Source organism: Leucopleurus acutus, assembly GCF_964270905.1.
Source record: "Leucopleurus acutus genome assembly, chromosome: 7".
Lineage (NCBI taxonomy): Eukaryota > Metazoa > Chordata > Mammalia > Artiodactyla > Delphinidae > Leucopleurus > Leucopleurus acutus.
Window position 1 is genome coordinate 86,466,671 of NC_139150.1, and position 144,179 is coordinate 86,610,849.

Below are 144,179 nucleotides of genomic sequence, written 5' to 3' on the forward strand. Positions count from 1 at the left end.
CACATGTTCACACACACAGCCAAACAAGAGAATCTCATCCAACTACACCTAGAGAAGCCACCGGGGTTAACGTGCTTTCTTCATATTTGCTCATTAAACAACAACAAAATTATCACGCATAGCGTGTTTGAAAGTTAACAGTAACATTTCATACTACCACAGGGTTGTGATATGCAAATTTAAAATATTTTAAACAGAAACCTTTACAAAATAATCCTATTACATAAGCAATATTTGCATAGAATTATACAGGTAAATTATACAATATTTAAGCAGCAGCAACATATGCTGAAATTTAAGACTAAGTTAAGCTTGGTTGTGGCACAGAGACCAATGTACAAATAGGGAGGGGCTCCGCTGTGGTCTCCCCACCGCCTGCTCTGGAGGCGGGAGTGCAGAAAACCCAGATCACACTACTTTACATCCGTTCCTTCGTATATTACATATGTGTACACCTCTTAAATATTTATAGAAATATTTCACAAAATAATACAATCAGTTACAGTAACAATGAACTGCTGCCTGGCACAGCACGCCTTTCTAACTCCGCAGCTCTCTTCAAGCAGTTCCTGGTGGGGCAGGGTAGGGGTAGGGAGGGGCTTCCAATCTTTGGCCTCTTTGCTTCAGATTTTACTCACCCTTTAAAAGAAAAAAAGAAAAGGAAGTCAAAGTAACAGGTCTACGAGTCCCTATGTATAAAGCACAAACACAGGCAAAACGGGTCTGGGGTATAGAGGTCAGGACGGTGGGGGATGGGTGAGGGCATGAGGGGCTTCCAGGGGCGGGTCATGATCTCTCCCTTGACCTGGGGGCTGGTGACAGGGATGTGCTCACTTTGTGACTGTTCACTGAGCTGTGCGTTCATCAGACATACCTGCTATGGCTTTAAAAGACTGAAAAATAGGTGAAAGGGGCAGCTGTCAGTGTCTCTGTTGAGATGCATTAAACCTCCACAGGCTAACTGTGAGGGACAGATCCAATCTGGAACTCAACTGGTTCTCCAAGGATGACGAAGCTTAGACAGGCAACCCTGCCTGTGGGTAAGAGGTCACTGCGGTTCAGTAGGGGACACATGAGTGCCCAGGGCTCCAGGAGGATGCAGCCATCTGCGTCCCTCTAAGTCCCTGAGGGGTCACTGAAGAGCAGCGCCTCAGAGGCCCACCCACCTGCCCACCGGCCCCGCCCACCTCAGTTGGAGCTGCTGCCCCGGCGCCTCTCCTCACATTCCACGTCCTGTAGCTCAATGACCTCCACCTTGGGATCCCTCCTCTCGCAACGGACGTTAAAAGGCACATGGGGGTCCTCAAACAGCCCGTGGTCAGTCTCGGGGTAGTCCTCGTAGCCCGGGCGAAGCCCCCCTCGGGGGTTCCGACTGGGCCCGGGCGGGGGGTGCACTGCAACAGTCACGGACGCTGAGGCCGTCACGGTGGTGATGGGCTGGCAGTAGCTGGGCACGGAGCTGCCCGTGGCAGTGAACGCTGGGTGCCGAGGGTTGTGAGAACGGGTTCCCCGGGGGCCCGTGCGGTCCCTATTGCTAGGGCCAGAATGCCCTTCAGTAGAAATTTCGAAAGCGTCTCTGCGCGGTCTGTAAGGGGGAGGCCTCAAGCATTCTCTGGGGGCCTCTCTTCTGGGCTGCTGGCCTGGCCGTCCGGGTGGCAGGGACCCTGAGTCCAGATGGGGCTGCTGTCGAGGGTTGGAGGGTGGGTGCTGCCTCGGTTCAGGATGGACCACCTGCAGAGGGCAAGGGCAGGTTGAAACAGGCCGGGTGCTAACCCCAGGCTGGGCATCGGCCCCCGCTGCCCCAGCCCTCCCTTCATGGCTCTGACTACCGCCCGGCCACCCACACACAGCTCTTTCTGAACTAGAGCTTAGCCAACCCCACAGATGGCCGGGAGCGCCCCAGGGAGTGACCAGGGGCCTTCCACCCACAACGACGTGGCAGAGGTACGCCCTGTTTGGACCCTATGCCTAGGCTTTCTCCAGCACAGCTGGCCGGACACATACGGCTGCTGCCCATAAATGCAGGGCTGTGGTCTAAGTACCCGAGCTGCCTCTCTCCCACAGTTCGCCACCCCACCCTGCTGGGTAGGATCAGATCTCGAGCTCCCTCTTCTTCTAAAATGACTAAGTGTCTGGCCCTGGCTCGCCCAAATGCAGGACGTTACCCGGACGTTGCCTACACTGTTGGATACGGTAGCCATGAGGGACATGTGGCTATGTATGTTTAAATTAACTAAAATTCAAAATTCAGCCCCTTAGGTCGCACTAGTCGCATCTCAAATGCTCCACAGCCACATGTTGCAGTGGCTACTGCACTGGAGAGCACTCGCACTGTCACAGAAAGTTCTACCGGGCAGTGCCGCTCTATCCTGTTGTTAGGAATCTGGTTTCTGGGTCTCTGTACAAAGCATGGAGCAACACAGTGGCCACATCAATCAAAAGGACCGTGACCAACTTCAAAGTCGTTCAGCTTGTACCTATTTTTAGGCTCCCGCTGAACAAAACCAGATTCACACTGCAGCTCAGCAGGCATCGTCACGGGGGGTAAGAGGAAGAAAATTTAGGTTATTTGGTTGGCCTCTCTCTCTTTCATGGAAGGGCAGCTCCAGCCTGGGACTGGAATACCCATTTCCTGGAAGGACAGCAGGAGGCCCCCTGTCAGAGCAACAGGAGCCTTAGAACATTCCTTGGGTTTTGTGTGCTGTGCCCCAGGCCTGGGGGGCCGAGGACATCCTGGGGAGCACAGAGAGGGGAGAATGCGGTTGGGGCTCTCAGGGCCTCTGAGAAGAGGCTCCGGGCTGCTCACGGTTTTCCTGAATTACTGAAGGCTGGTTCTCAGCTTCTCTGCTCCTTCCCGCCACCTAGGATACGAGCTTGGAGCCACAAAAGCTTCTGGGGAAGTCTTAGACACTAACGATTGAAATAATTTTATACCAAGGGTAATTAAAAGGAACAGAAGTGGAAGGGAAAAGAAATCACTTCTGCTGGCAATAGAAATACCATTACATTTTAAAACAGGTATCCTCCTACAATGATACGTAGCTTTTAAAAAAGGGGGGCAGGGGGAGCAAGGCATGCTTTACCTCTGGTCCTTAAGCTCAACCTGTACTTAGCTCAAACATGATCTATGCTGACGGACGTTCTGTGTAGCCACCAATATTGGTCCCTGCCCTTTTCAATCTGTATGAGATACAACCACATGAAACTGACATTTTTATAGTTTAAGAAGAGCCAAATATTGGCCATTTCATATGAGTCCACCTAACCTATACATTTTCTGGCATGCTGTCTGTGATTTGCTGTTCAGAGCAGGCAGGGGCTGCCTCCTGGGGTGACTTATGACTTACGGTGGAGCGGGCGAAGACAGGGTTCTCTGTGGCTTCCACGATCACTTGGTGGGAAGGGCCCCCGGCGCCCTGCTGGGCCTCGTAGTGCCGAAGCTCCTCACTGATGCCCGACACCGTCGTCTGAGAACTGTACTCCGAGTCAGAGGAATCAGACCCGTTGTTCGTGTGACCAGGGGGCAGAGCGAACCGGACCACACTGGGGGGCGGCTCAGGGGAAGGGGTGGGCAGCCGGTTCAGCCCATTGGCTGGAGACACCTATTTCAGGGGATTCAGTATTACAGGTGTTATCAACCATTTACCTGGTGGCCACACTTAAGGTTCAAAGCACAATATTGTTCAGGGGTCGCTGCCCCTCCCCCGCATCCCCCCCGCATCCCCCCCGCCCCCCGCCCGGCCTCTCACGCTACCCTGTGTTCACTTGGCCCAATCCCTGCCACTCTGAAGACCCTTGGGCCTGACAGCTGGAGCAAAAGACCTGCCCTCTGCTTTCACACTCTGGAAAGGCAGGCTGTGCCCCTTTTACTCCTGTTCAAGCCCAGATATTCTTCTTGAGTGGAAAGTGCTTCACTGATAGAGACCTACAAGACTCAGGTTGCCAATCACTAGGTTTCAAAAATAAACAACCTAAACCAAACCAAACCATTCCCCCTACATCCCCTAAGACTATTAAACTGAAGAGGAAAAAAGCCATAGTTATTTGAGCTGTTTACTGAAAAAGTAAACAACCAGCAAATGTGGATATACTTAAATATCTAAATTAAGAGTGACACCAGGAAAAACAATATTCAGGTGGTCCGAGGGCTGCACATTACACTGGCAACAATTACTGACCTCAGGATACGGTCCGAAGAAGGACAAAAGGACTGGCAGCAAAACCAGTCCATTGAGAACACCCAGGATTGTTAGGATTGCCAGGACAGCAAAGAAATACCTTGAAGATAAAAGGGAAACAGGAACATTTACCATGGCAAAAGTAAATTAAGCTACCCTTCACGTGCCCAAACGTCAGAGCCAAAAATTAACAAAACCCGCACCAGTGAAAAGGCTGTTACAACACTGCGTTTCAAATTCAGCACAAGATTAGGTTTTTTTTTTCTCTTTTCTTTTAACCTTATGACTTTGAGGACTACATTCTACAACCCAAAGTGTTAGTTCATGAAGGGAAGAAAAAAAATTAGGTTTGTTAATTTGCTGAAATCTCATGGCATGTAATGTTATTTATGAATGTGTTACACAAACACAAAAATATGGAATGTGAACTGAATGGCCGAGCAGACTGAAAGCACAAATACAATGCAGAGGGGCCCCGTTCATGAAAACCCAGCAGAAGCAAACAAATGAAGTGAAGGGTGTAGAATTTAAACAATTTAGCCCAGGAGGAAAAGCAGCCCACTTCTGCAGGCAGCTAATCCACTGTGAAATGCTTCTGCATCTTAGAGCAGAATCTCTAATTAAGTCTCCAGCGTAGCAGGTAAGGCTTTCCCCGGGCTTTCATTAACCGCAACTTTCTGCCCAGAATTCTGTGAGTTCCAGTTTTACCAAATAGTTCCAAGTGCAATCTTTTTAGAACACTGGAACCAGCTTTCGGCAAAGAAAACACTGCCCATTCTGTGGTTGCTGGGGCATTTTCGGGGGAGGGCGGTCCACAATGACGGGCTGCTCTGCCGGCCAATCTTTTGTTGAACAATTTAGCATCTCTGAATACTCTTGTTTTGCGTCAGCCAATTCAAACATAAAGGCCGCAGCACCATGAAGAAGAGGAGAGTGCACAAGTGGCCCTGCTTTCCCACCGTTGAGGGCTAAGGTCTGGGATCCTTCACGAATACCAAGGTGAACCTGTCAACCAGGGAGAGTCGCTGGAGGATGTTGCACACAGCTGGAGGCAGCGGGCTCCACGCAAGCATGCGTTTCTGTAACTAACGGTTTCTAGGGCAATTCTGCTGGAAGTGGGCTGGGGTGGGGGAGAGCTCAGGATGTTCTGGGAAGAGGGAGGGCAAGATATCTATCTGTTAATGGTCCTCTTGATCATAAAACGGAACAGGCACCAACCTTTGCTGTGCCTATATATGTTTCAACATTAGATGAAAGGAGAGAGAATCCCTATAAAAATACAAATACCTCGCAGCTATTGTAAACATTAGAAACTTCTGAGCTGCATTAGTAAAAACCAAGCAGCCGATGTCTTGCACTAATGTAAACTGCTGCAACTTTAGGCGGAGGCATATATCAGCAGCAGGCATTAAGACATTTGCATCCCATCCATCTAACTCTAGAATAAACAGACCAATTAGATTTCTGACAGCTTAGTGTATACAATGTCTGCTCATTTAGTCGACCTCAGTGAGGGCTTTATCAGGTTAATCCATCCAGTTCTAGAAAATGGGAAGCCCTTTTAAGTGCTTGAAACAAGAACCCTGATATCTCTGGGAGAGAACAAGACGCCATGGGTTAGATGAGAGAGCTGGGATCCTGCTCTCCCACCCAGGTCCCAGATGGTTGTTCTAACTCAGGCTACGTTTCTTCTCCGTGGCTCCCTTGGCATCCCCCACAAGGCTGAGTGAGATCCTCTGAGATCCCATCACACTCTGTTTCCCATGGTTTTGAATTGCCGGTGACCTTGTCTCTCCCCCCACGTACAGGGGGACGGGGTCTACATTACTTGCAGTTGTGTGAAATGGCACTTATGAGGTGCTCACTACATTGTGTTGAATGAGACATTACACAAAGGAACTCTATTTGACACAGGGTTTTTACATCACAGAGAAACAACTACTAATGCCCAAGTAACAGAAAAGTCAAAATCAAATTAAGAGCTTAAAACAAAACCCAGACCAAAACCTTCATCTAGTTTAGGCATATGTCTACCTGATACTGGCAAACAGGGTGTACTAACTGGGCCTGTTAAGCGATCGGTCATCTGTGCTGAGAGGATCAGCAACGCGGCCATCATCTGGGAGCTGGCTGGAAACGCAGACTCTGCTCCCCACCCCCAACGAAGTCCGATCTGCACTTACAGAGAGCCCCAGATGACTCACGAGCACGTTACAGCTTGAGAAGTACTGGTCTACACCTCTCCACTCATTCTCCACCCAAGCGACAGTGAGCCAACCCTGGCACTCATTCTAGCAAGGCTAAATCTCCACGATGCCGACCCGCCCAATGGGGTAACGTCACAGACCCGTGGACCGATCTTTTCTCGTAATAAAGAAACGTTGGCTACAACTTAAAACCCTCTTCTTTTCACTTGGAATTGAAAGGCCCATCGCAACATACACATCAGAAAAGCCTGTTTAGATTCTCTCTCTAGATTTTCGAAACGTCCCTAACGATCAAGTCATTTCTCACATTTCATTCTGCTTTACCATGGTCCTAATTCTGGACTATCTTTTACTTATCGATGATTCTGGCCTCGCCCCTCCACGGAGCAACAGGGTTACATCCAAGGGCAGCTTTGTCAAAAAGCTGCGGAGGCTGTTCAGGGAAGAAAACGGTCTTTCCTTGCAGTTCTCAGATTCTTTTTCAAAGGAAAACTTGCTCTCCTTTTATACTTCACAAAGTCAAATCCTTAATTAAATTCACCAGAAACTGCTTGCCATGAAATCCAAATTGAAAGATGACTCCAACTAGGCTTGGATCTCAAAAATTTATTGGTGTTAAGTCACACGTTAAATGCTTCTTAAATCTTAGTGGCAACTCAAATGTGAAATCAAGGCATGTCATCTTCACTTCTTAAAAGAATAAAATCTATGTGAAAACTGTAGGTATCTGTACGTTTTCCTTTCTACAGTTTTGAAGGAGAAGTAAAGGTCAAATTCAGTCAATTAATGGGAACCAGGTCGTTTCTTTCTGTTGGTATTTCTAACCTCAATAGCAATAACTGGGATATCGGTTTCAAGTTGTAGAGTTGCCTTCGTTGCTAGCCCCAAACCCTCCATCTTTTCTCCCTAAGATATTCCCCAAGACAGCTCTAGAAGGCAGCTTGCTTTTATGCCTCTCAGGATACCTCTGAGTTAAGAAACTCAAAAGAAAGTGGAGTCACAGATCGTGGCAATCACTTCACAATGTATGCATATATCAAACCACCATGTTGTACCCCCTTAAATATATACAACTTTTATTTGTCAATTATACCTCAATGAAGCTACGGGGTTAGGAGCGGGGAGTAGCGTCACAATGAAGACATGCTGCAATCTTCCAGAGGCAGAAGGAAATAAGCAACAGAGGTCACGTTAGAAACGAATGCTTACCTGACAATGAAATCAAACTCGGATCCTGCAAGCATCAGCACTCCTAACAGAGTGGAAACGGCACCGTCCAGAACGGGTGCAAACATGTGCTCCAGGGCGAGCATGGCCCTGCGGTTCTTATCGCCAATGGCTGTGAGAAAGGCCTGCGCAACGAGGAGAGGTCAGATGATCAGATTCCTGGACTTGACTTGGTCAATGGCCAGCTTCGTCTTCAGTGCTATTAGCCACTTTCCTCTGCCTCCACTGAAACTCTCAGATCTCACCCTCTATCTACTGGCATGTTTAACTGGGGCTGCTCAACTAGCTAAATCGAGGCTTACGCTAAATTGACCTGTTCATGATGATGGGTTGTATTTGGTATTGATGTAAATCTTGAACATCAAGAAGAAAAGAAGAAAAGCATATTTACTTTAAGTTTAAAAACCATGCCAAAACTATACAAATGAGCAAAATGTTCCCTTCTTTTCACTGTTACTCACGCTTGAGTTTACTCCCCACACTTAAATGATCTAGCATCATTCACATGGGAGACCTCCAGTTGTGAAAGCGACAGCATTTTGCCCGAGTTTTTGAAAGGTCAAGATCTTCCTTCCAAAGGGGCTTAGCACCTGGGTGCTAAATACATATTTCCTCACTATTATGCTGAGGTTAGAAATTCTGTTACCGTGTTCCAACTGATGTGTCTGTAGTACATGTAAGTACCATGAAGCTATCACAAGAAAAAGACAGGGCTGTAAATTCAATCAAGCCTGTTCTAAATATGTGTGGGTATATCTCACCTCTTATGCATTCTCTAAAGCTCTTCTAGGTCAAGGATACTGTTGATACCAAATGGGAACTTTATGGAGATCTTGGTATATCAGACTATTGGCTTGAGAGTGTGACCCAGGACCATTTTAATGTGGGTTAGTTACTGTTACACCCTGTCTGCTCCCCCAGTGGGGGGAGGGCTGAGCCTGGCAGAAGCTTGCTCTCTGAAAGTTAAGGCTGCTCTAGGATGTGCTGAGAAGAGGGCTTGGGGCCCTTGCAGGTGCACTAGGGAAGGACAGGATGTTATTCTACTTAATGGATGAAGAAATAAAATGACACAAAAGTCTGCAAAGGTGCATTGTGAATTCTCATATTTTTCTCTGAAGTGGGCTCTATGTATGGACGCTCTTTCAGAGTTGGGAGATTTTAGGGTCAGAGTAGTTGTCTTTTTCTCCTGGGAGGAAAGCACCAAGGTGGTGTGGAACCATGTCGCTCTGTGCTGTATCTGGGCCGTGAGGCCACAAGGGTCAAAGTCGGGTTGATCTTCTTGCATATCACTTATGCTACTGAAACAGTAAACTGCCAGGTGCCCATCGATTCCTTGACGACTTTCACATACAGGACACGGTAAGAACACCATGTCCTGTGTGTGGGTAGCCTCTTGATGAAGACCTGGGCTAGCAGCACAAAGCCAAGCTGCCTCTTGAGACTCCTTCAATTCTCAGGAGTAAATCTTGCATGAGGAATAGAGGCGTTCCTTCACTGTTTATCCAGCACCGGTATGGATATTTATGTTCATACGACCTCAGAGATCCAAGGGGCCGCTACAGTTTAAAGACTGTCGTTAGCATTTCCGCCGCAAAAATCTGTTCTAGGACCACCCTTGTTTGTAATGCTAGCTACCAAGAAGAGTGGTTTTCATTCACATCAGAATAAAATGATTTGTGGATTTTTAACTCGGTAATTTTTCTCCTTTTTAAAAGAAATGATATCGTCATTATGTGTTCTCTAAGCTCTAGGCTCTTCTTTCTAAAAATCCCCTCTCCTTCTTCCCAGCTCAATTGAGGAAAGTAATTAGGGTAGGCTCAAAATGTAGAAAACTGTTTCTATGTATTATCGGCTTTTTATTATACATTGGGGGAAAAAACTGGTTAACTGCAACAAAACATTCCTTCTGAAATATAAACATTTATCATCTCTACGCAGCATAAATATGGCCCTGAAAGAAGACAACAGAAGGTAGAAGGCAGAAGCATCTGTCTAGACACCCATGTGTGTAGCTATGCATGTGCCATGTGTTAAGCCCAAAGAAAATCAATGCTAGAGACTGCAAAAGCAAGGCTTTTTGCAAGAGCAAAGGCTTTTACTCAAAGTAACTTGATCCAAGTCAAATGCTTGGTTTCCTAGCTAAGCATTCCAAACATCAGTATTTATTCAGTCAGTAAGTATTTACTGAATGCCTACATAAACCCAAGGACGCAGACTATAAACACAAGTGTGTACGGAACATAATTTACACATCGCTATAGGGCTTTTGAATGATTCTGATAAATGTATACGATGGGTTTGTCTCTTGGGTTAGACTCCTCTTGAAGTTTACTTTTCTCCCACAAAGATTCACAGGACTGTGCATAGAAAGAGCCGGGTGGGTGGGTGGGGGGGGATTCCTATTGAGAGCAACGCTAGTTCTCCTACTTCCTGCTGTCATGAACTTGGAAGCTGGGAGGTCGAAGGAGCTGGGTGGGCTCAGGTGGGAGAGCTAGTTCATCAGCCCCAGGGTATTTCCTCAGCTGCCAACTCACCTCACCCTCCACTATGCCATCCCCACCAAATCTGTGAGTGTGGTCTCATTTTATCCCTGCTTTATGACTGTGATTTTAAAAATTGTGTGTATTCATGCACATGTATACACCATCTGTCTTAGGAACAGCAGACGAGTTCAGGACCCGTGATGACACAACTGACGACACCAAATGAGCAGAATCCTTCCTGGCCCACTCGGACACACCAAAGACACTGCCTACTGCTGATGTGGCCTGGCTTTCACCTTTGACACCCTTTTTCTTAGATTTCCCCCAGAGGGAAAGGAGTCCGGCTGAACTTCAGCCACTCCCAGGGAATGTCTGTGCTCTGAAGCCTTTTTGCCGTGATGTGTGTCAGGTGTGTTCCTTGATGTTGGAGAAAATGAAAAGCTTCCCAACTTGGAAACTAAAAAGAGCTAGAGGAAACAGGTTGCCTTTCTAGTGAACAGCTTTCACTAAAAACGTCTCCCATACCAGAGCAACATGAACGGTGAACTCCACACCAATGCCGACGGAAGCGATCAAGATGACCACAGGCACGGCACTCAGCTTGATTCCAATGAGGCCCATCATGCCAAAGAGCTCGACCGTCATCAAAGCCAAGACTGTCACCTTGAAAAAGACACACAGGATGAGTGGCTGGGCACAAACACACTCTAGGTGTTGCAAAAATTTTTTCAAAACTGTTCCCCGAGCGCAATCTATAAGGAATTATAGAAACACGCACTCATTGCTGGCTACAAATTTAATACAGTTTAAAACAAGGTGTTTCCTTCTGTTTTGATCTTAACCATCAGAGACCATCCTTCAACTTATAACTGAGTTGCAACTAGAGTTTTTGGTTGCCTTGCCCTCCATCCTTAAGAAAGCTGATCGGACGGGGTGAATAAAAGTTCTTGGACGTAAAAGTAGCTTTGCTTTTGCTTGGAGAGTCCATGGACTGAGTGAGGATGACTTGGGAGAAAGGGGACGTGTGGTCAGCTGATGTGGGTCAGGTTACAGCCCCTTCACTTTGAAGAAATGTGGAGTTACTGGGGTGGACAAAGCAAACAGTCAAATCCAAGGAAAAGCTTTTATTTGCCTTTCTTTCATCTGCCTTGTAAAAATTTCTAGGGGGATGGAAAGAAAATCTGTGTGGCAGACTTTGGAGTTTTTGGGGCCAAAGAGGAGAAAATACAAATAAAACAATGAACTACACAGAGACAAAAGAAGGAGAGAACGATCTTTCCTTCTGGAGGTGGGGGTTCAGCAGGCAGTGAAGGGGGGACAGACAAGTACAATAAAAGTTCCCTTTGCTTTCTTTTAATAAGCTAATGAAAGATGGATACCATCAATCGCTTAAGTACCATGAAAACTCCTATAGACTAAACATTTACCTTTAAACATACCTGTTGCACAGACTTATGGTGCAGAAACAAGACCTGGTCTCTGTTTTTATAATTCTGGCATTTTGAAGGCTATACCACAGTTCATGGAATTTAAATACTGCCATGATTTTATTAGACTACCCAAAACTTGTTTCAAATCTGAGAGTATTATACTTGGAGAAAGAACGCAAAAAACAGGTTGGTAATACTCGTTTATCAATTCTGACCAAGAGTTAAAACAAACACACCACACAAAACCATCCCTAAAACCATTTAACCATATACCACCATCCTAACTTCTCGAATTATCGCTCCATTTAGAAGAATCTTCTCTATATTTGGTCTGGGATGTAGTAACAAAATGACACTTGAATTGAAAAAAGTTACGCTTTGAGTGTTTGTATTTAATAAATGCTCAGCTCTACATTATGGAAAGTGTGCTCAAAAACTCCCCTATCTTTACACAAAAAGTTTAAAGGAGAGGGGACAGAAGATTAAGGCCATTAAAGGCTCTACCTAACCATGAACCTCACCACCTCCAGTAGAATAAATACAGTATGGATGATGCAATCTATACCCTCCTCCAGAGGCCCAGACATAAACAAAACTTCCCGGCTGCAGAAAGAGCTATGCTGAAAGGAATGTGACTTCCACAAAGACCCTTAGAATAAACTCACAATGATCCCGGCCGTCCAGGGGTTCAGGAGGAAGACAGCACACACGAGGAACGTGCAGGCCAGCACCACGCTGATGGACAGGAGGAGCCAGTGGCGGAGGCCGATGTACTGCTCCCAGAAGAGGAAGGGGTAGCCGTTGGGGTAGCTGGAGAGCCCCAGGCTTGTGTAGTTGTTGCAGATCGTTCTGACTTTTTCAATTGCTTCAACGAAGTCTGAGGTGTCACGCAAGCCGTTGAGGTAGAAAGGGAACTGAGCGTATTCGATGGGCTCTGCTGCTGGGACTGGAGAGAGAAGGCAACAGGGAGAGGGCCCATGGATCAGGGGCTCCTGGTAATACTGAGAAAGGCAAACGGACGCCATCCAAGGGTGGAAGAAATGCAACAAGCTCCCACCGTTAGCCATCCCAGACGTGCATCCCCGGGTTCTCCACAATTGCAATGAGAAGAGAAAGAACTCGGCAAGAAAGTCCACTTACTGCACCTCTTTCAACATGAAGGACAAACAATACCAATGATGGTCTTCAGGTCTTTACAGTTTCAATATTTGGTTTAAGAAATTTTAAACAATGATCAACCTTTGATTTGTGTGTGTGTGTGTGTGTGTGTGTGTGTGTGTGTGTGTGTGTGTGTGTGTGGAGGAGGAGCCTGTGATCTGTGTATTGATTTACCCTTAGATTTTAATCTTCTAGAAGCAGTCACTCTTTGGAATGGGTCTAAACAACTTAAGAATTCAACTGTGGGAACATTTTTTTTGTTCAACTGACACAAGTGAAAATACTAAGTTCAAACTGTTTTACTCAATCACTTATGAGAACAAAATAACTCGAAAGTCATGCTTTACTGAGAAAAATGCTTGACTTTCTTATCCTTTTAGTGATCTAACACACTTAAACCTTCCATGCTTCTTTTTTTTTAATGCAATGCTAAGTCTTCAGCAGCAGGGGAAGAAATCCTTACACAACAAGCATTTAGTTGCTGCCGTTGTGTGTTCCAGACCCTCTGGGGTCATTCAGTTGACTTGCTAAACATGATTTGCCCTATTATAATCTCAACTATAAATTTTCATTAAGACAAGCCTTGGCTGCTTGCCACAAGGCTCTGAGGTTTAGATACAGGGAAGCACAACCCGCCTGCTCTCCAGCCATGTTCGCAAAGGGACCTGTCTTCTTTCTCACGTCCTCCCTTGGACTCGTACCCAAGGTATACGCTACTAATATCTCTAACCCAAATGCAAATTAAATCCATCCAGAACCACCTTTCAAAGTCGGGGCTGAGAGGTGAAAGGAAGAGGACGCTGTTGTATACAGACTTTTCTGCTCCGGTTTAAACAGCTTTGACAGAGTACAGGTGCTTGGTGGCTTATAGGAATGACCCAACTTGCCAAAAATCCCTTCAACACCAGAGTTGACAAAGTTAAGATAAACATATAATCCCCAGCGATAAAACTCTGCAACAGTAACACAACACTCGACCTGGAGGCGTCCCCAACTTTCACATGGAACAGCTGGCATTAAAGAGAGAGGCCTGGTGGACGTTTTCGAGTCAGAGGCACGAAGGGAGATTACAGACTCTTATTTCTCAGTGTGATAGAGCATGAGTTGCATTCGATTACACATCCTCATCTGTCTCCCAGAGTTTTAAACTGAAAGAAATATATTGTTCTGTTTACACTGTTGAACCCTGCGTAGTGTCGACGGATGAGGGCTGGGACTGAGCCTGGAGGTATGGCGTGTAAGGAGCCCCATAAGCTTGCAGGCCCAACGGAAGGCTACTTACTTCTCAGCCTGGTTTCTGGCATGTAGTCGGCTTTGTCGTGGACCCACTCAGGACGGTGAGGCCGGATGTTGGCTTGGGAGGCGGCGTACGCCACGGGGTCGTTGCTGACCCAAGCGGTCAGGTAGATGTAGAAAGCGTTGGGATTAATGATGCCGTCTGCATCCACCAGGCGCCGTCTAGTGAGCTGCAAAATGGGCAGAGCAGAAGCCTTTCAGAGGGGTGCTTGGGGTAAACACACTCCTGCCTAGAGAGAATAGGAGCGGAGCTCTGCACCAGCATTTGCAGCAAAGGAGAGAATGCCCACTGTTTGCAAGTACAGAAAATCCCATCAGAACACCTTTGCTTTCTTTCAAAATGCACTTATCGGAGGATGCAATAATCGGCATGTTTATAACACACACACACACAGAGTTCTGCAGACGGCCCAGGAATGGACTGAACCAATTAAATCTGAATGCTAAAAGACTGTCTGCTGCCAGGGCGGAGAATGAACAATCTGAAGAAACATATTTATAGGAGAGGAAGGGGGAAAAAAACCTGGCAAGGATCCCCATACACGTCTGTGTGCAGTTAACCTCTGCTGTTAACACTAAAGGAAATGCCACCCAGTAAATGGAGGAGAGCTATAAAAATAAAACAACATCTGTATAAATTTTGCTAACACTAGCCTCCTATGACCTGTGTATTCAAAAAATGCCCATCGCCAGAAAGTGGAAGGGACGGGTGCACAGCCTTGGTCTTTCTTGGAATCTTATTCCGAGAGAGGTGGTCACACATAGTACGCCACATCCTGTGAGGATGCCAAATACTGTGCTCCCTCTAAAGTGGGTCTGTGGGCCTTGCATAGGTGAAAGGCATCAGATGACAGATATACAGAGACACACACGTATGTGTGCATATACTTTTTCCTGTTTACTTTAGATTGAGAAGCGGTTCCAATGCTTTCGGTCTTTTTTAACAAAATGAAAACACCCATGACAGAAGTTAATAGAGAAAGAGTGAAGGAAGAAAGGGGAGGAGAGTGAGAGAACTAAATTTTAGGGATCTGGATTCAATTAATCCACAGGATATGTAACAACTGTACGTCTTCAAGCCGTCTCTGGAATTACATAGTACAGCTCACGGCCTCCGTGCACACAGCACGCCCTTCTCCCTCCCAGGCAGAGGAAATGATGTCCGGGGGCCTGGCCCAATCACATTTGTTCCAGTGTCCCCGGTCCCTAAAACCCAACCCAGCCCCCCGGGCATCCCCGCTATCTCTCAGACAGACGCCTCTGCCCGCAGCCCTGTCAAACCAGACAGCATGCCCCATGCGGCCATAAAGCACCAAGTTCACACTCCATAATAACTCTGAACAATGTACTTTGTAAATCTGTCACCTTTAATGCCAGCAAAAAAGGGGAGACAATACACAGAGCTGCTAGGAAGATCATTAGCATGACGGTTTTCCGCCTGAAGTAAGCAGGCAAGTAAGCTACAAGGGGGGAAGCCAGTAGTGGGGCTGGACTCATTTGAAATCTGAAGGGTCCAAACGCCCTCCCCAGCATGCCCAAGGAATCAAAAGGGATATGCCGGAATCCAAGTGTCACAGCCAAGAGGCAAATGCAGCTGGAGAATATGATTACCAAATAGAAACAGCTCTTCTTACTTAGGGGGTAAGCACAACAGTGAGTCCACTCAGATTCCAAGGATTTCCATCTGCCTCGCTGATGAGAGAGCAATCCGTCTGTCCTCCTCTGCCCCTTAGGCCACAGCAATGCAAAGGAATCAAACACAACTAATCTCCCTATCCTTCTATCCTTCCCTAACCCATCCATCCGCGCCAAATTCTATTCTTTCAAATTCTGCCCCCCAATGGATCCACCTTTCCAAGTTTGAATAAAACCAAGACTGACACGGTAACAAGCACAAGAATTCGAAAGAGAACCATGCAACACAGTATGTCTAACATCTGAAAGAGTCTGCATTGCCTCAACTATACTTTCTTCTGACAATTGCTCTGAAGGTAAGTAACACACTCGTCCCCACTTGACAGATGAGCAAGGTGAGGCTCTCTGGGTTGCCTGCAGTCATCCGATCTGCTGGTGGAATGAAGAGAATTAGAGCCAACTCAATATTCATTCTTCCAGCCCCCGATGCCTCGGATCTGCAGAGAGCACAGGCTGGGATTGCATGCTGTCAAGCAGTCTTCAGTGGCAGTTGCCCCAAAGCCCTGCTCAACGACGCTCTCCGAAGCTCCCGTGGTATAAGGCAGTGAGCGTACCTGGCTGATGTCGATGGGCTTATCACGGCTGCCGGTTTGCACCAGGAGTTTGTAGGCAAGGACCCCGTCATCTGATCCATTTTTGTAATTGTTTGGCATGATTTTCCCAGTTTCCCAGTCACTGTCAAATGCATCCTGAAGTCCTAGAAAAGGCAGATGTGTGTAATACATTATAACTCTTATCCAGAATGCTCCTGGTCCTAACAGGGTGCTCTGAGGACAGGGAGCGTTTGCCACCAACCCCAAACACTCTGTATTCTAGTTGTATTTGACTTCATGTGACACTATTAGATTTTTTGTGAATGAACTTCAAGTTGCTGATAATCACTGCCTCAAAGGCAGAAGGGGAGAGTATTCATTTCTAGGAAACAAATACACATGTTTTACCTCAAAAAGCCCCCCCCCCCCAAACTCCACTTCTTTTCCCCCATGACAAAAGAAAGCAAGAGGGCTGGGTGAGAAAGACACGCCAGGCCCATTCAGTGTTTCGTGCCACTTCAGGTGCTAAGCCATGGGTTCTTCGATACAACCAGAAATTCCACTCAGAGCAGGAAAAACACATTCAAACTCCCAACTTCAAACAGCAACTCAGTTGCTTCTCCAGCCCTGGGTGAGTGAACATGATTCTGTCAATTTGTTCCATCTGTTCGACTTGTGGAGCTAATACAAGCTGTGGGATCGGCTGCCAGGTTGTGTAAAGATCACAGCCGACACCTATTCACTCTGGACTGTTCTCTTCCTCTCTGCCACCCTTCCTCCAAGAGGGGCTGTGGAGGAGAGAGGAGGAGGGATCTTGTGTGCATGTGTGTGCAGGGAAATACCTCACAGGGTAAATTTGGATCATATTGAGAACAGGAAGCCACAGGCCAATAGAAGGGGGCTCTGTGAGAACAGATGACAAACCGCAAGGCCAAGGAGGGGAAGGAAAGAGCTTTCTGGCCTTGGGGGATGGGCGCGCCCACCAGCCCACCACACACAGCTGCGCTTGGCTTCTGTAATCAAAACCATCATTACAGACCTGACGGTTTGGCTACAGCTGTAAAGAGATAAGCGTGTTGGAAGAGAAAACAGGGCCCTGGTGACCCGGCCCTCGGGTCTGAGCAATTGCTGGCTTGCACACACTCTCCTCTGACACCCACCCCCCGCTCTTCCGTCACCCTGCTCCCCCAAACCACCTCCCACGTTGAGCTCCCAAGCCCCAGCAGCCCAGGAAGCCACATCTTCTGAACCAGCTGCACGTGCACGGGTTAGACGTGGCCAGTAAGGAGGGAGGAGGGTTTGTTTCATTTCACGACACGCCCCCGTTCCCCGCAACACACGGATCTGGTTCCGTTTGTACTCAAAATAGTTAAACTCTTGGGGTTTGAAGCTGGGGGGAGAAGGGAACACAGGACTCTCTCTCTCTCGTTCTCTCTCTCTGTCCCAACTAAACCTTCCTTCCGACGTTGCTGTGGGCGTTGTTTTCACAGGAACAATTTGGGGATGAGGGCCTCGGGCTCGGTGGTGAAAGGCGGCCCTGTTCGGGGAACGTGGAGTGGCCGCGGGGCCGGGCGGGGAGACCACCGGGATGGTTGCACTCCCCTCTCACACAGACTGTTTTTCATAGCGAGGCATGCATACAACCATCAGTACTGAACAGATGTTATTTTATTACCTAAAGCCTTTTTTTTCCTGTTTTTGAAAAAAATAAACAGGAGAGAAAAAAACCACCCCTACCAGAAAAGAGGCCTATTTTGTTTTCCTCACCATAATAGAATTTCCATCACTTTGTGGCCTGTAGGCACTTTAACCCTTTCCTCTTGACCTGCTATCCTGAGGAGCAGAGCTCACGCTTATTGTGAGTGTGGGGCTGTCTAAGCATTTTACATTGATTACCCCTCGTTCAATTCTTAAAACGACCTCATGAGATAACCTACTGGTATGATGGTTCCCACTTTACAGATGAGGCTTGGGAACGTGAAGGAACTTGAGGAAAGTCACCCAGCAGGTAAGTGCTGGAGCTAAGCTTTGAACCCAGGCAGCCTCTTCCGGAGTCAGCTGGAACCACGAATGCTCTAAACCGCCCTGAACGCACTATGGTGCCCAGGAAACAAACATCTGTTGATAGCAGAGTTACCGTGGGCACCAATGACATCTGGCGGCAAATAGGGGGCCCCAAAAATCTGAGTGCGGTTTTATGATATTTATACTCTACGACTCTGGGGACACCCTAGAGTGAAACAAGGAAAGAAAGATCTGATCTGGGGAGGTCAACCCTGTTGGCAATTCCACTCAACTCACCACCTACGCTGCTGGCCCCCTACTCGCCATTCACTCTGCTGGGGGCTTCACGATGAATGAGAAATAATCATTGACTTCACAGAAAAGTTAAGTTCTTTCATAATTAGTGTATTATTTTCTGATTAATTATCAAAAGGCTCAAGTAACAATGGTTTGGCCTAAGTGCACGCACACTATACAGTCTTGACACAAAACAAGGAACAAGGATTTGCTTCTTCCCTTGGCCAAATATTTCACATTCCAACACATGCATACTGTAGGAAAGAACTGTGACGTTTCACTTATTTTATGGCAAAACATGAAAGTTTTAGCTAGAACTTTTTCATTTAAAATATTTTATACTAGAAATTATTTTCTAGTGTGAAGTTCTGAGTTAATTATCTCAACTGCCAATTTTTCTTTGATACAGGACGCTAGAAAGAAAATGCTAATTTTATTTGCATATTTCAGTGTGAAATATAAACAAATACCATGTGTACAGTGTGGTTTTTATCTCCAAGGTCACCGTATTTGCATGTATGCTTAAAGGTGACATTTGAGATAATTTCTGTATTACCATCATACATTTTTATGAGTAAATCCCTCCCCCCCCAAACTACTGGAATGTTGCTAAAGACCAATGGGATGACGTGGTTTGTAATGGTCATTCCATTAAAAACTAATGAGGGTCCCATCACTTAGCAACCACACAAAGTGCTTTGAAGGAAAGCTGACTCAAGGATAACTACTTCCTAAGAGGAAATGTTCAAAGACCAAATCAACCACTCAACAGGCCTGAAAAATGTCTAGGCAGCCGGTGGTCCCAGTATCTGGCCATCCCGTGTACACTGCTCTGCCGGACCTTGGTAGAGTCAGATGCAGAGGTCTAGGGCTGGCTGGGACGCCGACCAGTGGGCATGAATGGATCTTACTTGGTCTAGGTGGGTGCTGTTCACTTAACAATCAAAACATGATTCAGATGCACCTTTTAAAAAGATTCCCAAGTCCAAATGCTTTAGGTCTTTAAAGGGATGAAAGCATGGGGATAATTTACAATAGGCTATAAAAAGGTTAGCCCTCTGCACTGCCCGGAGACAATGCCCCTCTACCCTCTTCCAAAGCTCCGCCTAACATGCCATATTGAACATTCAAAGGAATGGCCGAAGACACTGAAATCAATTCCAGGATAACCCTTCTTTGCTCAGATACTGGCAGTGCTCTGCAGATCTCTTTGTTATTTGTGGCAAGTTATTTGCATGTCTTTGGCCAAAGGGGGAAAAATGAAAAGCAGGGAATCTCTCAACTTTCTTGTCTTCTTTTGATTCATCATCTGAAAAAAAAAAAAAAAAAAAAAAAAAAAAAACCACTGCTTCCCAAACTACTGTAAAAAATAAGACTGGGAACAAATTCAAGTTAATCTCACGAGCATGTTAAAAAATAATGTTAATGTCATGTAGTTCTCTTCGCCTTCCTCAGAAAAAGAGAGGTCAAATCTGGTAACACATGCACGAACAAAATTCTAGGAACACGAGTCAAAGACAGAGACCGTACTGAAGAATTTTCAATCGAATTCAAGTTGTTTACCATTTCATGCAAACTCACAGGGAAATTGGCTGCTTAATCTTTACATACAAGTGTATTGACTTAAGACCAAAAAAGGCACTTAAATCTGTGTTTAAACAAGCCTAATTAAGTGGGAAATTAAGACAATCATTTGGATAACTTAAGCCAAAAAATGTTGGGGCCATAATTATTTGGGTATTTCAGTAAGAGTATTTTTGCTTGAATTGTGTAGATAATTATCTTGATTCTCCACTTTACTTTGCATGTGTCAACACAGAATAAATGAACAGATGTTCTTAGAATCACTGAATACATTCATATTCAGTCAGCAGTTAGGGGCAACTTTAGGCCGTCTTTCTCTCCAGTCGACTACTATTTCCTAGAAATGTTTCTAAGGGCAAGGTCAGAAGCTGAGAAGGCATTGTAAAGCAGAAATTGATTATTTATCATATACTATGAGATGTGATCAAGCGATTAAGCTTACTCCATATGGTAAGTCAAAAGATGGTCAAAAGACGGAATTTTAAATTATATTCACCAATGATGCAAAGCTACTAATGTAGTAAGTTACAATTTGGCAGTGAGTCAGCCTAGAAATTCCATTAACACTTGGGTTTCACTTGGTCACCAAACTAGCCACCATTAAAATAAAAAGAAAAAGTACTAGAAGCATCCAGCTCCGTCTTTTATAACCTACTTTCCCATTTCCTGCTTTAAAATGCCTTTCTCAGCTTCTGACCTTGCCCTTAGAAACATTTCTAGGAAATAGTAGTCGACTGGAGAGAAAGAAGGCCTAAAGTTGCCCCTAACTGCTGACTGAATAGGGATGCATTCAGTGATTCTAAGAACATCTGTTCATTTATCCTGTGTACTCATAAATTCTTACAGAAGTTCCTGAATCAGCCATTTGAACTGTTTGCATCGTTTTATAGGTAAAAACCAGATTTGGGAGCTGCGCCAGAAAGAGTCTATATAAGAATTTTCAGCAACAATTAGAAGTCAGTGGAACATGTCAGTGTTACATTATCATCTAACACTTTAATAAAGTGAACAAAGGGAACTTGTAGAAGCTGAACACACCAAAGACCAAATGGTGAATGTTTACCAAGGACAAGGGCCCTCCAGCGGCATCTTACCTTGGAGCCAGTCTCTGAAGTAGTGCAGCCACATTTTGGGAAGCTGTTTATTTTCTTCCAACATGACATACTTCACATTACTGAAACTCTTATGAAGGTCGTAAAGTAAGTGCTGGATATTGGGGTAGTCTGCCTTCTGAGTGACTATATACATGTTGTAGAAAGAGAAGTATTTGAACTGTGCAGCAATAAAGTCATATTCTCTAGTTTCCCGAGGCACAATGTCTGTAAGGTCCAGCCCATCACGCACTCGGGTGGTCCCATAAAGGCTGACCCCCAGCAGGCCCAGGAAAAGGAAGATCACCACGACCTGCAACAGAATAAGGGGCCCGAGATCAGACCCGGAGGAACATAACCGACTCTCCCTTGACAAAGATGAGCTGTTTGGTTTATACCTCACTCTTACCATCACACTATCTGGATGTACAGTGGAGGGGTCGTTTTCCCAGAGGAAAAAACATAAAATCATGGTAATTTTGCTTTTTTTTTTTTCTTTGGCGGTACACAGGCCTCTCACTGCTGTGGCCTCTCCCGTTGCGGAGCACAGGCTCCGGACGCGCAGGCTCAGCGGCCATGACTCACGGGCCCAGCCGCTGCGCGGCACGAGGGATCTTCCCGGACTGGGGCACGAACCCGTGTCCCCTGCGTCGGCAGGCGGACTCTCAACCACTGCGCCACCAGGGAAGCCCGGTAATCGCATTTTTTAAACAAGCTCATTTAGAATAAAATCTTTAAAATGCAAGGAGTTGACGTAAATCGAAAGAAACATTTGCCACATAGAGATGCACTCCTGTAGAAGATGAGCTCATTAAAATGGCCTCGAGCTCTAAATGGACTGACTCGTTAGGAGGCCTGAAATACATCACATCTGAGGAAGCAATCGGATGAATTCCAAAGGCGCCTGCTCTGTTATTTTTTGCAGACAGTAGGAGTCTTCTGTTTTGGTAATTACCTTGGCTTTTGGTTTCAAGAGGAAAGGGGCATAGTGCTTCTCGGCAAAAGATGAGAGTGTCCACCTGCTGCAGGGGGGCTCAAGGCAGTGGAGGCTAGAGTCAGAGAACTGGGAGAGCAGGTCCCTCGTGGAGCTGGTGCTCTCGGGGCTCTGGCAGCTGAGCGTGTCCTGGGCCACGGTGACGGGCTGCACGGAGATCTCGGAGCGCGGCTCGGCAGTGGTGTAGTACACGTGCGTGTGTGGGTCGTACTCTGTGCGAAGCTGCACCGTGGACTGCATGGTGATCTGGGTTTCGTGGGCGAAGCTGTGGCTGCTGTAGGGGGGCGGGGGGCTGTAGCGGGTGTTATTGTGAGTCTCTGTGTAGGCCTGGGGTTCAACCTGAATCACTCTGCTGACACAGGGGCTGAAAGAGGGGGAAGTATGTTGGAATGGTATACCGAAACAGGGAAACGGTGCTTTCATTTCTGCCAATGACTGACATTATTCACTTTACACAGCTCTGACTTAGGAGCAAAACATAGCCCTGAACTCCACAAACACCATCCGGTTTATCCATTCGGACACAGACACGAGTCAATCAAAGGAGGCCAAATGGATGGCTGATCCTGAATTTGGCTGACAAAAATCAAGTTACATGCCGATGACCCTCTTAATGCATAATTCCTTTAAAAAAAAAACCCCAAAACCAAACCACCCAAAGGGTGATATGTTTTCCAGATGGTGGTTTTCAACCTTCGTTCTGCCCTAATCCATAGAGATACAACACATTCCCAACAATCAGCAATACTGGTGTGTGGTAAACAATGATCCTGTGTATCACAACCTCGGGGCTGTAAGAATGTTCAGTTGAGGGAGGGGAGAACCCCAGTGACTCCGACGTCCCCCCGAGGAAGCATCCTCTGTCCGTTATCTCCCCTGCGTTCGGCACACTGTTAACTACGCTTCCTTCTAAGTTCACAGACTGAAAATTTCTCTAAACATGACCACTCTGCTCCCAACAAATAAAGGCCACAGGGGCCAGAAAATGTACCTTGTAAAACAGCAGAAAATATCCAATCTCCTGTCCTCACGTCGATACAAATCCATGCTGAGAATTGCAGGAAAAATGAGCAGAACCATAGCAAAATTGAATACCACCACTACAGCCGCCTGGGAGAAAAAAAAAAAAAAATGTAGAGGTCACTAATACCTTTCCTCCCAGTCAGAGGACTGCTTTGAAAATAAAGATGCTTTAAACAAAATCTTTCTTTCACTTTCCTAACTGAGGTGTTTAAGCCTGAAATAGATGCTGGAGTTTCTCATCACTTTGCTTCTCGTCCTTCATTAAGAGACCATTTGACTAGAATAGAGGCCCCCATCATTCCTTTCCATCTCTAATAATTCCATGAGCCCACAGGGTACAAACACAGGAACTAAACTAAACCAAACTGACAAAAGCAGAACCGAGAATATGCCTGAAATGTTTTACTTTAAGATAAAAAGAAACATTTTCCTCTTAGAACATTTCTAAGAGTTCACGTAGCCCTGATTTTACACTTAGAAAATTTATACATAACGTGGCTCGAGTATATCCAAATGTCACCTTTAAAACACAAAATAAAAATTCAAACACGTCCCCCGAGGTTTTTAATAGGCACATTCCAAATAGCCTCTGGAGTAGCCTGTGGGGTGTGCGAGCGCAGTAACATAAAAGGTCAAGGAGAGTTAAGCAGAAATTCCTGTGTGTGATTCTAGTATGCAGAATAAATAAGTACGGATTCAAAAGTCACTCCATAACCTAGAATAAACACAGGGCTAGATTCTGTAGCGCTTTGGCAAATCTCCTGCTGACCTAGTAAAAATTACACAATTGGGCTGTTAATAGGGGAAAGTCAACAGAGGACAGTTGAAAGGGCTCTCCCGTACAGAAAGGCATGGAAAGCAGCAGCATGATGAAAAATGCAACTGGAGTGCAAAGTAACCAAGAAATCATCAGAAAGTTTTTTTGAAAAATAAAAACTCTTACAAGGTTTTTCAAAGAACTGCTTAGTTCTAAAACCTTCTCAAACTGGGTAAACGTTTCAGGGCGAGAAAAGAAAACCCGATTACAACTGGTACCGAACAATACCAGAGGAGAACCTTGCAAAGGTCTCTGGATAGTAATTTGTGAACTTATGCTTGAGGTGAAATAGCAAGCCCAAGTTCTGGAGAGATGCTTTTTTCGATAATTAATTCCCTGTCAAGTCTACAAAACCAAAAAATAACCAAGAGTCTCCTAAAAATGACCCAACCCCTCTCTTCGTCTGCCTTGAAAATTCCTCATCAATTCAAAATACATGAAACATGTTAACCGGCCACTCCAATGTATATAACGTACTTTAAAGACCTGCCTAACATGTTATAAGCAAATCACTATTTCGACTAGAGGATTTATCTAAGAGGCAAATAGAAAAAAGAAAAGTCAGGGCGGCGTATTGGGTACAGAAGACACAAAGATAAATAAGACAAAATCCTGCTCTCAAGGAAAGACACAGCCAAAACTATAAACAAATTACAAGCTAGGCTGACAAATGTAGTAATAGAAGCATGCCAGGGTTCCAGAGCGGCTCAGAGGAGGGGAGCATGCAGGTGGGGGTACACGGGGGGGGGGGGAGTGGCCAGAAAAGGTTTCTTGGGAGATGGAGAAGACAAAAAAGGGTTTGGGGAGGACCAGGGAGGAAGGATGCATGGAGGAAATCCGATAGGCCGTGTCTGAGTTTAAAAGCTATGCAGTACTGCTGGGTTTAAAATTCTGTTGAGGGAAGAGAAAGGAGGAGGAGTGATGGGAAGTCAGGTAGTTAAGTTACACACGATCCGTTCGATTCTTACAGCAACCAGGAGGCAGACGTTAGTCCTGCTGTCGACCCTTTACCTAATAAAGACCCGTGGTGCAGCGGAAGGTCACCTGCCTGAGGCTCCCAGTAAATCGGATTCAAACACAGGCTTGATGGCCTAAGCCCCCAGCCCAGCTGGGACCTGGGAGTTCTCGTTAGATCTGATCACCTCCTGAAGGGACAGACACGGGGGGAGGGTTAGGATTCCTGACCAATCAGAACATAGGGGAGAATGCATCTGCTCCTCAAGGGTTTTCCAGGAAAACTTAATCTTGGGGGGCGGAATCCTGTCAGCTTTTCTTTTTATTACAGTCATGCTTAGAATTCAGGAGTATAATTGCAGACAAGAAACTCTGGGCATCTCATTTTGAACAGAAGTTCCTGGGGATGAGGACAGAGACTGTGAAAAGATAAGCCATGCAGGTGTATACAGGTGGCCCAGATGTTGCGGCCAAAACAACACTGATGCTTTCTGCCATGGCTGGGGAATGTATCTGACACCAGCCTCATCCATCAGAGAAATCCGATGGGCATCTTGCTTGGTCTCTTTGTGGTGGAAATGGAGAAACGAAAGAAGAAACCCAAGGTAGCTTCCCATCTAAACTTACTGTCCAACAGCTTATTACATATATAGGTAGGATATCTACTGATAAGAAAGTTGTAGAACTTCAACATCCTCTAAAGTGCACTGAAATAATAAAAACAAACGGCAAGGATTTCTCAGTAAGAGAGAAGTGTCACTGCTAGAGCAAAGAGCACTTTAAGAAATTTCCAGTAAATGTGAAAAGATGACGGGGATGATCCTGCACCGTCAATCAATTCTAATTGCTGTGCTTTAAGGAAACGTCCCATTCCCCTGCAAAGCATCTATGGGTGGCCCCACTGAGACGCAGAGCAGAGAGGAACTGGCCCTGCCTAGAGGGGCCCTCGTCTAAACCCTCTTACCATTTGGAACAATAAGGCATTCTGTTCTGGGACTTTTCATTGAAGAACAAATACCATTCAGTTACCAGCAAAGCCCCAGTGTAGGGCATTCGTTTTCAAAGAATTATAAACAGTGCCACTGCTTTCTGGTATAGAGGTGGCATTTGGACAGATGGATAAAGATTGACAAGGAGGTTTCTTTGGGAAAGAAATTCTATTTATTTTGGCAAGGTCACAAAATTGGAAAGGCTCCACAAGGAAAAATTTTAACGTGGGTTTATCACTGGACAGAACCATTTTGGATATGTCCTTCTGATGCTTAACCTAGAGTATCCTGAAAATACAAATACAAACGAATACCCAAAGTTACAACCTAACACAGTTACTAACGTAAAGAGAAACTATATAATGGTCAATTTCAAACGTCAATACATTTTAAAGGGAACCAAGTGTAAAATTTCTGATGGCTACTGCAAAAATCATGGCATGCTCTTTTTTCTTAAATTTTCTATTCTTCTTTTTTACTTTTTGTTTTTGTTTACTGAGAATGAACCAGTATCACAGGAAGCCATTCTCTAGCAAATGAGAACTTCTAGAAGCTGTAGATGCAATTCCTAAAGTGATACTCCAGTGCCTTGGAATAGAAATGCAAAACCAACAGTATTCATTTCATCTCAGTAAGGTGCTTACCTTGGGAGAACTTAGCGTACTGGATTTTCTAAAAGGCGTAAGGAAAACTCATGTAGCTTTTCAGACCACCACACCATAGGATATCATTAGAGGACAGTATGCCTTGATGAATCATCAGTTTGTACTGAGAGAGGAGAGGAGAAAATGAGAGAGAGGGACAAGAAGAAAAGAAGGAGCGTGAGGTAAAGCAGATAAAGAACAGCGAGGGAAAAGGCAGGCAGAGAAGGACAGAGGAAGAGGGAGGGTCCCACTGTTAAAAGACTCTAGAACAGTTTCTCAGTACCAGAATCTGCTGTATACGAGACAAGAGCAGGCTATCAAAGGGTGCTGCACACGTGCACGGCTGTGCAAAAGGCATCCTAAAACTTCAGTTGTACCAACAAATTAGCGGGCATCTTTTATTTACCTTCCGTATTACTGAGCACTTCTTAGATATATTTTCATTTTCTTTGAACTTTGGTCCCACTTTCAGATTTAATGTATTCATTTATTCACTCACTACTTCTATTTCTACTTTCTATATGTTTATAATAAAATGAAAATAAGCTTTTTTTTTTTTTAGTATTTTTCTTTTTGGGGGGCCTGGTGGTCATACTGATGGGTACAAAACCTTACACCAAAGAGTAAACAAGTCTAGTGTCCCAAATGCAGTAAGATCACTAGTTGCTTAGGCCTTTATCGGTAAGTAGTGAAATAAGATTCATATCTGAAGGCTAGAAAAGAGCTGAGTGTGTTGACAAAAATATGAATAGAAACCTAATCCATGACTTGTCAATTTCTCTTCCTGGTCACAATCCTTAGAACCTTTTGGTGATTAAAAGGAGTAAAGCAGTATGAATAAGCTGGATGGATGTAACGAGAGTTTAAAAAGTGACACCAAAAGTAGTTTCCTTTAAAAACCTGGCCATCTCAGGAATTACTATCCCATTGTAAGAGAGGAGGAAGAGGGAAAGCCACTGCTCCTTTAATCTTTCTTGGAAACCAGTTGGAGCTTTAAAATTTGAATTTCATTCACAAAACCTCAATAATATCCTTGAGAAATCAAAACCCTAAACCACTTCAGGCTTAGGAAGACCACGCCACAAACTGGGCAAGCAGCCTCCTTTATCTGCTGCGTTGACCAATTTCAGGATCTCCCACGAGTTTCAAGCAGCTGAAGAGCAATGCCCGCACTTTACACCAAGCACAGAACTGACCATAGCTGCATCCCCAGTCGCGGGAACTCTCCACTCTTACAATTCATGTTAGCTGGCTCTTTGGAAACATATCTCAGAGGCCTCTAGATGTGAAAGGGCCTGGTTTGGAAGGAAAGAACAGAACAACGATGGACCAAATTGCTCTGCGCAAGAAAGGGAGAGGAATTCTGTGTTCTCTTGGGCAGCCTCAGAGTCCGGTAGGGAACCAAAAGGAAGGAGAAGAGGGGCCAGGAAGAACAAGGAAGGAGAGGTGGCAAGTAAGGGCTGGCCAATCCCTCCTCACACAGTGAGGGATCTAACGCTCAATTTTAAGGTATGGCCTGGCCTGGGCTACCCCGCAACCCCATCCTCGTATCCGTGAAGTCTGCTCCGTGCAGCGGCTTTGTGCTGGGGGCTGCTTTAGGGAAATCAAGAGATGGTAGCCAGCAGGGGAAGGGGGTGAGCACAGAAACTGAGAGTGGAGTTTAGAAGCAGGGACGAACAAGAGCTGGCTGCACCAGGGCCCAATCCTGATTATCTGCAGTACGGGCTTACAGGCGTGCCCCATGGAGTGGCCCTGGGCCATGAGGATACCCAGGCCTCAGGCTTCTGAGCTATAGGGCTTTAAAGGAAAGAAAGAACCCTAGAACTTTCTTTCAGAGGGAGTGTCAAGGTTATTGCTTAAAGACGCATCCAGCCAGAAGAAAGAGTCCCCAAAGCTGGCATGCTGCTTTACTTCACGGTGGTGGTACCGTAAGCACATCACTGGAGAAAAGCAGACCTGGAAGGCTCGCTGCTGAGCGCAGCGCTCACAGATCCCCCCCGGATCTAGTTACTGGAAACTCACCTGCAGGGAGAATGCCCGCAGAGCGGGAATCGGGATCAACGCAGCCATAAAGAAGGCTGTGACGTTGCTGATGGATGTAAGGGCCACGCTGGCTCCCGTGCGCTTGAGACACTCCCCGGTCCTGTCCTAAGGATGAGAAACCACAGTGCTGAGAGCTGCACAGGGCGGAGTCCCCTCAGACCACAGACTGTGTGAAATAAGACAACTGGTAGTTTACAACGCTGATGTGAGGGGATAAGAAAGGGATATCTCTGCCTTTCCCTCTAACACCAACACTGAAGTTCAAGTTTTCAGTGCTATCTACACAGTCATGTGTTGTTCATGGTTATTACTACCCAAAGCACAAAGCTGCAAGATAATGATTTAAGTACATTTTTAATATGGTTAAAAAGGGGCAAGGAGAGATGAGAACAAAGTAACCAAAAAACCCAAAGAAACAAACGTGCACTTTGGAACAAGTCTCCTGAGATGCTTTTAACTTACTTTACTTACTTAGAGTCAGTCACGTGTCATCTGACTCGGGACTGAAATGTTTACCGGGCCAGATTGAGAAAAGTGGAAGGACAAACACTCAGGAACAGAGAGGGGCTTCTGCTGTCCTCAAAGGTTTCTTCTTTTGTTTTTCTATTACCTCAAAAGGGATTCTTTTATTCTGCCCTGTTTCACTAAATGCATGCGCCAGCAGGAAGACATCGTCCACACCGACGCCAAGAGCAAGGAATGGCAAAACCTGTGGTGAAGACACAGCACAGTGGCGTGAGACACGCGAGGCCCGAGAATTCTACAAAGCCATTCAAAACGCTGCCGCCAGCACCCCAAGGCGCCCACCCCAGGGAAGGCTTACACGGACTCACGAGAAGAGCTTGGTTTTATCTGAGCTAGACCCCGAAGGCTAGCAGCTGTGGCTCACAGCAGATCTTGTCCATTACTATGTCTAAGCTCCACGCATAATAATTTGGTTAAGTTAACAAATGAGAAGGAATTATACTCCAATAAAGATGTTAAAAAAAAAAAAAGTGAGAAGGAATCCATCTCATTTAAAGCAGTGGTTCTCAGAGCGTGATGCCTAGACCAGCAGTGTTGGGAGCTGGCTAGAAATACAAATTCTCCACCAGCAGTGTTGGGAGCTGGCTAGAAATAATACAAATTCTCCACCCTCACCCCAGATGGACTGCATTAGAAACTCTGGCGATGGGGCCCAGCAATCAGTTTTCACAAGCCCGCCAGGTGACGCTAATGCACACTCAAGGTTAAGAACCACTACTCGAATAAATGATCTAAATTCCACTGACAAATGAAGCATCTCTAACTAATCAACAAGCCCATTCAGACCTGCCACTGTCAAGTGGTCCACTTAGAGACAGCACCCCCCTGAGAAATGGGGCATCTTAGTGGAAAAGGCTGGAAGACCCTTTAGGTGACATGGACACACTGGAGGCCAACTGGGCAAGCCCGGAGAGGGGTGTTTGTCAATGAACAGCAGACGGACGGCTCCTTTAGTACCTGAGTTGTTGCAGCATTAAAGGAAATCCCGATCAATGAGCACAGGCCCAATCCTGCAGCCACTGACAGTGCAACCAACAGGACACCAGCCAGCCCCACGGCACCCTGGGACTTGGAGCAGTCCCAGCGCAGCATGGTTAAACAGGCATAGGCAAGCTACAAGCAGAACAGTTGGGCAGGGTGGTGGGGAGGTGAAGGAATGAAGGGGAGTTGGAGGAGGGGGGAGAGGAGGAAGGGGGAGACACAAAACAAAAGCCAAACATTAGAATGTGTAAAGATTCTAATGTTTTCCCCCACCCATCACCCCAAATCGAAAGGCAGAACTTATTAAATCGAACAACAACAAAAATTTACATTACAGACATCATACGAAATGATACGAGTCAAAGATGGGCCAACTGCAAATGGTAATAAATGCTTTACACGACCACTTTTTAAACCGTTACGAAGCCGAGCTCTCCCTGTCTTGGGTGCAAGTGTGTGTTAAGAGCAGTTAAAAAGCAGGGGCAGTCATGGAAAGGTAAAAACTAAAAAACAAAACAAAAACGCCCCCTGGGAGAACCGAATTGATTGTTACCATCAGTAAATAGCCACTGGCCACTCGGATGACGCTGACGTCAGAGAAGGACTTGAGGATGTCGTCCAGGGTCGTCGTGGTAAAGGAAAGCACCTTCTGAGTGGAGTTCTGAGCGACGCTCTGATGAACTACCTGCGGTCACAACGCAAGGATAAATTCCCAGATGGGATTAAAGCTACGGTGAGCTTCGAGAGCACAGACCTCTCAGGTGACATGTCCCCTTTACCCGACCCCCACTTTTTTCTGATGCCTTGAAAAGCGCTCTCCATGATTGGGGTTTGAACTTGGACTAACGTTGAAGGACCTGAGCCTGGGACAATGAAGGCTATTGCTAATCAAATGAGAATGTGGTGCTGTGGTGAGCCGGTGAGCCTGCGTAATTGAAGTTTTCTCCGACAGCCTTATTTATGCTATGTCTAAGACTACTATTCTCCTCGCCATAACTCTACAACTGATTTGCGGGCCCATCAGTTCCCCCCTAATCCAAAACAACTCATTCTTAGGGGCACTCCTCCCCCTCTTCATTCGCTGGCCACTTTCAAAAGGTCACATGCAGCTCAGTAGAGGTCACTGCTTGGGAAACAAAGGCCAGCTCCTGTCACATGACCTAACCAAGGGGACTGCAGCTGTGAACAGATTCTACGCCTTGCTAATGTTTTCCAGACACCTTTTTTCGCTAACCAAGTGTTTTTTTTAAACACTGTTATGCCTTAGCTCTGGGGTTCACAATTGGTTACTCAAAATGTTCCAGGGCATCACAATTAGAATTAGCATCACCCAGATAGTGAGATTTTCAATATAAAGAGAAGGAAGAAGTTTTCATCCCCCCAAGTTCCCAGAATTACCATCAGTTTTGAAAATAAATTCTAATGAAAACAATGCTTTAAAACGTTAAAACGAAGTATTTCGTAACTAAGGGGTCTGTACTCAGGTTCAAAGGGCGTCAGAAGGCCACCCATTTACCTCCACATACGTCCTCTGCCAAGCCTCCAGGATGGCTGCCGCCTTGTCCTCGTTCCAGTTGATGTGCGAGACATACTCATAACCCTTGAAGTGTTCGTACATTTGCTTGGGAGTCATTAACTGAAACATGGTCTGCAAGGCGTGGGCGCTGCGATGGGGTGGAAAAGGCACACCATCAGCCTCCCCAGGAAGCAGCGCTCACTGTGCAAAGTCCCCACCGAGCACCCCCGACCCGCTCGCAGCCGTTCGGTCCTACGTGAGCACATGTTTCCATTAAAACGGGACCTGGATGGTTATTTTATTTAATAGATTGATGTACCATATTAAAGGTGTAACCTTACAAACCTTTTACAGATACACCCCCAAATTAAATTAATAGGCAATTTCCTTTCTCAGTTTCTAGTCAACGAAACAGGAAGGGTAGTGGAGTAGATAGCCTGATCAGATATGCTGGGCTCCACGCTGCACGCCTGCTTGTGCAGAAATCCCAGACGACAGCTCTCTCAAGGGAGAAATCTCAGACGGAGCGCCTGACACTTGACGGAGCGGAGTCCACAAGTGCACAGAGGATAATTCTCATTTAGCCCTCAGTCGCTGGTCTTTCCCTTGAACAGTCTGTGATGGAGTTCAGCTCATATCATGTAACTCCACATGGTACGACCAATTCCTCTTGCCTGCTTTATAGTTGCCCGGATTTTCTACATCACGGGTAGAGCGTCTAAAATCCTACAAGCGCTAACTACAGTCTCCATGAAAATGATAAATCTTGAAAAATTCCCCATAAGGTGCTTTTTTGAGCTGGTCTAGTCCACTAATATTTCCTCATATTCTATTACACCAGACAGCTAGCTAGGGTAACAGTTAAGTATTAATACAAATACACTTGCAGACGTCAGAAGGGAAGCGGTTTCTGAGGAAAGGACAAAAAAATAGATGGCTTGGATTTTCCTCCATGTGTTGGATTACCTGACAAGCTTTCCAGTGCTGTTCTTGACTGTGCCACCCACAATCAGTTCCTCCTGCCAGTGCATATACTTTCTGGATAATCCATGACACCCACCATTCAAAACAAGGGCCATATCAAGAGGCTAAAAATAAAGAGACAGCCTCATAATTACAGGAATTAGTAGGCAGGTCACATGCCTTGTTAAAATCCAGTGCATTAAGGGCTTGTTTGTTTCAGTGAGAACATTAATAAGGAGGCTAATGAGAGGCGTATGGCAAATCTTACAGCAAAATTTAGCGCTTTAAACAAACTTAGTTCCACAGACCAAAAAAGTCATGGAGAAGGCAATCTTAAAAATAAAAATAATAGGACTAAAAATGGGGGCAAATGGCAAGTTTTTTCTCCCTTCCCCTCCTGAGAAGCAATCAATGGCTGTACTTACTTTGGTTGCATTTTTGTTGGGGGCTGTGGCAGGGCAGTCCGGATCAGCCGGATTGAGGCAGGGCCGGTCCATGTAACCATGACCAACTTCAGCCTTATTCAGCATTTCCTCCCAGCTGTCCACTTGATAGTTTATTTTCTTTAACTCTTCTAGGAATTCCAAAGGGTCAAAGTTTGTCCACTGCAAAGGAGGCTTACCTCTGTGAAAGAAATTAGGAGGCAAGACAATGAAAGAGAGGCTTCCAAGCCCTTAGTAAAATAACAAGACTGAATCTACTGCATCTGGATTGTAGGATGCTTTTCGGGGAAACAACTGTAATTCTGGGACCTTGGCACAAAACCCAAACGCTCCTTTCCAGTATACCTATATGCAAACCTAAGTCAGGAAAATAATTCATGAATGGACATGGCGAACAGAGAGCTTATAAATTAACAAAGGTACCAAAGAATCTTAACTTGCTGATATAGTATATTTAATGCCTAACACCCAAATTAGCCAAATGGGTGCTTCTAAGCATAAGACTGAGACCCAAAATTAAGGGGTGGGGGGGGCGCGGAGGAAATCACAATGTCAAATTAGCACTTGCCAGCCTAATAAATGCTTTATAAATGTCATCAATCAAAATATTTGATCTCCATTACCTTTAATAATCCCATACTTATGAGCTCTCTCTGACAGCCTGGCAGTCGGCCCCACGAGCCCCCTGCTGCCTCTGCCATCACCGCCATCAAGGCCACTTCCCCCCACACTCACTTTTGAATTTGTGCTGCTGACAGACCAGAAAGGCTTTTGGCTGCCTGTTATGTGGTTCAAACCACACTGTAGCTGCTTAACCAGGCTGAAGTCATTATTCAGAATCTCCCAACCAGAAAACACAAAACCCCTTATTTCCCACCTAAAACTGTACACTGAAGGTCAGGGTATGGACACTGCAAATTGCTTTTGCAGACATGCGCAAGCTAGGAGGGAAACAATAACCCAAGCACTAACTCTTGCATAATTAACTGAAAATGTCTACACTGATTAACAATTATTCCTTAAATGATGCCGTGTACATAATATTCAACCGCTAAACTGCGAAGCATCCCCTACCATGACCTTCAAAGATAGTGGATTTCCCTCTTAAATGCCATTAATGTGATCCAAAGAAAGGTCAGCATTTCACTTAACAGGAAGATCTTGAACTTCGACATGTACCCACTAATAAATTCTCTCCTTAAAAAATAAGCTAAACCCACGTTAAGTGCTCGGTGTACAAAACTGCAAATATTTTAAAGAGTTAAAAATCACACATACTCTGAGATAATTTGCATTTTATTTGCATATAAATGGGCTGGTAAAAGTGAATGAAATTTAATGATGCCTACAGAACTTTTTTTGAAAAGAGGAGAAACATTCTGCCGAAGTGCCCTCTCCCCCAACTATTCACTCGAAACATGCACATGGAATTTCAATGTTTTTATTTCTTGTCCAAAACTGAAACAGAATAAACAATGATAAGGTAACATCAGAAACATTCTAGAGTTTAGAAATCACAGACATCAGAAAACAAGATCACACACTTACAGTAGGTATGCTGTCCCAGATTGTAGCTTCGCCCCTTCCCAGAAGCAGTCCAAAGGTGTAATAATTAAACAAGGGTAAAGATATTCTATTATCTGTCAAAGTTGAAAAGTATAGGCCACGCATTAGGCTAATGTATACCACTGGGCTATTTGAGAATTTTTGAGAATTTTTTTGCAAACAGAAAGAAAATATACCTGATCCATGTAACCTGTTTCTGTGATAAGTTCTCCAGATTTATAACACAAATGTTCCAATTTCCATTGCCTATTAAAATAAAAAGCAGAGACAAAAGTTTCTTATAGTAATAAAGGAAATGTGTGCAAAATCAGAACTATAGAACATACAGAGAGAACTGCAATTTTGATCACTTTTCAGTATCTGTCAAAATGAGCAGAGCTTTGCCAAATGGATTCAACAAGCTTGCTTTAATGAATAGATAATACTCAACTGTAATTAACATGTGGGGTGTTTATGTAAATGAATGCTACCCAAAGTACTTGAAAAGTCTTGTTTTCTTAAGTGTTCTCCCAATAATCTTGTTTACACCATTAATCTGCTTTTCCACATACATTAAACAACTTCAGGGCAGATAATTCAGAGTTGAATTATCACAAATTCAAAATAGGTGGGGACTAAATTAGTAAGGTTTATAATGTATTAACATATATTGAGGTGGGAAAATATTATTTTTTTTACTGGTAAATTATGTCCTTATTAACAGAGAGTGTTCAAAATGAACTTTCCTGCTCTTAACCACAAATGCTATAAAGAACATTACCAGGTAGATTGGTTTCCCACTTTACATTCTTCTATTCTTGTCCTACAGAAATTATATCAAATATACTGATCAACAATTACCTATACTATCCATCGTCTATTACTATAGCATTTTGTTATCCCTAGAAGAGTGCTGTATAAGCCCAGGCCTTCCCAAGTGTATTAGGGAAATGAGTCTAATTTGAAAAAAGAGAAAATTAGGAAAAGGTGGGGATGGGAACTCCAGGGAAAGAAAAAATATAAAACTCCTTCTAGACTGCTCTGTTTCATTGGTCTACTTTTTCTTTTATTAGTCGCCCAAAAAGAACGTTCTGGACTTCGCCCTCTTCCTTGTGGAACCTTCCCATCCATCCCTCAGTGCCCTGCTGAAATGCCACCTTTTTGCTAAGCTTTCTTGGATCAGTGCTGTGAAAGTGACCCCTTTCTCTTGAACCCCAGAGCAATGCTGGTCGGCTCTCCTTCTTGACACTGGAGCACCTGTAGGAGGGACTGCCTGTGTTTGGCTTTGTACATGCTTCTCTGTATTGTCTTTCCTCTCCCTAACTTAGGCTGTGGTGGTTTCATTCCAGAACTCCTCCTATGCTTTTACTACATCCACAGAATTGCTAAATTAGCTACAAAGCTAAAGGGTAGTATTTGGTAAAGGTGTGTGAATCCACCTTACTCTGCCTACCTGTCCCCAGGAATTCACCACAGTGGCTCAACCCCCTATTTTTTGGTGACACATACCAACCACTAACATCTGTAATGAATAAAGTAATGAGAAGTAACTTCTTTTTCTTTTTTATTCTTTGTGAGGTGACTAAAGGCAATTCAAAATGTAACTGTTCCAAAAACAGGTTAAGCAGTGAAACATCTTCAGAACGGTGGACAGCCATCCAAATGGCTGCTTGAAGGACCATACTCATTTGGGTACAGTGCCAAGATACTCACTGAAAATACATTATAAAGTAATGTAGTTCATATGTTACTAAACTTTAGAGACAAATCAAGATTTTAAAAATCATTTCACGAGAAAACTGTTTGCACTAACACTTCCGCTGTATTTCCAGGGCAACTTTATTTGCTAAAACAAAGGGGTCTAAACCAGCAGCCTCTCCCCACCACCTTACCTGTTATACATATATACATGGACCCGGCTGGCCTGGAGCGCCGAGTCCAGGTGCTGTCGGAGTGCCTCCGTGGTCAGGACATTAGCACCGTCTTCCTTGGGGGTCTGAATCATGAGTTGAGGATTAAACATAGCCTCTTCTCCAATCTTCTGGCGAGTGTAATTTAATTCACGACTTACTCGCCCACCAACTGGTAAACACGTACAGGTTTCAATTAGAACAGCAAAATCCCCACAAATTCACATTCTGTTACCTCACTAACAGGAGCAGGGTACACGATAAATGAACTCTGGTCACAGAAATGTATGGCTGATGTCTAAGGGGTAACATTCACTTTATTATGACTGGCGATGTTAACTCTACCAATAACAAACATATAAAAAATACTCACTAAAACCTCTTAACAATGGTCCTGCCTGTCACACACGCAAACCTAATGCATGCGTGCTTTGTGCACCTTCTAACTAACACACCATATGTATAAAGGGGGAGGGGGAAGGAAAACTTGAGACACTTTTCCTTACAGACCAGACCAAATACCCCTGTTACAATTTCTTTCACTTGTATAAACAATGTGCCCCTGCAGCACATTTCAAGATAAATGGCTTCAATTTACACTCTTCTCCTAAATAATCTGGCAAAGGTAACAAGGAAATGTTTCTTCTTGTTGGAAAAAGAAACAAGGAAAGGTGGCAAATGTGTATTTAGCACAAAACTTGCCAGGAGAAGATAAATAATGTGATTTATGTCAGATGCACAAGGGGAAATCCCACTTGAGAAGAACCAAATGTATCAGCCATGGCTGTCTTGGGAGGCCCTGGAACCTGCTCTCTCAGATTCACCTGGTCAGCATCCAGAAAGCACAGGTGCCAGGTTCTGAGTCACCTGGGGGCGGGCTGCCTGTGTTCTGGAAGCTCCCCTGGTGATTTGGAACCCCTGCCCCAGCTTCTCCAGCAGGCGGCCGAAGCTGGGCGGGAGAGAAGCCAGCACAACAAAGCACGAGTAATGTTGTTACCAAAAACTGCTTTTTTTGTCTTCTTCCTCGGGTTCTAAGCTGTATTTCAATTAGGGTTTTAGAACGCGCCAAGCTCAGGATGCTGCACTGTCTGGGACATATGGAGGGCAAGGAGTTTTACTTCTCAACAGGGCCCTGATGGGAGCTGTGAAATGAAGCTCTGGAAAGGCTGCTTTGATTCAACACGGCGAACGGTAAGGGCTTGGAGGGAAGGCCCGCAGGGACAGCTAACAGAAGAGAATCCTCGAGCACCCTCACCCCTACACACTCCAGTTCCAAAAGGCACTGTAAGCTGAATGTTTACTGAAAAGCAGGCCTTCAGTTCTATCTTTTAGAAAGAACCCTCAGGGATCATCTTAGCTTTCCCACGAGCAGAAATCCTTTTTCTTCAAGTTTAGTATTCAAGGACATAAACATTTGGTTTGAGCAAGTAAATAAGGACTGGGAACAGCGGGTTGTTTAGTTCTCTTGGCATATTTTATAAACAAGGGAACAAGCTAAAAAGCAAATAATGCCCTCATTAGGAAAACTAGTCCAGATTCGCAGACTGGCAGAGTCATCTGTGCAGGTTCACGCAGATGGCCAAGGCCACCGTGGAACTCTGTGAGGTGAGGTTGAACGTACTGTGGTGTGTTGGAGAGACAAGAGGAAGAGGGAGGGGAGGGGGAGGGGGAGGGAGGTGTAGGAGGAGAGAGAGGGAAATGATCATTGGCTATAAAAACTATTCAGATGCTGCGGAAAACTTTGGCAGATAGCCCAGGGAACTGCTGAGGCCCCAGTAATCAGTTTGAAGTTAAAGACCATAGGAAAAAATAGGAAACAACTTGCAGCAGAGCCTCCATTTACATAAGGCCATAGGCCTTCTCAGGATGCTACAGAAAAGCTGCCTGCAGGCAGGGTCTGGCTCCTTCTGGCAGGAATCACTACGTATTATGTCAACCAATTAGTGAACTGAATTACACTCAATCCACATTCTCTAGAGATAGAAAAGCTGTTTGAGGTCCCCCCCCCCCCCCACCAAAAAAGCCAATTATTAGTCCAGAGGTCACTCCTGAAAAGCTACAGAGCTGCACACCAAGGAGCTCCAAATAGCCTTTTTGAAGAAAAGCTCAACCCCTCCTTTTTTCTGGCTATCAGACATCAATGCCCCGTGCCTATCAGTCATCTGTACCTGCCTTCTTAAGCACTGGCATAGCACGTGACTTCTCATGCTGCTTACAAAGTCCTAACGCCAGCTGAATTCAGACCATGAGGTAGAAACAACCACCACCAAAGCAGGACCACAGACCTCCCCGCGGCCCACTGCTCCCCAGGCCCCTGCCTGCCCAGCAGAGCGGCTGCCTCCAACTATAACCAATAAGGTGATGACCCAGGAGAGAAGTGCGCACAGAAATAAAAACCAAATGCAAGGTTCATGCTGCTAAGAACTAACTAAACTCTTCTAGACCAATCTCATAACGGTTCGATTAATTTACCTCAGGGGGTTTCAGAAATGATGCTATTTCCTACAAGATATAAAATGTACCTCAGGGATTCCATAATGTCACCTTTTTAGAGTTTTTAAGATGTCTATTTAAATAAACACCTATATTTTAATAAAGGGGTACGTTTTTCACATCTCTAGAATTGAAAACCTTTTTGCTCTTCCACCTCTTTACGCTAGTGATAAATGTGAATATTTTGCTAACGTGACAACCAGTTTCAACGAAGACAAGACTATTATCATTGGCAGATCTAGCAACTAGAGTTGAAGGATCCTGAATTCTAGTTTCCACAACCAGCTATGCTGTATCCTACTTTTGAGTACTGTTAAATTAGATTTACTTTTCCATATTACATGACGATATTTTACTTAACACTTCATCTTTTATAAACAAATATGAATGTTTCTGCAAAACTATTCAGTAACTTTTTAAAAAGTTTAGCTGATAACCACTTTCTCTGATAAATAGTTGTAACATGACTCATTCAGCCAGCAAGCATTTGTGGGGTTCATGCTAGGTGCTGTGTATTGGGGTGTGTGGTAGATTAGACAGCTCCAAGAGGCTCGCTGGCCAGTGAAGCAAACAGGCAGTACACAAGCAAACCAATGGGGTAGTTTCATGGCATGACAAGTGCTACGGAGGAAATCAAGGTGGCGATGCCATGTGAGTTACTGGGTGGTGGGGCAGGGGAAAGGCCACTTCAAATGGAGTTGCCAGGGAAGACCTAAAAGGAAGAGATACTTATGTTGACCCTGAAGACCTGGGGAAACAGCATTCTGGCCAGAGGAACTAGCAACCACAAAGGCCTCAGGTTTGGCTTGCAACAGGGAGAGAAAGAAGGCAAGAGCGGCTGGAGCTGGGTGAGACCATAATCGTGTCATTCACTTGGTCGCACTGGTAGACTTAGCTCCTTCTCAGGTGGACCTGTGTCATAAACTGCACAGCATTCATACGCTCTTACATCAGTATTCACCCAAGTCACTCTAGAACAAGCTACCAGGAACAGAAATCTTTCTGGACAGGGCAGTTTTACAGATCCACTGACTTTTGCGACTCTAGCAAATGCCTATCCTACATCACAGCTGAGTGACGGCCCCTTATCTTGCCGTCTTCCTTACCACGCAGGAGTGTGAAGCTATGGTCTCAGGAAGCCCTTTCAAGTACTGAAATTACAGGTGTGGTTTGGGGGAAATGGTTTGCTCCCTTCTCTTTACCATTATCAAGGTCAAAGTCCTTTTTTAATTGAAAAGTAATCTCATATTTATGAAATACCGCAGAGTCATTTTTGACTACTGAGCGGAATGACCTGTAAGGTCCAGCATTTGTGATATAGATGTAGGTATACAGCCATGTGAACAGTGGTTATTACTGTGCAGTGGTTTATGAATAATATTTACTCACTTTACTTTTTGGGGTTTACCTCTATTTCTTAATGCTTCTGCAGTAAACACGTATAATTAAAGACTCCCATGTGACAAAAAGAGAAAAAGACGAAAGCTACTTGACAGGTATCTGAATTAAAAACAAACTCAATGCAAAAATATTATGCATCTCTATCATATGCTGAAGTCCTCTGATATTTTTTTCCTTCTTCCAAACCGAACAACTGTAACAACAAAATTAACAACCAAGCTTTTTGAACAACACTCAGGAAAACTGTTACTTAGGATCCTGGACACAAAATAAACGTTTACATGTGTGTGGTGCTTTCCACTTGCAAAGCCCTTCACACTCATTATTTACTTATTTGTAAACATTTTGCTTACTGCTACTCCCCAGTCAAGATGGGGCAAGGTGGAATGGACAGGCAATGGGAACAGATATCAGAAGACCTGGGTTCTGAGCCCCAGTCTTGCCACCCGAGGCACTGAAATTTGGGATACAGTTGAGTCTCAGTAACCTTCTGTGGAAAGCGGAATATAAATGATACCACTAACCTCACAGGATGGTGTGAGCACTGACAATTATATGAAATTTCCCAAACCCTTAACCAGGTGCCGAGCAGGCAGCCATTCATTTATTTGTTTATTGCAGGGCATGCATCATCGCCCTTATTTTACAGAGCAGGAAACAGAGCTGCAGAGTTTGGCTGACTCGCCCAAGGTTACCAGCTGATACGAGGTGGAATCAACCTTTAACTCTGAGCCCAACTGTCCTGCAAGCTTCAGGGCTTCCGTGCACCAGCTGAGATTATGAGTTCAGGAGCACCAAATGACACATACCGGACTAAGTAAGCTCACAGATAAGAGTTTTCAGAATGCACAAAAGTACTGCACAGGACAAATAACTGGTATCTTTATTTAAAGGACAACAATGTTGCCTCTCAGATTGTTTACCACCACTGAAAAGACAGGGTTTTTTTCCATAGGGCCCCATGGGCAGTCGTAGACAGGCCCCATTTGCCTCTGGTCCTCAGAGGTGCCTGTCTTAGAGGGGGCAGAGAGAATGAGGGCACACAGGGAACAAGCAGCCCTAAGCCTCTTTACCTACAAATTCTGCCATTTTGTTTTCCAGGAATCGGAGGCTTAAACCAATTCTTTGAAAGAGGCAGGGTAAAAAGCATCACTTCTGCTGATCCTTTCCTCTGCAAATCAAACCAAGTATAGTTTTCCAAGGTGAAGAGGGGCCGACATAGGTAGGAAACCATTCCGCTCAGGGGTCCATACCCCCAAGGCCAATGGCATTCCAATCCATGGTAGACACCAGACGGTCCCCATGATGTTCTGCTGGATTGTTCCTCAGCACGGCCTTTCACACAGAGCTTAATAAACATCTGTGGCATTCATGCAAAAAGCTTTTGGCAAAAGCTTATTGTGATTCACATAAAGATGTTCTGAAGGACCAACCAAAGTGTTTTTCACAATAAATTCCAAGTCCTTTCAGGGAGGCACTGTCCGCTGCCCACTCACCTCGGTGCACACTCAGTGTGTCGGATGAATAAATGAATGAACAGCCTCAATACAGAGCCTTGGGAACAGGCAGTCATCTGTATAAGATATTAATTCTCCCCAAAGCCTCAAAAGTCAATCAGTCAAAACAAATGACCCTTTCAGCCTGAAAAGTACCCACTCAGAGTCCAATTAGGAAAATGGGGTCTGTGTATATGCAAGTGGGGCATTTGCATTTGATTAATCCCATGAATTATCTAACAGCCTCTAGACAGATTTTCCCCCCCTTTAGTTGCTTCAGGTCCTTCTTTCAATCTTGTGATTAGTTATTGTGAGCATGAAAAAGTGCAAATCTCTAAAAGGGTGTAACTGTAAAATTATTAGCACCAGCTCATTTTCTAAACTGAAAAAAATGAAGATTCAGTAATTTGGGCAATTGGCTGAGAACTCCTGGGCTGTGAGTTTTAGTCACTCTTCCACCCATCTCTTTTATTCATGACTAGCCAACTGCTGCTTAAGCTTCTGGGCTGTTTTTCTCCTGGTGGGATTGTGCCCTTGGGCGTTGCCATGGGAAAATGCTAGAATCATATAGCCCAAAGAGAATCTGTCTTCATGAAGTGAACCCAGCGCGATGAAGACAGCAAAAACAAGAGCCGGACAGACACACTGCGACGCCTCCCCGGGGACCGTGAGGGGGGAGGAGGGCCAAGCGCAGTGCGGCTCTGAGCATGTGCCTGCTACTAGCCCCCGCACCAGCTGTTTGCGGTACCATCTGTTCCCACCCGGGCTGCTTCCTCTGAACGGCGTTCCCTGAAGCCGCCAGCTCGCCCTGTCGGACACGATCAGGTCAGCCCAGCACCCTGCCCACACTGGACCTGCTGCCTGCCACAGCTCCCCCGACCCGGTATTTCTCACAGGGCCACCAGCTCCCAACATGACACTGCATCTGTCAGGAGGCCCATTCTTCACTGGTCACTTGCTGCTGTGGCAAATCAGGGCTGGGGTCAACCCCACCTATGACAGGCTGAGTGAAGCCAAGCCTGCAGAAGGATGTTGCTGGCTTCCAGCAGAATGCGGCAGCGTAGAGCTCGGCTCCATCCCTAACTGCATACTTGCCCGGCTGTGAACTGTCCCAGGTCCTACCGTGATTGCACCCAATTGCTCAAGTGCTACAGGCAAGCAGATGCAAACCCCAGTCCTGTCCTTCAGCAGGAGCTGAGCAAGCCCAGGAGGGTCCGACACAGAGCAGCATGCTTGCTCAGAGGCAATGCTGGACCAGGAAGTGGAACCCAGGGACCAAAGACAGCATGTTGTTATCAAGTTCTAAGTTCTTAGTGAAGGCCTCATGTCTTCATAAGGACACAAAGCAACTGAACGACAACAACAAAACCAAACGCTTGCAAGGGCTGTGGGCTCTCTATCTAGTAGTCAGGCTGTCGGATGACATCAACCCCGGTTCCCTTCTCCCAGCTTCTGTGGGGCGGATATCACCTCTCTGCTCTGAACAGTCTTCTTGCCATGATCCAGCCTGGGCCTCTTTTCACTGGCCTCCTGCTTGAGTGGCCTAGGGAGCGGGGAGACAACGTGAGTCCCCACCTTCGCATACAGGCTCCCTGGCCCCTGCAGAACGCCATGCTGGCCCGATTTATCTCCTGCACCGACCCTTCCCTCTGCATCTGTGTGGGGAGACGCATGTCACTGGTCACTTGGGGCCACTTTCACGATTGTGTGGCCATCAGGATTAGCTGGATTAGGGGCTGATGCATAAGGACCCCCTGGTGCTGTGAGGAAGTTTCGTCACTAGGTCAGCATGGTGTGAACTATGTTCTGTCACCACCACCACTCCTACAGTCACCAACCGAAGAAAAGTGGGGGTGGGGGGAGGGTGGCAGAAAAAATGCTTCCAGAGCAAAAATGCATGAACTCTTCATAGCAATAAATTCCCCCATCATGCATTTCGAAGGACATGAACGATTGAAGACTGTCTCCCTTTTAAACAAGAAACCTACAGGATTCTTTTCTTACCCATAAAGAATTTCATGGGTCTGAGAGTGGCGGTAGGTGGGATGGTAAGCATAGCTGCCATAAGACACAAGGGAACTTCTATTCTAGCCCTTTGCTAAAGCCAGTCAAGCAGTTTGGGAAGAGAGTCAAACGGTTGGAACCTTATTATGTTCAAGGCGAACTAACACCTCCACAATGGTCAATTCTCATTCTTCTAAAGATGCTTGCACTAGCTCACCTAAGGGGGATTCCCCTGTTTAATTAGAAGGAAAACAATATGGACAGGAACAGTGGAGGGGATGGGAGGGGGGCAGGGGGAACAAGAGGATGGGGAGAAAACCAGAGGCACAACTCTTAACTCCTTTTAAAAATTCACTAGCTGAAAGTTTTCCTCCCAGGAAATCATTTGGCCCATTCACCTACCCCAACCTCCCATCCTGGCCGCCACTCATGTGGACCCTGCATGAAGTAAACACAATTTGTAGAGAAAGTAATGGGATTTCTGCAAGTGTGTGTGAGTGTGTGTGTGTGTGTGTGTGTGTGTGTGTTTTATAGAATAGTCCCTCTTGCACAGAATCGGGCTGTCCCATCAAAGCCGTATCTGTTATATTTCTGTCTTTCTCTTCTGTTTGGCGTATTCACCAACAAGAGAAAAGGAGGTAAGCTTTGGCGGCCCTGACCTGCAGCTGGAACACAATACTTTCGCACAGCCCTGCCGACCCCTGACATAAATTTTACACCGCAGCTGGCATTTACACACTCAGCATTACCATATGTATAGCTGCTCGGTGCTAATTATGCTAATCACCTGTCTAACTCGCTGCTGCGAAAAATGGTTGTATTTAGCAGTCCAGTGCCTACCAATGCAGCTTACTGTGTGGCTGAAATGTACATTCAGACGGCCCTGAATGGCAAGATTTTTCCACGTTGCTGGCTACATTCAGGCCTCAGAAAAATTTATTCAAGTCAACTGGTTTCGGTCCGCAACAAAAAAGTTACGAGAAAAAAGTGAGTGTGTTCTTGCCCTAACATTCTGGATCTGCTTGCAAGCAAAATGATAAATCAATTGGTGTGGGAAACAAAAAGGGAGAGAGATTTCTTTTGGGAGCCATGTGAAACTGTAGCCTATTTAAAAAAAAAAAAAGAAAAAAAAAAAAGGGTCATCCTATTCCCCAAATCTCTAGAAAGAGCAGTTAATAGATATTTAGCCCTAATCCCAATTCTCTCAAATTGCAAGCTTTGTTTGCAATTAAGCAAGGTATTAAACATGTGCAGTTTTTTTCTGGATCATGTGTGACAAAAATGATGGTATCGTTTTTTAACTTATTACAACACTGTATGAACCTTATGGGGAAAAAATCAGGTAAGAGGAAAGAAATGATGTCTTAGGTAGTCTCGGAAAATTATTTCGTTACTTTATCTTTTAGAAAGCTTCTACTTAAAAAGACACTGTGTGATATTTACATCTATTTTGTGAAGTTTTCTGGCTTCTCCACTAAAGGAGCAAAAGAAATCAAGGGAATAGGGGTGGGAAAGATGGGAGAATTCAAAATAAGAAAAAAAGTGGTTGGGGAGGGATGGAGGGAGGGAGGGAGGGAGAGAGAGTAAAAAAGTCTACATTTTCCTTAACCTCAAAATTCCTGTTTTTATCATCAATGTTTCTTAAAGCAATTTTCTCAGATCATTCTATAGAATGGATTTCTAAAATCAAGATAATATTATTACAGGTTGTTTTAACAATCCCCCAAGTCCAAACTGAAACCCCATTTCCTCCTAACTCACAAAATACTTCCCTATTAATTTTTGAAAACCCTGAATCTAGTCATCGTAAGGACTGCTTAGTATTTGATTACTTGGGTGTACAGATATGTCTAGGCATTCCAATTTCCACAGCACATGAGACACATTCTACTGGAGGGATGGCCCAAAGTGCTTAGTTACTTACTCACCTCTAAATGATCATCATTAGATTCTTTATTTAAATTTAGAAACTGGAAGCAAACTGGAAGGCCATTCATTTTGCAGGGTAACTTGGGTTACCCTGCCCCCAATGCTACAAAACACCAGAGCAGCTCTGTGATAAATCTCAGGTTTACACACAGAAGGTGGACCGACCCAGCAGGAAGGGGCTGTGAAAGAAGCTGGCCTCTCCTTGCCTTGCTTCACTCAGCTTTCAATTTAACTCACAGCTGATAAAAAGGGTGATGATGCTCATAGTAACTTGAAGATGCCGCTCTGAAGACAACAGCTTTCCTCCTAGCAGCTCACCCCACCATTCTGTTCTACATTTGATAAACTTATCTGACCCAACGAAGCAACATTATCCAAGCCACATCTTGCTCTCTTTGGCATCCCAATTCAAGTTGCTTTTCCTTGCCCGTACAAAGTATTAATTCAACTGGGTTTTTGTAGTTTCAAATCTTGACTATGCAGCCAAAAATACAAATGACACAATCACTACTGTGCTCAATGCAGAGGGCTTACCCCTCTCATTCCCTCTCAATCTCCTGCTCTTCTTAAACAGAAGATGGACCACCCTGCCTCATGGCACAGAGCAGTGTTTACATTGCAGTACTTGACTGTGTAATACATCTGGCATTTTTGGGCAGGATTCCTGAGCTAGGGGCCAGAAGCCCTTAAGCAATGATTTAAGGGGAAAAAATCGTGCATATATACTTAACAAAGCCCACTTCCAGTTCCTTTTGCTTACTTTCATACATGTTTCATCAATAACCGAAGACGATCTTGGTTGATGAACTGGGGAAGTGTACTGTTTTTCATTTATTTTAACTCTAATAAATAAAGCTTGTGCTGGGGTACGGAGGCTTGCTTCTCACTAGCCTTGCCTTCATAGGCAGTTTTGGGACCCACAGGCAGTGTGGATTATTTGGGCCAACTCACACCTGCGTTTCTGGATTGGTAATAATGCCCTGCCTCCACATTAGAAACCTCTCCAACAACACACTTGTCACTCATTAGCAGGTACCTGACTGCCCACCAACAGTACAGTTTCCTTAACACATGACAGCTGTTTTTCCAACTATGCTCTAAACCCCCAATACAACAAAATGGTCACAGTCCTGAAGGAACTGAGGACAGGATGCATATTTCTGTACATACGACTCCCCAAAATCTCCACGATGGTCAAGCAGTTTCTCAATGGCAGCATTCTAATGATTTGAAAGGCTTATTTCTTCTGTCAAACTTAAAGATACATGTAGAAAAACTGAGATATTGCAGTGTAAAGGAAACAACAATCCTAAATCCAGTTTAAGAGGGAAAAAAAAATCTAAGAAGTATTACCATAAAGCACCTAAATTCAGAGTTTGGAAGCAAAGAGTAAAAAAAGTGTTTATATTTTGGTGGCCCTGATGATGTCTCTGTAGTCAAGGGAGGTTTCCACTGAGGAAATCCCAAGGAGCTTCCTTCCCCCTGGACTGCCAGAAACGCCTTCATGAGCAAAGCTGTCTGCTTTCTGGGACGTCAACTGGCATTTCTCATGTGGATGGACCATCTAATGCTGTGGCATCTGCCAAAATTTGGATGTGGAAACCTGTCCTCTTCCATCTCGATCTAAGCTCCATGTTCCCTTTGGTTTTGATGTGGGTTTCACCCAGGGAAAGCCTGAAGGTGGAACACCTGGGCTGGAATGTCACGGTGCACGTTTCACTTACTATCTCAGAAATGCTATGGGGCCCAATTCTTCCACATTTCATATGGTACATTAAGCACAGGGGACTGAGACTTGTTTCACAGTCCACATGTCAATGGATTCTAAAGTTACGTCAAAAGCTCATTAAAATGCCATGACTCTTCAATAGGGGAAGCACATCTGCTGATAAGACCCCATCAAAGAGTATGGTCTTGAAACAAACCCTCACCAACCTACGAACCCCAAGGATGCAAATGGCAGCTCTGCATCTAGAATCTCCTACAGCTGATTTGAAATAATACATTTACTAATTTCTTCCTGTCAGTTTGTGATTAACCAGATTTACTACCATTTCAGATTTCACACTAGTAAATCCAGAGATCCACTGCGAGGAAATGATTTGGGCAGTTTATGAATAGGTGGGTAGAAGGAAGGGTGGGAGGCAGAGGGAGAGAAGAGAGGAGGGGAGATGAGCAAAGGGATATAGGTGAGGGAGGAGGGAAGGAGAATGGAGAAAAGGTTCTGGGAACAGGTGAGCAGCAAAGGAGATAACAGTATTATACTAACAGAAAAACAGTGCTAAGTTAAAATACTGTATTTCTGCAAAGTGGCTTCTATTAAATCCGGTCTCCTTTCAAATAATTTTAAATATTTCCATACTTGTTTTAAAAGCCAAAAAATTTTTTTTTAAATAAAACATCCCCCTCCTCTCAACCAGTTGAATAGACTACTCCTCAGGGGCTAAATCTGGGCAGATTGCTGGCATGGACAAAGTGTGTGTGAGGGGGGGAGCCATATAAATGGCCCCTTCCACTGCATCATAATTGTGACCCCCCCCAGTAAGAGAAGGAGGGCAGACAAGTTACAGCTCAGCCCAAGTGGACAGAGCTCCAGGGGTCACAGGGAGGTCAACTTTGAAGGAGAAATCCCAATGAAATATAAACATGGCATTGTGGAAACCAGACAAATCTCCCATAGCTTGTCCAGCCTGCGTTAATCTCGCCATCAGCTGTGGCGCATAATGCAAACAAACCGATCCAGCGGTTCATACATCTGGAAACTGTCATCTTCTGGAGCCTCCAAGCAGCGTTCCGTGTATCTGAAACACCCCCTCACCCAACCCGACTTCTAAACTTGTCGGCAGGCAGCAAAGAGATATGATGATTCACAGGGTCAACTACCCTGGGAAGAAGGCATCTGAGGCTACTTGTTATTTTTAAAGCAATTATTGTTGGGCATTAATTTTTTTATCATTTTTCTCCAGATATGAAAGATATGCCACAATTGCTTCCACCTGTATGTATGTGCCCACTATCAGAATCTAATCAATACCTATCGAAAAAGCACATTCTTGACTTTAAAAAGTGCCTAGGCAACCAAGGAGCAGCAAGGAGCTTCTGTATTTCATTCTTTTTATCCCTTGTGACATGCCCCAAACCCCAAACTGACAGCCCCAGAAAGCAGAAACTGGGTGATAACCTTGGAAAGGGCAGTAAGAGCAGAGCCCAAGCACCGCCTGTCTGAGTGACGTGCCTCAGTCCCTCGCTGCCTCTTTGGTTCTGCTGCATAAGAGCAAAAGCACCTGGGGAAAAGCGGTGTGTGACAGGAACATCTGGAGAACTAGACCACCGAAGAGCCAATGTCCTACGTGGGCTTCGGAAAGGAGCCGTTACTGCAGTATGAACAAAGTCCAGTGGTGTCTTTTATTGCTTTTTACAAAGTCACGTTCATGCTAAAAACCTTCAGCCTACTGTGTTTGAAATGCACCGAAGTCTATCTGCAAAATTAAGTTACCTGAAGGAAAAGGAGTAAAAAGTATTCGAATATAACACTTCTCCTTTCTTCTATGCCTACCCCCACCCACTCTCTCTCAACTTCGTGATGTTTTTATTTGCTATGTAATGTAATTCTAAGAATCATCAAAAATTTAAATTATTTGCATGAAAAAAGTTAGTTACCTGGGTCAGTAAATACCGGGATGGGGAGGGAGGGGTATCTTGAAAATAAAACTTTTGCATTTATAGCAATGCTTTAGCAGCCACAACTCTGTCATAATAAAAGCCTTCCATCTGCACAGCATGGGGCTTCCAATTGAAATCTATTATCTAAACCAGTGGTTCTCAACTGGGGCAATTTTGCACTGCCCCCCCCCCATACACTTGACAACGACTAGAACATGTTGTCACAACTGGGAGAGTGCTACTGGCATCTAGTGGGTAGAATCCAGGGATGCTACTAAACATCCTACAATGCACAGGACAGCTCCCACAACAGAGAATTATCCAGCCCAAAATGTCAATAGTGAGAAACCTTGCTCTAAACTGAAAAGGATGGTGAAGCTCAATTATCTCCTCTAACTGCCTGACTTAGAGCCAAGAACACCGAAGGCTTACGTTAGCAACTACAAACTCTAGCTACAAACTCGAGAGCACTTAGAAACATCAAGCAAGCATTTTTTAACAAAACTTACCATTTCCCTTAAAAAAACAATCAGTCACAATTTGTGTCTTCTCTTGATACTGGCCTCCAGAGACGTTAATAACCAAACACAAGGCAATATGGATTCATTTCAAGGCTGTTAGTTTTTGCAGTAAAGGAGGCTGGGGGCTGGGCGAGCTTTGAGAATAAAACCAAAAAGCTCAAAAAGATAAATGAACATTCTGTCACTGGAGAATCATGACAACAAACTTGTGTCTGAGAGAGGGCTGGAGTGGGGGGTAGATATTCAGTGAGACAGAAGCATAAAAGTGCTAAGCAAAAATGAAAAGCCAACAGAGAAATGGGCAAGGTTAAAAAGAAGGCATTTCCCTTCTATGCCCGAAAGGATGAGAAGCACTCTGGTACCAGGGAGGGAGCTGGAGGCCAAATACACCAGTGTAAATCTTGAGGCAGGCAAAGAATGGCTAAAAGGAAGAGCTGGCAGCCCCCTCAGCCAAACACCCTGCACACATCAGAGACCTTCCTGCTATGCATCTGGACCTTCCAAGCCTCAAGGCTTTCCACATCAAACCTGATGCCCCAATCAAAGGCAAGCACTGGGAGTTCTCCCAGAGGCCACACCCCTGTCCTCTGTGCCTTTGCCGAGGCTGTTCCTTTGGCCTGGAATGCCCCACCACCCTCACCTCTCCAGCCCTGGTCCTGACTCAGTCACCCTCCCTCAGGGCTGTCCTGGAAGGTGCCCCTGCCATCCTGCCACTTGTCTGTGTGTCCGGTGGGTGGAAGTCCTCTGAATGTATCTGGGTATAGATGTACACAGTTGCCTTTGTGTTTGTGTATATGTATGTCAAGTTTTTACCCACAGGAGAAATAACATTTTCCAAACTGTCCCTCAGCATTCTCTCCCCTTAAAATCTCTTATGCTTTCCTTTCTTCTGTTGCTTTTTAACTAAGGAAATATCCAACCTCTATGCATTTGGTTTATTTAGTGTAGCAACCACACGTGTTTATGTCCAGAACATCTGCAGTCTCTATTAAGAAAAGACCATCTAACAGACTTCTTTGCTGATAGCGATGAAGAATTTATCTGACATTAAAGTACACAATGAACCTAAATTCCACATTGCTTCTCATTCTACTCTACTAAAGTCTAGGATAGCAGAGCATTCTTACTCTGAAAACTAAATGCTTCCGCTACTTGCTGTTAACAAGAACGCTAAGCTCACTACGTCAGGAACAAGACTTCCTCATTGTTACCTCTACTCTGAATTTAAATTAAAATTATAAAATGGTATGGTGGCCTCCCTGGTTGGGTTCACTTGCATTTATGAAACTGTCGCTTCTTCTACAGGGGAAGAACCTAGCATGCAATGAATGAATGAATGAATGAGAAATCAAGGTCAGGGCAACAGGAGGCCAGGTTTACTTAAGTCACTAGTAGGCAAAGTGGACATGGAGACATAGAGGATCCATAGTTTCTCATTTGTAAAATGGGACAATAATTCACTTACAAGTTAAAAATGTTACATAAGTTATCACGTTATAAAAATAAAGATAATAATAGATAGCTACTTTACTGAGTGGTAAGGCATGTCATAATATATAATAAATGGTAAGGGTAGCTGCTCAACAAGTGATAGTATTGAGTAAATAATACTTGGCCAAAGAACCAGTGTGCCACACTGAAACTGGCAAAACAGAACGGGAAGGAAAATAGCTCAGAGGCCCAAAGTAGGCAAAATGAGTCTTATCTCAGGTGTGTCACTCCCCAACACTCTGTCACTAAGCTACAGCCCAAGTGAGAAAGCTAATAAGCAGGTTTCTCCTCCCGGGACTTGACATGAGTTGTGTAATGCAAAAACATAGTTAATTCTAGAAATATTTATAAAATGTTACATAAATAAGTTACATTAGCTCTCTCTCTTTTTTTTACATTCGTTCTCTTTAAACTTATTAACAATCTACTGAAAAGTCTTGCTCAAAACAACAAGATACAGTCTTTTGTCATCATCACGACACCCAACAAATCTGCTGGCCCAAGTAGCAGAAAGTGAACATTTGGAGAGAGCTGGGAGCCCCCTTTGCTCATCACCTGCTCTGTCTTAGAACCTGTGGTAGCTCCCCACAGTCTAGCCAATCACATCGTTTCCAAACTGCAGTCCTGCGGTCCAGGGCCCAACCTGCTGCCCAGGGCCCAATGGAGCCACTGCACCCTATCCCTGCCACACTGGGGATCTCCCACTGCCGGCTGTCCACTCAAGCTTGGGCCTTTGCTTGACCCCCTTCCTGAGCTCTTGCCTACAACTCCCTCCCTCCTCCACTCTGTAGGTCGCTCCAATTTGCCTCACCACTTCCATGGAAGCTTCTTCCTTTTTCCATTTAACTTTCATGGCTTACTGCAATTGTGAGCTCAAATTTAGTGCAAGTCTGACATTCAACTCTAGTAGTTTGAAGTGCATGAATTTGTGCGCTTGGAGTGCCTCACATCTTTAGTGTCACTTACAGTGCCTGGACAGTGCTAGGGCCATTATAGATGCTCAGTAAATTTGCAGCTAGGACATCACAGGTGCTTATTAAAACCCTTCGTTATCTATCAATGACAATGAGGTGCTGAGTTGAGGTAAATTACCCCATGGATTCAATCCAAAGAACACTTGTATTAATTACCAAGCTTCTCAAGGCAAGAATGTTTTCTGGTCTTAATTATTTGGACTATTATTTTGTCACTACTCAACGGAAGACACCACCATATTCTTGCAAAACACTGAAAGCTGAATCTTCACAAACAAGGCAAGATTAACAAAATATTCTCCAAGGTTAGTTCTCCAGCAGCATTGAGAGGGATCAATTATGCATGCAACTCTTAGGCTTCCAAATTCTGTCTTAGATAGCTTTCACTAGGAATGCCTCAGATATTCTGGTGTGAAATATCTACATAATTACGGCAATCCTTCCCTCCCAGCTCACTGTAAGAGATTCCCTAAGCAGTGTTTAGGGGTTAAAATGTTTCCAAACAACAACTCTGTTACTTTCCAAAAAGAATAAAAAAACAACGAACAGAAAATAAAAACAACCTTTCCCAAAACAAAACCCCTGAATCAAGAGTTACAAAAAAAAAAAAAAAAAAGTAAAATGTTTCCGTCTGGGGTGTCAGGGGTGGGAGGTGTGATCTATTTTAAATTTACAACCACTTAAAAAAAGGGTTCAAGAACCCCCAAATTGAGGAATGTGGATAAAAGACTGGCATAACCCCTAGGAGAGCTCCTGCGGCCCCTCCCTCCAAACCCCCTTTCTTAAAACACATTTATTCTTTCAGCCTCTAAAACGCAGCCTTCCCCCAGCATAATTCCATTTTAAAAGCCCCCACCCGCGAGGAAACATTAATCTACTTTGCAAACAAGCGTTCTAGTCTGTGCTTTACTGCTTTTTTTCCAACTCCTTTCCCCCCACCCCCCCCTTTTTTTGTACCTTGAGACAAATGTTTTTTTCCCCAAGAGTTGAAAGCTGTCCAAAAACAGGACCACACACGCCGCCGCCTCCGCAGGCCCGCGCTGTGCCCGCCCCCCGCCCTCCGCACGGCGGTCGCGGCCGCCGGGGGCGCGCACACTCCCTCCAGCCGGAGGGGTGGCCTCTCTCTGCCCCCCCCCCGCCCTCCTTTCTCTTTGGACGCGGTGGGTGGGGGTGGGGGAGGGAAGGAAACCGAGGAGTACAGCCCGGAGTCGAGAGGCCTTCCTCTGGCCGCGTCTCGGCGCGCGGCGGAAGCGAGCGGCGGTGGCGGCGGGACCTGGGGGCCCCCCGGCCTTGCGGAGTGGTCTGTCCCGCGGAGGGGCCCCCGCGCCCCCGCCGGCCCGCCCTCGCCACTCTCTCCCACAACACCTCGCAAAGCGCAGCGCCCCGAGTAGATTACAGCGCGGCCTTTGTCGGGCGGGCCTGGCTCCCGGCCAGGCGCCCAAACAATAAACAATTCCCCCTGTTGCGGGCAGGGGGTTTTCGCTCTTCACAGAAAGGATCTAGGTGTATGCTGGCAAATATCTTCATCAATTGGAAGGAAGGGCAGGGGGCCCGGGGTGGGGGACGAGAGGGCGCTGCGGCGGGCGCTGGATCTCTTACCTTCCACCCACAGCTCCTCCACGTTGGTCTCGAGATTAGCTGCCTTTAATCCCACAGCGAAGGCCCCAAATATGAGGAGGCCTACAACCAAGAACTTGCCGCAGTTTTTTTGAATGTAACAACCCAGTTTAAATAGGAGTCTCTGAAACTTCGCTCTCAGCCACAGCGGCGCTTTCCGGCCAGTAGCTTTCCCCTGAGGATGAAGCAGAAAGGAGGAGTGAGCGCCGGGGAGTCGCGGCCCGCGCGCCCACGCCAGCTTCCGCGCACCCGCCCGGCATCCCGCGACAGCCGTGAGGGGTGCCCTTCGGGCTGGACCCCAGGTCGGCCCAAGGAAACACGAGCGGCGTGGGGGGGCCTGGTCTTAAATCAAAGTCAGGTTGCAGCGTGGCAGCTGCACCTTGGTCACAGCAGGGGCGCTCCCACGCGCGGCCTTCGTAGCATCCCCGAGTGTGACTTGGAGGTCTGGGAGGAGGGGCTGCAAGAACAAGGGGAAGCCGAGGCAAAGAGGAGAGACACCATTCAACACAGGCAATATTCACACCAACCTGGGAAGGGAGGGTCTGCGTAAACCCCGCGATGGAGCCCAATGTTTAAGAACCAGCAAACCACGGCGCCCTTCCCTGCAAGTCCTGCCCCAGCCTTCACCCTTCTCGGGGTGCTCCGGCGAGGACAGAGGCTGGGGGACGAGAGCACTTTGGGAACAATGTTTGGCGGGCTCCCGCATCCTGATCCCCCGCCCGACGTGGTAGTAAATTGGGATACACGTGGTGAGCGTGGGCGCCGGAGCTCACTCGCGACGTATTTCCATAGCGTTGGGAGACGCCGTGTGAGCTGAATTAGGAAGTGGGGCAGCCATCTGCAACTTACGACAATATTTGTGATCGGAAGAGGGCAGCCACATGGATCTTTCCCTCCTCTCCCTTCCCTTCTGGTTAAACGTGAAAAGCAGCAGAATGCACAGGGGAAGAGCCTGGGCCGACGCAGGCGGGGGTCCTGGCTGGGCGCTGGCTGCTCCCGGCGGTGGCGTTTCCCCGGCGCTGGCCGCGGCCCCGGCCGGCCCCTGTCTGGGTGCTCGCCTTCCCCGGATTCCACACATTTCAGCGAACCTCGTAAACACAATGAACCCGGCCGCTCGGCAGACCTGCACCGCGGATTTAAGGTGGCAATTTGTTTACAACTTTCCCTTTCCCCACAGGCTCTGAGAAGAAGTGGCTCAAAAACTGGAAAAGAAGAGGGGAGATACTCTCTTGCGAGGATAATTTTTAAGGGAGCAGAGATTTCATGCTCAACAAAAGCAAAACCGGCTGCCAAAAAAGGAAACCACCTTTATTTCGGCTCCCTCCCCCCCCGCCTCGCTCCACTCCGCCTCCCCCTCCAAGAGGTTAAGAAATGTGGCAGTATTACAGGGGTTTAGGCTGCAAATAGGGGCAGGGGCGCGGGAGTAGGGGGCTCAGGAGCAGGGGGCACAGGGCAGTGCCGCGCTGCGGCGGCCCTGGAGGTGGTCCACTGTGGACCTCTTTCCAGTGCTCCGGAAAAGGCACGCCGGGGAGGGCGCGTGCACACACACACACACACACACACACACACACACCCTCCACCCCCCACCCCCTGCGGACTTCAGACAGCCCTTTCCTCCCAGGACCGGAGGGAGGGTTTGAATTTTTCAATCCCCACTTGTCTGGTTTTTTTTCCTGGAAAGGGGTGTGTGTATGTGTGTGTGTGTGTGTGTGTGTGTGTGTGTGTGGCGGGGACGATCCCAAAGAGGAAGAGGAGGGAAGAGAGAGTGGGAGGAGAGGAGAGAGTCTGAAATGCACCTTGGAAATCTGCTCCAGAGCGAAGGCGGCGTCGCAGTAGCTGGGCCGGTGCAGATAGTCCCAGTCCGGCGCGGCGTTGCGGCGCAGCCCCCCGGTCCTTCTGCGCCTCCCGCCACCGGCCGGCCGGCCCGGGGTCCCGCTGCAGCTGCCGCCGCCGCCGCGGTCCTGGGGCTCGGCAGCGTTACCAGCCGAGGCCATGTTGCCGCCGCCGCCGCCGCCGCCGCCGCGGGAACCAAGGCTTCCCGGGCGGCCCGGCGCGCTCCTGCCGCCGCTGCGGGCTCCTGGCTCGCCTGGGCGCTCGGCTTGCGAGGACGCTGCTGGCCGCCGGCTGTTCGGGCTGGGGCTCCGGTTGACAGACCTGCTGCTGCTGCTGCTGCTGCTGCCGCCGCTGCTGCTGCTCACACTGCGGGCGCTGCTGCCGCTGCGGCCGCGGCCGCTGCCGGGGAGTCAGACCCTGCGCCTTCCATTGCCACATTGCGCGGGGGTCCCGAGGTCTCTGCGGCTGCCGCTGCCCACATCCAGTTCTCCGGAGAGCGAGAGCCGGCGCGTGGAGCCAGCCTGTCCTTCGGGCGCTCGCGCGGCGCTCCTCGCTGTCCCCAACTCCCCCTACCCGTCCCCCGCCCCGCGCCGCGACCCCTTCACTGCAGAAAGCGCCAGCAAATCCCCGCCGCTCCCGCCGGCCTCGCTGACTCTCTCGGCGTCTCACGGGTCGCCCGAGCGGCCGCGGAAGGTAAGCGCAGAGCCGCCGCCGCGGGGTCCGTGGGCGCCCGGTGGGTCTCAGCGCTGCCGGGCCGGGGCAGCCGCCGCCGCCGCCGCTGCTCCTGCGGCAGCTGCTGCTGGCGGTGGCGGCTCCTGAAGCTGCTGCTCGGACTGCTCGGGCTGCTTGGGCTCTGGCTGCTGGGTTCTCGGTAGCTGCTTGGTCCCGGACTCTGCTTTCTTGTGCTCCTCGCTGTCCCGCTGGACCATTCTGCCCCAGTGCAGCGCGCCTCTCTCGCTCCCGGGACCTGGGGACTCCGCTCTGTGTGTGTGCAGCGGGCAGCGGCCGCAGCAGCTCCTTGATTCAATAGATGAGATGGAAGAAGAAAAAAAAGAACTCTCTCCATTTGGAGAAAGAGGAGGAGGAGGGGAGGGGGTGGAGGGGGAGAGAGAGAGCGAAAGAGAAAAAGGCTGGAGCTCCCGCCCCCGGGGCTGTCAGATGGCTTGGGTTTCTGCAACATGATTGGCTCGCGGAGGGCAGAAATTACTCAGCAAACATGACTATTATTAGCTGCTTAGCAACAGCTCACCAAAGTAGAGAGACCACCCAGGTAGGCAACCCCAGTGTGTGCATCCCCGGCTTCGGGGGGAGCCTCCGAGAGCGCCAACCTTCTCGCATGCAATACTTCCATTAAGGAATGCTCCCCCTCCCTTTCTTTCTTATTCCTTTTCTTTTCAACAGTGTCTTCTTTTTGTAAGATGCTTTTTGCGCGCGCGCACACACAGACACCCACGAGCATTTGCCTCGCGATAGACACGGGGGAAAATGTAATTTTTTTAAGCGCTTAAACAATTTCAGAAATTCCTCAAAGAAAACCCTTTCAGAGGCACCTTGGCCTCAAGCTGCAGCAAATACTGGGAGGTCCGGCTTGAATTCCCAGGCCTGCACCAATAATGACAGGGTGGTGGATAGTGCGCCAGTGTGTGCCAGATTTTTTTTTTTCCCTTCTCTCTTTTCTTTTATAACCAAAGAGAAGACTTAGGCTCTTGCAGGGAACAACGACTCGCATTAAGATAAACAAAATGGAAAGTTAAAGAGGAAAGTAGGGACATTGGGAAAAGCCACCTTTCTTAAAGTTCGCTCCCCCCCGCCCCGCCCCTTTCCCTCTCAAAACCCCTCGGCAGCACAGCCCTGGTTTGAAGGAGTCAGTGTTTTATAAACGTGGAATCCAGACACCGAAGTAGTCTCGTGGAGGCAGAGTTTTTATTTGAATCTTTAATGCGACATAGGTAAAGGAGAAACAACAGAATCCTTTTAACAACCCGGAGAAACAGAAATGTTTTCTCTAGAAAGAGAAAAGTTTTATTTTGGATTCATTTGGACCCCCCCTTTTAATTAACCACAAGTCCCTATTTATTTAAAGTCTGTTTTAAACGTTCCCTCCCCAAACTGGTACGCATCGTGTTATATTTAATAGTAGCGTGACATAAAGGAGAATAAAGGCTTTGATGCTGGATTCATTTGAAACAAATTGTGCGCTGATTGCTAGGACTTGTCCGGACACTGCAGCCAGTGTCACCGAGACATGCCGGGGATTCGCTTCCCCTGGAGAAGAAAACACGCGACTCTGAGGTGGATCCTGGGGCCAGAGACAAATTAAACTGTATACACAGCTCTGACTTTTACGTAAAAAAAATTTTTTTTGAGAGTATTTTTCTTTTGCAAGTTAAGTTCCTCCCTGAGATGGGGACCAGATCCACAAACCCTCGATTCTGTCTCGTTTTAGTATTTTTTTCCTTTTTTTCTTTTTTAAAAATTGGGTTGAACTGCAGAGGGACTCTCGGCAGCAAGTAGCTGACTGAAGCCGTGAAATGGGGCAGTATGGCTTTAAGATGCACACGGTGTGTGTTCATTGAAAAAAAAGAAAGAAAGGAGAGGAAAGAAAGAAACCCAGATGGAGGGAAAGGGGGAGGAGCGGGGGAGAAGGCGGAGCCCATGCGACCACGTGACCCAGGGCCCGGCCGGCGCGCGCTCTAGGGCACGGAGGCCTATTAACGCGCGCGCGTGTCCGAGTGCGCCCGCTTGCGCGCGCGCCGGAGCTCCGGACTCCCCACGCCCGCGCAACCCTGGTCAAGCAGGTAGGGAAGTCTTTGCGCTTGGCTAGCGCCAGGCGGGCTCTAAGACTCCAGCGCTGGCTCCTGGCAGCCCAGGCGAGGCGCACTCCCCGCCGGCGCGGACGGACGTGCCGGACGCGCCGTAGTACATTCCTGAAGGCGGTCGGCCCCCTTACGTTACCCAATGCCTGCGCGGCCTCCCCGCGGCCGGCCAATCGCTGAGCGCTCGGGTCCCTTACCATTTAGCTGCCCTCTACCGAAAGGGACTGCAGCCGGGCGCGCCGGCCACCCGGGCGACCCACGCGGCTCCCGCAGGGGGTCTGTCGGCCAGCCCTCCCCGCCGCCTTACTTTCTCTTCGGCGGCTTACCCCTGCCTCCTTCTTTCAGTCTCCCCTTTCCTTTCTCCTTCCTCTTTCACCCCTTTTCTCCCCCATCTCTCTCCTCCCTACCAGCCTCGCCACCTTCCCTCTAGCTTTTTCTCCTTCCTGGTTTCACTGGGAGGCCCTGCCCTCTGAATCCCAAACCGGCAAAACGGGTGCAGTACTCTGGGCAGGGTAGGGTGTCCTGCAGAATAAAGAGACAAAGAGAATAGAAGTGTCTGGGGGTGTTCACGAGATCAGGAGGAGGACCGGAGTACCCGGCCAGCGCGGAAATTCAAAACTCAAACTACGAAGGAGCACGTGATTTTGTGCGCGGCTCTGGGAAGGGCTGCGAAAATGCAGAAGGGAAGACAAGCAGCGTGCATTTAAAATGACAGTAGGTTAATGAATAATATCGCAGGAATATTGGGCTCGACACAGAGCAAGCTTAATCTTTGAGCAATATCCTGGTCTTCATTATGTTTGGTAAATAGTATAAATCAGGAAACGTGATTTATTATTCTAGTTTTTCTCACTGAAAGGTTCTACAGACGTTTCAAGTCAAACCATTTTGTGCTTTGCCGCTGGAAATTAATTTTTAAAGATTGGGGGTGGAATCCCTAAAAAGACACGTCAGTCTTTTTATATTTGAGGCGTGCTGTACAGCAAAGGTAACCATGTAGCTATAGGCAGGGTGCTGTGTCTGTACAAAATTCTTTACAACGTTTTACACCAAAATATTAGTTTTTCCACCCAATCTTTTATTCATAGCAATTTTAGTATAGCTACTTAGATTATGGAATTCTAAAATGAACTTATAGGCTATTTACACATAATGGTTCCCTATTACTCTCCGCACGCAGCTGCATATCCTCTTGTTTTGGCGCTGCTACATGTGCACCATTTCAATGGCAAAGCCTCTTCCACTCGGGCTCATTTCCCTGGGTTTGACTTAATTCCTAAACGTTTTGAACATTGATCTCAGGGGTTTTCAGCTCCCTGAGCTCCCTCACCCGCTGTTTGATAGGTTAACTTTTCAGCATTTCAGACAATGCTCTCGGCCTGTAAATTCTACCCATCGGTTCCAGGACGCAATCCCCAGCCTGGGCTCTAACAAGCGCTATCTTAATCTCCCCACCCCCACCCGCCGCTTCCCCTGTGGTCTGCTTTTTTCATACACAGAGATGAATTACTTTGAGGATCTAATTGGCCTTGTTTCTGTAACGTTTTAAGAAAGGGAAGAGGAGCCAGTGTAAAAGCCTGCTCGACTTGGGTGGTCAGGGCTGAGCCTGCCCCCAATTTGCCTCATTGCTGATGCATGTGAGTTCGACATTCCCAGTGATAATGTTGTTCCTAATCAATCTGCCCTTATTTACATTTGTAAGCATTGTCGGCTTTAATATGCATGCCCTGTGCAGGGGACCGCTGCGCCACACCGGGTTTGTTAACTTCAACTAGTATTCTCCAGACCTGAGATGAGGCTGACAGGAGGGGCCAGGGCTGTGAAGGTGTCTGCTGGGAAAAGTCCCTTTAATGGTCTTTCTGCAGCATGGCTCCCCCGTGAGAGTTACCCAACAAGAGAGAAGCTTGATGCCTTTTCAACCAGCAGGAGTTGCTGGCCCTCTTTCTTGAGTATCCCATTGTCCCTTTCCAAGTAAAGTCCATCTCAACGCATTAATTGTCATTTTGGTCTCCCCATCATGACCCAAGACTTCATTGGAATGTGTAGTTTCAAAACACATTCCTTGAACTCTTAAAATATGATTCCCTCATATCTTCTCTCTTCTCTGCTCCAATAGTCAAACAGCCGTGGCCACGCCACACACATCTCAGAAATGACATCTGATTATCCAAATGATGACACTGAAATAAAACATCTGCCCTTTGTGTTTGGACATTCCAGTGATAAGCAATTGTGGGAGCTGCACTTGGTGGAGTAATGAAAAACCACGATAGGACTTGACTTTTCACTGGTTTCCCAGATCCAACTAATTGGGTCTTTAAAATGTAATGTAATTTAGCTAATATTTGCAGAGTACAAATGAATGAAGGAGTAAATATATCTAGTAATTTGACCCTTGGGCCATGTTATAATTTTGTCTACGGAGTTTAATACTCTTTTCCACAAATGCAAAGAACTGCAAACATTACATTAAGTGCCACAGGTATTCCTGTTGAGAGGCTATGATGGGGAGAGAAATTGGGGATTTGATGTAATATTCTATTTATGGATGGAGAGCCCAGGGTACAGGATATGAGTGATGGCCCAGAGCCTGAGCAGTTCAAAGCAGGTACCTTGGATAAGAGTTGACTCAATTCAAGCCATTTCCTGGCTCCCTAAGAATGCCTTATTATTTTCTCATTGGCAGCTTTTGTATTTGCTTAAAGGTGATGGTAGAAAATGAGTCTAAAAGGGGGAGGGAAAAAAACGATTCAGCAGTCACAGAATGTAACCCCCTTAAGCATGACTCCCCTCCCCTTCTCCCTTCCATCTTCTGTTTCCTCCCCTATCCCCCCTCCCCAGAACTGGAGGAAAGGGAACAGCTCTAGCCAACTTGTCAAAATAATGCTGCTAATTACCCCTGATCTCCTTTAATGGGAAGCTGCTCCCAATTCTACAAAAGAGTAAATGAGGGGTCTACAGCACAAACCCGGGAGCACTGGCATTTTTTGAGCTTACAGTGAGCTTGGTGGGGGGAGGGGGTGGTAGAGGGAAGATGTCCTGAGAAGGTCCCAGAAATCTCCCCATTTATCACTCCAGGTTCACATACTAGTTTGAAAAAGGGAATTAGACTTTATGCAGTGCCAAAGCTATTGGTATTCTTTTGCTGGGAATGTCACCAACTGCAGAGAAAACGTTCAGTCTACAATGAACTTGAAAGAGAACAGCATTGACCCTTCTATTGATTTCCTCCCTTGTCTGTATATCTTCTTAGCCACATTACTTTAAGCAATAGGGATGTATTTCTGGAAAGACCTAGACTTTGAACATTTTTCCCTGCATCTCTTTCCTCGTCTCTGTCTCCCCATCTAATATATCCACATCAAGCTCTGCATTTGGCAGAAGGCACGCCATTCACTTCCGTGATCTCTGCCATCGGGTCTTACATGAAAAAGAAGCTGAGCAACATGATCCCTTTGACCCACTGCTGGAGCAACAAATTTATTAGAGATATAGGCATGAGAAATGAAAGGGAAGTAAAACAATTCCAGCTTATTGTGTGTCTTTCTTTCATACTGCTAATCCGGTTTACACATCACGCCTACACGTCTCAATAGGGCTTTATACACTGTGGCAGAGGCGGGAGAAAATAAAAGGTGTGTGTGTGTGTGTGTGTGTGTGTGTGTGTGTGTGTGTGTGTGTGTGTATGTGTGTGAGAGAGAGGAGGATAAAATAGGGAAGACAGATATTTTAATCCATTCAATACCTATTGATTTGCCTCATTAGTTTTTCTATCTGTAGAAAGTTGAAGATAATTTGTAAAAAAAAAGCCTTTTTTTTTTTCACCAAATAATTCCAAATGGTGCTAACTCCTATTCCGATAGCTTGTTACATTATGACAAGATTATAAGCAGGAATCAGATACACTTCTCAGTGAGTTTGAAATGAAGCTAATACCCCAAATTCAGAATGGGCCCATTGGTGTCTACCTCGATTCAACATTTTAATAGAAAAAGATCTTGGACTCAAAGGTGTTTTATAGCCTTGTGGAAGGAAGCTGGGTGACAACTGGAACACACACAAACTCACAATTGAAAGCCCTTATTTTGCAACATGGATACACAATGCACCTGAGGCAATAATTCATCCTGAGGTACCACCCAGAAATACTAGGTGACAGTGACAAAAGGTAGTACCAAAAAGCATTGTCTTTCTTTGTGGAGGCAATTTAATTGCATGTTGAACTACTAGAGCCAAAAAAAAAAAAAAAAAAAAAAAAATCGAACACACAGAATGCTGAAAAAGGATTATTGTAGTAGTTCAAGACCTCAGTTATCTAATTATTAAATACTTAGAGCCACCCACGGTGGGCCTTTATGATTTACCTCTGGTTCTTTTATATTTTTCCTCCCTAGGGAGGAAGAATAGAAAGGGAGGAAGATGGTCTTCTCTCCCATGTCTAGGAAAATAGAGGTCTCTAGGTGTCTTCCGTAGACATCAATCCATATGGTGGTTCTTAAGTGATGGAAATTGAGATCTGAAAACTTATTGCTCCCCCACCAAGTAGGGGTAATTTTTAACATGAACTTAAATACCTAGAGACATAGTATATGTCACCGCCCAAGGTACAGTCTCTGGAAGTCCTGTGGTCCCAGCGTTGGCACCGGGTCTAAATCGGTTTGGATCAGTCTGGCCCACCTCAGGGCTCCCCTCAGGCCACACTCAGCCCTCTCAGCATTGGGCTAGCCGCCCACCTCTTTAATGGTTGGCAGGCACCAGAATGCCCGATTCCGTGGGTGCAAGGGTCAACACATAGCGCTCCTACCCGTGGCCCCTTCCTGAACTCAGGAAAGCCCCTTTGGCTCTTGTTCCCACCAACTGCGGCCAGGAGGAGGATGTTTGCGCTCCGGGTTTTGATAAGGTGCTTCTCTCCTAGCCCTGGGCGTCCCACTCATTCAGCGTCCCGGCCCGGGTGCCGAGAGCACCGGGTGTGGGTGCGAGAGCATGTGCCCAGCCCCTCGGGCAGACCTCCCCGAGCTCCCGGGAGACGAGAGAACTCGGCCGGGTGCGCGCGCGCTCTCGGCCCGCACCCTCCCCCCGGCGCTGTCACTCTCCGCACCAGCCCTCCATCCCCAGCTCTGCCTCCGCTGGCAGTCAGTAGCCACCACCAGGCTGATGAGCGGAAGCCAAGGTGGCGACCCTTTCAAGCGTGAAAATGGGATCCCAGGCGACCCCCTCCGTGAGAATTCCCCTCGGAGCCGTTCCCCGGCCGGGCCCCGCAGCCAGCCCCCTCCCCGCCCCGCTGGGCCGGCCTCGGGGGGCGGGGGCCCGGAGCGTGCGAGAGAGCGAGCGAGCTGGGAGACGCGGGCCAGCGCCCCCGCGCCCCGCCGGCGCAGCCCACCCAGCCCCGCGGCCCCGGCGCGCCGCCCGCCCGCCCGGCCCGCCCGGCCCTCCGGCCGCCGCGCGGGGCGCCTCGGCCCCGCAATCCCGCGTCCCCGGGGCGCACGCCGCGCGAGGGCGAGGTGGCGGCGGCGGCCAAGACGGCTGCACTCACCATAGCCGGCCGTCAAGCCCTGCCCGGAGCGCGGGTGCCGATGGCGCGGACGCTGCGCTTGGATTTCACATCAATTCCTTTTTTCCCCCGTGCCCCCCTTTCCTGGTCCTCCGCTCCTCCGTCTTCTCCCCGTCTTCCCTGGTCTCCCCCTAGCCTTGTCGCCGCGGATCTCTTTGTCTTCCCTGTCGTCGTCTTTTTCTTCGTCTTCGTCTTCTCCTCCTCCTCCTCCGTCTTTACAAAAGGAACGGAAAGTGTAAAAACCCCGGCGCGCTGGGCCGCCGGAGGCTTTCGGCGGAGTGCAGCGCGGACTCACAATTACAAGCCTGTTTCTATTAAGCAGTTCCATGGCCCTCGGCGTGGGTGGTCTGCCGCGCCATAGGCAGGACCTGTCAGGGTCACGTGACAGATCCGAAAACTTTACCCCTTTACAATAAACTCAAGGAAAGCAAAGTAAACTCGAGGAACGTGCTATCAGCACAGCCCTCCTGGGTAAACAGGCGCTCCCCTCCCCTCCTTCCTGGGAGGCGCCCCGCCGAGCGAGCTCCTGCGAGCCACGGCCGCCCCTCCCCGCCCCCCGCGGCCCTGTCTGCGGGGGGCCGCCGGGCGGGGGGTCTCCGCTCGCCACCTCGCCTTCCCCATCTAGTGCTCCCCCACCCTACACACGTTATTTGCTGACATTTAGTCACTTGTCCGAACCCCCGGGTGGGGGGTGCTGGGGGAGCAGGGAAGCTCATTTCAGCATCCCCAGCACTTCGGGAAGTGTGGGGTGCCCAGAGCGCTGCAGAGGAACACCACCTTCCTGTCCGCAGTTCTCAAAGCCCTTTCTTGCTCGCATTCCCACGGAAGCCCCGAGAAGCTGGGAGCATTCTGGTTGACAGGCCCACAGGCTGACAGGGAGGCAGAGAGCCAGGGGAGCCGGGCAGATAACAAGAGACTCCCGGGGAGGGGTGGGGGGAAATGTTCAATGTACTAAGATGTATGTGGATTCGTGCAGCTTCTGTCGGAGGTCCCTGGGAAGCTGATTCTTCTGAAGAGACTTTGGTGGAGTCCCTTGGAAACCAAGATTGGTAGCTGGCTGAAGAATCGCTAATTGATATTTGCTCTTTTCCCTTACAATTACTGTGGTTTTTGGGGTATGCCACCCAAACACTCCCACCCACGCTGCCTTCCCAAATGAGGCCAGCTTGGGTGATTGGGCTAGACGGAAGTGCTGTGGCTCTCAGGCTCTTACCCTAAATGGAAAGTCCTATTCAGGAGAGACCTTGCTACAATGTTTACCATTTTATCTACTCAAACTTGCAGGGTAGACTGTTTCACACACAAGACAACTAAAAGGTACTATTTTAAATGGACCCCGTTTTGAATAACGATGAATTACAGATACACTGGGAAGGGGTAAGATAATTTACTGAAACTACCGAGAGTTGCCCAGCAGATCTTCAAGAAAAGCCAGACTTTCCTCACCTCATTCTGGGCTGACAGTGTGATTAGGTGTGTGTGTACCCGTGGTTATTAAAACAAAATAAAGCAAAACAAAACCTGAGTCACAATTCATCTCCTTATCCCAAAGACGACATACCGTTCTTTAACAGTGTCATGTGAGTTTACAGGGTGTTTGTGTTTGAAACACATTAAGTAATTAAACGTTGGAATGCTGGGCAGCCCTATGAATTACGCTGGTCCAGAAAGCCGTTTCATACCAATTGACTTTAGTATAAAATGGTCTCAAATGGATATTAGTTGAGCATGGATCCTAAGAGTAATAATAACTGGAAAACCAGACTCACCAATATTTCCCTCTGAAACACTACATTTTGGTGTCATATCAAAGGACTCTGTTCATATCCTGTTATAAACTTGGGTGGGGCAAGGAAGAGGAAGGTATAAGTACATCTCCAAATAGAGTGGCCTAGAATATGACAGAGAAAGAGGGATAAGAAAAAAGAAGAAACAGCCTAGCAAAGGACATTTAAATGGCCCATAATATAAAGTTGTTTGGTAAGCTAGTTTTGTGGGGAAATTCCAGCAGAATTTGTGGAGTTTGCTTTTCCCAATTAAAAAGAAGACCCTCATGCAAGCACACTTGGCTATGTGCTCCCTGAGTGTGGCCAAGGTTTGGTGGGGTCTCAGGCATATGCAGTTTTTTTTTTTTTGGGGGGGGGGCTTCTTTAGGAAGTCAAAATTACAAACAAAATCAACTACGGGGACGTGGAAGGGGGATTGTGCGATACGGGGCCCTGAAGCTGCATGAGCTTCCTGTCAAATTGCCCCCTTTATAGTACAGAACAGGAAGGTTACAGAGCTGCCCAGATTTTGTGGTCTCCATTAGTTAAGACTGAAAGTATTAATGTCATATTTCAGTCAAATGCTTTATAATTGGGAGCAAAGATGAGCTTGGTTTGGGTGTGAATTACTGGAGTTGGACAGTGGTGGTTTAGTGAATCAGGGAGATAAAACCTTTGGTGTAGGAACCTAAAAGCTCAGGAAGGACGGGAACACACTTGAAGAGCTCTCGCTCAATAGCAGCTTGTCCTTCCTTTCCTTCCTCTGAAATCAGGCTTTGAAAACTATCTCAGTGCCATGCCCTCTCTTCCCTCTGTTCCTAGATGTTAGAAACGTTAAATCATCAATTCTGAGACATGTGTTCTCCAGGGCCCAGAACCCCATACGTTGTTACCTTCTGGCATTTCTCTGAGACCCTCTGCCAGGGTGGGTGGGCTCTTTCTCATCAAACAGCTGTGTCCACCATTCTAAAGTTGCTTGTGCTTCCCCTTCCTGCAAAGCCAGCTCCAGTGTGGCCCAGTCATAATCCTCTTGGCATGGAGGTGTCAATGACAGTCAAGGCTTCCAGGCAGCAGAGCTCAGTTGTATCCTGCCCAATCTGATAAGCCAATTTGCGTCAAGATGTTTGTTAGTGGCTTAAGGGGCTACTAGACAATACTTTTGCAAGTTAACTTGGACTTTTACAGCCATGCCCAGAGGGATAATTCCCAAGTTGGAGATTTCAGGGCATTAAGGCAGGACCCAATGGAGACATGTGGGGCATCTGAGGAAGGGACAGTGGAGGGACCTTTCGAAACAGGTCTGAAAACAGACCACATGGGCATGATCAACTCTGTTGATGAACAAGATCATCCCTGACTCTGTTTGTTTCTGAATATCTGCTGCTACTTGAGATACAGCTGTTACCCTTGTCTCACGCACACGCACACACACACACAAAGGCACATGCATGCATGTACATGTTTCATTCTATGCTCCCCTCTTCCCTGTCCAGTAAAAGTGGGTGCCTAGGCACTTTTACTCATCCCCTCCCTAAGAGCAGCCTCCAGCAGCTGGAGGGCTTCAAATGAATAACTGAGGGTTCAGAAGAAACATTTGTCCACATTTGAGAAACTCTCCATCTCAGGATGAATGCCACTCTCATACTCAGTCAGTCACCCTAGGTGTGGCCATTCTTTAATACTGGATCAAACAGATGAAGCTTTCATAAAAAGCAATTTTGCCCAATGTAGGGATTTCCATTCTAAAATGACTACCCTCCCCCATTCCTGTGAGGAAGATACCCCAAGCCAAACCAACTTGTAGAATTGGGGCTTTGAGGACAGAAGGGTAAGAAGTATTTGAAGGTGGTTGGTTGGAATTAGGAGACTGAATGAACAACTGAATTACAGTGCTACCTGCAACACTGAAACAGAACTGTGTAAACAACAGCAAGAAGTAAAACAGGATTGAAGAACAGAAAAACCTGCACAGGCAGCTTGGAAACAAAGGAGGTGGAGTGAGATGTGGAATGTAATAAACCAAAGTCTTTAAGGGACAAAATTACCAAGTAGGGAGGCACATGGAGGAGTTATAGTATTCAAAGATAGGACAATAATCTCAGGAGAGGAAGAAGCAGGGAGAAAGATACCTGTGAAACCCCCTACCTCAAAAAATGAAACTGATCCAAGTTGCTTACTCTTGTAACAGATGTCCACATAGGACTCCCTCTGATGAGAGGATTCCCTTTATGGAGACCTGCAGGGGCACCCTTGCAAATGAAGAATGTGGTATGAAATGAAATGCCAAAGGAGATTTTTAAACTGTGGGAGGCAGGTGTGCCCAGGCTGGCTGGTGATGATGGTGATGGTGATAGTAGCAGAACAGGGCCAGGAGAAATAGCTTATTGCAATCAAGCAGGTCAGAAAAATAATCAAAAGTTTCAAATTATATCTAAGAGGACTGAAAAAGATATTAAACGTGGTAAATATAAAAAATAGCCTCTGTCTGGAAAAAGAACAAAGCTGGAGATATAATCCTTCCAGACTTCAGACCATACTATAAAGCTACAATAATCAAAGCAGCATGGTATTGGCACAAAAACAGACATATAGATCAACGTAACAGAATAGAAAGCCCGGATATAAACCCACGGACCTATGTCAATTAATCTATAACAAAAGACACAAGAATACAAAATGGAGAAAAGAGTCTCTTCAACAAGTGGTGCTGGGAAAGCTGAACAGCTACTTGCAAATCAATGAAATTAGATCGACTGCCTCACATCATATACAAAAATAAACTCAAAATGGTTTAAAGATCTAAATATAAGACATGACATCATAAAACTCCAAAAGAGAACATAGGCAGACATTCTCTGATATAAATCATAGCAGTATCAGTCTTCCAAGGCAAAGGAAATAAAAGTAAACATAAACAAATGGAAACTAATCAAACTTAAAAGCTTTTTGCACAGGAAAGTAAACTATCAACAAAATGAAAAGACAACCTACAGAATGGGAGAAAATATTTACAAACAATGCAACCAACAGGGGTTTATATCCAAAATACACAAACAGCTTATACAACTCAATATTGAAAAAACAAACAGCTCAATCAAAAAATGGGCAGAAGCCCTAAATAGATATTTTTCCAGAGACAACATACAGATGGCCAACAGGCACATGAAAAGATTCTCAACATCGCTAATTATTAGAGAAATGCAAATCAAAACTACAATGAAGTATCACCTCACACCACTCAGAATAGCCATATCAAAAAGTCTACAAATAAATGCTGGAGAGGGTATGGAGAAAAGAGAACCCTCCTACACTGTTGGTGGGAATGTAAATTTTTGCAGCTACTATGGAGCACAGTATGGAGGTTCCTTAAAAAACTAAAAATAGAGCTACCACATGATCCAGCAATCCCACTCCTGGGCATATATCTGGAAAAGACAAAAACTCTAATTCAAAAAGAGACATGCACCCCAATGTTCATAGCAGGACTATTTAAAATAACCAAGACATGGAAACCACCCAAGTGCCCATCAACAGACGATTGGCTTAAGAAGATGTGAGATAGATATATATATACACACACACACACACACACACACACACACACATATATATACACATATATATAATTATATATGTATAATGTGTATATATGTGTATATGTATATATATATATATATAAAAAACAGCCATTTAAAAAAATGAAATATTGCCATTTGCAGCAACATGGTTGGACCTAGAGAATATTATAATTAGTCAAGTAAGTCAGACAGAAAGATAAATACCATATGATATCACTTATCTGTAGAATCTAAAAAAAAATACAAATGAATTCTATATACAAAACAGAAACAGACTCACAGACATAGAAAACAAATTTATGGTTGCCAAAGGGGAAAGGGTGGGAGAAATTAGGAGTATGGGATTAACAGATACAAACTACTTTACACAAAATAGATAAGCAACAAGGATTTACTATATAGCACAGGGAATTATGTTCAATATCTTGTAGTAACCTACAATGGAACATAATCTGAAAAAAAAAAAACTGAATCACTATGCTGTACACCTGAAACAAACACATTATCGTAAATCAACTATACTTCCATTTAAAAAAATGGCAATGCTTACAATTCCAATTTTGCATGTAATGGTAATGGCACTATCGCCACAGGGATACAAAACAAAGCTATGTCCTTGGAAAATATATATATTCATATATACTTGTATAATTTATATTTTTATTTAAATATGAAAATATTAAAGTTGGCTGTCTCTGAAAAAAATAGCCTCTGTCTGACAAAAAGTGCTGTTTTACACAATTAAAGTTGTTGCTTCTCAGAATTCATCACGTGTCTTAAGACTGGTGGGAAAATGTGCAGAACCAAACTTTATGTATTTGAGCTACATGATTCAAAATTTGGAACAGTGAGCCAAATTTCATTTCCACTCTGTGAGTGAAAGAGGCTGTGTGAAGGCGAGGCTCCGTGCGGGTGAGATTGTGGGGGAAGGTTTGAGGTGTGAGGGGGAGGTTGAAGGCTCCCTGAGCCTGTCATGACGTTGCGCTCAGCTGCAGGTGGGCTTGCTGATGGCTCTGAGGACCCCTCATGTATATAGACAGCAGCACTCCTTGGGCTTGTGAAACGTACCCTCTGAGGAACAAGGGCCTGGAGAGGATGTGTGTTTCTGTTTCCTTGCAACCCCCATGGGGAAGGCACTGGGCAGTGGCGCCTTCTCCGGCAACTCTGACCAGTTGTGGATGGAGGCCTGCTCTGTGGGGAGCTGGGGGGGCGGGAGTCTGGGTCTGCCTGTCCTGTTGCCCAACTCTAGGCTTGGTGCCTTCCCCTCCACACCTGTATTAGTTTGCCAGGGTTACCATAACAATGTTGCACAAACAGCGTGGCTTAAACAACAGAAATTAACTTTCTAACAGTCCTGGAGGCTAGAAGTCCAAGATCAAGGTGTTCTCAGGGTTGGTTTCTACTGGTGCCTCTCTCCTTAGCTTGCAGATGGCCACCTTCCAGGTCTTCACATGGTCTTCACTCTGTGTCTGTGTCCAGATTTCCTCTTCTTGTAAGGACACTGGTCTTATTGAGTTGGAACCCATCATATGACCTCATTTGAACTTAATTACCTCTTTAAAGACCTTATCTCGAAATATGGTTATATTCTTGAGATACTGGGGCTTCAACATATGAATTTGGGGGGATACATTTCAGCCCATAACAGCACCCAAATGTTGACAGGAGCTGGCTTGCATCTGAAGGCGAGTTCCTCTCTCTGCCTGTGATATTCAGAGGGAAGAGTCAAGATGGACTGGAGCCAGATCCTTCTTGGCTTCTAGTGCTGAGAGGACCTGGCCTGCCACCTCCCAAGAACCTGTCCACACCTTTGCAAAACTGATGCTGGGTGACACATTTCCTAGGAATGCTGGTGAGCTGAGAAAATGGCTTTAGGCAACCAGCAGAACTTTTTCCCCACCACAAAGGATGAACACTGTTGGGCTAATTATAAATCTGTCTTTTTCATTTATTGCAGCAAGTTCCTTCAGGCTGTGGTTTCCAAGGCAGGCTGCTCCTCAAAATCACCTGGGGAGTTTAAAAACAAAAACAAAAACAAAGAAACAAAGATAGATTCTTTTCTTCCATTTCAGAGCTATAGAATCAGAATCCCAGCCTTGGAGCAAGACATTTTTCAAAAGAATCCCCCTAGAGCAAGTATAGTAAAATGCTAATGGTAGGATCTAGGTGCACGCTTTCACTGTAAAATCCTCCCAAACTTACTGTATGTTTGAAGTTTTTTCATAATGAAATGCCAATGATAAAATAAAAGGATACCCAGGCGATTCCGTTGTGCAACTAAATTGGAAGACCAAAGGGACACATGGTTAATTTACAAATATATTCTTATCATCCTTCTCTATAATTGTACTTGTCACATTGCATTATTGCTGTTCATTCGCCAAATAAAAGATCTGTGAGCTTCCACTAACTTGCATAATCCTCTGTTAGGTGCTAGGAACTGGGGAATGAAAAAGAAGTCTTCCTTAAAAACATCATGACATTTCATTTTATACCCATCAGATTGGCAACGTTTAAAAGTCTGACCATAGCAAGTGTGAGCAGACTGAAACAGTGGGAAATTTGGGGCACTGCTGGTTGGAGTGTAGATTGGGTTCATTGCTTTCGGCAAATAATTTGGCATTATCTAGAAAGGGTGAATCCCATTCCTAGATATATCTCTAAGAGAAACACGAGGTCCAGGATGTGCATTCAAGAGTATTCACATCAGCATTGTTTGTGATGGCATAACACCAGACATGACCAAAGTGTCAATCAAAGTAGAAAACATAAGCTGTGGAGAATACACACAATGAAATTCTACCAAGATGTGAAAATAAATGAGCAATAGCTACTTTGTAACAATATGGATGAACATTGTCTTGGGTGAAATACCTAGGTCAGGAGCAAGCTCCGTGAGAATGCATATATAAAGCCCATTTTTTTAAAGTTCAAAATCAATACTTGTGAATAACCCATACCTTGTGAATAACCAATTCAAGGACTGTTACCTCTAGGGGTACAGGAGGTGAAGGGATTGGGGAGTTCAAAAACAATTCATTTTTTTGTTCTTTAAAATGTACATACAGGTGATAAATATACTTTTGAAGGTATGATCTATTTCATAGGAGAAACTTTTTTTTTTTTTTTTTTTTTCAGTACATGGGCCTCTCACTGTTGTGGCCTCTCCCATTGCAGAGCACAGGCTCAGTGAGCCCACGCCGCGGCATGTGGGATCTTCCCTGACCGGGGCACGAACCCGTGTCCCCTGCATCGGCAGGCAGACTCTCAACCACTGCGCCACCAGGGAAGCCCAGAGAAACATTTTTTTAAAAGACACCATTGTAGCCCTAGAAAAACTGGTGGCCTGGTGGGGTGTGAAGAATAAATAACTCTAGAATAATGTGACAGGTGCAGGAGCCACAGCGTACAGAGAGTGTGTGCCTGAGCCCCACCTCCTGAGAGGTCAGGGAAGGGGGAGGGGGACACTGAAGAAAGGAAGAGGGACTGCTGACCAGATCAAACGGAGAGAGAAAGTGAGCTCCTTGGGAAGGGACAGGGGAGAACCAGAGGCACCCCAGAGCAAATCCTGTTGTTAGAACCCAGGCCCCTATTTCTGGACCTGATCCTGTCAAACCTGTGAGCGACTGCCTTCATGCTTTCTCTATATCAAGACAATGCCCTAGGTACAGACTAGAACCCCACATAATCTTTTCCTAGGGAATGAGGATATATAAGCTTAAAGTCAAGTCAGAAAATGTTGTGCAAATGTACTGTTACTTTATGGGCCCAAACCTGGGTTAAAAAAAATCAGTAAAGTCGATATATAACCATTCCATGGGGTCACCTTATAATGACATTTCAGTGGTTCTTTGTGTATAAGGTGATAACATTTATTTACTGTAAATACTATTAGGAGCTATAAATGAGAGTAATAGTAAAAATCCATAAAATAGTGAATTTGCATGTTGATAGGATGTTTTATTATGAAGTCACTCAGCTATGGATAAAGTGACAGACAGACTGCTTAAGAAATATTCAGTTACAAACAAGCATTGACCTGGCGGAAGTGAAGGAGAAGGTAGCTTACACATTGCAGCTCATCATTTACTTTGACAGATGAACACATCTGTTTAACCTTCATGGATTGAAACAGGCTACCAGCCTACCCTTCACTGAGTGGCCCACCCATTTCCATGCCCCCACTTCTGCAGATATAAAATTAATTCCATTTGGCTACACTAATACTTTTTTTTTTCATTTTTTCTTAATATCTTTATTAGAGTATAATTGCTTTACAATGGTGTGTTAGTTTCTGCTTTATAACAAAGTGAATCAGTTATACATATACATATGTTCCCATATCTCTTCCCTCTTGCATCTCCCTCCCTCCCACCCTCCCTATACCACCCTCCCTATCCCACCCCTCTAGGTGGTCACAAAGCACCGAGCTGATCTCCCGCTGCTATGTGGCTGCTTCCCACTAGCTATCTATTTTACGTTTGGTAGTGTATATATGTCCATGCCACTCTCTCACTTTGTCCCAGCTTACCCTTCCCCCTCCCCGTATCCTCAAGTCCATTCTCTAGTAGGTCTGCCTCTTTATTCCCGTCTTGCCCCTAAGTTCTTCTGGCCATTCATGTCTTTTTCTTTTTTTTAGATTCCATATATATGTGTTAGAATACGGTATTTGTTTTTCTCTTTCTGACGTACTTCACTCTGTATGATAGTCACTAGGTCCATCCACCTCACTACAAATAACTCAGTTTCGTTCCTTTTTATGACTGAGTAATATTCCATTGTATAATGTGCCACATCTTCTTTATCCATTCATCTGCTGATGGACACTTAGGTTGTTTCCATGTCCTGGCGATTGTAAATAGAGCTGCAATGAACATTTTGGTACATGCCTCTTTTTGAATTATGGTTTCTTCAGGGTATATGCCCAGTAGTGGGATTGCTGGGTCGTATGGTAGTTCTATTTGTAGTTTTTTGTTGTTGTTGTTTGTTTTTTTTTTGCGGTACGCGGGCCTCTCACTGTTGTAGCCTCTCCCGTTGTGGAGCACAGGTTCTGGACACGCAGCCTCAGCGGCCATGGCTCACGGGCCCAGCCGCTCCGCGGCATGTGGGATCTTCCCAGACTGGGGCACGAACCTGTGTCCCCTGCATCGGCAGGTGGACTCTCAACCACTGCACCACCAGGGAAGCCCTATTTGTAGTTTTTCAAGGAACCTCCATACTGTTCTCCATAGTGGCTGTATCAATTTACATTCCTACCAACAGTGCAAGAGGGTTCCCTTTTCTCCACACCCTCTCCAGCATTTATTGTTTGTAGATTTTTTGATGATGGCCATTCTGACCGGTGTGAGATGATATCTTATCGTAGTCTTGATTTCCATTTCCCTAATGATTAATGATGTTGAGCATTCTTTCATGTGTTTGTTGGCAATCTGTATATCTTCTTTGGAGAAATGTCTATTTAGGTCTTCTGCCCATTTTTGGACTGGGTTGTTTGTTTTCTCGATATTGAGCTGCATGAGTTGCTTGTATGTTTTGGAGATTAATCCTTTGTCAGGTGCTTTGTTTGCAAATATTTTCTCTCATTCTGAGGGTTGTCTTCTTTCTTGTTTATGGGTTCCTTTGCTGTGCAAAAGCTTTTAAATTTCATTAGGTCCCATTTGTTTATTTTTGTTTTTATTTCCATTTCTCTAGGAGGTGGGTCAAAAAGAATCTTGCTGTGATTTATGTCATAGAATGTTCTGCCTATTTTTTCCTCTAAGAGTTTGATAGTTTCTGGCCTTACATTTAGGTCTTTAATCCATTTTGAGTTTATTTTTGTGTATGGTGTTAGGGAGTGTTCTAATTTCATTCTTTTACATGTAGCTGTCCAGTTTTCCCAGCACCACTTACTGAAGAGGCTGTCTTTTCTCCACTGTATATTCTTGCCTCCTTTATCAAAGATAAAGTGACCATATGTGCGTGGGTTTATCTCTGGGCTCTCTATCCTGTTCTGTTGATCTATATTTCTGTTTTTGTGCCAGTACCATACCGTCTTGATAACTGTAGCTTTGTAGTATAGTCTGAAGTCAGGGAGCCTGATTCCTCCAGCTCCGTTTTTCTTTCTCAAGATTGCTTTGGCTATTCGGGGTCTTTTGTGTTTCCATAAAAATTGTGAATTTTTTTGTTCTAGTTCTGTGAAAAATGCCAGTGGTAGTTTGATAGGGATTGCATTGAATCTGTAGATTGCTTTGGGTAGTAGAGTCATTTTCACAATGTTGATTCTTCCAATCCAAGAACATGGTATATCTCTCCATCTATTTGTATCATCTTTAATTTCTTTCATCAGTGTCTTATAATTTTCTGCACACAGGTCTTTTGTCTCCTTAGGTAGGTTTATTCCTAGGTATTTTATTCTTTTTGTTGCAGTGCTAAATGGGAGTGTTTCCTTAATTTCTCTTTCAGAGTTTTCATCACTAGTGTATAGGAATGCAAGAGATTTCTGTGCATTAATTTTGTATCCTGCTATTTTACCAAATGCATTGATTAGCTCTAGTAGTTTTCTGGTAGCATCTTTAGGAGGCTCTATGTATAATATGATGTCATCTGCAAACAGTGACAGCTTTACTTCTTCTTTTCCGATTTGGATTCCTTTTATTTCTTTTTCTTCTCTAACTGCTGTGGCTAAAACTCCAAAACTATGTGAAATAATAGTGGTGAGAGTGGGCAACCTTGTCTTTTTCCTGATCTTAGTGGAAATGGTTTCAGTTTTTCACCATTGAGGATGATGTTGGCTGTGGGTTTGTCATATGTGGCTTTTATTATGTTGAGGAAAGTTCCCTCTATGCCTACTTTCTGGAGGTTTTTTTTTTTTTTTATCATAAATGGGTGTTGAATTTTGTCAAAAGCTTTCTCTGCATCTATTGAGATGATCATATGGTTTTTCTCCTTCAGTTTGTTAATATGGTGTATCACATTGATTGATTTTCATATATTGAAGAATCCTTGCATTCCTGGGATAAACCCCACTTCATCATAGTGTATGATCCTTTTAATGTGCTGTTGGATTCTGTTTGCTAGTATTCTGTTGAGGATTTTTGCATCTATGTTCATCAGTGATATTGGCTTGTAGTTTTCTTTCTTTGTGACATCTTTGGTTTTGGTAACAGGGTGATGGTGGTCTCGTAGAATGAGTTTGGGAGTGTTCCTCCCTCTGCTATATTTTGGAAGAGTTTGAGAAGGATAGGTGTTAGCTCTTCTCTAAATGTTTGATAGAATTCACCTGTGAAGCCATCTGGTCCTGGGCTCTTGTTTGTTGGAAGATTTTTAATCACAGTTTCAATTTCAGTGCTTGTGATTGGTCTGTTCATATTTTCTATTGTTTCCTGGTTCAGTCTTGGAAGGTTGTGCTTTTCTAAGAATTTGTCCATTTCTTCCAGGTTGTCCATTTTATTGGCATAGAGTTGACTGTAGTAATCTCTCATGATCCTTTGTATTTCTGCAGTGTCAGTTGTTACTTCTCCCTTTTAATTTCTAATTCTATTGATTTTAGACTTCTCCCTTTTTTTCTTGATGAGTCTGGCTAATGGTTTATCAATTTTGTTTATCTTCTCAAAGAACCAGCTTTTAGTTTTATTGACCTTTGCTATCATTTCCTTCATTACTTTTTCATTTATTTCTGACCTCATCTTTATGATTTCTTTCCTTCTGCTAACTTCGGGGTTTTTTTGTTCTTTCTCTAATTGCTTTAAGTGTAAGGTTAGGGTGTTTATTTGAAATGTTTCTTGTTTCTTAAGGTAGGATTGTATTGCTATAAGCTTCACTCTTAGAACTGCATTTGCTGCATCCCATAGGTTTTGGGTCCTTGTGTTTTCATTGTCACTTTTTTCTAGGTATGTTTTGATTTCCTCAGTGATCTCTTGAATATTAAGTAGTGTATTGTTTAGCCTCCATGTGTTTGTATTTCTTACAGTTTTTTTCCTGTCATTGATATCTAGTCTCATAGCATTGTGGTCGGAAAGGATACTTGATACAATTTCAATTTTCTTTTTCTTTTTTTTTTTTAGATGTTGGGGGTAGGAGTTTATTAATTAATTTTTGCTGTGTTGGGTCTTCGTTTCTGTGTGAGGGCTTTCTCTAGTTGTGGCAAGCGGGGGCTACTCTTCATCGCAGTGCGTGGGCCTCTCACTATTGCGGCCTCTCTTGTTGCGGAGCACAGGCTCCAGATGTGCAGGCTCAGTAGTTTTGGCTCACGGGCCTAGTTGCTCTGCAGCATGTGGGATCCTCCAAGACCAGGTCTCGAACCTGCCTCCCCTGCACCAGCAGGCAGACTCTCAACCACTGCGCCACCAGGGAAGCCCAATTTCAATTTTCTTAAATTTACCAAGGCTTGATTTGTGATCCAGGATATGATCTATCCTGGAGAATGTTCCATGAGCACTTGAGAAGAATGTGTATTCTGTTGTTTTGGGATGGAATGTCCTATAAATATCAATTAAGTCCTCTTGTTTAATGTATCATTTAAAGCTTGTGTTTCCTTATTTATTTTCATTTTGGATGATCTGTCCATTGGTGAAAATGGGGTGTTAAAGTCCCCTACTATGATTGTGTTACTGTCGATTTCCCCTTTTATGGCTGTTAGTATTTGACTTGTGTATTGAGGTGGTCCTATGTTGGGTGCATAAATATTTACAATTGTTATACCTTCTTGGATTGATCCCTTGATCATTATGTAGTGTCCTCCCTTGTCTCTTCTAATAGTCTTTGTTTTAAAGTCTATTTTGTCTGATTTGAAAATTGCTACTCCAGTTTTCTTTTGATTTGCATTTGCATGGGATATCTTTTTCCATCCCGTCACTTTCAGTCTGTATGTGTCCCTAGGCGTGAAGTGGGTCTCTTGTAGACAGCATATATATGGGTCTTGTTTTTGTATCCATTCAGCCAGTCTATGTCTTTTGGTTGGAGCTTTTAATCCATTTACATTTAAGGTAATTATCGATTTGTATGTTCCTATTACCATTTTCTTAATTGTTTTGGGTTTATTATTGTAGGTCTTTTCCCTCTCTTGTGTTTCTTGCCTAGAGAAGTTCCTTTAGCATTTTGTTTTGTTTTGTTTTTATAAATTTATTTATTTATTTATATATATATTTTTATTTTTGGCTATGTTGGGTCTTTGTTGCTACGCGTGGGCTTTCTCTAGTTGCGGTGAGTAGAGGCTGCTCTTTATTGTGGTGCGCGGGCTTCTCATTGCAGTGGTTTCTCCTGTTGAGGAGCATGGGCTGTAGGTGCACGGGCTTCAGTAGTTGTGGCTCGTGGGATCTAGAGCACAGGCCTAGCAGTTGTGGCACACAGGCTTAGTTGCTCCGTGGCATGTGGGATCCTCCTGGACCAAGGCCCGAACCCGTGTCCCCTGAGTTGGCAGGTGGATTCTTAACCACTGCACCACCAGGGAAGTCGTAGTATTTGTTGTAAAGCTGGTTTGGTGGTGCTGAATTCTTTTAGCTTTTGCTTGTCTGTAAAGCTTTTAATTTCTCCATCAAATCTGAATGAGATCCTTGCTGGGTAGAGTAATCTTGGTTGTAGGTTTTTCTCCTTCATGACTTTAAATATGTCCTGCGACTCCCTTCTGGCTTGCTGAGTTTCTGCTGAAAGATCAGCTGTTAACCTTATGGGGATTCCCTTATGTGTTATTTGTTGTTTTCCCCGTGCTGCTTTTAATATTTGTTCTTTTTATTTAATTTTTGATTGATTAATATGTGTCCTGGCATGTTTCTCCTTGGATTTATCCTGTATGGGACTCTCTGTGCTTCCTGGACTTGATTAACTATTTCCTTTCCCATATTAGGGAAGTTTTCAACTATAATCTCTTCAAATACTTTCTTAGTCCCTTTTTTTTTTCTCTTATTCTTCTGGGACCCCTATAATTCGAATGTTGGTGTGTTTAATGTTGTCCCAGAGGTCTCTAAGACTGTCCTCAATTCTTTTCATTCTTTTTTCTTTATTCTGCTCTGCAGTAGTTATTTCCATTGTTTTATCTTCCAGGTCACTTATCCGTTCTTCTGCCTCAGTTATTCTGCTATTGATCCATTCTAGAGAATTTTCTTTTTTTTCGGTACGCGGGCCTCTCACTGTTGTGGACTCTTCTGCTGCAGAGCACGGACGCGCAGGCTCAGCTGCCATGGCTCACAGGCCTAGCCGGTCCGCGGCATGTGGGATCTTCCTGGACTGGGGCACGAACCCGTGTCCCCTGCATCGGCAGGTGGACTCTCAACCACTGTGCCACCAGGAAAGCCCCCTTCTAGAGAATTTTTCATTTCATTTATTGTGTTGCTCATCACTGTTATTTTGCTCTTTAGTTTTTCTAGGTCCTTGTTAAACGTTTCTTGTATTTTCTCCATTCTATTTCCAAGATTTTGGATCATCTTTACTATCAGTATTCTGAATTCTTTTTCAGGTAGACTGCCTATTTCCTCTTCATTTGTTAGGTCTGGTGGTTTTTTGCCTTGCTCCTTCATCTGCTGTGTGTTTCTGTGTCTTCTCATTTTGCTTAACTTACTGTTTTTAGGGTCTCCTTTTTGCAGGCTGCAGGTTCGTAGTTTCCGTTGTTTTTGGTGTCTGTCCCCAGTGGCTAAGGTTGGTTCAGTGGGTTGTGTAGGCTTCCTGGTGTAGGGGACTAGTGCCTGTGTTCTGGTGGATAAGGCTGGATCTTGTCTTTCTGGCGGCCAGGTCCAAGTCTGGTGGTGTGTTCTGGGGTGTCTGTGGCCCTATTATGATTTTAGGCAGCCCCTGTGCTAATGGATGGGGTGTGTTCCTATCTTGCTAGTTGATTGGCATAGGGTGTCCTGCACTGTAGCTTGCTGGTCTTTGAGTGGAGCTGGGTCTTGGCGTTGAGATGGAGATCTCTGGGAGATTTTCGCTGTTTGGTATTACGTGGAGCTGGGAGGTCTCTTGTGGTCCAGTGTCCTGAACTTGGCTCTCCCACCTCAGTGGCACAGCCCTGACGCCTGGCTGGAGCACCAAGAGCCTGTTCTCCACACAGCTCAGAATAAAAGGGAGAAAAAAAAAAAAAGAAAGCAAGAAGAAAATAAAATAAAATAAATAAAGTTATTAAAATAAAAAGATAATTATTAAGAAAAAATTTTTTAAGTAATAATAATAAAAAAAAAAAACCAAAATGGACAGACAGAACCCTAGGACAAATGATAAAAGCAAAGCTATACAGATAGAATTACACACAGAAGCATACACATACACACTCACAAAAAGAGAAAAAGGGAAAAAAAAAAAATATATATATATATATATCATTGCTCCCGAAGTCCACCTCCTCAATTTGGGATGATTCGTTGTCTATTCAGGTATTCCACAGATGCAGGGTACATCTAGTTGATTGTGGAGATTTAATCCACTGCTCCCAAGGCTGCTGGGAGAGATTCCCCTTTCTCTCCTTTGTTCGCACAGCTCCTGGGGTTCAGTTTTGGATTTGGACCCACCTCTGCGTGTAGGTCGCCCGAGGGCGTCTGTTCTTCGCTCAGACAGGACGGGGTTCAAGGAGCCGCTGATTCGGGGGCTCTGGCTCATTCAGGCCGGGGGGAGGGAGGGGCATGGAGTGCGGGGCGAGCCTGCGGCAGCAGAGGAACGAGCCTGAGGAACGCCGTGCGTTCTCCCGGGGAAATTGTCCCTGGATCACGGGACCCTGGCAGTGGCGGGCGCACAGGCTTCCAGGAGGGGAGGTGTGGATAGTGACCTGTGCTCACACACAGGCTTCTTGGTGGCTGCAGCAACAGCCTTAGCATCTCCCGCCCGTCTCTGAGGTCTGCGCTGATAGCCGCGGCTCGCGACCGTTTCTGGAGCTCCTTTAAGCAGCGCTCTTAATCCCCTCTCCTCACGCACCAAGAAACAAACATGGAAGAAAAAGTCTCTTGTCTCTTACGCAGCTCCAGACTTTGTCCCGGACTCCCTCCCGGCTAGCTGTGGCGCACTAGCCCCTTCAGGCTGTGTTCACGCCGCCAACCCCAGTCCTCTCCCGGCGCTCCGACCGAAACCCGAGCCTCAGCTCCCAGCCCCCACCCGCCCCGGCGGGTGAGCAGAGAAGCCTCTCGGGCTGGTGAGTGCCGGTCGGCCCCGATCCTCCGTGCGGGAATCTCTCCGCTTTGCCCTCCGCACCCCTGTGGCTGTGCTCTCCTCCGTGGCTTCGAAGCTCCCCCTGCTCCGCCACCTGCAGTCTCCGCCCGCGAAGGGGCTCCTAGTGTGTGGAAACCTTTCCTCCTTAATAGCTCCTTCCCACTGGTGCAGGTCCCATTCCTATTCTTTTGCCTCTGTTTTTTCTTTCTTTTTTTTTTTGCCCTACCCAGGTACGTGGGGAATTTCTTGCCTTTTGGGAGGTCTGAGGTCTTCTGCCAGCGTTCAGTAGGTGCTCTGTAGGAGTTGTTCCACATGTAGATGTATTTCTGATGTATTTGTGGAGAGGAAGGTCATCTCCGTGTCTTACTCCTCAACCATCTTGAAGCTCCTCCTCCAGACTCCACTAATACTTCTTGATAACCTCTACTTTAGTGCTTCTCGTTCTTTCCAACTTTTTATGTCATGGTACACATAGAAAAAATAATATTGGTACAAAACAATGGAATAAACTGGAGGAGATTGGAAGGCACCTATCTGTGGGAATTAGTGGAAAATTTGCATCTTCTTTATATTATAAAATTATGAGATAAATAGATAAATGGAATATTACAATGGAGTATTATTCAGCCTTAAAAAGATGGATATCCTGAAATTTGCAACAACATGGGTGAACCTGGAGAGCATTATGCTAAATGAGATATGCCAGGCAGAGAAAGACAAATACTGTATAGTATCACTTATATGGAGAATGTTTTTAAAGGTCAAACTAAAGAACCAGAGAATAGAAAATTGGTTTTCAGGGGTTGGAGGTGGGGAAAACAGGGAGAGGCTGGTAAAAGGGTATAAACTTCCAATGACAAATAAGGTCTGAGGATCTAGGGTATAATATGGTGAGTATAGTTGATAACACTGTGTTATATACCTGACATTTGTTAAGAAAGTAGAACTTAAACATTCTCACCAAAAAAAAAAAAAAAAAGTAAATATGTGAGATCATGCATGTGGTAATTAACTCAATATCTTCACAATGTATATGTATATCAAAACATCATGTACACTTTAAATATCTTACTATCTTATTTGTCAATTGTACCTTAATAAAGATGAAAAAACCCCAAATTTACACCTGTTGAAATTATAGTCAAAGAATCTAACAAATTCTTTGTTGGGCAAACTTGTTTTGCTTTGACAAGTTTCATATTGAAATGTCTTATGATAATATGAATGGATTTCTAATTTTCCATGTGTTTGTTTCCTAGAGCTGTTATAACAACATATTACACAAAAGGTGGCTTAAAATAACAGAAATGTATTCTCTCACAGTTCTGGAAGCTAGAAATCCGAAGTCAAGGTGTTGGCAGGGTTGGTTCCTTCTGAGAGCTCTGAGGGAGAATCAGTTTCAGGCCTCTCCTAGCTTCTGGTGATGGCCAGCAATTCCTGGCATTCCTTGGCTCGTAGATATATCCCTCCAATTTCTGCTCCATCTTCCCACGGTGTTCTCCCTCTGTGTGTGCCTCTGTGTCTCTTGTCGTCTTCTAAGGACACCAGTCATAATGGATGAGGGGCCTACACTACTCCAGCACAACCTAATCTTAACCAATTACACCCGCACTGACCCTACTTCCAAATAAGGTCACATTCTAAGGTACTGGGGGTTAGGACTTCAATATATCTGTGGGGGCAGGGGGCACAATTCAAACCATAACATCATAGAACTTTTTCAAAGCAAGCATTTCAAAATAACAGTGAAGCTCCAACTTGCAGTGTAGGCACACATGGTTAGACAGTCACCCTGAGCCAACTTGGACACCATTAAAATAGTGTACCAGTTGCAGAAAGGAGAGACACATTCAGTATATGTGTAGGCAGATTTGCGATTCCTGGAGTCTGTTTTCTGCCTTCCACCCTCAGCACCAGACAGCTCCACTTCCAGCACCTGAAACATGACCATCACCAGCTGACTCACTGAGCCTTACTCATGGGTGCACTTCAGCCGGTCACTGACCGTGGGTATCCCGAGGCTCCAGTGCACTGTCACTGTGGAGCAGCAAGTGCTGCAGGCCGGCGGGGATCTCAGTGGTCGGACCCCATTCCACTCTACTGCAGGAGTTCCAGCAAAGGCTGCTTTGTGGCTGGAGAGGCTGCCCTGGGGCTCCAGCCTCTTTGGTCAGCATGGCTGCCCTGTGGAGGACAGAGCGTTACCCTGAGGCACTCCTGAGGCTTCTTTGTGGCATGCTCACGTCTAAACTGTAGCACCTGGTGGTAAAGCTCTGTTCTCCTGCCTTGGCCTCTGTTCTGCTTCTACTTGTCTGACTGTTCCTCCCCAGCTTCCTTTGCTGGTTCCTGTTCTTCCACTTGCTCCTGAAAAGTTGGTGCTCTCCAGGGCCCATCGCTGACCTCAGTTCCTCTTGCCCGCTTACTTTTTTACCCTTATAGGTTGGACAGTGAGGCCACTGGCACCCAACTCTCCTTCCTGAGCTTCAGACTCTACATCCAACTACCTCCTGGACATGGATGCTTCACAAGTGCCTAAAACTGAACATATTCCTGCCCACCTCCTCCAGCTGAATTCTTTGTCCCTTCCCCATTCCCCAAACTTGCTCTTTTGAATCAGTGGCTCTTCCATTAACACGTTGGCCAGTCAGAAATTAAGCTGCACCTTTGATGCTGCCTTTCTGTTGGCCAAAGGAGTTCCTTAGGCACCATGTCCACATTCCTTGGTGTGGTTTACACGGTCCCTGGTGGATTTCTTGGTCTCCTTCCCCTCCAGCCCTATCTCCTCGCCCTGTCCCTCTTCCTTAGCCAAACAGAATTACATGCAGTTTCCTCACTCCTCTATGGCTGTGCATTTGCTCTTCCCTCCATCTGCCTCCTATACCTTCTACCTTTGCATACATCCTTTAAGATGCAACTTAAATGCCACTTCATCGGTGCACACAGAGATGGCATCAACTCTACAAGAGGAGGGTCAGAGAAAACTTCACAAATAAGGTTTTCGTTTACAAAATTAAAATCTCTCAAATATTATTAGTCATTTTGATGGTAAATTGTTAGTAATTAGTAGAATTATTAGTCATTTTGTTATTAAAGTCTAGAGACGTGGTTCTCAAAGTGGGGTCCCTCAATCAGAAGCATCAGCATCACCTGGGAATTTGTTAGAAACGTGAATTCCCAGGCTCCACCCCAGACCTACTAAATCAGAAGCTCTGGGATGGGGCCCAGCAATCTGTGCTCTAACAAGTCTTCCAGGTGGTTCTGGTGACAGCTAAAATTTGAGCTCTATTAGTCTAGATCTGGCCAAAAAGGAAAGGGAAGATGCACTTGCATTGTGAATTTGGCCTCTGTAGGTAGCTAAACGGGGCTTTCCTTGGCCAAGACCTGCACCTCTCTCCTCTCTCTCCCAGGTACAGTCACTCATCTAACCAACTTAATGCATATTCAGGTTGGTTTCTTACCCAGCAGAAAGACTCGAAAATGCTCCCTGAATGGAACGAAATTGGTCTCAGTATCAGAGTGTTGGTGTTCATGGCCCACATTCTTCATCTCTTTTTCTTTTTCATTTCTTTGCTAGGTCTTTCTTTGTTTCAAATTATCAGCCTCAATTGCCTTTCATGATTTCTCATTCAATGGCAAACTAGCCAGTACCATATGACTGCTTCCCAAGAATACAAAACTCAATGTCACCAAAACTGCCTGTATTTTCCAACCCTCAAACTATTCATATGTGTCTGTCCTCCTTTGTTCTGCTTATCTTCCTATAAAGGACCTCAGGACAGATTCTCTAGGCAGAACCTGGGTTCATGCTTATCCTCCAACTTGCTTTTAGAGCTTTGTCGTGCTTCTCCTAGTCATGAGGAAAGTAAAAGAGGTTAGTAAACTGGAATAGAGAACATAGGAATAGATCCCCAGTAAATACAGGAACTTAATATCTGACAAAGGAGATTTAATTCAATGGGAAAGATTTAATGGGAAATTTGATGGTGCTGACCTAAATGGATATCTCCTGGAAGAAAATGTAGTTAGCTCCCAATCTCAAACATTTGCAAAAATTAGTTCTCGATGGAGTGTTTACGTGTAAAAAGTAAAATAATAAAAATCATATAATTTAGCATGACCGCGGATTGGAGAAACCTTTTTAACAGAGGTAGGAAGTTAATTGTCTATAAGAGAAAAGAAATATTTTAAGCAAAAACAAATTAACCATTTTTGAACGGTAAAAAAATATTTAAAAAATTAAGTAACCAGAAAAATACAAGCTTCGTATAGGGGAAACACTAGGGAGTGATGGACAGTATGGCGAATGCAGAGTCCTGTCCAAAGGGGCCAGCAACTACTTAGCTCCAGCAGACGCATTGTTGCCATGCGGGGCTGTGGGCACAGTGCAGCCAGATATTCTTGTCCTTAAATCCCCTTATACTCAGAAAGTTTATAATTTCTACCTGAATTGTTTACTGGTGTCCCAAACTCAAAATGTCAAAATAAAAATTATCATTGTCTCACCAAAATATCGTTCCTCTCCCTCTTTCTCTCTTCACACACACACGCGCGCGCGCGCACACACACACACACACACACACACACACACACACACATCAACATCCATTCATGCCTGGCACTTTATGTAAATGTATATTTTTCATTTTCTTCTCTTGCCCAGCTCACTCCCTACTCCAATTCAAGCTGTCACCACTGCTGTTTCTGTCCCACATCTTTACCCACTGTCATTTCTCTTATATTCCTTCACATTCCTATACTCACAGGGGCCCTGGCCCTAGATACTCAGGACTTCTCGTGTGGACTATTGTTATAGTTTTCAAACTGGTTCCCTGCTTCCCACCTCAACCGTTCTAGTCCATCCCATCCACGATGGCAAAGTCCCATTCCTAAGGAACAGGTCTTTTCAACCAACTCCTGGACCAGAAACCTTCGATACTTCCCCATCACTAACTGAATGAAGGGGGAATTTTCAGCCCTCCCACCAATATCCTCAGCCTTCTCAACCTCAGCTCCTCTGCTCTCACTATGAAGCACCCAGCTGAGGTGCTCTGTCTCCTAGGTGACCTTTCTCACCTGTGCTTATGCTATTTCTTTTATGTAAAACATTCTATACCCCACCTCCTATCACTCACTCAGTTCACTTGTCACTTGCCCCGAGAAGACTTCCCTGGTCCCTCACTGAAATAAGCTTTCTTATCTCTTACATCCCACAATACTTACCTTATCCAACCCTCTATTCTCTTTTATACAGGCCAGAGTGGACAGCTGTTATTTTTGATACCTAGCCTCCGCTTACCATTTCTTCAGCTTGCATCACCTCAGTTTCTCCCTGTTGAACTCCTATTCCCACCTAAGAGCTTCAGGATGAATTGACTTTCTCCCACACCCCTGCACAGGTCCTTAGACTGGCCCAGCTAATTGGAGCATCTCATTTCCCTGGTCACGGTGATTGGTTCAGAAAAGGGCATGTGAACCCATCTGTTAATGAAACGCAGTGAGATTTTCTCTGGGACCATTGAGAAAGAAATAATCTTACTTTCTCACTGAGATTCTCTAACTATAAAAATTACTATATCTGGATTTTGCTAGAAACACTGGCTGGGGCCTGATAATAAATTAAAGCCAATATTATGGACGACAGAGCAGAGCAATGGAGAGAAATTCCATCCTGATTACAGTTTCTGTCCCTGGATCAGGCATTGACTTTTTATTTACATGGCCCATTACATTCCCCTTTTTTGTTTAAATTAGTTAGAAGTGGACTTTCTGATATTTGCAATCTAAAAAAAGTCTAGAATAACATGTTAATCTTCTGTTAGCCTGTAAGTTCCTTGAAGATAGGGACCATCTTGTTTATATCACTAGTTATAAAATATCTTGCTCAAAAAGGTGCTCAATAAATATTTTTTATTGAATTAGTTAACTATTGATAACTCTCTCCTGGACTTCTCTCTGCTTTTCCTGGCCCCATTTTACGGGCATTTAATCCATGACAGAGGGATACAACAGAAACTAATAATCACCACCTAGGTATTTCACCACAACCTAGAAGTTAAAAAACTCTAAGACTTTCTGGGGCTTCCTCAATCTCCTCATGCAAAGGACAAAGGAGCTAGTGTAGGCAATGCTAATAGTAACTTCTCTCCAGACTGTTAAGCATCGGAAGAGTATGTGAACCTCACTTTCTGGTTTCTGTGTTGTTGAAACGCGTCTCCTTGTAGAAAAGAATTTTCCTATGTTATCATATTGTCATATGCAACAGTTGCACAAATAATTTTTAAAACAATTACGTTTAAAGATATTTAAATATTAAATGCTCTTTTAATCAATTTTTAACATTATGATAAAATACACTTAACATAAAAGTTACCATTTTAACCATTTTAAGTGTTCAGTTCAGTGGCAGTAAATACATACACATTGTTGTAAACCATCACCATCACCCATCCACAGAACTCTTTCATCTCGTGAAACTGAGACTCTGTACCCATGAAATACTAACTAACTGGCCTTTCCCCTCTCCTTTAAGTCCCTAATCACCACCATTCTACTTTTTGTCTCTACGAATTTGACTACTCTAGGTATCTCATCCAAGTAGAATCATACATTATTTGTTCTTTTGTGATTGGCTTATTGCACTGACACAATGTCCTCAAGGTTCATGTACATTGCAAGCATGTGTGATAAGTTCCTTCCTTTTTAAGGCTGAATAGTATTCTATTGTATGGATATACCACATTTTATTTATCCTTTCATCCATTGATGGACACTTGGGTTACCTTTACTTTTTTGGCTATTTTGTGAGTAACAACTCTATAAACGTAAATGTGCAAATATCCCTTTGTCGGCTCAAAGATATTTTACGGGTTTATCTATTTTCTTTTACTGGTTAGGCCACTGTTTGCTGGTGTCAGCTCCTCCATAATAAATCCAATTTTAGAAGATAGGTTCTGACTGAACCTGCATATTCAAGGAAGTTCTATTTACTTTGAACACTTAGATGACTTTATGATTGGAGTTAGTCTTCACAACATCTAGCCAATCAAACCTTTAGAATACTTCTCCCTACTTACCCAGAAACAGCTTTTGGTAGGAATTTTATGACATTTTGTGGATGTTAGAGTTCCAAAAATTACACAGATTAAAAAGAATAAGGGAGATGGCATGGAATCAGGATCCGTTTTAGGAAAAATTAAGGCATTGATAAAATTGATGATTTTTAGGAACCTCTGGTAGGCAGAATAATGGTCCCCCAGAGATATCCATGTCCTAATCCCAAGAACCTGTGAATATGTTACATTACCTGGAAAAAGAGACTTTGCCAATGTAATCGGGTTAAGGATCTTGATGGGTTGTTTACCCTAGATTATTTGGGTGGGCGGATCCAAACTAAAATTCTTAAAAGTAGGAGAGGGAGGCAGGAGGAGAGCCCAAACGTCATGTAAGAAAGACTCCACCTACCATCGCTTGCTTTAATGGAGGAAGGGGCCACAAGCCAAAGACTGTGGCCAGCCGTAACAGATTTTCCCTAGAGTCTGCAGAAAGGAACAAAGCCCTGACAACACCTTGAGACAGTGAGACCCATGTCAGACCCAACACAGTGAGACCCATGTCAGACCTCTAACTTACACAACAGTAAGATAACAGATTTGTGTTGTCTTAAGCCACTAAGTTTGTAGTAATTTGTTACAGCAGCAAGAGGAAACTCATACGGGGACTTTATCTTTTTCTTCCCCACTTTCCCTCTTGTTCCCTGAGACCACACGCAAGAAAGAAAACTTTTTTTTTTTTTTTTTGCGGTACGCGGGCCTCTCACTGTTGTGGCCTCTCCCGTTGCGGAGCACAGGCTCCGGACACGCAGGCTCAGCGGCCATGGCTCACGGGCCTAGCCGCTCCGCGGCACGTGGGATCTTCCCGGACCGGGGCACAAACCCATGTCTCCTGCATCGGCAGGCGGACTCTCAATCACTGTGCCACCAGGGAAGCCCCAGAAAGAAAACATTTTAAAAAATGTTATTTATGTTCTCTGGCTGAATAGTCTGGCTGAACCCTTTGTACCCTCTAGTAAAGACATGACAAATAGTTGAAATTTTGAGAGCCAATCTTGATAGCCTGAAAGTGGCTGCCAATCATCTGATGTGGAAGAGGATTCTGAGCCAGTGCAAGTCAAAGGGAAAGGGACATGACTGACTAGTGGTGTCTGCACGTGGAGCTTGTGCTTTCCACTTCTATTCTGGCCTTGCCGTTCACCCTCTTTTCTAATCCTTTCATTTCCTTTGTTGTTTTCCACAGGGTTCCCAGTAATGACTCACAAGCAAAGCTCTACCTGGGCAAATTCAAGCCCCAGGAATGTTGGGTACCTGCTAGAGATACTCAGTGATGGTTGGCAGGTCACTATATTGACCTCAAAAAATCAGGCCTACAGTGGGTGTTGTCAGTGCCTCTCCATACCTTCCAGACTCATCTGTGAGCAGGGAGTGCTCTTCAGGTTTCCAGCTGCTAGAATCTGCATCTCTGTGTGTGGTATGATCATCTAATAAGAAGTATATATTTGGTCCTTGTCCCCAGTTCCTTCCACAAGAGCTTCTAAAACCTTGGAATTTCCTGAGTGATAGGGGTGAGAGGAATGTCTTATAATAAGCCCCTTTCATTCATACCTGTTTGTGCTAATGAGGTGATTCTTGGTGAGCCCTTAGAGAGCTTAGGATTGGGGCTGGTTGCCAGAGGAACCAACCATGGGATTAGAGGGTTGGAACTTCCAGAAATAGCTCCTCCCTCCCAACCCCCTTCCCCTCCCCTCTCCCCTCTACCCCTGTCCTGGTCTCCAGGGAGGGAGAGGGGCTGGGGATTGAGCTCAATCACCAATGGTCAGTAATTCACTCATTGGCTACATAATGACACCTGCACAAAATCCCTAAAGGCTAGGGTTCGGGGAGCTTCTGGGTTGGTGAACACATGTGCCAGGAGAGTGTACCCTCCAACTCCATGGGGATAGGAGCTCCGGCACTTGGGACCCTTTTGGACCTCTCCTTATGTACCATTTCCTCTGGCTGTTCATTTTATCCCTTTACAATGAACTGGAAATAGTAAGTAAAGCAGTGTCTGTGAGCCATTATAACAGATTATCACACCTGAGGAAGGGGTTGTGGGGACCATCCAACTTGTAATCAGTCACACAGAGGTGTGGATAACCTGGGCACCCACTACTTGTGACTGGCTCCTGAGGTAGAGGGGCAATCTGCACATTTAACCTGTGGGGTCTGTGCTAACTCTGGGGAGTTGATATCAGAATTGAATTAAATTGTAGGACACCCAGTTGGTGTCTACAGAGAAGTAGAGAACTGCTTGGTATGGAAAACTCACACATTTGGTGTCAGAAGTGTAATGAGTAGAAACAGATCATAGTACTGTGCCTGAGGATTCTTGTCCCTCCCAACAGCCAAATCCACACTGCCCTTTAGTGCTTGGGAATCAACAACCTCCCTGCCCCCAGCAGCTCACAGTGGAAAATAACCGTTGCAGAAGGTGGACTCGCAGAGGTTGGTGCATCAATACCCCAGCTCCTTCAGCCTGGGTTGGATAATTCTGAGGCTTGCACTGTGCCCAGAGTTTCCCTGCAGGATTAAGCTTCATCCTCTCCTCACTGCCCGTGACTATGCATTTGGATTTTCTGTTTCTCTGCTCCTGCTTTCTAAGCAGGCCATACATTTTCAAATATTCAGTACTTAAAAAGAACAAATACACTTCCATAATAAAAAGCCACGCAGTGCTAAAGGGTATGGAACGAAGAGTAAGTATCCTAGTTCTACTCTTGACTTCAAATCCTCCATTATCTTCTCCAGAGACAACCATAATTTTGTGATTTTGTTTACCTTTTAGGATTATTGTGCATGTAATTAAGCCTATAGACATATAAGAGGTAGCATTATCAAACTACTGTTCTATCTTCTACTTAAAAGTGCAGCTTAACCCTCACTCCCCTTTATTTATTTATTTATTTTTTTTGCGGTACGCGGGCCTCTCTCACTGTTGTGGCCTCTGCCGTTGTGGAGCACAGGTTCCGGACGCGCAGGCTCAGCGGCCATGGCTCACGGGCCCAGCCGCTCCGCGGCATGTGGGATCATCCCGGACCAGGGCACGAACCCATGTTCCCTGCATCGGCAGGCGGACTCTCAACCACTGTGCCACCAGGGAAGCCCACCCCCCTTTTTTTAAAACACAGGATTGCTTACTTCTTGGCATCCTTTTAGCACAGCTTCGTGCTTTTTCACCAAATCCGTGCTGATCTGAGCAGGTGATGTAATTTGGTAGGCACAATTCATAATCAAAATGATAACATGGACGATGGGGACGGCAATACTGTGGGTTTTCCCTCACAGCACAAACTCTTTACGCACATTCATTTATTCTGACTGAGTCTTCAGGAGTCTCACTACTTAATGTAAACTCTGCCTAGTTCATCTCACAGTTAGAGCTATTCGTTTGCTTTATGGGTGAGAATGCTTTAGTAGAGAAGGGGATCCTTTAAAAATGAGTACAAACCACAGTGCATTTGAGTCAGACTTCAGAAGAGCATGTGTCTAAAGGAAGCCCACTGTGACCTGGAGAAAAGGAGATTGTGGCCTTTTAAATGGGGGAGGACACTGCAGAAACCTTAGAGGTCCCTGTGGCTGGGATAACAAAACCATCATTCCCAGGGCCATTTTCTGGTGGTTTCCTCTCAGAGGTTCCTTAAATGTTCTTTCATCTACTATAAATCGGCTCTTTTACGATGTCTATGTTAAGGGAACAAAATTTCCTCTAGAAGAGATGATGTGAGGGGATTCCTTATTGGCTGGAATACGGAAGACCCTTATGTTTCATGCTCCAGTTTGATTTTCAAGTTGTTCCAGATGCCTTTCTGCAGCAACACTCTTTTAAATTAATTGTCGCAGACAGTGAACTCTGCTCACACATTTTTTTTTTTTTTTTTTTTTTGCATCCAGGGTGTGTAAGCTGTAGTAGATAACTTTTCATCATAGAGATGACCAGCATCAGGTAGAACCTGGAAGTTTTGTGTCAGCTGAGCTCCTAGCTTCTGCTTCTCCTCCTAAACATATGGTCTTGTATTTTGTATAATTGTCTCTAGAGTATCTTTGAATAGTTTTGTAGTTTTAAAATGGATTAGGGACAAATGATTATTTTTCTTTGTAGTGGGCTTTCCATAGAAACAAAGAACTTAGGGAGATTCTTTGAACAATTATAAAAGATAAAATGAGAACACTGAGAAGTTACAAATATAAAGAATTCAGGGTTTTTTCAAGACTAAATTAAAGTGTTGTGACTTTAATGTAGGAATATATAGGAGGTCATTGCTATAATTTCTCAGAAGGATGGGAATTTGGCTGGTTCAAATTCGCTTTGAGTACACACAGCAAGGTTCATCAAATAAACCCCTTTATTACTGCAACAGCCTATAAAGGGAGGTTATTTTAGGTAGGTAGGTTTTTCTCAGTTGGAGGGAAAGTCTCTGAAAATAATTTCATGGTCTATATCAGTGCTCTATCTAACTGGTCCAATTTTGCCCGCATGATGGGGGATAGCAGCTTTTATAGTGTGCTTCATTGTACAATTACCAGCTATTTCAGGAAATTCCTTTCCAACTTCAGATAAGAGTTACTTTGTGCCCCGTAGCACTGGGACAACCCCCTTATAATTGTATTCAAGCTCGGGTGGTTCGGGCGCTGCTTTTAGTCATACACCATGGAGATTCATTAGACCTTCTTTTTCACTGAGCACTTGGCCACACGGAATGTTCATTTGGAAGTTTCAGTCAAAGGCCCATAGAGCCCCACAACCCTGCACAAAGTTGTCCTGTATTTGGTCAACTGACTGTTGAATAATTGGCACAGCTCTTGATGCCAACGTGAAAGAAGCAGTGCAATGCCCGACAGTTAGGAAAGATATGCTGGTCTTGCATGAATTCCACTGTGTTTGGAGTTGGTGGTACGTATGTATTTATTGAGGTGCAGGGAAAGTCCTTCCAGTATAGGGTAGTGGTTCAGAACTTAGACTTTGGAGCCAGATATAGTGTGTTGCACATTAGTGCATGACCTTGGAGAAGTTAAATACCCTCCCTCTTCGGTTGTAAAATCTCAATAATAGTACCTACCTCCCAGTGCTGTTATGAGTTGAAAAATGAAATCATAAAAGTACAGGGCTCTGAACAGAGCAAGCACTCAATAAATGGGAATTAATTCTGTACTGTTTATCACTTTGGTAGATGCTATTGGTGCCCCTGCTATATTCCCTTGTCCCTACCACTACAGCCTCTATCAGCCCAACTTTTCCTTGCTGCTTTTTTTTTTCCTTGCTGCTTTTCCTTGCCAGAGGGCTTTCTCTGGCCACTAAACCATTTCTGCCGTCCTCATACAGTTGGCTGGAGGAGGTGAAGAATGAATATGTCAGGAAATAACCTTCAAGCAAGGATTGACGGGTGTATAAATACCCCAGCTCTCCTGCCTCTTGGTTGGAATAAACCTGACTCTGGAATTCCCCAGTGGGATTGAGTTACATTTATCTGAAGGGATGACTTTCATAATAATGGACTTTTATTGGCTACCTTCCCTTTCTTCCTACTGCACACCCCCACTTGCCACTCCCAAGTAAACCACTAGCACTCAGATCCTTCCTCAGGTCACTTTTGGGGAAACATACATTAAGACAATCACCTTCAACATGAGGAAAGAATTTTCAGTTGGACTCAGTTATGAGTATACATATGGGTTCAGGTCTCAAAATTCCTACAAGGAATCTTCTTGCAAGTAAGATTTGAGACCTTTTAACCAACTGAGTCAAAAATGGTCTTTTTTAAAAAAAATTTTTGGCTGCACTGCATGGCTTGTGGGATCTTAGTTCCCCAACCAGAGATTGAACCCAGGCCCTCAGCAGTGAAAGCGTAGAGTCCTAACCACTGGACCGCCAGGGAATTCCCAAATGTTTTTTATTCTTAATCCACACAATTTATCCAAAGGAAAACTCTCTAGGAGCTGCTGCAATAAAAAGGCTAAATAACTTTCAAACAGATTTGTTTCTTTTGCAGCAGTAACGCCTGATGTTCCATTTGCCGTTTTTTTTTCACCTTTCAACAGAGGTTTCATTTTAGAAGGTTGTGCAAAGACATCAAAACTCTTTTTGAGTTTTGGTATCTTTTTTTTTGAGGCAAAAACAACACTAATACGTATAAACAGTGGATATTCAATCTTTGGACATTATTTTGAACTGGATGCCTTCTAGTTATTTTTGAAAAAAGAGGAAACATTTAATGAAAGTTTTGAAGCTGGCAGGAGCCTTTATTGCTAGTGGGTGGTGAGCATGTGGGCCTGAGCTCCGGCAATAAAAAGACGGGTAAGTCCTGCTCCTGCTATGGCTGAGGAAACAGCCATGTGAAAAACTAACTAAAATAGAGATGTGAGTTTGAAATATGTTTACGAAGTTTGTCTAACACTTTTCAAATTCTATAATATTTCATTAGCAACATCCTGATGAACTTTCCACCAAGTTATATGGAGTGTTCAAAGTAATATTTTAAAAATATTTTTGTTTTATTTCAATTTCAAAAAGTGTCCATGTTACGTGTTATGGTAAAGGGTAAAATGATGAAGTAGCTTTTGACTAGACATTTCTAGCTGATTGCTTTTCTTAGTGGAGGTATGTCTAAGGAAAGGGACTCTGACATTTTTACATGAGTACTGTTTTAGTTTTTCAGTTCAACTTGTATAGTTACATCAGATGAATGAGCAACAAATAAACATTTTGTCAAGGATTATGTATACGCATATGTTGTTTAATCTTGTGTAATAACTAAGAGGTGGGAGCAAAATCATGTAGTGCTTATGCTTTGGGAGATATTTTTTGGTTAATAACTCCAAAGCCATCCAAATATACAAAATAGGTATTTCAGAAAAAAATGGATATACACACTCATTCATGCAGTCATTACTTCAGCAGATATTTATTGAGTACCTACTATGTGCCCTGGCACAGATCTAGGAGCTGGGGATGTAATAGTGATCAAAACACATATATAGGACTTATGGTCCAGCAAACAGATATTACTTATTTAATTGCACAAGTGAATGTATAATTACACAGTGAAGAATGTATATAGTTATAAAGTGAGATTGTGCTCTGAGGGGTAGCAGTGAGTTCCATGAACTCACCTAATAGTGGAATCTGACCTAAGCTGAGGAAGCAATGTTTCTGCTGTGATATGAAGGATAAGTGGGGTTACCTAGGCCAAATGCATTGGATTGGAGAGTGGGGAGTTGATGATAAGAAAGTTCCAGGAGGAGAGAATAGCAAGTGCAAAGACCCTGGGGTGGGAAGGAGGCAGCCTACATGAGGATCTAAAGGAAGGTCTGAGCACAGATAGCTCGGAAGACAGAGGGCCAGATGAGACTGGGGAGCCAGATTGAGGCCATGTCATGAAGGCTTTCTAGATCATTTAAGGAGATGTCTTTATCCTGCGAGCCATAGGTAGACGAAGAAGGGCATTATATAGAAGGGAATTGTGATCAGGTCTGTGTTTTGAAAAAACAAAAAAACTCAGATTGGCATCAAATCCACTGGGGGCAGGGCCAGAGGGAATAAGGGGAGGGATGGATAATTAGTAAGCGGTAGCAGAAGTCCAGTGGAGAGACGACAGTGCCTTGGAATAGAGTGGGGTGACGGGGAAAGAAAGTGACTAGATTCTAGAGGTATGTCGGATGTAAAGTTGACAGGGCTTGGGGATGGTGTAGCTATGGAAAGCAAGAGAGAGGGAGGGAGCAAGAGTCAAAGATGACTTTTAGTTTTCTGACTTGTGTCTCTGCATGGAGAGTCGTGCGTTCACCATGAGTTGGGGGGAGAACATAAGTTTTCTTTTCAACATAATAATTTTGAAGTGCCTTTGAGTCTTCTAAATGGAGAGGTTGAGCTGGCATTTGTATATAGATCTGGAGACCAAGATGGTCTTTTTTATTATTATATAATTTGTTCTTTCCAAGATTTTAAAAATTAGATGAAATATGCAGGGTTTAGGTTTGCAAGTGCACATGTGTGTTTCTCATCCCTTTACAGTATTCACTTTAGCTCATAAAAATTTTTGAAAATACGTATAATGGATTTTTCTCCCCACCATAGGAGATTAAGAAAATCTTCTTCTTATCTCCTATTAATTTGGAGATAATTGCATGAAGGCAAGTCTGAAACTTTGACGTGTAACCTTAATTGGGAATTCTTCTGTAATTTCTGTTAAACTTGAAGCATCAAGAGCTGGTGTTTGGTGCTGGCAATGAGAGCAGCGGAGATGTCCAACGAATTACCTCTTCTATGTGATTGAGTGTCCTCTGACCACTTCTTCTTATTCTGCATTTCTACCTGGACAATTTCTTCACTCTCATGAGTTAAATTACTCTTCATCTAACAGATGTTTATGGTGTGTACTGTTCTAGATGCTGGATATACAGCAGTGAACAAAATACATAAAAACAGTAACAAAAAATTCATACCCTTATAATGCTTGAATATGCTAATGATTCCCAAGCCCATGTTTAGCTCAGCCCTCTTTTCAGCGATTTAGACACACCTATATTTAATTTCCTTGGGTTCCTCAAACTCAAGATATCTAAAACCAAACTCCTATCCTTTTGTTCTATACCTGCCCTCTTGAATTCCTTGTTTGTCCAACAGACCGTGCATCCATCCACCTACCCAACTGCCCAATCCAAAGAACTGGGAATCATACTTAATTTCTCCTTCTCTCTCACTCCTAAATCCTATCGGTAACCTAGTCTTCCTATTGCTTCTAAAATAGTTCTCACACCTGTCCCCTCATCTAATTCCCAAGTGGCCCTTCCTAATAAAGTTGGCTCTCACCATCTCTTGCCTGGACTGCTGTAAGAACCACCTTCTTAGTTTCCCCCAATCCTGTATTGTTTCCTTTAAATCCCTCCTCTATGCATCTGCCAGAATGACTGGTCTAAAAGCAAACCTGGCCATGTTCCTCTTTAATGACTGAAACTCATTAACATGCCATTGAAAGCCTTCTGTGATTGTCCTCTGCCCACCTCTCCAGTTCATCTCCTCCCATCCTCTCCTTTCTCTCATATACAACAATACTGAGTCACCTGTAGTTCCCATTCCCCAAACATGGAGCGTCCTTCCCAGGACTCCTCAGCCAGCTACCCCTGCTCAACTTCTAAGTCTAGGCTCATGTGACATTTCTTCCATGAAACCATCCCTCATCCTCTAACTCCCTCCACAGGACTAGGTGATCTCCAGGGCATCGTGTGATAGTTCCTTTACATGTTGTCTTGAAACTTCCTGCTTAACATTGAAATTGCCTGTCCTCCTCACATTTTGAAAGTAGGAACTGTGTCTTAGTCTTGGGTGTAGCGTCAGTGCCTGCCACAATATCTGGCACATAGAAGGCCAATGATCAATATGTGTTGAACGGTGCTGCTGAATATGTCCTATTTAGAATACTTCTCTATCGAGGAAATTTCAAGACCGTGGTGTATGATTTTTCTTTTCTTAGAGGTACTAGGATAATGTTGTAGGAATCCTTTAATCTAAAGTATGCTTGGAATAGAAGGGGAAATATAACTTTCTGCAGAGAAAAGCTCTTTCCTGCAGAAAAAAAAGTGAGACTCACCATGAAAATTCTCAGTATATTGAGACTCACTCAATATACTGTAGTTTTTTCCTAAAAGAAATTGTCTTTTACAAGTGTCTCAAGTGTAATATAGCAAAAGATATACCAAGCAAGGGAGTCACTGATTATTTTAAATTCTAAAACCTTCAGCTTACAGACAGGCTAACACTGTGTTGAATTTGGCATCCTCTCTTGACAATGCTATGTACACAATTGATTCTATCACCTAGTTCTTTCCTGTCTTCAACTTATTTTCCTACAACAAAGGATGGAAAATATTCACAACTCAGAACATATGTATATTTGGAATAGTTAGCTCTTTCTGCTTTTTTGTTTTTTTTTTTGGTTCTTTGAAAAAATGTACTTTGATCTTCAGTGTACCACATGAAGGTCCTTTGAATGCAGTACCTAATGGGAAAAATAAATAAACCAAGAGCTGCTGTAACTTAAGATGTTCGCCTTGAGAACTATTGGTTTTTCTGTCAGTCTGTCAGCCCGCCTGTCTATGTGAGTGAGACTCTCCATTTTGAATGCCAGTGTTTTGTGTAAGTACCTTAGAGGTTTTGTTTTAATGTCTAAACACTAGCTCCTCAATGTTCTTGCCAATTGCTATAGAATTCTTTCATCACTTAGCAAGGGCAAATTTTCTTTTTTGTTTCTTATTTAGCTTGGCTTGCTAAACCTCTTAAACAGCTAAAGAAGACATCTCTACAGACCAAAAAGAATGATTTTGTCTCTTGATTGATTTTGTAAACAAACAAACAAAAAAACAACACAATTACAAATTGATTTGGTGAAGGTGGAAACATTCAATGTATAGTGGATGCTGTAGTGTGCTGCCCAGATTCCCCCTTCAGGATAGGGATACTTATTCTCTAATTTGCTGGGAACATTGGCTTTAACAACCCACAGCTAAGTCCCTCTTTGGGAATTGACTTCAGTCCAAGAAAGCTACCTGACACAAGGATGATGCTTCCTTGCTCTATTGCAGGAGGGGGCAATTTACAAAAGTCTGGCCTGCTAGCCTGAATTTGGGACAACTTTCTAGGTCCATGTCAGCTCCAGGACTCCGCACAGTCCAATTTCTCACTCTGCCTCACTCACTTGGGTGTTACTCCTATGAACACTACTGCATAAACCTCTTGCCCACATGTATCAGAGTCCTAGAAATCTTTCCCAGGAAATCCAGCCTAAGACATAAGATATTCAACAATGAATCAGTTCAGGGAAAAAAGACTGGTGTGTTAGAGTTCTTCAGAGAAACAGAACCAACAGGAGATACATTTCCTAATATATATCATATAATGTACATCCATCCATATATATATATATATATATATATATATATATATTTACATGCAGTTGACACCTGAACAACATGGGAGTTAGGGGTGCCAACCCCCCCAAAAGTCAAAAATTTCTGTATGATTTTTGACTCTCCCAAAACTTAACTACTAATAACCTACCATTGACTAGAAGCCTTACAGCATAAAGTCAATTAATACATATTTTGTATCATAAATGTATATCTACATATATTTTATGACATACTTTTTAAATTTTTTTTGATATTTCTAGGCTGTGTGGTTCATCTGTGAGTGTTTTCAAATTGTTGCAAATCTCCAAAAAAATTTCAAATATATTTACGGAAAAAAATCCATGTATCAATAAAAGTGTGCCTGCACAGTTCAAACCTGTGTTGTTCAAGGGTCAACTGTATATCTATATATTTCATCTGAATTACATATATGTAATAAACATTATCTATCTATCTATCTATCTACCTATCTATCTATCAGTCATCTATCTATCATCTATGTATACTTCTTGCCTGGAGTAGGGGATGGATATGCAGGAACCAGGAAGACTGCTAGGTTGTACAGGGGACATAAAATGTTCTAAAATTTCTTTTGAAGAAATTTCAAAAGAAATCTCTTCAATCTCTTTTGGGGACATAAAATGTTCTAAAATTAGATTGTGATGATCTAATTCAGTGTAACTTTGAATCAGTTTAAGTGCCACGTCAAGTACAATTGCCTTTTTCAGCTTAGATTTTTGGAATGTTTGAACACAAACATGAACATGAACATTGCCTTGGAGACTGGTTGTTTTCTGCCTGGGAGACCATGGATTGAGAGAGTAGGCAACCCTGTTGATTGGCTGAGAAGATGAGGGCTGAAAAGAGCACTGGACAAGAAAGAATCGTCAGTTTTATGGTTGTTTATTCACAAAAGCACTTTACACTCTGAATTTTCTCCAGCTCCTTCACCTCTCTACGTAGGTACATAGAGCAGAGGTAGATACAGCCTTGCGGAGACAGCCACACAGCACAGTGAACAGCACACAGCCTGTTGGTATGTTAGGAACATGCTACCTTTACTTTGGTTCCCAGTATACTTCCAGCTCAAACATTTGAGCTGGCTGGTCTTCTTAGCTGTATCAGCATATTGGACTAATGTGTTTAGAGAGTAGTCTACTATAACAAAGGTTTATTGAGCACCACTATGTGCCGGGTACTATTCTAGGTGCTGTGGATTTGTGGTGAGCAAGTTTGATAATGAATTTTAGATTCAACATTCACTCATCCAAAAACCATGCATTGAGCACCTACTGTTTTTCATGGCTAGTTCCAACTAATGATGAAAACGCAAAAATAAAATTGCAGCTATAGAGGAATCATGTTTCAGTGAATTGTGGAGTTAAATAAAGCCAGGTGGGCAATCCCAACTTCACCCCCTCCTAGTTGTGTGACTTTGGAAAAAAAATATTTAAGCCAAGGAACCTCAGTTTTCTCAGCTGTAGAAGTGGTAGAGAGAGTGTGGAAACTACCTATGTCATTATATCCTGTAAAATTTATTGAGATAATATATCTCATTGAACATGCAGCTCAATGTCTAGCCCTTAGTATCTAAAAATAAATATTAGTTCTCTTTTAATTTTTAGTTCACTCCCATGGATTTAAATTATGGTTTATGTAGAAAGCCATTTGAATAACCCTGTAATTCATCTTCCTCATATATAGGTGAAAAAATTGGGGACTACATATCTTACCCAAGGTTGCATAACTAGTTAATGTGAAATCAGCACTGAATGCCAGCAATCTCAATTCTCGGTTCAATGCTTTTCTACCACATCACAGTAATTGAAGAGATTTGTTTGTTCTCTGTCTCTTTTACTTGCATTCTCTGTAGGGTTTAGCGTTATCTTTAAACCTGGAGATTGCACTGTGGAGTCTCAGAATGGTTTTAAAAATGTCACTCACAAGAGAATGATACAGATGAGATGAGATTGGCCATGTGTTGGTAATTCTTGAAGCTAATGGATGGATTCATTGGGATTTATTACACTACTCCTTCCACCTTTGTGTATGTTTGAAATTTCCCATAATAAAAAAGTTAAAAAAAATGTCACCCAAATCTTATGCCAATACCAATTCCGGAAAACCCCTACTTCTACCACTTCTCTATCTCAAGGTGGTTTCATTTATTCTTCATTTTCAGTCTTCAGTAGATTCTCAATCCCTGACAGATTATTTATCCCATTCACAAAGGAGCTCGGTTTTTCAGTTAAGGTTTGGCGTTTAGAATGTCTAAACAAGATGGCATGGCCAATTTCTAATAGACAACCTCCTTGGTCACACTCAGTGGGTCACCCAGGAGCAGAGGGAGCTGGGTGTTGCTTGTTGTACTTGCTTCTCGTGGGGGCACAGAGGCCATGCTCCAGACTGTGCCACATTTGAGCAGCTCTCTGAGGAGCCAGGGCACATCTGTAATGCTGAACACAGAACTGGTCACCTGCTAGAGTAGGGGAAGAGAATTTAAAAGGGCACTTAACTTAGTATCTCAAGATATTGACATAACACTTTAGGTAGGTAATAAAACTCTGAGGCCTAGGGATGAGTAACTATTGTAACACAGAAAGTGCTGTTGAGTTAATGCCTTCTTCCTTTCAAAAAACAAGAAGAGAATGAGAGTTTCTCTCACTGCAGCTGTGTTCAGGCCCCAGAGGAGCGAGTGCTCAGAGTAGAGAGATAAAGTAGAGGACCATGGTCCCTGGCCATGGATGGAGTGGTGATTTTTTAAATACCTTTAGCAGACATTTGGAGAGTGCTTTGAGAGGACACAAGTCTCCTTAGATATGCACATCAAATGGACTCATGGCTCTGCTGAGGACCCATGACAAGCTGCTTAAATTGTTAAGAAGTTGTAATGCTTTTTTATTGAAGTATAGTTGATTTACAATGTTGTGTTAGTTTTTGGTGTACAGCAAAGTGATTCAGGTATATATGTATCTGAAAATGAATATATATATATATATATATATTCTTTTTCATATTCTTTTCCTTTATAGGTTATTACAAGATATTGAATATAGTTCCCTGTGCTATACAGTAATACCTTGTTGTTCATCTATTTTAAATATAGTGGTGTGTATCTGTTAATCCCTCCTAATTTATCCCCCCTTTCCCCTTTGGTAACCATAAGTTTGTTTTCTATGTCTGTGAGTCTATTTCTGTTTTGTACATAAGTTCACTTGTATCTTTTTTTTAGATTCCATATATAAGTGATATCATATGATATTTTTCTTGTCTGACTTACTTCACTTAGCATGATAATCTCTGGGTCCATCTATATTGCTGCAAATGGCATAATTTTCATTCTTTTTTATGGCTAATATTCCACTGTGTATATATATATATATATATATATATATATATATATATATATATATATACCACATCTTATTTATCCATTCATCTGTCAATGGACATTTACTGCTTCCATGTCTTAACTATTGGAAGTAGTGATGCTGTGAACATTGGGGTGCACGTAGATTTTCAAATTAGAGTTTTCATGTTTTTCAGATATATGCCCTAGTGTAGGATTGCTGGATCACATGGTAGCTTTTTTTTAGTTTTTTAAGGAACCTCCGTACTGTTCTCCATAGTGGTTGTACCAATTTACATTCCCACTGACAGTGTAGGAGGGTTCCCTTTTCTCCACACCTTCTCCAGCATTTAAATGTAGACCTTTTGATGACGGCCATTCTGACTGGTGTGAGGCGGTACCTCATTGCAGTTTTGATTTGCATTTCTCTAATAATTAGCGATGCTGAGCATCTTTTCATGTGCCTGTTGGTGATCTGTATAAGACCTTGTAATAATTTGAACAATTAGTTATGCCTGAGTCCTGAGTATAGCGTGGCCCCTCAAGTTGTGCAGAAGCAGGTGGAAAGCAAAGTCAGAACAGTGTGTATTCATGGAGGGTCTCAGAACTGGCCTGGCAGCAGTAACAAAGCTAAGATAAGCATGTGAAGGAGGTACTTAACTAACTAGCGCAATAAAAGGACACCTTGGCTGTTATCTCTGAGGCCAGGCCCACACCTCCAGGAGAGATGTGAATTTACTTGTCCAATGTGAGCATCAGAGCCTGAAGGAGAACCCAGGTCTCTGACTTCTCCACTCAGCACTCTTTCAGCTACCAGTGTTCCTCCACCTTCGCTGCACATTAGAATCCCCTGGGGATCTTTAAAAAATACTAATGCCCTGGTACCAACCCAAACCCATTAGATCAAAATCTCTGAGGTAGGGGCTTGGGTGTTAATAGTTTTAAAAAAGTTCTCAGGTGATTCTAACGTGCAGCCAAGGTCCCAAACTGCTGTGCTGTACTTTGCTGTTGCCTCCCCTCTGCCAGCTACAGCCTTGATCCGCTGGTCATGTCACATCTGCTCCCACTGCTTCATCAGCCCCAACCTAGCTGCTTGCTTTCTGGCTTGGTGGCCCTTCCTGTTTCGGAATGGCTGCATCCTTGCTTCTCCCCAGAGGTGGAGGCTTAACACTCACCATTTATTGTGGGCTGTTTACTGTCTCCAGAAGTTCTCCTTGGGTGGTGTGAATGGTAGCTCCCCAAAAGCTATGTTGTGTCCTGGAATGTGACCTCATTTGTAAAGACAGTCTTTGCAAATGTAATTAAGTGAAGGTTCTCCAGAGGAGATCATCCTGGATTTAGGGTGGGCCCTAAATCCATTGACAAGTGATCCTTATGAGAGATATACAGAGAGAAAGAGGAGAATGCCACATGAGGACAGAGGCAGAGACTGGAACCACAAAGCAAGGGATGTCCAGAGCTACCAGAAGGTGGAAGAGGCAAGGCAGGATTCTCCCCATGAGCCTTTGGAGATACCCTACTGCTACCTTGATTTCAGACCTCGAGGCTCCAGAACTGTGAGAGAATATATCTCTTCTGTTTTAATCCACCCAGTTTGTGGCAATTTGCTACGGCAGCTTGAGGAGACTAACAGAGATACCATCTCAGTACCCTGCTTTTTGCTTGGTTGTATCTGTAGCAGACAACCATCCAATTTAACATGTTTCCGCTGGACTTGCTTACTGAACTCAACAAGTTTTGCCTTATCTTATTATCACATCTAGAAAGTTTTGGGGTATCTACTAGGGCAACACACCCCTCTTCCTGTCTCCCTTCCAGCCTTCTCCTCTCTATCCAGACTCTACAGCACCCATCAGAAGCCATCTCACAGTGGTCACATCCTAGCCTCTTCTTTTACAGGTTTTAATTTTTTCCTATCGTGCTTCTTTTAAAGTGAACAAGATTTGCTCTGGTTATTGTACACAGTTGAAACAACTTAGACGAATAAGTTCTGCCTTCACCTGCTACTTTCCTCCACGCAACGTCCCATACGCACCTACGGTAACCACTGCTAACCAAGAACAGTCTGGTGAATATCCCCCAATCCTTCTTTCCAGGCGATAACTGACTCAGACAGGAAATATAAGCTATGATGCAGTTGGAAACAGCACTGCACTTGTTGAAGCAGGCAGGAGTGGGGTGCTTAGAGCCCACCGACTACTTCTCCTAGGATCTCTCTGAACAACCCACAAGCTGCAAGGAACAAAGACACATCGAAAACCACTACCTCAGCCCTCTTGGCGTCTGGCCTGGGGGCCAAGGTGGGGACCAGGGTAAAGCAATCGTGGCACCTTTAAGGAGGCACTCACGCTCAGGGCTATGCACACCTTAAGACATCTGCTGTTTGGGTGGTGAAGACCCCCATCCATGGCAGAGGAGGGGACCTGTCTCTCTCTACTTGTGGCTTCTAGGTGTTTCCAAAGGAGGAAGAAGCTGCAGCACTTATTTCTGGCTTTGTACATCAGTAAGTCAGATCAAGTCTGACTTGAAACCCTCTGCTGTCTTTCTAGCTCATCTAAGGTGAAAGCCAATGTCCTTGCTGGTCACACACGGTCTGCTCTCCACCCTGTCCCTGGGGCTCTTCCTCTCTGATCCAGCTCCCCATGGGTATTCCCGGCACTCACCCCACCCCAGTCACACGGGCCTCCTTCCTTTTCCTTAAACACACCAAGCGTGGTCTATCTCAGGCCCTTTGCAAACTTGCCATCCTCTCTGCCCGCAACGCTCCTCCGCCAGGGATCCAGGAGGTTCACTTGCTTACTTCTTCCGGATCTCTGCTCAGAGGCTACCTAACCAGAAAGGACTTCCCTGACTGTTCTACACCAGTGGCAACCCCAGCAAACCCCACCACTCACTGTGCACTTTGTGCTGCTTCCTTTTCCTCTGATTATCTCCTGACTCTGCAGTCACAGAGAGACTACGACAGGTTTTGTGAGAAAAGGTACAAAAACAAGCGAGATGCTTTCTCCCACTGACTTCACTGTGGGATGCCTGCTGAGCGCAGGGTCCACTGTGTTGGATTTTGTTCCTGTAGGAAGAGCCCCACAGACATGCCTTTTGGAAGTTGGACACAGGGAAGCTGCACATCCCTGAAAGCACTGGCCTGTGTCTTTGTGAACTTTCTATTCCAAGGTGCTAATTGAGTATCTGCAGGGCTGCCTTTTTCTCTTTGGCTTCCAGGAAGTTGGGGGCCAAACTCGAGACTGAACTATAACAACTTTGTGAGACTTGAATGTCTTTCTTTCTGGTTGGGATTTTCCAGACTTATTTACATTTCCCCACCCCGGATTGTTCCTGTTACGCTGTGTTATATGCTATCGTTTGTTCCTTTTTTGTAATCCAGGGATGAGGTGGGAGAGAAACAAGCTAATTATTGGGGGCACAGATGAATCCACAGGCATGGTGAAAGCGAGACTCCTGGATTGACCGCACCACTGGCATGAGCGAGTGGGACTCTGGCCCGGCAGGCACAGTTGGAAATTTAATACTGCCTTGGACAGAGAGGAAAAAGATGGGTGGAGACAAGAAGCACAGTCAAATCCTCAGGTCAAGTTTTTGCTCATATAGTTGTTTCTTATAGTATAATATGAAGAATATGTATCCGTAAGTTTATAGAATTTCTGAGCTGAGAAAAATTGTTGGTAAATCCAAATATTTTCTTGTAGAAATGAGGAAACTGAAAACCAAGCAATTTGCTTAAGGCCCAAAACTATTTATTGGCAGAGACGAGATGAGAATCCTTTTCTCTCTCCTCCTGGCCCAAAGCTTTTTCCACAATACCACCCACAAAGTTGCAGTTCTTCCCATTTTGTATATTAAGAATTTTTCATTTGAGATCCTTGGAAAATGTGTTAAGAGGTTATGCCTGCATACATGTAATTCTTTTTCCTCCACAGACTTTCCAAATTCAATAAAGAAATGGAAGGGAAGTGCCCCCTGATCGTTTTCCTCAAAGCCAGCAATGCTCTGATTTTCCCTGATTTTAACGCTCCAGCTCAAAAACACACTCGTTCCCGTGGGCTGTGGACAGAGAGTGAAGGTTAAAACACGGGATAGAGGAAACGACAGGCCTTGGGCAGCTTGGGACTGGAGGTGGGCTGTGGGTGAATTCCAGGTGGCAGGTGGGATCGGCAGAGTAGGGGGTTTTCAGGGAAAGCTGCCTGCTGGGCCCAGGAAAAGAAAGATGGGGATTCCAGATGTGCCCCAAACACGTCTAGTTTCGGTCAACATTGGAGGAATCCTCAGCGTAGGTTCTCAGAAATGCATAGAATCTGAGGGGGAGAGCAGGCTGAAAAGAGAGAAAGGGAAGCCCTTGCTGCCTGCAGAATCACAGGTCTCCAGGAGAGTTTGAACACAACAAAACGCAGCACAGACTTCTTTGGCGGGTAGCCTTAGGGGTTAGGACCTAACTTTGAGAGGAAAATTGTTCTGATGAATGGGTATATTTGTCTAGTTCCGGCTAAGTGGTTTTCAAGGATGACTTCAGCCTAGAGCCCTGCAAAGCTGAGCTGCAGCCACCTGGTGTCACAGCTGCTTTGTTTTACCAGTTAGTCAAGCACAGAGCCCTGGGGGAGGGTCGGGGTGGGGACACCTGGGAGAAGCTTAGGGCCTGGGAGCTGCCGCTGCCTGGAGAGACAGCTCTGCCAAGCTTATCGTCAAAAAGGCAAGGACATATTGGCCTGCTCATTCCACCCTCTTGCATCGCTTGGGTGTGTCTCCCTAGAAAACCAGAGCCTTTTCAGGCCCCACTTGTACTGGACACGAGCTCTTGCAGATTTAATGCCCGTGTCAGCACGGGGCCTTGTTTTCTGTATTGCATGTTGCAAAATGATGGCCTTTATGATGACAAGTAACCAACAATGATCCCAACAATGATCGTATAGCTACTCTTTTAAAAGCTAAGAAAAGCGATCAAAGGTAGGTAAGAAACTTTGTAATGGTCAATCTTCTCATGAGACACAGCTGTGACCTTAGACAGAAATGCAGTTCTGGACTTCACCCTCAGTTTGTTTTGAAGGTTACCTAAACTGTTTCTGGTTTTGAGCTGTCTTTGTATCTCTCTTCCTTATGATGGTACCATGCCCACTCAAAAGAGGCCTTGAAGGAATGAACCTGAAGACCCTCAGCTGATCAAGCCAGAGCACTAAACTGGGAATCAGGGTAAGCTTCCTGACCATCCCTTAAATCTCTTTCCAGCTATGAGGTCATTTCCCCAAGCCTGGCCTGAGGATCACATATGTTAGAATCTCTCAAGCTCTTTATTAACTGTAGCTTCCTGAGCCTGAGTCACGCTCATTGGATCAGACATCTTGGCTGTGAGACCAAGAACCTGTATTTTCAACACCTAATTCTTACGCATATTTAGTTTTTTAAAAAATTAATTAATTTATTTATTTTTGGCTGTGTTGGGTCTTCGCTTCTGTGCGAGGGCTTTCTCTAGTTGTGGCAAGCGGGGGCCAGTCTTCATCGCGGTGCACGGGCCTCTCACTATCGCGGCCTCTCTTGTTGCGGAGCACAGGCTCCAGACGTGCAGGCTCAGTAGTTGTGGCTCACGGGCCTAGTTGCTCCGCGGCATGTGGGAGCTTCCCGGACCAGGGCTCGAATCTGTGTCCCCTGCATTGGCAGGCAGATTCTCAACCACTGCGCCACCAGGGAAGCCTGCATATTTAGTTTTTTAAAAAACAGTTCGATATTTGCCTGAAAGTGGACACTTATGTAGCTATCACCCTTGTCAAGAAATAGAACTTTATCAGCAATACAGAGACCCCCTTATGTCTCTTCCTTACCCCAAAGGTAACTATTATCCTGATTTTATGGCAATCACTTTTCTGCTGTCCCTTTGCATTTACATTTAAGAATACATTGGTTTTGTCTGGTTTTTCAAGTTCTATATAAGTGAAATCATATAGTCTATAGCTTTGGCCTCTGCTTTCCTTTTCTTTTTTTTTCTTTTCCTTCTCACCATTATGTTTGTGAAATTCATCCTGTGGCTGTAGTTGTGTTCTACTGTATGACTGAACCACAATTTACTTATTTAGTCTACTGTCGGTGGACACTGGATGGTTTCCAGTTTGGGACTGTTATGAATAATGCAGCTCTGAACATTCTTGCACACATTTCTGTTGGTTATACAGTAAGGGTGGGATTACTGGGTATGCTTATCTTCAACGGTAGTAGGTAATGCAAGCTGTTTTGCAAACTGGTGACTGCAGGTCCAATTTTAAGAACCTTTATCTATACTTTTTTGCAGACTGGTAGGTGGAAACAACCACGGAGCGAGCTTTATGTGTAATTAATTGTCCTTTCCTTTTCCCCAATTTATGGAGGTAATGCCTAGATCTGTTTTCAACTGGAGTTTTGTTGATAAGTTGGATTTCTCTTTTGCTGATTACTGCTAAATCCTCCTGAATTTATATCCTAAGTGATTTCTTGATCTGTCCAGAAATTAAAACAGATATGCGTAAGAACCTGCTGTGTGTCAGGCACAGTGCTAGGCTCTAGAAACACAATGGTGAACAAGACAGGGAAGATCTTGGCCTTGGAGAAGCTTAAAGTCTAGTGAGGGAGAGACATAAATGAGAAAAGACACATGTAAATATATAATTATAGATTGTGAGATGTTCCATAGAAAAAGAACAGGGTGCTGGGGGAGAAGGAGGGGCTGTGGGGAGGGGTGGTACCACCTAGATATGAAGGTTCAGGGAGGGAGTGGGAGAGAGCTTAGCTTGAAAAATGACAGCTCAGACCTGGGTGAATCTGTGAAGAGTCAGCGGAGGATGTTCCAGGCAGATAAGCCATTCTCTTGTGTGGGCTCTTACAGAGAGAGGAGCTTGGTGCGCTGAAGAACTGGAAGGATTATGATGGATTGTGGCAGAGGAGGGTAGGCGGAGTGAGCCTGGTGAGGACGGCAGGACCCAGGTGTGGGTGTGGAGGCGTGGGTGTGGTCTGCTGAGTGGTGCAAAAGGATGGCTCTGGCTACTGTGAGGAGAATGGGTTATAGGAGGCCAGGTGAGGGAGCAGGGAGGCCAGTTAGGATGATGATGTTAGGCCAGATGACGTTTAGCTGGACTAGGACGCTGCCAGGAGACTTGGAAGACGTGGATGAATTCAAGAAACATGCTAGAGCTGGAACTAAGAAGTCTGGTGAGGAGAGAGGGAGGGACAAGCAAGAAGAATGACTCCCAGGTCTGGCCTGTGAAACTGGGTGAGAGGAGTTTACCAAGATGGGGAAATCTCTTCTATGGACATCAAATTCCTTTTATAGCACTTAAGACCTACCCGCATCCTCCTGTAGTTCCAATGTCTTTCTACACTCAATGCCAAAATGAAAGAACTCTCCTAGCTTTTGTTAACGAACTTCAAAACAAAACCAAACAAAACAACTTTTATTTGTATTTATTTTGTGCTGAATTTATTCTGGCCTTAAGTTTTTGCTTCTTCTGGGATATCTTTTTCTTCTGGGCAACTTCCTCCTCTGGTTTAGGAACATCTGCTCTTTTTTAGTAAGGATCATCTCAGTGTGGCAGTAGGAGCTCACATAGATCTGTAAATTCAGTGGTGCATCTTGGGGCCTTTGTTCACCTGGATGTCCTCAACGACCAGAGAATCTACATCTAAACCCTTAAGTTCAGCATTACTCTCTGCATTTTTAAGCATGTGCAGCAAAAATTCAGCACTGCTTTTGGGCCACTGACCCTACATCTAGCTCCACTCTTGGGCCTGGCACACCCACTAACTCTGCCATTGTAAGGATGGAATGGTACACATTGATTCCGTAAAACGACACCTTTTCAGATATACATAACCTTGATGGCTCTGGGCAGTTTCCCGGGTGTCCTTAAAGTGAACACAACAATTTGAACCTCTTGATTTACGTGATTTTGTGGAGTTTTCCGAGTCAAGTGAATAGCAAACTATTTTCAGAGACTGCCACTTACAGGAAGAGCTTAACAGTCTTTCTTCTACCCTCTTCCACCATTATCACTTATTTATTAAGTGTTTATTTGTATGCTTATGGTGTCCAAAGCTTCTGGGCCATAGTTTTAAGGTGTGGATTAGTGAATGAGTTCTTTTTATTACATAAACCTACAGACCCAAGTCAACCTCCAGATTCTAAATATGGGTAGGCTGCCCTGATAGGGAAAATAGCAGATCTAAACAGGATTCTCAGAAAAAGTGCACTTGCTTAAAAATTATCTTTTGAGGAGTACAGTTATGAAACATTGAAATATGTTAAAACCCAGTAAAAAGTTCTAAATTCAGAAATGTAAAAGAAGTGACAGAAAAAAAGAACTTACTTCAAACTCTTCTTTTCAATAATGAGTTGGACTAACAACATTTTCTTTTCAAATTTCTTTTTCTTAAAAGAATTTTAACTACATTAAGGCCATTTGAAGTGGGCTTCCTGTATAAAATACAAGATATAATCAATTTCTTTGAGATCTGTACCTTTGAACATAAACATAGCAGAAGTGTTTTTGGTTTAGAGTTTGTGAGGAAATTCCTAACTTTTCAGATTTGTTCATCTAGTGTGTGTGTGTGTATATATATATATATATATATATATATATATATATATATATATATAATATATAATTTTTTTTTTGCAGTATGCGGGCCTCTCACTCTTGTGGCCTCTCCTGTTGTGGAGCACAGGCTCCGGACGTGCAGGCTTAGCAGCCATGGCTCACGGGCCCAGCCGCTCCACGGCATGTGGGATCTTCCCAGACCGGGGCACGAACCCGCGTCCCCTGCATCGGCAGGCGGACTCTCAACCACTGCGCCACCAGGGAAGCCCCTCTAGTATATTTTTAAAATTAGGTTTTGGTCTCTTGGCTGGTCCTTCAGAATCCGTTTCCATTCCCTGGAGTCTGATTGGGAGCACTGGAGAAGAGATAAGGAAGTGAACTGAACTGACCACGCGGCCATCCAGCTGCCACTCCATCGCCTGGAAACAGAGAAGAGGCCAGGCTTTCTCAACCATAAGAGTCCAGCTAGTGAAGCATTTAGTACAGAATTTCCACGAGTACCAGGGAACTAAGCTTGGATGTTACATAGTCAGGAATAAGCAACCAGAAGAAAACCAACCACGCAATGAAATTGTTTTTTTAGCAGAAACCTCACTGTCCTCACTGCCAACTCTCCAGGTCATATGCTGCTGGGACCACAGAGAGAAACGTGGCCAAGGCTGTCATAGAACAAAAGCATTCCAACAAGTGCTTGCCAGGAGATCCCACTTCCCCTCACTATGCCACCTCCCATTGCTCACTGCTGCTTTCCAAGTCTCTCATGGATGCATCTATCTGGCACAGTCTAGAACACTTGCCCACTCCCTTGAGAATGCAGTTCCAACTGAGTCTAATAATTGGTTTTTAGGGGAGTCTGGGAAGGGTGGTCTTTCCCTTTTCAGCCTCTACAGAGCAGGGACACATTCTAGACAATGTTGGAAATGATGTTGAAATATTTTGCAGTATCTGCCACAGATAATTAACAAAATCACCAAAAGAAATGATCACCCCAAATCACTGGTCTCCTCCTCCCAGCACTAATTCCATTCAAAAGAAACAATTACCTAGGTCTTGCCTACATTTCCCAAACATTGTCATTTCAGGCACTTCCTCTTTCAGAACTGGTTCAACATTACTGTGCACAGAGCACCCAACTAATCATCCGTCTAAAGCCAGTAGACTTGAGGACCCTCCTTTCCCGTGGAAGGCCCTTGGGCACCAAAGAGTCAAGCCGTCACTTTCAGTCAGTGGCCTTGCTCTTCCCTGATTTCTGTTAGGTTTTTTGATTCAGGTCAACTGATGGATTAGAGGGCAGTTCTTCTTTTTAAGAGTGTACTACAAGAAGCATAAAACATGAATAATGGTGACACTGTTTGCTTTCTTGTTTCACGGGTTAGTGATGGGGACAAAAGTGGCTTAAAAATTTTTGGGGGGATTTTCTGTTTCCATTTCCATATGTAAGGAGATTAGCAGTCACCACTTTGTCCTAACAACAGGTAAAAAGTTGAACAGACTGAAAAATCAACAACTCTTCTAGGATCTGTAAAAGAAGTGAAGACACAGAGAAAACGGCTGCCCTCAAGATTGAAGAGACAGGTGAACACAGGGAGCCGTGGCTCAAGGGAGTGGAGATCCACAAGTAGAGACCACTGTGGGAAACAGGGAGGCAGGAAAACTGGAATGGTAATTGATGCATTGATGGAGATTCAGTGTAGATGACTCCGAGAGTTAAAAACTCCAGAGGGACCCAGCCATAGGAGTGCCCCCTACATAGCAGGCTCTAGCCATCATGTCCTATCTAATGGCGGGTGGGGGAGAAAAAAACTGAGGAACGTGTGTGAAGTTCATAGTCTAGATGCACAGGCTCATTAAATGCTGAGACTTAATCATAGGACTATAGAATGCTTCCTCTCTTCACCACCTCCTTACTAAAGGTCTATTTACAGCAGTTCCTTTTACCCAGTACACTATGTCCAGCTATCAAGAAAAAAATTACAAGGGAAACCAAAGGGGAAAAAACCCCCATAGAATTTGAAGAGACAGAGCAAGCTTCAGAGCCAGACATGGCCCGGATGTTGGAATTAGCAGCCTGGGATTTAAAACAATTATGATTAATACGCTAAGGGCTCTAATGGATAGATAGACAGCATGCAAAAACAGATGGGCAATGAAAGCAAAGAGAAGGAAATCCTAAGAACCAAAAAAAGATGCTAGAGATCAAAACAGAATTTTATTTTAACAGAGTTAAAAATAATTCTTGGATCCAAGATGGTGGCTGAAGTACCAGTCCCTTGTTTCAGAGACCACAGTGCTGCCTGTAGTTGTGGATGCAATGGTTCAAGGAGAACCAGCAATCCCTCATTTGACATGAAGAGAACAATATTACATGGGTAATGATTTGTTTCAATGATTGGAGTCCAACAAGGAAAGATCTTGATAGCTGAAAATATTAATACCTCCATGATTTCCTCAAGGGTGATCTGATGTCTAGCATGACAATCTCACCATATATCCCAGCACTGCACCAGAAACTGCATTCCCTGAGGTAGATGAGATCACAGCAAATGTCTAATTGATCACTTCACACTTTTGAACCAGGAACCTACTCAAGTTTATGGCTCCAGGGCTGGGCCCATGGCTGGCAGTGGAAAGCTTGGATCTGATTTAGAAGCATAAAGAACAACGAAACCAGTGAAGATCCAAACTACTGAGACTGAAAACAGAGACCTTTGCTAGTCTAGGTCCCTGTCTTCCTATGTCTTCCTCATCATTCAGCTTCTAATAAAACCTGAGCTCTGATATACCCCCTCCAACCCTAAACCTGTTTCACTAAAGAGCTGCAGCAGGTGTTGATGGAAAAACCAGAATTGCTGCTGGGTTTCCTAGTTGGGATGCGTGTGGAGGAGGGGGACAAGACTGGGTCTCTTGAAAACAGTACGACAACTTGTAGCCTCTCTCTGCTTGGGGGAATGGGCATCCTGGGGATACGGAGTAGTTGAAAGTGTATATATAGGCTTTTTGGCTGCTGGAAATAGACTATTGTTAAAAGCTGCTTCTTATTAAAAAGGAGGAAGCAGAGAATGAAGATGCCGTTAGCAAACTGCTAATACAATCATGGCTATCTGGGAGAGCGATCTGGCTCGTCCTGCTAACAAAAAGTGGTGGTAATCGGGCAGGAAGAATTTAGGAAAGTGGACAAGTCACACATTATTGTTGGAGAAAGTCAACTTCAAAGGAGACAATGCTCGGGGCTTCCCTGGTGGCGCAGCGGTTGAGAGTCCGCCTGCCGATGCAGGGGACGCAGATTCGTGCCCCGGTCCGGGAAGATCCCACATGCCGCGGAGCGGCTGGGCCCGTGAGCCATGGCCGCTGAGCCTGCGCTTCCGGAGCTTGTGCTCCGCAACGGAAGAGGCCACAACAGTGAGAGGTCCACGTACCGCAAAAAAGGAAAAAAAAAAAGAGACAATGCTCAAGGACACAGGAGGTTTATTTTAAAGTGCCTAATTCACCACCTCTGATGATGTGTTTGATTTTCAAGTTTATTTTAAAGAATGGTTTTCACATTGTAGCAAAGGTGAAGAAAGTCAACTCTTATAAAAACATATTCTACCAGGAGATTTTTGAAGCTCCACACCACTTTTAGAAAAGCAAATGTGCTTAATCTGCTGCAAATGTTCTTCAGAATCCACTCCTGGCTCTTGTGACCACCTCCTTTGGTCTGATTTTTCTATCCTAGAATCCTGCACAACGTGGAGTCAAAGTTCACGATGTGGTGGAATCTACCACCTGCCCACTTTTATAAAACTCAGACAAAAGTTTCCCACATCCATCTTTTTTGCACCACGCCTGTGATTCACAGTTCCGCAGAAACCAGCAGAGATCTGGTGAAAAATACCCACTTTCTCCCAGTTCCTGGTGCATACGTTTTTCGTTCAGGTATCTCAGCTGTGTTTCCCAGGTTCTTTGGATCCCAGGAACAGAGGCGATCTCAGGCTGGCTCAGGAGGTGAGGTGTATTGAGCCTACTATGTCAGGAAAAGAGCCAGCCTCTTGGGGGTGAAAGATGAGGAGCTGGGGCACTTGGGGCTCCTTCCCTGATGCTTCACAGCTCCTGAGAGCACCAGCATCTTCTCTCCAGTGTCCCACCTCCACCTCGGCTTGGCCCCTCTCTCGGCCTCACCTTCTTTTGTCTGTGTCTTCTTGCTTCTCTTATCTTTGTTAACCGGCTCCTCTCCATCCTGCTCATATCATCTTCTTCCTCATAATGTGGTTTCCTGAAAACTTCAGCTTGCTTATGGCCTCTTGTGGCTTCTTCTGTACTTCACGTGTCTCCTTTTCCCGCATCCCTTCAGCTTGGGTTCCCACAGCCCGATGCTCTCCTTCCTCAAGCCAAGTTCCCAAGAGTGGGAACCCATTGGCCCAGCTCATTCCCGCTCGGTTACGCCACGGAGTGGCTACACCTGGGTCTAATCATGTAGGCGGCCAAGGTCCTGTGATGACGCATAGCCGCCTAGCTCTTTGAAGACAGTGGGGCCTGTGGGAGTGCTGGGCCCTGGGATGCCTCAATCCATTATTTCTTCTGAGCTGAATCCCTAACAATCCATGGACCATTCTTTGTGACAGAAAGGAAAACTAGACTGAAAACAATAATTTTCCAACCTAATCAAAAAGGAAACAAGGTGAGGTATGAATATTGATTGCCTTACTCCCTATTCTAGAGAATCTGTGGTAAGCTCTGTCTGTTAACCTGCCTTTTCACTTTACTGAGCCTCATTCTAGTACCAGGAATTCACCCACCGCCATGTCGACCTGGCCAAGCTCCAAGTGCAGGTCTATTTCTTTCCCTATTGAAGAACTCGACAAATCTACCATTGAAAGGAGTTGAAAGCCTTCCCCTGCTTCATGTCACCTTGGCACTTTGCTTCTGCGTTGGCCTAGCTGGAGACAGTGCATTAGAAAACCCCTGAGACCCGGGCCTGGGAAATCTTGACCTGCAAGTGTCTATGAAGGGAGAGTGCAGTGGGCGTTTTAGTTACCCTGGCCTGTCTGGAGCTTGTGCAATGAGGTTCATGAACACTTGATGGTGTTTCTCCTTATCTGTGGGCATTAACTTTTTCCCACTCTCCCCCAGCCCTGGCCTGCCCTTTTGGTGCTATAAAGGCCCCCCAACTGGACACAGTTTTCCCATTGAGGGTGCAGTGAGTCAGGCTGCTGTGTTCAGCACACCTGGGGGAACCTATTACGGGGTGTGTGATGTGACAGGGGAAGAAAATTTATTAGGCATGAATGGTCTTTGATTTCTTGCTTAACTCACCAGGTCTCCCCCAACTCTCCCCACCTCCAGCTCCACCTGAATTACCTGCATTGTTGGGCGCCTGCCGTATTACCTCTCACCGCTGAGCTTTTGCTCCTGAGTTCTGTCTGGAACGTGTTCTCATCCTACTTGACTTCTTCTGAGTCTGAGATGTTGCTTCCTCTGAGAAGCCTGACCTGATTCCCTCTCCCTAGGATGGGACTGAGTTCTCTGACACCCACACACACGTGCTCCCAGGGCAGCTACTGTTTTTCTTCTGTGTTGTAATCACTGCTAATTGTTTTGAGTGGAGACTCCTGGAGCACAGTGCCCTCGGTGTTTGGCACATAGAAAATGCTCAATAACTTCCTGTTCAGTGTTGAATGTGTGAGCTTGAAACTTGGCTTGGCTGGTGGAATCTTCTCATTCATTCTGGGTTTAGGATAATATTATGCATTCCGGTGAGAATTCCTGGTGGTGCTTCATTAATAACAGTGGTCAATATTTCTAGAATAATTATCGTATATCAGCGTACCATTAAGTGCTTAAGTACGACACAGGTGTTTGTCTCTGTCACTCTCTTCAACCAGCGAGGTAGATACTACTTTTAACTCTGTTCTATAGACTAGGAAACTGAGGCTTAGAGAGGTAGAGGGAATAGCCGAGGCCACCCAGCGAGTAAGTGGCCACAGTGGAGTTGGAACCTGGACGATCTGGTCCCAGCCCTTCTGCCTGCAATGACACCTGCTGCCATGGAGTCCCTGGAGCTCCTCTGCTTGGCACAGGCATTAGGAACCTGCAAGAGACTTAAAATGCAGCTCTCTGTGTCTTAAATAGTGCTTTCTACTAGTAATCTTGAAAGTCTTCAGCTTAAAAAAAAACACCCCAAAATCCAGGGTGTCCTGCCAACTGAGGCATGGTATTTAAAAATAATTGTAATTCTTACTTATGAATGTAAATCCAATTTCTTTTTTCTGTTTTTCTGTTGCCTTTTTTTTTTTTTTTTTTTTTTTGCGGTACGCGGGCCTCTCACTGTTGTGGCCTCTCCCGCAGCAGAGCACAGGCTCCGGACGCGCAGGCTCAGCGGCCATGGCTCACGGGCCCAGCCGCTCCGCAGCATGTGGGATCTTCCCGGATCGGGGCACGAACCCGCGTCCCTTGCATCGGCAAGCGGACTCTCAACCACTGCGCCACCAGGGAAGCCCTGTTGCTTCTGTTTTATTATGCAAGTAATACCAAAGTGCGTTCTTCTTTCTCAGCGATTCAGATGAGCTAGGAATACGTAGAGTAAAATGTGAAAGGCCTCTTCACCGCTTGCTTCTCCTCACTGAGCAATTCTGCTTTCTTCCTCAGAGGTAACAATTGTTAAGTTTGGAGTGGATCCTTCAAGTCCTTCTTCTATGCACTCACACACAGGTGTGCGGCCAGGGAATAAAATTCTTTTTCCACATAAGTGGCATCATCCTCTGTGCATCGTTTTGTCACTCAAGTTTTTTCCTGCTAGGCACTACATCTCGGAGACCAGCCTCATTCTATTTAAGAACTTTATATATCGTCTTTACCATCCTTTAGCTCTTCCCTTACTGATGGAAATATGGGGAACACCCAGAAAAATTGCAAATCACAGCTTGCTTTTGCTTTCTAAAAAATGCTCGAGAAGAGTGCTCATTTCGTGTTGAGGTTTACTGCTCCTTTTCTCGAACTTGTATAATCAGTGCCACTCACACTTTCTTGAATGAGGAATGCAGTCTGTTTTGTTTTGGTAAAATTAGTGACTCACAATGTCTCCCCTCTCAGCTGACAGAGGCCCAGTCTATTGTGTGCTTGGAAGGGGCACAGGATGTTGTTACACTTGGCTACTCAGTTGTACAATGGTCCCACGCTAGGTAAGGCCCCGTGCTAGTTAAGCCCTTGTTTGCTCTTCAGATACTGACCGCAGATTGGCACAATGGGATTGCTACCTGTGCGGTCAAGGCTTACAGGTGCATGTGTGTATGTGTGGTGTGTCTGTATGTGTGTATATGTGTGGTCTGTGTGTACGTGTTGTGTGGGTGGTGTGTATGTGTGTGCACAGTCTGTGTATGTGTTGTGTGCAGTGTGTGTGGGGTGTGTAGGTGTGATATGTGGTGTGTGTATGTGTGTTGTATGTGTATATGTGTGGTGTTTGTGTGGTATGTGTAGGGTGTTTGTGTGTGCATTGTGTGTGTGTTGTGTACTGTGCGTGTGTAGTGTGGTGTGTGTGGCATATGTGTATGTGTGGTGTATATGCGTAATGTGTGGTGTTTGTGTAGAGAGTGTAAGTGTGTGTGTGTGTGTGTGTGTGTGTGTGTGTGTGTGTGTGTGTGTAGACACCAGCCCACTCCTCTGCACTGGCCCACTGGCCCATTCATGTGATTGCAGGAGTACCAAGAGAAGGAGGTTTACGCAAGGAGTGGAGCGGTAAAGGGACGTTGCTCCTGACTCACTCTGTTTTCTCTCTCTTGTACCAATTATTTCCAAGTCCAGAATGTATGCAGAACTTAATGAACAAGTATTTCCCCTTCTGTGTAGAGGGTTCTGCAAGGACAATGAACATGATCTGATGCATCTGCAAATACAGAATCTCCCTGTGGGGAAAGCTTGGGGAAACTCTTGCTGGGAGTTATCCTTAGAGGAAATGTTGCTCCACACATAGTTTGTGAATGAGTTTTGGTGATTAATTTTACTCTAATCTATTGCTTGGACATTTGGCATCAAAGTCCTCTGGCTGCTTTGTTTTCTGTGATCAGAAGGACCTACTCCATTGATGTAAACAGCCCAACATTGATTTTTTTTCTCAATTTGGTTCATAGTTACAATTTTACCTTCTATTAGCACCTTGAGTTTTCTGTTAGTAAATTTCCTTTCCACTGGTGTCCAGAAATGACCAGATGCTTGTTCCATTAATATTTAGTGTATGGAGGCTGCAGGTTAGCCCATGGGCTGCTGCAGAGCAGCTACTTGAAGATGCTCACCATCTTGGGCTCTTAGGATTGTAACTCTGAGGTCAGGTCCATCATGGTACCAGAATGATCTATCTTTTCAGTGGAAAAACTAGTAAGAATTGTATGTACTTTGGGATTATGGTCACACAATTTTTAAACTTTCATTTCTTCCTTCCTCCCTAACTTTGGAGTATTGTATCTTTTCCCTAAGAATTTAAGTATTTAAAATTTCATGTATTGCTTTTTCTCTTTCTTTAAAACATTTTTCTCATTTTACATATACTTCACCTCATTGTTTTAAAAAATTGTAGAAACACATACTATAGAAAGTGAAAATCCCTCTATCTCTTTCAGATATGGGTTTGTTCTTCTTGGGTCTTCCTCTACTTTCATTTCTTTCAGACAATGAAATTTGAAAATAACCCATAAAAATACAGAGGTAAATTCATGTATTAATTTAAACATTCATAACCCTTAATGCAAGTTTCCAGGGCATGAGTATCTCCTTAAACAATTATCAAGAGAGAAAATAGCGCACTGAGGTTAATTTCAATTTTCAGTGAAGTACATAAGGTTCCTTTGATCATGCATTGAGGAAATCCAAATTCTTTATTCTATTTCCCTTTGGAGTTGGTGACTAAGTGACAAAGACACCAGAAATCAGCTGAAGATGAAAGGACAGTATCAGCTTTGGTCCTCAAAACAGAGGGCTTCAGGATTACCTCTCTTTCCTCTCCAAAATGTGGATCTTGGTGGGACGCTCCATCTGCAGGGCAAAGCTGGACCATTGTAACCCAGCCTTCTGCATGGAGGGTCGGCACCCACTCCCAGCCTGTCACATCAAGACATAGAGAGCTGTTAGGGCCTGGGCTCTGCCCAGTTTACTTCCCACCTGGGAGCAGACAGGCAGGTCTGCTGACTTTCCCCTACTGTCACCCATCATGCAAGTCAGGTCTTCTGGATGAGTGCCTCCAAGGGTCTCTTCCAGAAGATACATGCCCTCCCCCGAATGGCCCCGAGAACAGGGCACAACCAAGCCCCCAGAGGTATGATCTAGTTTATCAGCTGAGTCAGAAGCAATCAACTTTATAACCCAGGATCTGATATCAGTCTCTGCTTCCTCCAGCCTGACTATGGGGCTGAGAGGGTAGCTCTTTCCTCCCAGAGCGCCTGCATTTTTTGAGGATGGAGTGAATGTTTGTGTTTTCATGAGGCCATGCGAAAGGAATGTGAATATTAGAAAAGAGCTCTATTTGTTAAAATGATAATTGCTAGAATGCTCTGGAGCCATCCATATCTCATGAAAGCCTGAGGAATGGGGCAACATCTGACCCTGACGACTTGCACTCACCAAGGCGCTTCCGGATGATAGAAAGTTGCTGTCATTTTCGTTATAATTTTCACTAATAACTTGGATTTCCCTTTGGCCACCGAATATTTCAAAGCAACTGGTTTTTACAGCATCCAAGAGCTGACTAGCCCCATGACAGTTGCCCAGGCTAACTTCATGGAGCGAGTGTGTGAATAAAATAATAAACGAGTGTATAAACATGCATAATTTATTTGAATCAATATTCATGCCTGATTACACCGTGGGCCGTTTCAGATGTTTGAAAGCCAGGCCTGGCTGGCCCCCGCAGACACCCCCTGCAGTAATTCCCTCAGGAAGTGAGCTCACCTCCCCTCCTGGAAGAGCATTTATAAAATGCTTGTGTTCTTCCTGGTGCCAACTCTGCGGGGTTGGGGTCAACTACGAGTTTCAGTTACTCCTTATAACAACTGAGAGAGTCTTGGGGAACAAGCTCGCCTCCTTGTACCTTTCAGTTTGTTTCCTCCCGTGCGGTGCCTGGGTTTTCCAGTTCAGAGGCGCCTCGGAGACAGGGAAAAGGAAGAAAGGAAGAACAGCGGCCTGTGACAGCTTGGTCTCTTCAGTCAAGTGAAGGGTCAGTGCTATAGTTTAGGGGAGATGCTCAGCAAATGGAAACATCTGCATGTGCCCACTTTAACCATCTGAAGGTGTCAGCCTCTAGGAACCGAGGTCCCTGTGCTGAGCAGCAGCACGGCCTGGTGATCAAGTGCTGAGTTAGGTCATGTCAGACGGACCTGGTTTGCATCCTGCCTCTTCACATTCCCAGCTGTAAAGCCGTTGGCTTCTTCGCCTCTCTGTGCTTTAGACTTCCCATCTGTAAAACAAGAATGACGGGAAGGCCTTCCCCATCATGAATGGAAAAGATCTTAGAAGAAGTCCTGCTCATAGAAGAATGACTGGGGAAACAACCAGGGATCAGTGAACTCCTGTCTCTACAAGGGTCTGTGCACGCATTTTGTGCAAACCCACCCCGGGAGGAGAAGGAGAACCCCGTGTTTTCACTGGGACTGGGTCAGAGGTTTAACAAAAACCGTCTTTTATGCCCTGGCCACCACTTCACCGCAATATTTTACGTTTCTTCTATGGTACATCAGAGGTGTAGACAAGCTCTCATCTTTCAACAAGTCATGGTTCTGGCCGGGCTTGGCGCCCAGACAATCTGAGGCACAGATTTTGCTGTCTCTCCCAAGTCATCCTGACGGTCCATATCTTCACCTTGTTGCAATAACATAATAAGATCTCTCAAGGGCTTCCCTGGTGACGCAGTGGTTGAGCGTCTGCCTGCTAATGCAGGGGACACGGGTTCAAGCCCTGGTCTGGGAAGATCCCACATGCCACGGAGCCACTGGGCCCGTGAGCCACAACTACTGAGCCTGCGCGTCTGGAGCCTGTGCTCCACAACAAGAGAGGCAGCGATAGTGAGAGGCCCGTGCAACGCAATGAAGAGTGGCCCCCGCTTGCCATAACTAGAGAAAGCCCTTGCACAGAAACGAAGACCCAACACGGCAAAAATAAATAAATTACTAAACTCCTACCCCCAACATCTTCTTTAAAAACAAAAATCTCTCAAACATTCAAGTGGAGATTATATGTTCAATCACAGACTACTCTCTCCTAATTGTCCAACATGCTTCTAGAATGCTTCACCTTTCACTCTTATCTCTTCTGCCTCAGTCCTCCCCTGTTCCGTCACCAGTGGAAAAAAATATTTCCCTAAAGCTCAGGGCTTCTCAACCTTGGCACTACTGACATTTTGGATCAGATACTTCCTTGTTATGGAGGCTGTCCTGTGCCTTGCAGGATACTTAGCAGTGTGCCTCACCTCTACTCGCTAGATGCTAGTAGCACGCTTAGCCCCAGCTAGGACAACTGAAAATGCTTCCCGACGTTGCAAATATCCCCTCGGGAAGGGGGAGCAAAATCTTTCCTGATTGAGAACCACTGTCCTAAAGGAATGCAACATGCTTCTAATGTTACCCTAAAGACAAAGACTGGTGGTATGTATGTGCATGTGTGCACGCGGAGGGAGGGGTGCTACACAAAGAACCCTATAGTGCAATCCAGCGCCAGATGCTTGGAAGTTCTCTTATTTCTAGGGTGAGCTCAGGCTCCCTTCTCTTCCCTCTTTCCACCCAACTCCATGTTCAAGTAGGAAGCCTTCTGAAAACAGGCCGCAAACTAGAGTCCTATGAAAAATGGGACCGCTGTGGAGGGAGTGGAGTTTGGAGTTGCAACTTTCGGAAGAATGAAATGGATGTTTCTTTGTTCTCTTTCTTCCCCCTTCTCTCTTTCCTCTCAGTGTGGCTGGTGGTAAGACTCTGGAGAGAACTTCAGCCTGGAAAGCTAAAAGGGGCTGGGGTGGAGCTGCGTGGAAAGGAGGCATCGTGTAGGCAGGGTAGGCAGGCTCTTCCCTCACATTTTCTTGCTGCCTGGAGCTGGTTGTGATGAGGGGACTCCCACCAAGGTGCTGGCGAGGAGGCTTCACCTCTAAGATGTGCTATAAACTGGAGCCACTGATCTGATCCCGTCACCTGGGTGGCTGGGATGGGAGGTATACAGCCTGGGCAGCTAGGATGGGAGAAGGCGTCCGGTGGGCGGCTAGGATGAGAGAAGGCGTCTGGTGGAGAGTTGCAGGAGCAGACTCACACCTGGAAAGAAGAATGAGAAGCCACGAGACAGCAGGAGCTATGAGGTGCAGAGATGGAGGACAGAGAGTAGAAAGAGGCAGGGACTCAGGGGCCGAGCAAGGTGACAAGTAGCTTTGAGAGGCTCCCTTGACCACTAGAGCTACTGTAAGTGCTGACTGGCAAGGAACAGCATTCCATTTCTCAATGAGGTTTGACGAGATGGGTTGTTTTTCCTCAATTCCCTGTTCATCCTCACGGTAAACTTCCCTCAGACTAAGGAATCTGATTATGTGGGAAATGCCTAACTCAGGGCTTCTCCAGCTTCAATCTATGGATCTCCGGAGGTCCGCAGACATAGTCTCTGCTGTTTGCAAGTGGTCTGAGAATAAGCCTGGCTTTTAGGTAGGCTAAAGTGATTAATACAGTCACATTCTGAATCATTTAGAATGACTACACTGTCCAATACGGTAGCCCCTGGCCACATGGGGCTGTTGAGCATTGAGATGCGGTTACTCAAAACTGAATTGTACTTTAAACTTAAAATGCGCACTGGATTTTGAAATCTTAGTGAGAAAAAAAGAATATAAAATATCTCAGTAAGTTTTTATACTCATTACCTGCTGAAATGACAACATTTTGGACAGATTAAATTAAATAAAATATGATATGAAAATTAATTTTGCCTGCTCTTCTGACTTTTTTTTTTTTTTTTTTTTTTGTGGCACGCAGGCCTCTCACTGTCGTGGCCTCTCCCGTTGCGGAGCACAGGCTCCGGGCGCGCAGGCTCAGCGGCCATGGCTCACGGGCCCAGCCGCTCCGCGGCATGTGGGATCTTCCCGGACCGGGGCACGAACCTGTGTCCCCTGCATCGGCAGGCGGACTCTCAACCACTGCGCCACCAGGGAAGCCGCTGCTCTTTTGACTTTTTAGTGTGGCTACTTGAAAATTTAAAATCGTGTAGGTGGCTTGCATCATATTTCTATTGGACAGCACTGGTCTAGATTATGCATTCTCAAAGGGGATGATATCGTGCCATGTGGGGCAAAAAATTGGTTCTTGGGGGAAATGTGGTGAAAATTTGTAATCTTTTAATAATTAAATAACAGATATACATATAACATGTAAACAGATATATAGTATGCCTATGGTATTAAAATTTCACGGCGGGGGAGATTCGTAAAAACAAAAAAGTCTTAAAAAGCTCGTCAAGAGGATAAAGAGGATAATAATGAAAAAACTGAGAAACACTGATCTAGATGAATAACTAATACCCCAAGAAGCTCTACGTAAGTGCAAACCTGTGTCTGCATTTGTTTTTAGGATACTATTCATGTCAAGTAGAAATATTTTAATTATCTTGAGTTCATGGGGAAAGAATTGAGGCAGGCTTCTTATGTAATAATGAATTAGTACTCAATGAAGACAAACTAACACCAAGGTGCTCCTTTAAAGGAAAGTTTCAAATCAGTATGAAAGAGAAGAAAGGGGATGGGTGGAAATGAGCAGTCACATGGCTGGCTGGGGGGCCACTCTCATGAGAGCATCAGAGGCTTAATAGATAAGAAAGAACAGAATCCATCTGTCACGTCACCTTGATTAGTGTTGCTAGCTTGAATTCTATTATTTTTGCAGATTTTTGAACATATAATTTGTTAATTTGTGTGGGAGTTCTATAGCATCAAGTTTATTTATACTTGGGTTTTAGTGGTGGTTACACTTCTTTTCTTTGGCTGTGTTTGGAATTAGAGATGCAAGAAGCAGACAGATGATCAAAATGTCAGCTCTGTAACTGATAAAAGGTAGACTGGGGGTCATGGCTTAGATGTGTTACATGTCAGTCCAGAATGAAACTTGGTCAACTGGCCTTTGCGCTGAAGGGCTTCACTGATCCAAGGCAGACATCAGAGCAGCATCCTGATCCCTGTGGAGGGCAGCCCCAGCACAGGGAGGGGCTGCACTGAGCATGCCCAGTTGCTCTTTCCCAGCTCACCAATCAGATAAGCCCTTCTCCTCCCCAGGGAGGATCCAGCAGCCAGGGCTACAAGTGTTAGGCTGATGAATGTTTCTCCATGTGGAATCGTGGGAAGAGGGGAATAAATGTTTTCCCCCCATCAGCCCCTGGTCTTATGCTTATACTTATTTATGTAATGCAATAAAAGTAATTTAGGTTGGCATTTGGGTTTGTAAGACCTTTTTAAAGCATTTATTCTGAGTTACTGACCTATCACAGGGAAGTTTTGGCATATTTCATGTCAGCGTGAACGTGAGTTGACTTATATATCTGTGGAACAAGCCCTGCCTGACTTGCTTTCTGTCCTGGCCCTGCTGGGTCTGCTCCTTCTCTCTACTTCTATGGTTTTCTACTGCCTAACCCCATGAAGTCTTTAACTGTACAGTAAAGGGGGAGGTGCAGTGAGAAGAACGCATGGGTTTGGAATTGACAGGTCCCTGTTCAAGTCTGGGTACTGCCACTTCCAAGCTGTGTGATTCTGGGCAAGTTACTTAATCACTTCCTACCTCACTTTTCTCACCTGAGATGTGGGGTGATGCCTCCCTCCCAGAGTTGTTACGTGGATGAAAGGAGATGATGAATGTAAACTCATTCAGTGTTCAAAACAGTTCCCTTTTCTCCCTGCTTGACTGAGTTTTGGGCCTTTTCTGGTGTTGCATCTACTCAATTTTCAGCTCTTCGAATGCCCATTTGCTTGACATAGTTATAAAACTCAAATGAACACCAGTGGGAGGAAAGATAGATCAGGTAAGCCAGGCTTAGGACTCGTTCAGTTTCAAAGGATAATTTTCAAAAAGTTAAATGACTCTCAAACACATATTTAGTGATTGTGTATCAGAGATATATTTAATGTATTAATGAGAGAACTGATGGATGGTAAAGCAGGTTTGAGTGAGGATTGGGAAGACTGGTATATATAGTCCATCAAAGAAAAAATGCTGAAATAATATTGCTAAGTTAGGTACAAAATTGGTTAATATCCTACAGCACAACAAAACTGTAACCTTTGGAGTTATCTTTTTTCCTAGAGAGAAACAACTTGCTTTTTTAGTGGACAAAAATAATTTTTAACTCTACAATTTAATAATTTTTAACTCTACAAGTTAATAACTTACTTTACAAAGTCTTGGCCCTAAACAGTAGTAAATAGTGAGTCAAAGAAAGATCACAAAGTCTAGACTCTTAGGGGGGCTTTTTAGACAAGGCTCTAGTATGACATTGAAAGAGCAGGAGTTATACTTTTAAGTCCAAGTTATGGATAATTTTTTTTAAAGCCTACGTAGGATCTGATAATGAGAATATATGACATAGAAGCTACTTATTCTGGGTAGGGGTTGGCATGAAGCCTTCAGTTATAACTTCTAGTTATGTCTAATAAAAACTCTTCTTTAAAAACCAAAACAAAAAAACAAAAAAGGGAAAACCACCCAATTCCCATTTAAACTAAAATTTCCCATTGGGTCCAATGCTTCTAGCATTATTTTTCTTTCTCTCATAAATTGTTTTCTACTATTCTGAACACTGAGTATCTTTGGATAATAACAGAGGATTCAAAGTCACACCCCACACTTGACAGTGATGCTTTAGGACAATTCCTAACCACCAGAATCTCCTGGCTGTGAAATCTTGTCTTGAACCATATTTGAACCTTTTGGTATGAGAACCCTGCTGGCTGGCTGGCACACCATAGCTTCCTGGTTTTCAGAAAAAAGGCTCAAGAGAGGCGCCTTGGACTTCAAATGGCTATTACAAAACAACATTTTGATGAGTTAAGTGTAAATGAATCAGAAGCATATGGATTTAATTAGGCTCCGAACACAGCCATTTCAAAATGCAGAAAGGAAAAAAGCATGCTTGTGTCGAAACACATCTTGAGGTTTTCCTGCTAAATTCAAAATGATGGAAAAACAGATGGGACCATCTGCCAAGCGTTCAGGTTGTACTCTCCACATGTACTATCTTATCAGGAACACAGAGCAATGGGAAATTTCTACCACAGAAATCAACAGCGTTTCGGCATCATGTTTGGCAGCCCATTTGTGGCCTACATTTAATTAAACCAGGCCTACGCATGGCTGCGGAGAATGCAACTCCCCTGTTTTTGAAGACGGTCCAGGGTGCAATCCACATGGGACCACGTGTGTGGTCTTCTTTTTACAGTTGAAAACCCCCATATTATTATTCTCATGCCCCTATAAGTTTTTCCATGTTACCCCTCAAGCTGACCATGAAGACGTCAAGTGCTGAATACAAGTTACTCCTATTGCCTCTTCTTGGTGAAACTCAGTGGCTTCAGGCAGAGAGTCAAGGAATATACATGCGTTTTCACTTAAATGTGGAACTGTTATTTCTCCCCAGTGAGAAAGGTGCTAAAAGTTCAGGGGTCAAAACCTGCCTTCAAGTTGAAATGAAAGGAGGGGCCTGGTGGGCTGAAATACCTCAGCATGAAATAAACAAAATTTATTCATATTGAGGCCAGAATGGAAACATGGGGCAATTGGTTTCATAGCTTTTCAAGAAATCATGTATCAGGCTTAAGCTTTTTTATGCATTGTCCAGAGGTTGTCCAGATTTACCACCGAACGTACAAATAATACCACACATTTATTGAACAAGGGCCTACAAAGTGCTTTTTCATATACTAATCTTTAATCTTCACAACAACCTGTGAATGGAGTGGAATCCTCCCCATTCTATAGAGGAGGAAATTGGGCTGATTGAGGTTAAGAGATCCACTCAAGTTCTCTCCGTTAGGAAGGGACGGAGCTGGACTTGAGTTTAAGTCTTTTATTTATTTATTTATTTATTTTTTTGAGTTTAAGTCTTTTAATTCTAAGATTAGGGCATTTTCCACTGTCCATATCCACCAAGGAGGAATACGTGAATTACAAGTTTTATTTAGGTGCATATGGAAGACTTTCACTCACTAGCCAAGGTTACCTCCCAGTAGAGGAAAGCAGAACATGCCCTGGGGCTCCTGAACTCATATCACGGTTTACCTGGGACATCCTGGCTTAATTATGAATAGTGCTCCATTTTACTCTCCAAGGTGTTCCAGTTTAGATGATAAATTGTCTGGATAATCTACTGTGAACCCAGTCTAAAAGAGTCAAATTTTGCTGGTTTTATTTGGATAAGTCATTGAACCTTTTCGTACCGGGGGCTTCCTATGTTTTTCAAATCACTGTTTTCCTGCATGGGAGAGGAATGTTTGTTTTTAGAGAGTTTTCAGGTCCTCAGGTATAAATACTCAATGTGGAGTGAAAGCATTGATTAGGTATCCACGAAATTCTTTATCCGTTAGTTCAAACCAGAAATCCTACAAATTGGGTCTTACTCCAAAGTTAAGTATGGTTTTCTCAGGCACCCCAAGCAGGGATGCAGGTCTTGGGTACCCTTTCACTTCCCTCCCTCTCCTTCCCTCAGGTACTGTCTCTTCTTGTTCCCAGGCATACAGTGCCCTCAGATTGTTCTCTGGGTTCCTACAGTCTCTGACATCAGCCCTCACTATATCTCTCACTACATCCCATCAAAGTTCAAATTTTCTCCATTTTACTGTCCTCAGATGCATTTTAGGAAAGCAACTGAAGGCCCTCATTTCCGGTAATCTTCCTAAGCCTCGTTAATGGGGGTGTTTGGGGCAAGAGGACATCTCACATGCTATTGAATCACAGAGCTCACAGGTAAGGCCAGTCCCTGTGGGGTAGGGCGTGAGTGAAGAGGCAGAGGGAGGGGGAAAAGATTTCTGTGGAAAGCCCTGACTGCTGACAGGAGTCCTCTCCATGGTTCTACTTGGCCCTTCAAAGCTGTGAATCTCTTGCTTCCGTGGAAGGGGTTCAGTCACATTCTTCCAAGGGCAAGAACTTCCGCGGAGAGTGGGATCACAGGGGAGGACTGAAGAGAGCTGGCCTCTGGGAGGCGCTCCTCCCCGTGTGGGTTTGCTCCATCCTCCTCCTCAGAGCAGCTGGCTGCTTGGCTCCGCTGTCCTGGAGGGCCGTGACCTGGTGGCACTCGGACCTTGTGGCTCCCCACCCTCTCTCTGGCCCCTTTCTACATTCTATCATTTACTGTTCTTTGGTTGAAAGTGAAAGAAACCAACTCTGGTTAACCTACCCGAGGAAGAAATATTTTGGGAAAATAATGGGGTATGTGTGCTGTAGGTTCCCTCAGAAGCAGACTTTGAGAAAAGGCTTTGGGTGCAAGTTGTCTTTTGGGGACGGATTGTTTGTTTGCTTTTTGTTTTTGTTTTTTTTGAGAGGAGATATCAGTAGGCCCATGTAGAGGACTGGAGAAGTAAGTTGGCGAAAGGAAGGCAGCCGCTGAGGGTATAACAAGAAGCAGGTTTCCACTCTGGGCAGTCAGGGCTCAATCACCTTGGGGACCTCTGGGAGACCATACAGATGTGACCTGTGATTTAATCCCCCCATATTTGAGGAAGCTGGGGCATTTATACTCCCATTCATCTAGAGTTAAGAACTGCTCCCAGGGGTGTTAATTCTCTGGAATTCTGTCTTCCATAGGCAGGCATAGTACACTTCCAGCCAGAGAACGTCCTCAGGCAGAGTTGCATGCACTTGAAGTAAAGAGTCACTGGCTATGGACTCTGGCTCCACGATGGCTACCATTCATCAATTCCTTCCTTCCACGTATGCACAAGCTATCCCCCTGTTGAAAGATGGAGTCTACTCCTCTGTCCCCTTGAATCTGGGTGGGCTGGTGACTTTTGAGAAGTAGAATATTGTGAAAGCGATGCCTTGTAGCCTATGCCTGAGTCTCTCGAAACACTCACTCTGGGAGAAAACAACACCTGTCGAAGAAATCTAATTACTTCAAGACCACCATGCTGTGAGGAAGCCCAAACTAGCCATATGAAGAGGCCACATGGAGAGGTGCCCTGCCAGCCCCAAGACATTCCAGACATCCCAGACCGATAACACATAGGTGAGTGAAGAAGCCTTCAGATGAACTTGGCCTTGGCCTTAGACTGGCTGCAAGGATATGAGAGACCCCAAGTGAGAACAACCCAGCTGATCCCGTCAACCCCCACAGTAATAGTAAATTATTGTTTTACTCTGCTAAGTTTTGGGGTGGTTTGTTAAGCAACACCAGATAACTGGAACAGTGAGTAGGGGAGCAGTGGGTGCCAGGGGATATGGCAGGATACCAGCAGGATGGCTGCAGGGCAGCACATGGAGTGAAAGAAAAAGCTAATGTCTAGGCCTCAGAAAGAGCGGGCAATCACTTCAGAGCACTGGTCTCAGCTGCTTTTTATCCTAGTGTCACTCCACTCAAGAGTCAAGTTCCCGAGAGGGAAGGAGTCCAGTTATCCTAGCATGGGTCAATGGCATCTTGAGCCAGAGGTGACAGGGTATCTTGACCTTTTAACACCACACTTGCATAATAGAGAAGGTAGTTCTTTAAAACATGAAAAAGGAAGTGAAGAAGTGAGGAGACCAGAAGAAAGGGGAATGACAGGGCAAGACCAAGGACTGTTCACTTCACGTGTAACTCCACTGCACTCATCCCCCCCAGTTCACCTGGCTAACTCCTAGGTCTCCAGTTACCAGTTCCAAATCCCAGGACAGGAATGGATTTATTTAGTTCACCTTTTCAAGCCACACAGGGACCTGGGTTGCCAAATGGTCAACTTCCCATCCCTTGGTCCCCAAAGTTGTGGCAAGATGGGAGAGCTCAATCGCATGTTACAAAAACCTCACTGTGCCTCCTGGAGGAGGGGGCGTGGGTAGGGCAGTTACCTGCGGCAGGGGTGTGGCTGGACAGGAATTCTGTACTGACCACGTAGGCAGAGGTTATGCCGATGGACTCTAGGTTCGAGTCCCAGCCTTACCAATGGCAAGTCTCTACAGAAGCTACTCCAATTGTGACAGCCAGTTATCTTCTCTGTGATCACAATATCTACCCATTGGCTTGCTGGGAGGAGCAAATAAGGAACATCTAGTACACTGCCTATACATAAGCTTTTAGTGGTGGTAGCATGTCATTTTTATCTAAAGGTTGAGGTCAGCCTCCATGTCAGGTGCTTAACCCTCGGTGAAGAGGACTAGAGCCTTTGGTGCAGAGGTACGTGTACCTAGTCAGTACCCTCTCACCCTTACCCTTTCAGTGCACGTTGATTCCCAGTGGCTAGCCCCTGCATCTCTTTACTGAAGGGCTTTCTTTGTCTACTAGGGTGAGCTCTATTCAAGGCAGAAGTGCGGGAAATTCATGACCTCTCCCCTCCCCCAGCAACACCCAACCAGTACTGTAGGGAGTTGGGGTATAAGTACCCCACTGCCCTTGCCCATTGGGTGGGATGCTTCTGAGGCAAATGTTCTATGGTATTTTCCAGAATTCCTCAGAGGGATCAAGCTCCAATTATCCACAGTGGTAGCTTTCTGGATGATGCGCCCCTCATTGGAGGCCTATCTTACCCCATCTCACTTCCCCACTCCCACTGGTGTTTCCTAGGATCCCGTATGAAATGAACTACTTACACGTGAATTCTTATCTAAGGGTCTGCTTCTGGGAGAACTCAAACTAAGACAGAGAGGAAGATTCCCTGGTCTATGACAAGAAGGGTCCCAACTTCCAATATTTGTCTTGCCCTGGTTCCCGAACCTCATAGCGTTGGTCCTTAGATCACCTGGACTCCAATCCTGGGCCCCATGGCCCTCTGAGCAGCTCCCTGCTGTGTTTCCCCCCAAGACCTCTGCAATATTGGCATTAATTCCATTCTTTGAGTCCTCCTTCCCAGCTCTGTGTTCTTAGGAGATGGGCTATGGCCCACTAAGATGCTTCTCAAACTTGACTTGCAGAGGAGGGACTAGACCCCTGAGGGCTATGGGCCTTCTGAAGGTGCTAGTCACAAGCTCAAAATTCATTGCCTCTTCCCTCTCCCCCTAAATGTTGATGTGAGTCTTGCATTTAACACAAATAAATGTGCCTTTAAAAACTATGCTTGTCTTAATGTACACATTAATATTTTCAGTTGCTTAGCATTGGATAAAATTGATGGCTCAATAAGATGGTCCATGCTTATTCTTGGAATTGATTTTCCGGTAGTTCTTCAGATTCTTATCTTGACCTGTTGAAGTAGCATGGATCACGGGGTAACTTGGGCCCTAGGTCTTTCCTAGGCTACTTACTGCCCCAGATGAGGGCCAGGCAGGACCCAACCTGAGGAACAATGGGGTTTCGTAGTTCCAGTCTGGCCCCACCTAGGGAGAGCTGAGCCAGGTGATTGGCTTCTTGGACACTGACATGGGCGTGTAACGGACTGGTCGCAAGTCTCATGCTCAGCTCTTTTCTCCAAGGCAGACATTTAAAGCATAAGAAGTAACAAAGGTCTTAATATTTCCTCTTTCTAGTATCTCCTGTCTCTTTGAACCACTCTCCTTTTTGAAGATGACTGGGAGAAGGGAGGGATCAAAGGAAGAATTTAGTTTTCTTGGTGACCAAAGGGATGCTCTCAGTACATCTGCCTTCCTTAAAGACCTTATTAACATCCCTGCAATGTGCTATGAGAGATTTAGCTCACTGCTGTTCTTCTCTAAAGATGTAAAAAGAAGAAAAAGAAAAACAAAGAAACTCCGTTTCTTTCACTTTCTGAAAGCAGAATGCCACGAAATTTAGTGTTCGTTGAAAAAGACATTAATAAGTTCATGACATCTTGGGGGTGGTTGGAAGGAAGAGGGTTGTGGGCAGCCCACCTCAATATGCCATTGTGGGGAGTCATGGGGTGGGGGTTAAGTCAGGTCTGGGGGGCTGAGAGTGGATTCTATTACTTAAAAAATGCATACAGACAACATGTTTAACTTTTATCTTTTAAAATTGATTCAAGAAGCTAATGGGATTTTCTTAAAAAAATTATTTTATTGAAGTATAGTTGATTTACAATATTATCTTAATTTCTACTGTACAGCAAAGTGATTCAGTTATATATATATATGGATTCTTTTTCCTATTCTTTTCCATTATGGTTTAAAATATGATACAAATGAACTTATCTACAAAACAGAAACAGACTTACAGACATAGAGAACAGACTCGTGGGATTTAATTTCATGTTACCTGGCAAAGCCAGCGCCAGAGTCTTCTATTTCCAATTTCCACCGGGAATTTTATTCAAACATAATGTGCCATGGAGACAAAGGATAAAGAGGAGAGAGGGTGGAGTTGATGAGCAAATTAAATGGCCTTTATCCCTTTAGCAAGCTGGCTAATTTACAGTTGAAACTTCACAACAGGCGCATTCTTCCTGACAACATCTGCATTTTATAATGTGCCCTGTGACAGCGGCTCTGCCATTATCTGCTGTGTGTTTTATACTATGTGCTGTGCTGAGCGCCCAAGGCATGGTCAGGGAAGGCCTTCTTTCCACGGTGATTAGATTTATGGCCCCGGTCTCCATCTGAGGAGAGATTAGCAGGACTAGGGCTGTTTAGTTTGGCAAAGGCGAGAGGAGCAGGGTATGTGATAGGTACATTATAGAAAATGATAAATGAAGAAAGGGAAGACTTTGGGGGCCCCTCATTTGCCATTGCAAAGACACTTAACACACTCTGGTCCCCAGCCCGGGCGTGTCATTAACCCGGGTGGTTTGAGGCTTTGGAGGGAGCAGGGGTGGGCCTCAGGGAAAGGCGCTATACTGATGGGAAATGTCTGGGTCGATGTATTTAAATGAAATAGCACCTATGGTTACATTAGCGAGGATCGGTTTACCGGGGCCATCCATCCTACTTTAGGGCATGGTGACAAGGCTGGCTGTGCTTCTTGCTTCCCATGGGAGGGGGCCCCAGACGACTTGGCACCAGTCCCCTCCACAGGGTGTCTGGGTTTCCAGCAGCCTTTTCTCCATAGGAGACGGAGGGGGAATCCAAGCACTGAATGGATGCAAATATCTGGGGGGTTGTGGGGTGGGCATGCCTAGTTGCTGCCAGTCCTTAGGAACTTAGTAAGGGCCACTATCAACGTGGCCCACGGAGACTGCTGGCCTCGAATGGGAGAGACCTGGAAACTGCTGGCTTTTATAATTCACCTGGGACTTCCTGTATCTCCGGCTCCAAAGCGAACTGGATCCTTTAAACACTGAGGCGTGCAGGCCAGCCGGCTCCTGATGAGGGCAATACCTTTGATGGCAATGTTAGCAGTGGGTCTTAGCGGCAGAGTCTTGGGGGGCATTCCCACTTTCTTCACTGACTCCTTTTTTTTGTCCTCAGTTTCCCAGTTGAAGACTGCTGTCCTAACCCCAGGCTCCCTGAGGCTGGGGGTGGGAATGGTGGAGGGTCAGTCTGTTAATGTCTGACGGGCTCTTTGAAGTCCGCTTTGTGTAAGCAAAGCCCCCTCAGGGCACTTGCGGTGTAAACAATTCCAAACTGACCACCACTGGTGAGTGAATTCTTCCTCGCCTTCCACCCTTTCCCTCCCAGCAGCCCCTGGAGCAGCTAAAACCTCCTCTGCAAAACTGACTTTCCACGACTTCCCCTTCCTTCCTCTCTCTGTCTCTCCCTACCTCTTTCCCTCCCTCCTTCCCTTTTTTCTCTTCTGTAATTCTCTTTCGTTTGTTGTGTTTTGTAGGAATCTTAATTCAGAACTTCCTCTTGTCTGTGTATAGGAAACTTGTACTGCGGCAACCAATTTGGTTGATGTATCTCTCTTTCTCTGAAATGGAAATGCGATGGTGTCCAAATCTGGACGGTGCTCCTCAGACATCTGACCTTCCGGGGCAGCAGAAAGAACAGTAGGAAGAAAGCATTTTGATTTTTTGTTGGTTCGTTTGTTTGTTCTGTGGCTTTAAGCAAGTCACCTAAACTCTGAGTCTTTCTCTTCAGCAGGAGGCAAAGACCAATGCTCTACCTGAGACACACACACACACACACACAGCCACCCAGAGCCACCTTTTCTGGAGATGCTGAAAGGGACATACGTAGGGAATTAGGCTGATCAGTGGAGGGGTTGGTGGATGCCTGCTAAAAGCAGATAAGACAGAACATCTAGACAGCAGGCCATTGACAGGTGCTAAACGGCTTGGGGAATATTATTTTAATGTTTGACCCAGACGCGTTATTTATACTAATTGACCACAAACTCATATGCTGCTGGACTTTCGTAAATAGAAGAATTGATAAAGGCAGTAATAAGACAGATTTATAGGTATCTATAGCCAAATTTAAAAAGCTGAATGAAATGCATTATGTAAGGGCGAAATCGTGAACTCCACATGTGACGTAGAGAACACTGAGACTGCACTTTATTATCCCAGGCTTAGGAGCTGTGTGGCTTCAGGCAGTTAACTTAACTTCTCTGAGCTTCTCAGTTGTCTAAACAGCTAATACTTACTGAGCACCTCCTGTGTACTAAGCATCGTTCTTAGCATATATTATTTCATCCCACAATAACCCATATGGTAGGTACTATTATTGCATCTGTTTCACTGATGAGGAAACTGAGGCACAGGGCATGGAGAGACCTCCCCAGATTCAAATAGCACAAATGTGGCACGGACAGAATTTGAGTCCATAACACACAGCCACCATGGTCCTAACCTCATACATTAGTCAGGGCTCTCCAGAGAAGCAGAATCCGTAGGATACGTAATAAAAGATTTCCTATAAAAAACTGGCTCATGCAATTACGGAGACTGACAAGCCCCGAGATCTGCAGGGTTAAGTCAGCAGATCATGGTTAAATCTCAAGTCAAGTCTTGAACTCCATTCACATAAAATGACCCGTGTGTTAAGCTAGCTGACCTCTGTAGGTGTCGTGCTCCTCTACAGAGAGGAACAGTATTTCTAGAGGCGAATGTCTCCTTGTCGAGGCATTTTGACTTTCCCCTCCTCCGTTCCTTGGCTGTCTCCTCTTCTTGTCCATCTCTGGGGCCTAACTAGGAGCCCAAGCTGGGCTGGGGTAATGGAAGGTGTGACAGGGACAGTGAACCAGCGGCCTCCTGTTCTACTCACCAGGGGTGCCGGCGTCCTGGGCCACCCACCCTGGTTTTATTTATTTCCAAGCCGCAGCAGCGAGGTCTGGGAGTCGCTCCCAGGCGGGGCCTTCTCCCTGGTGAACAAGTCATCTCAGGGGGTGGGAATTGCCCAGGGCAGTGCCTTTGAGAGATGCGGCTGACTCTGTCTCAGTTCTCCGGGGTGGTCAGCCTGTAATTTTAAGATTTACTGGCCTCGCGGAGATAGCCACAAATGGGGCAACAACGGTAATTACAAGAGGCTGCTCTGCTGATCCTTGGTTACAAATGTTAGTTAGAAGCTAAAGAAGCTTCGTGCAAGCATTTCCTGGAGTTGCATGGGCTCCATGTCCTTTTTGCTTTTATTTTCCTCTCCTTAAAAAGGTAGAAAAATGAGAGGGGGAGAGGATGAGAGAGAGAGAGAGAGAGAGAGAGAGAGACTGATTCTTATTTAATTTCATTGTGGCCACTAGGAATTAGAGTCTTTGAAGTTCAAATTATTTTAATGCTTTTTGGGGTTTGTTTTATATTTGGAATTGGAAAAAAATAGGAAGCTGAATTCCTAACGCTCACGGGAACCCGTGTTGTAGGTTCTGCCAGTTCGTGGCTGAAGAAGGGCTGAACAGAATGATTTGGGGGAAACATGTCTCCAAGCTGAGTAAAAGAAATCAAACTTCTGGGACTCCTGCCTCCTCAGAGAAGTCTGGAACGTGATTGCCCTCCTAGCTGCTCTCCCTCCTGAGAATGGTTAGAGGGAGCTCTTTCATACTGTGCTCATTTTCCTTAGAGAAGCCTCCCGACTTAATATCAGCGTTAACCCCATGTGCTGTATGAAGGTGACAAGAGATGGCCTGGGCTTTCTGGAGACAGTTCATGGTCTTTGCCAGACCACCTGCCCTCCTGGTCTTGACCTCTCTGGAGGCAGTTAGAGGTCATTCATTAGGCCCAGGAGGGCTCTGAAGATAGAACTGACCCCAGAAGAAGAGAACAGCATTGGTTGTTTTCCTCCAATTCTTATCTTAGCTTCCAAATGTTTAAACCCACTGCAGCCTCTTTTGATGTGCTCCTGAGGGCTACACAGACCCCCCCCGCCAGACCACTTCACACCACAGGGATCAGTGGAAGGCTGCTCTCACGGATCAGGCCATCTGCACTCCCTTTCCTTGGAAGGTCCATTGCTTTATAAGGCCTTGTGGTTTTAAGACTCCCCCCGAAAGATCCTCTGTGTACACCTTCTGCCCTGGGACAGGCCATTTCCGCCTCCCCATCCGTGGGAGTCTGCCTCTGCCAGGCAACATCCTGCCTCCTGCTGAGGGCCGCCTCCCATGGATGCTCTGAGGGCAGGTTTTCTCCTCCTCCATGGAGAGCTCTTACATGGGGCAAGACAGCACAGTTACCATTAATAACAGCTGTTGTGACAATAAAATTCTCTGCCATAGCCATCTGACCCTGGAGCAGAGCAGGCACCCAGGAAGGGAATGGAGCTTCCCTGAGAGTTTTCCTTCCCGCATAACGAGAGGATACACGGATGAACCAGACCGAGCAAAACGGCTTTAACTGAAATAACCGATGTCTTCCTCCTTGCTTGAGTAAGCAGAGTCTCCAAAGGGGCCATTTCCAAAACTGGAGCCCAAGCATGTTTATTTTGTCTTGATCAAAGTTAGTTTGTGAATGGTGTCTCAGGACAAGACAACATCTCTGTGATTTGGGGTGCCGTCGCAAAATCCTTGGAAACCAGGAGGACATGTGTGGCGTAGAAGTGAGGGCACCTGTTTTGAGGTAAGCAGTTCTCAATTCTGATATCGACTGTCACTTGTCAGCTGAGAGATACTGAGTAAGCCACGCCAGCTCTCTGCGCCCCAGTTTTTCCATCTGCCAATGGGCGTGATGGCAACGGGTGCGCGGGGTCCCGTGAGGATCACAGGCAATGAACAGACGACTCCAGCACGTCGCCTGGCAGGCGGCAAGGGCTTAATACATGCCAGGTGACCTGCGTTGGAGTAAATGGATGTCCGTTCTCTCTCAGCTTCTAGTGCTAAATACTGGAAGGCTAGTGTCCCCTGCATCGACTTCTCTGGTCCAGGGGGTCTCCCCAAGCTGCCCTTTTAACAACATTTGACAAAGGAGTCAAGTGAGTTTCTATTCAAGCCGTGCCAAACTTTTAACCCCAAACCCGCTTATTAGCAACTGAAGCTGAATCACATTTTCTTAATGAATACATATATATTTAATATATATATACTCCTTTCTAGCTACCATTTATTGGTCATTGTTTGCCAGATCTTGTTTTTTTGTCTTTTTTTAACTTTGACATATCGTGTCCCATTTACTTCAGTTAACACTTGTGAAGCACGGTGGTTAATTTTATGTGTCCACTTGACAGGGTCATGGGTGCTTACATGTATGGTCAAACATTATTCTGGGCATCTGTGAGGGTGTTTCTGGATGAGATGAACATTTAAATTGGTAGACTGAGGAAAGCAGGTCACCCTCCCTAATGTGGGTGGGCCTTATCCAGTCAGTTGAAAGCCTGAAGAGAAGGAAAAGGCTGACCCTTCTCTGAGTAAGAAAGTACTTTCTCCTGGATGGCCTTCAAACCGGAACGTCAGCTTTTTCCTGCCTTCCGACTTGAACTGAAACATTGGCTCTTCCTGGGTCTCCAGCCTGTGGGCCTGCAGCCTGCAACCACACGTTCAGCTCTCCTGGGTTTCCAGCTGCTGACTTACCTGCAGATCTTGGGGCTGTCAGTTTCCATAACTGCATGAGCCGATTTCTTACAGGAAATCTTTTATTACGTATCCTACTGGTTCTGTTTCTCTGGAGAACCCTGGCTAATGTATGAGGTTAGGACCATGGTGGCTGTGTGTTATGGACTCCAATCCTGCCCGTACCACATTTGAACTATTTGAACCTGGGTAGGCTTCTCAGTGCCCTGTGCCTCAGTTTCCTCATCAGTAAAATAGATACAACAATAGTGCCTGCCATATGGGTTATTGTGATATTAAATAATATATACTAAGAACGATGCTTAGTACACAGGAGGTGCTCAGCAAGTATTAGCTGTTTAGACAGCTGAGAAGCTCAGAGAAGTTAAGTTAACTGCCTGAAGGCACATAGCTCCTAACAGAACTGTGCTGGCTGATTCAAGGCCCTTCTCTATCCTTTGGACCAACTTGATTCACAAATGTTGCCCTCAGCATGGAGTGGCCACCACTCACGGAGTGGCCTGACTGGGGCAGAGCCGCATTCGCATCTCCATCATTCAGCTGCCTGGCCCTGTGGGTGGCCTTGGTGTGGGAGCAGGTATTACCGGTGGCTCCCACCACTCTCTGCAAGATTGAAGGCGACCATGCAGCTTGCCTTTGCCCTTCCAGCGGTATGCTTTTGTTCCTTCCTCCACCTTCTGCCCTCCCCTGCAGCCCTCTGGCCGGCCAACTAGAGTTATTTCCCAGCTGTGTTAGCAGGCAGTGTATCAGAATTATTGTGTCTGGCTGAATGGCATGTGGATTGGGTGGAGCAGGGCGGGGTACAGAACACACTGCTAGGTCCTGGGGGTGTGTGGAAGGAGGAAAACCCACAGTCCAGCTCCTGAGGTACCACAATCAAATGGGAGAAATAAGGCATGCCACAAAAAAGCCCCAGAATAGAACTGGGCGGTCTGGGACACACAGGCGCATCACATGACAGATTCTGCTTACCCAGATAAACGACCGGTAAAGCTTTAAGGCACTGAAACTGGATATGGCCAGTCCAGAAGGGTACCAGGAGGAGGTATGCTGAGGACTGTTTTGAAGAATGGATATGAACTAACAGAGTGAACGAGAACACTCAAATTCCTTCCGTAATTATGATTTGCACCATACAATGAATAGTCATGATAGTATCCATTTATTGGACACTTACTAGAAGCCAGGTATACAAGTGTACACATGTATGGGATCTTTCACGCATTCAGTCATCTCATTCAATCATCTCATTCAACACAAATTCCTTCAGTTGTTATAATTTATGTTCATAAATATAGCAGTAAAATGATAACCTCCTTTTTAAAAATGATAACCTACTTTGAGCACTTATGATGGACCAGTGCTCAAATACTGTGCTCAGTATCTTTACATACAGTTTGGCATTTCACCAACACAGCAGTCTGGGGGTGGTGGGTATTAATATCTGCATTCCACATACGCAGCACCTGAGGCACAGAGAGGTTGAGTGACTTGCCCCAAATCACACAGCAGAGCCCAAATTCGAATCATCGAACCGAGTCACAGGGATGGCAAACCTAACTCTTCTATCATCAGCCCCTCTATTTTTTGAGAATTATCACATTGCAAAATGTGTCATTCACGTATGCCAAGTGTATGCTAAACAATATGTTGGTGCTGAGTGTTGTAAGAAGATTGAGTCCTTGAGCTCCAAGAGTTTTCAGTTTAGTCATGGTGCTCACGACTAATAGCAATGCTCTGGAAGGTGAATAAAACAATGAACAGGATAGAGTCTCTTCTGGTAAGTGTTCTGGCATATCAAGACCTGGCTTTACATAAAAAGTATTGACAGAGAGCTTCACAAATAAGTTCATTTCCTGAGTAGAATTATTTAACTTGTTTTCTATTTTTATTATGCACTGGCGAAATGCCAGTCAATGTGGTGTTAGTTTTTTTTTTTCAATGCATTTTATAGTCCTGGATTTGTTTGCTGGGCAGCTTCTGTCAGGGTTCCTAGTGATACCCACTTCTTGGTACTCATGCCCCTGTGTAATCCCTCCCGAGTGTGGGCTGAACCCAGTGACTTGCTTCTTACGAACAGAATATGGCAATAGTGCTGGCATCTCATGTTCATGATTAAATAACAAAAATCTTGACTTCCATCTTGCTGGCTCTCTGTCTCTTGCTGGTATTATCTATGGGCCTCTTATTTGCTCACTCTGAAGAAACCAGCTGCTGTATTTGGAGCTGCCTTATGGAGAGGATTATGTGGCGAGGAGCTGATGGCCCCCCTTGGCCAACAGCCAGCGGGGAGCTGAGTCCTGCCAATGACCCCTTAAGTGAGCTTGGCCGATCCTTCGCCAGACGAGCCTTGAGATAAGACTGCAGCTCTTGCTGACACCTTTTTTTTAAAAAAATTAATATATTTTTTGCTGCTTTGGGTCTTCGTTGTTGCATGCGGGCTTCCTCTACTTGCGGTGAGCAGGGGCTACTCTTTGTTGCGGTGCGCGGGCTTCTCATTGCGGTGGCTTCTCTTGTTGAGGCTCACAGGCTCTAGGGGCATGGGCTTCAGTAGTTGTGTCATGCGGGCCCAGTAGTTGTGGCACACGGGCTTAGTTGCTCAGTGGCAGGTGGGATCTTCCCTGACCAGGGCTCAAACCCGTGTGCCCTGCATTGGCAGGTGGATTCTTAGTCACTGCGCCAGCAGGGAAGTCCCTTGCTGACACCTTGAGTGTAGCCTGGGGAGAGATCCTGCAACTGAGCCATGCCCAGATTTGTGACTTTTAGGAACTGTGATATGATAATTGTTATTTCAAGCCACTAAGTTTGGGGTAATTTGTTGTGTAGCAAAAGGTAACGAAACAGGCCCTAGAGAGTCAAGTACTATCTCTGGCCTTCTGTACAGCCCTTACTCTTGTCGTGTAGCCCTGCCCACCTGTGCTTTCTCCCAGGGAAAAGAAGTGTAGAAAACAAATGCTCCCTCTTTGGTCAGCTTGCCAGTGGTCAGCTCCCAGTCTGCATCCTTCTTGACCATTCAGAAATGGTTGACGCAGTTGATCCCCCTCCCTCTATCTTCAAAATATATCTAGACTTCAATCTCTTCTCACCACCTCCATGGACAGCACCCTGGTTAAGCCACCGTCACCTTTCTCCAGGATTACTACAATAGCCCCCAGCTTGCCACTCTGCTTCTTCCTCTACCCTCTTCAGCACAGTGATCCTTTCAAAATGCGAGGTCCGGCCGTGCTTCTGCTCTACACCCTTCAGTGCCAAGACCCTGCATGAGATACCTTTGCTTACTCTGCTCCAGCAACACTGGCCCCTGGCTGTTCTTGGAGAACCTGCCTGGCACAGTCATGCCTCAGCGCTTTGCCCATTCCCACCGCCTGCATGTTCAACTCCTTCACTTCCTTTCGTTCTTTCCCCAAATGTCACCTCCTCACTGAGAAGCAATTAAAAATCACAACTCTAACCCCTGGTAATCCCAATTTCCCTTACCTGAATATACTTTTTCTTTTCTCCGTTGCACTTACCACCTTTCAACACACTCTTTTATTTACTTTTTTAGAATTATGCTTGCTAGGACAATTAGGCAAAGAAAAGAAAGAAAAGACATCCAGATAAGAAAGGAAGAAGTAAAACTATATTTGCAGATGACATGGTATACGGAAAATCCTAAGAAATCTACTTAAAAACTATTTAAAAACTAATAAATGAGTTCAGTGAGGTTACAAGATACAAGATCAATATATAAAAATTATTGTATTGAACAATGCAAAAATTAAATTAGAAAACAATTCTATTTACAAGAGCATCAAAAAGAATAAAATGCTTAGGAATGATTAACAAAGAAGTGCAAGGGCTTCCCTGGTGGCGCAGTGGTTGAGAGTCTGCTTGCCAATGCAGGGGTCAGGGGTTTGAGACATGGTCTGGGAAGATCCCACATGCTGCGGAGCATAGGCCCATGAGCCACAACTACTGAGCCTGAGCGTCTGGAGCCTGTGCTCCGCAACAAGAGAGGCCTGCACACCGCGATGAAGAGTGGCCCCTGCTCACCGCAACTAGAGAAAGCCCTTGCACAGAAACGATAGACCCATCACAGCCAAAAATAAATAAATTAATTAATTTTAAAAAAACCCAAAGAAGTTCAAGATTTGTACACTGAAAACTAGAAAACATCACTGAAAGAAATTAAATGGAAAGGCATTTGTATTCCTCTGTTAGAATATTTAATATCGTTAAGATGACATTACTCACCAAACTGATCCCCAGGCTCAACGTAAAACCTATCAGAATCTCAACAGCCTTTTTTGGGGGCAGAAATCGAACAGCTGATTCTAAAATTCATATGAAAGTTCAAGGTACTCAGAATAGCTAAAACAATTTTTTAAAAATAATCCTTTATTTTTAATTTTTAATAGATTTTGTTTATTTATTTATTTATTTTTGGGTTGGGTCTTTGTTGCTGTGCACGGGCTTTCTCCAGCTGTGGCGAGTGGGGGCTACTCTTTGTTGCGGTGCACGGGCTTCTCACTGCGGTGGCTTCTCTTGTTGCGGAGCACGGGCTCTAGGTGCATGGGCCTCATTAGTTGCGGCACACAGGCCTAG

General features: G+C 44.9%; 1 protein-coding gene across 2 annotated transcripts; it reads right to left on the minus strand.

Annotated features, from left to right (window-relative positions):
• Positions 1-428: 428 nt before the first annotated feature.
• Positions 429-56,128, minus strand: PTCH1 (patched 1). 2 transcript variants are annotated; one of them, XM_082842406.1, is made up of 24 exons: positions 55,916-56,128; positions 54,102-54,294; positions 36,513-36,702; positions 34,818-34,887; positions 34,624-34,715; positions 33,058-33,256; positions 32,636-32,757; positions 31,670-31,817; positions 30,707-30,838; positions 30,130-30,285; positions 29,258-29,356; positions 28,627-28,752; positions 23,169-23,287; positions 22,139-22,541; positions 21,187-21,496; positions 16,229-16,371; positions 13,966-14,149; positions 12,191-12,471; positions 10,621-10,758; positions 7,595-7,737; positions 4,179-4,278; positions 3,348-3,602; positions 1,188-1,731; positions 429-639 (listed from the first exon to the last, which is right to left on the minus strand). In XM_082842406.1, exons 1-23 carry the CDS (start codon positions 56,111-56,113, stop codon positions 1,189-1,191), a joined length of 4,344 nt encoding a protein of 1,447 aa, XP_082698532.1. In that variant the 5' UTR covers positions 56,114-56,128; the 3' UTR covers positions 429-639; position 1,188. The 2 variants fall into 2 exon arrangements, with proteins under 2 accessions (XP_082698532.1, XP_082698531.1); XM_082842405.1 differs by lacking the exon at positions 55,916-56,128 and adding an exon at positions 54,969-55,232.
• Between the last annotated feature and the right edge of the window lie 88,051 nt (positions 56,129-144,179).

Excerpts from the sequence above, each read along its gene's own strand:
- PTCH1 (XM_082842406.1), bottom strand. The coding sequence starts at position 56,113 with ATGGCCTCGGCTGGTAACGCTGCCGAGCCCCAGGACCGCGGCGGCGGC. Across the intron at positions 31,818-32,635 it reads AGCACTGGAAAGCTTGTCAG|CGCCCACGCCTTGCAGACCA; the intron begins GTAATCCAACAC and ends ACCCCATCGCAG. Across the intron at positions 14,150-16,228 it reads AGCCCATCGACATCAGCCAG|CTCACTAGACGGCGCCTGGT; the intron begins GTACGCTCACTG and ends CCCATTTTGCAG.